The following is a 133,390-nucleotide window of genomic DNA, read 5'->3' on the forward strand; positions in this document are numbered from 1 at the left end:
TAAAGATTGTAGTCAGAAAGGGGAAAAACACAGTAAATGTACAGTGGAGTAACCTGACCAACACTACTTAAGCCAGTTGATCAAGGTCAGGGTCAACGATGACAAATCATAATGAGAGTACGTACCCTTGAAATGATTTGATAAGAACGGCACTTTACTTCTGTGATCTTCCTTCTGAAAACATATAACCTTGGTCTGACAATGAGAAAAACATCAAACAAAATCCAATAGAGGGATATCCTACAACAAAATATTTGAGCAGTACCTCTCAAAGCTGTCAAGGTCATGTAACTGAACCCAAGTTTGTGGGCCCGACCCACAAACAAACTGAAATATTGCAGTTTGGAGCAGAGAAAGATTTATTCCAGGGCCGAGCAAGAAGTTCTGCTCCAGACTCAGACGTTTCAGTTTCCTTGGCCTTACTGCGCATCACGCACACAAACTCAGGTTCCACAATAGTCATTAAAAACAAGGAGAGGGAGTTCCCGTCGTGGCGCAGTGGTTGGCGAATCCGACTAGGAACCATGAGGTTGCGGGTTTGATCCCTGGCCTTGCTCAGTGGGTTAAGGATCCGGCATTGCCGTGAGCTGTGGTGAAGGTTGCAGACGCGGCTTGGATCCCTCGTTGCTGTGGCTCTGGTGTAGGCCGGCGGCTACAGCTCCAATTTGACCCCTAGCCTGGGAACCTCCATATGCCTCGGGAGTGGCCCTAGAAAAGGCAAAAAGACAAAAGAAAAAAGAAAAAAACAAAAAAAAAACCCAAAAAACAAAAAACAAGGAGAGGGTGTCCCCAGGTGGCGCAGCAGGTTGAGGATCCGACGTTGTCGATGCTATGGCCCTGGTTACTGCTGTGGCACAGGGTTCAATCCCTGGCCTGGGAACTTCCTCATGCCGTTAGCATGGCCAAAAAAAAAAAGCAAGGAGTGTCTGAGACACTATCACAGCCAAGAGGACCCTAAGGAGACATAAGTACATATGCAAAGTGCTATCCTGGATGTGATCTTGGAGCTGAAAAAGGCTATTAGGTATAACCTAAAGGAACTGAATAAACTATGAACTTTAACTCTATACACTGTTTTCATTTTCACTTTAAAAGCAAATAGTGATGATTTAAGTAGCTGGCAGTCTGTTGACTTTCTGTTGATAGTGACTGACCTGTCTCCTTGTCACTGCCAAACGAGTGGCTTTTCTAATCCAGAGACATTAGAAGGTAGGCCCTCAGGTAACCTTACCTTCTTTTTCTTTTCTTTTTTCTTTTCTTTTTTTTGCCTTTTCTAGGGCCACTCCCTCGGCATATGGAGGTTCCCAGGCTAGGGATCGAATCGGAGCTGTAGCCGCGGGCCTACACCACAGCCACAGCAACGCCAGATCCTTAACCCACTGAGCGAGGCCAGGGATCGAACCCAAACCTCATGGTTCCTAGTCGGATTTGTTAACCACTGCACCACGATGGGAACTCCTCTTCCTTTCTTTTCTTTCTTCCTTTCCTCCTCCCTTCCTTCCTTCTTTTCTTTCTTTGTCTTTTCAGGGTCGTACCTGCAGCATATGGAGGTTCCCAGGCTAGAGGTCAAATTGGAGCTACAGCTGCTGGCCTACACCACAGCCACAGCAACACTGGATCCAAGTCACATCTGTGACCTACACCACAACTCATGACAACACCAGATCCTTAACCCACTGAGCGAGGCCAGGGACCAAACCCACGTCCTCATGGATACTAGTTGAATTCGTTACTGCTGAGCCACGATGGGAACTCCCTCTCATCTTCCATTTCATAGAAAAGATAGAAACCAGCTAAAAAGAATTTGTTCAACTTCCTGCAACCAAACCTATGAACTGACGTGCATGTACACCCATGTTCCCCTTCCTGTGCTCCTGTTATTTCAGGTACCATTCATGCACTGTTAACTCCACCCCTGGCAGGATGGCAACGTAGACCAAAAAAAAAAGGTTGCCTGCCATTTCAGTAAATAAGAATGTCCCCTACGCCCATCAAGCCAGCAGCCTTTGGTTGGGGCCACTGCAGACGGCTGAAGGTGTGTCCTGAGGGGACTGAGGATGGAGGAATACAGGATTCTGGCCCTATCTAGGGCCAGTTCAGATGCATATCTAAGGAATGATTTCTATGAGCCCCCACACTCTGCCATCTGCATCTTCGCACAGAGAGAAAAGCACTAAAATCGTTAACTTGAGATGTCTGCCTTTTGTGATTAGCTGTAATCTTTTGATGTTCAACTACATGGTTTTTGTGTTTTGTTTTGTTTGCAGCCAAAACTCCTATATAACCTGGCTCCCCCCTTGCCTCTTCAGAGCAAGTTCCTCAGATCTTGGAGGCTGTCTCTGGGGCTACAGTCCTTAGTAAGGTCCCCAAATAAAATATAACTCACCACGTTGAGGTTGTGGGTTTTTTTTCTTTTCAGTTGACAGTGAGCATATTGTGTGCATTAGCTTCTCTAATCATCACACTGAACTTATGAGGTAGGATCTCATTATTTCCCCATTTCAGAATAAGGACAACTGAGACTCAGGGAGAGTAAGTGATGTGCTCAAAGGCTCACCGCTAGAACCAAGTGTTCCAACCGAGACTCCAGAGTCTGAACTCTTTTTTGGGGGGTGGTGCTGCATATGGAAGTCCCCAGGCTAGGGGTCAAATTGGAACTGCAATGCCAGCCTACGCCACAGCCACAGCAATATGGGATCTGAGCCACATCTGCAACCTACTATGCAGCTTGTGGCAATGCTGGATACTTAACCCACTGAGCAAGGCCAGGGATTGAACCTGCATCCTCATGAATACTAGTCAGGTTCTTAACTGCTAAGCCACAGGGGAACTCCCAGGGTCTGAACTCTTAACTCCTAGGCTCTCCTCTTTTGTGAGACGAATCCCTGGTCCTGTGCCTGACCTCCCAGCCAGGAACTTTGCTCCACTGACTTTTTTTTTCTCTTTTAGGGCCATACTCACAGAACATGGAGGTTCCCAGGCTAGGGGTTGAATCGGAGCTGTAGCTGCTGGCCCACACCACAGCCACAGCAATGTGGGATTCGAGCTGTGTCTGCGACCTACACCACAGCTCACGGCAACGCCGGATCCTCGACCCACTGAGCACGGCCAGGGAGCCAACCCGCACATGGATACAAGTCAAGTTTGTAGCACACTGAGCCACAAGGGCAACTTCCTGTAAGTATCTGTTAATTGGATGAAGGTTATTCTCTACTGTTCCTATTTAGAGATGGACATCCTCTTCTTGGCACTTTTTACTGGTTCCTAAGAATAGCACTGGGCTCCAGACTTCTACTTCCTCCATAAATTAGAGTCTTAAAGCAGTTTATTTGTTATCCATTCACTTTCAGTCTGCAGTTTGCACCTGATTATCTACACCAGTGTCAGCTTTTTGCTAACTGCCTGCCGAAACAGAAACTGTCCATCCCCTCCCCCATCTGGTCAAAAAATAAGGAAGGGGAGTTCCCGTCGTGGCTCAGTGGTTAACGAATTCGACTAGGAACCATGAGGTTTCAGGTTCGATCCCTGGCCTTGCTCAGTGGGTTAAGGATCCCGCGTTGCTGTGGCTGTGGTGTAGGCCGGCAGCTACAGCTCCGATTGGACCCCTATCCTGGGGACCTCCATATGCCGTGGGAGTGGACTTAAAAAAGGCAGAAAGACAAAAAATAAATAAATAAATAAGGAAGGGAAGGAAGGAGGGAGGGAGGACAGAGAGGCAAAGAAGGAAGGATGGAAGGAAGAATAGAAGGAAGGGAAGAAGGAAAAAAAAGAAATATCGGTTATGGGTTAACACCAGGAACTGGCAAAGGTGACTGTTACCCTTCACTAGGTCCTGGCACTAGACCAGAGCTTGAGACACGCCGTCTCGTTCGACCGTCACAGCACAGTATTATTAACCCCCATTTTACACATTCTCAGGGAGCTTAAGTAACTCCCCTAAAGTTGCTCAGCTAGTAAGTGAAAGGTATGAGATAAATCTAGAGCTGCCCAGCACCAAAGCTCTGTGAGCTTTCCCTGTCACTCTGCTGCCCCCATGCAAATAACCAAAGCATCTACAGAGAGGGTTGTGCTAAGAACAGCGAACAAATAGCACATTTTCTGTGTCAACCCAATATGGAACAAACTCTTGTAGTCACAGCCTGAAGGTGGGTGTTTATGCTGTAGACATCACTGGGGGGGCTCCACAGCTTTTGGTGATTTATAAACCTACCAGGGACTCACTTGCCCATCAGCGTGCCTCCCTGAGTGCTGCACTTGAAAATGCACACTTAGGAGTTCCTGTTGTAGCTCAGCAGCTGACGAAGCCAGCCTAGTCTGTGTGAGGATGTGGGTTTGATCCCTGGCCTCAGTCAGTGGGTTAGGGATCCAGCATTGCCGCAAGCTGCGGTATAGGTCACAGATGGGGCTCAGATCTGCTGTTGCTGTGGCTGTGGTGTAGGCTGGCAGCTACAGCTCTGATTCAACCCCAGCCCGGGGAACTTCCATATGCCATAGACATGGCTGTAAAAAGAAAAAAAAATGTATGCTTAATTAAATTCACCCTGAGGCTTAGGTTGGTTATTTTATTTTTATTTTATATTTTATTTTAATTTTTTGGCCCACAGCATGTGGAAGTTCCTGGGCCATGGATAGAAGATAAATAATTTATTTCCACTGTGGAACACTGGGTTAATGATCCGATTTGTCTCTGTGGAGGCACCAATTTGATGCCTGCCCAAGCACAGTGGGTTAAGGATCTGGCATTACTGCAGCTGTGGTGTAGGTTGCAGCTATGGCTCGGATTCCATCCCTGGCCTGGGAACTTCCGTATATCACAGGTGCAGCTGAAAAATATAAATAAATAGTTCTGTGTTCAAAGTTTTAGTTTCACAGAAAAGTTGTAAGAATATTCCAGAGAGTTCCTATATATCCTGCACTCAGTTTCCCCTATGGTTATTTTATTTCATTTTTTTTTAAGTTTTTGATCACAACCAAAATAATGAATTGATAACAAAAGAGAAAGTTACCTCTACCCTGTGCCATTTGGAATCCATCAAAATAAGCGTCTCGGAGAACACTCAAAGAGAGGTGTCAGGCCCTAGGGCATAAGGGTCACCAAGGCTTCCTCCAGAACAAGCAGCACCAGATAAGAACATGGGACTCGTCCCTGTGTCTCTCTCTCGAGAGGTAACATTTGTTTCTAGCTTGAATTCCTAACTGGCCTTGTGGCCCAAACCCAAGACTTTGGTCTCAGGTCAAAAGGGTATGTCTTTATCAAATCCCACAGCTCAGAGGTTTATCTCATTTGTTTCAGGATTCTCTCGTTTACTTGACGTGTCATCTTTCCCACATCTCTGTGTTCTTGGAAGCCTCTGAAAATACCCACAGAAAAACAAACTTAGATAAAAATCAACCTGGAACGCACCGGCTGAAGAGAAGCAAACAGAAGAGGACAAAAGCCCAGAGAGGTTAAGGGTTTCTTGAGGCAACACCAGGACCAACGCACAGGTCTTTTGTTCCCAGCTCAGTGCTCCATTGGAGCAGATGCTCGTGAGGATGTCCGCTCAGGCCATACTGCTCTCTCAGGGCACCAGCCCACCCCCAGGACCCTGCCCCCTCACCCAGGGTTGACTGACTCTTGACTGGGCCAGTCAGGCTCGCCCTCTTATGATCTTGCTATTGGGATTCAGCAATTCCACCCATATCTCTCAGGGATGGAGAGAATGCCATGTCTGGCCTTGTGCCAAGAGAAGATAAAGGAAGGAGGTCTTCCAAGAGGGACAAGAATAAAGTAGACACGCAGAAAGAAGCTGAAAGACCCCAGAGAGAGAGCAGCCTGCCTGACTTCTCAATGGCTTTCAAAGCCCTGGTTCTAATTCTTCTTGAAGTCTGGCTTTTTTTTTTTTTTTTTTTTTTCCTCTTTTTGCTATTTCTTTGGGCTGCTCCTGCAGCATATGGAGGTTCCCAGGCTAGGGGTTGAATCGGAGCTGTAGCTGCCAGCCTACGCCAGAGCCACAGCAACACGGGATCCGAGCCACGTCTGCAACCTACACCACAGCTCACAGCAACGCCGGATCGTTAACCCATTGAGCAAGCGCAGGGACCGAACCTGCAACCTCATGGTTCCTAGTCGGATTTGTTAACCACTGCGCCACGACGGGAACTCCCTGGATTTTTTTTTTTTGAAGACAAAAAAAAGGGGGGGGGGTTCTGGGATGCTGAACATGTTGTTTCATGATCTGGGTGGTGGTGACACAACTAGATCCCCCCGTGACAATTCATAGAGCTATACACTTACGATAAGTGCACATTTCTGTATATATATTTCAATAATTTTAAAAATTTTGCCTTTTTGTCTTTTTAGGGCCACACTCGTGGCATATGGAGGTTCCCAGGCTAGGGATCAACTCAGAGCTGTAGCTGCCGGCCTACACCACAGCCATGGCAATGCCAGATCCTTAACCCACTGAACAAGGCCAGGGATCAAACTCTCATCCTCATGGATACTAGTCAGATTTGTTTCTGCTGTGCCACAACTGGAATTCCTACTACTTGTCTGCTGGGATCTAAATTATTCAAATTGATCAAAAGAATACAGTTCCATTTAGGGTCAGGCTGAGACACAAGTCCTGTCCTGCTGCTCTTGGGCGTCAGCTGCAGCTTGGTACATGAAGCCAGAGGTGGCCTTGTCAAGTGACCGTAGTTCAAGTGAGGATGCCAGCCCACCAGAGAGGGTGTGTGGTGAGAACAGTGCCACTCCCAACTGTTATGCCCAAGCTTTTAAGGATTCTTTGGATCCTTTCCCTAACGCCTTAAACCCCAGCTACCTACACCACAGGTGCACACACATTCGCCTCTTCCAGAACCTGAGTGAGGCCTTTCCTGACTCCCCAGGCAATTCTTCATTTTCATGTACACACTTTAAGGCACATTTTGTACTGCTCCTGTTCCCTTGTATGCTCCTCTCCACCTTGATTCATTCATTCATTCGTTGCACAAATTTATTGGCGTTCCCATCGTGGCTCAGTGGAAAAAAATCCGACTAGCATCCATGAGGACGCAGGTTTGATCCCTGGCCTTGCTCAGTGGGTTAAGGATCTGGTGTTGCTGTGGCTGTGGCCTAGGTGGGTAGCTACAGCTGAGTTGATCCCTAGCCTGGGAACCTCCATATGCTGCAGGTGCAGCCCTAAAAAAAAGACAAAAAAAAAAAAAAACCCAAAATTTATTGAGCACCTCCTTTCCTCACTCACTCAACAAATATATTCATTAGGCACCTCCATTATGCCAGCCAAAGGCCTACACACATTGAGGGACAAAGGGCAGTCGGGGGTCTCCCTGTGGAGGTGCAGGGTAGCCTGGGACCTGAAGGATGAATGGGAGCTCACCAGGTGAAGAGGGAGAAAGTTCCAGGTCAAGTCAGTTTGAGAATTATTTTTTCATCTCATCTGTAAAATGGGAGAATTATCTGGTACAGCTGATCCTTTACAGACTTTATTACTCAGTTCTTACACAGCTTCTGGGTGAGGTTGCCTGAGAGATATTTCCACAGCTGGTTAGTGACAGGGCAGGGATTCAACCAGAGGCTTGAGTGTAAGGCTTTGGTGCTCAAGTCCCCTTGCCTCCTTTCTTCCCAAGACCTCGAGGTTACTCTAACCCACATTCAAATCCTGGAATTGGAAGGGACCAGGCATCTAGAAGCTGATATTGAACACCAACTCCAAGCCAGCTCTGCCAGCTGGGGAGGGGTGTACAGCTAAACCTTAGTCCTGCTCACTCCCCGTTCCTCTTCTTTTCCTACAGTTAGGCATGGAGTCACCTGCTTTAGTGCATTGTCAACTTCATCCTCACAGCCCCAAGGAAGGTCCCATTGGCCCCTTTTGCGGATGAGGGTGCTGAGGCTTACAGCTGCTGAGTGGTTTAGAGCAGGATCTGAATGCAGACCATGCAGTCCTGCCCCTCCACCAGACAGCAGACTCTTGGCCCCTCTCTGCTGCCTCTCAGCAGGCCATTGAAGGATGGGCAGCAATGTCACAGGGTTAACCTCATGTCTTTTTTTTTTTTTTTTTGTCTTTTTGCTATTTCTTTGGGCCGCTCCCGCGGCATATGGAGGTTCCCAGGCTAGGGGTCTAATCGGAGCTGTAGCCGCTGGCCTATGCCAGAGCCACAGCAATGCAGGATCTGAGCCGAGTCTGCAACCTACACCACAACTCACAGCAACGCCGGATCCTTAACCCACTGAGCAAGCCAGGGATCGAACCCGCAACCTCATGGTTCCTAGTTGGATTCGTTAACCACTGCGCCACGATGGGAACTCCTTTTTTTTTTTTTTGGTCTTTTTAGGGCCGCCCCCTGGGCATATGGAGGTCCCCAGGCTAGGGGTCTAATCGGAGCTGTAGCAGCCCACCTACGCCACAGCCAGAGCCACGCCAGATCCAAGCCAAGTCTGCGACCTACACCACAGCTCACAGCAACGCTGGATCCTTAACCCACTGAGTGAGGCCAGGGATTAAACCCACGACCTCACGGTTCCTAGCTGGATTCAATTCTGCTGCATCACAACAGGAATTCCAGGGCCACACTGGTGGCAAATGGAAGTTCCCAGGTTAGAGGTCGAATCAGAGCTACAGCTGCCTGCCTACACCACAACCAGAGCAACACCAGATCCAAGCCATGTCTGCAACCTACTAGGCAATGCCCAGATCCTTAACCCAACTGAGCAAGGCCAGGGATGGAAACTGCATCCTCATGGATACTAGTCAGGTTTCGGGAACTCCAACAGCAAACATAAGCACTCCTACAAGGCCGAGAGGGGCCACTGAAAGTAGGTAGAACCTTTGTCCAACCCTCAGGCTCAAAAACAAAAAAACCACCTGTTTTAGGAGTTCCTTCCAGGGTTGAAACGGGATTGGTGTTGTCTTGGGAACGCAGGACACAGGTTTGATTCCTAGCCCAGCATAGTGGGCTAAGGATCCAAAGTTGCAAAAGCTGCAGCTTAGGTCACAAACTGCAGCTGGGATCAGATCCCTGGCCCAGGATCTCCCTATGCCACAGGACAGTCAAAAAAGAAAAACAAAAAACCCCAACCCTGGTGCCCATGTCACTCCAGGTCTGTAGACAAAGCTCCCTCCCTCTGCCGTGTCCTAGGCCTTGTCATAACCTCCCTGGGCCCAGAGAGGATGTCCAAACCTACTCTGGGATAGTGAGGCTGAGATGGTCAGAAATTTCTAACACATGACTGCCTTGGACTTGAATAACCTGTTTAGCATGTTAACATTTACCAAATGCAGTAACTGTCTTTAAACACTGAAGCAGTGAGAGAGACTATTTGAAATCTTGGGACCTGTAAAGCCCCCTTTCCCTGCCACAGTACCATCCTAATTCCACAGGTAAATTAGGGCACTTTGGCCCCCTCCCACCTTTCCCATATACAAGTTGTGGCCTGTGTATTGCTCTCTTACTAGCCCAAGAGACCATTTACCTGTCTAATCTCAAGTACCTAGGAATGGTGCCTGGCACGGAAACTTGAGTTTATTATATATCAAAAATATTGTTCTGACTTCTCTCAACCATTTAAAAAAGCAGAAATGTAGTTTACAGGCCATATACAAACAGGCGGCATACCAGTTTGCCAACCCCTGGTTCACATGATTCCTACTCAGCACCATATATAAGATGTTTATTTTAAAAATGTGCTACCCTCAGGTACAAGGATGATGCGCACACACTCCCCACAATAGAAGGTATAAGAGCTGCCAGTCACAGGGTGCTATTTAATTAATTAAATAATTTAAGGACCCGGTGTTGCCATGAGCTGTGGTGTAGGTCAACAACACAGCTCAGATCTAGCATTGCTGCGGCTGTGACACAGGCCAGGGGCTACAGCTCAGATTTGACCCCTAGCCTGGAAACCTCCACATGCCATGGGTGTGGCGCTAAAAAGAAAAAAAAAATTACAATTAAAAAAACCCATTTCCTTACTCACACTAGCCATTCTCTTTTTTAAGTACTTGGTGGCTAGAGAACATTTCTATCACTGGACAGTCCTGTGTTAGATCTGACAGAAGAGGGTATTTCAGTACACTACCACAAACCAGAATCAACAGCAGTTCCAAGGAGAGGCCTTCACATGTTTATTACTGAGGCAAAGCGCTATACAGAAACAACAACATAAAGAGAACCCATTTCCAGATATATCCAACGGTGGCTGTGCCGTTTTCAGTGATATGGTAAAATGCAAGGAAATAACTGCCACACAGCATCAATATGTGCACCACCTCACACGTGGAGGCTCCTTAGAGACCCAGCTTGGTTCTTCTCCAATGTCTTCTCTTCGAGTTGTACCTACAACAGAAGGAAACTGCAAGTTATAAAAGGCAGTCTGATCTCAACTCTTTTTCACAACAAACTCTGCCTTAAAATTCTTGAAAGGCAAAGGGTCCTGCTTTTCCTTCCTTTAACAAGTTTGAAGCTTTTTTTGGAGAGTAAAAAATGACTTGCTAGATGTGCTAAAGAACTAGTCAAATCAAATTTTTACCTCTTGAAATGATTCCAGGCTAGAACGCTGGTTCTTTATTGGCTCATTAAGTAGAGACATTCCCTTTCTAAACTACATTAAAAAATAGCCATTCTATATAATGCGTCACATACACATAAAAGCTCCTGCATATTTTTTATAACAGATACTTAACAGATATCCTTAGTCATTTCAATACCAAAGCAAGTGATGTGCTGAGTTAAGGCCATCTCAGACCTGTTCATGTCAATCTGTCATGATTTTACCCCCAAAAAGGCAAAATCAAATATGATCAACATAGATTTTCTTTCAGCAGGATAATGTCAGTACTTCCACAAAATGAAGCACTGTAATTGCAACCTGCTTTTCAATATATTTTAGAAGACAGCTGAGGCAATAGAAAAATCATTTGTCATTCCCCACAACCTATAATGGCAAGCTCCACCATCACCAGATGAGGACCTAAGTCAAAAGTTACAATTAATTGGCGTACAAAGCTACACACAGGGTGTCAATTTTCACATCTCTCTAACTGGCGAAATGAACTAAGGAAATGGGCCCTCAATTTTAGCCCTAACAATTAATCCCACTTTTATCTGCCACACAACCAAATCAAAGTTCTATACTGACTAGCTTCATTAACTTCCACTCCCAAGCTTCAGTCTTTATTTTGACAAGGAATCATTTGCTAAGCCCACCATACAGTTTCAGCTTAAAAATGCTTTGAAAAATTAGAATTCTGGTAATAATATTTGCTCTCCCCTCCCTTCTAGTCTTTAGGGCTCAATTATTTGGGAGAGCCAGAAAACACTCATTTTTCCCCATGCTTTATTTTTCTTCCCTTGAGACCTGTCTCAAGGCCCACCTGGTCTCCAAAAAGCAGCTAAAAGGCTGAAAGGCTTGCCGGAGACCGGAGTTTTAGACCTGGAGGTAGCCTAGATGACCTTGGAGGTCCTCTGTAGCAATTTACCATCAATTCAATTACTTCTGAAAATAAACACTTCATGGTCATTCCCACTGGGATGTGGAATAGAGCCTTCCACCCTATGTTCTGGCTCTGACTGAAGACAACCAGGAAATTAACAAAAATACTGGAGGAATGTCTGCTCCTAAGCCCAGCTATAGGCTAGGTGATGTCCAGAAATCCAGAGGAAGCACAGTCAGAAAAAAGAAAAAGTTTCAGAATGGTGGTATAGGATGAATTGCATACAACTTCCAACTGTCTATTTATGCCCTCAAAGTAATCCTAAGTTTAACAAAAAACAGGTTTGTGTGTCCTTACCTGATTTTATTACCAGTTTTCATCCGAATCCATTGGGGGATGGGACGATTCTGCTTTTGCTTCTTGGCCAAGAATCGCTTGATCCTGAAAGTCTTGTGAGAAGACTGGGAAGGAAATGCAATCAGTTTAACAGCAATACCAGAGCTTGCTCAAAAAAAGATTCAAAGCCAGGAACTCCCTAACGCCAACAAACATTTGAATGTTGAACCAAAAACAACTCTCTCCATGCTAAACCCATCAGGCCCTTTGCTTTGTTCCTTACTTCTCCAAAGGTAGATAGCATAATTCCCATTGCTTAAATAATAATCAGTAGTCAGGGAGGTCGGTAAGCTGCCCCAAAGCGGAATATATTAATGTGCAGAGCTAGTATTCAAATCCAGGTCATCTCTGCTCCAAGGCTAGGGCTAGAGCACGCGGTTTTCACAATCACTTGAAAGTCAGTCTCAGTGCACCCTGACATGTGGGAGATCTGCTCTAACCCACTGGCATTTGGGATATTAATTCTAACTATGTAAAACGCCACTATTCTAAGAATGACTTTCCCAATCTCCCACTGCATTTTTTGGCTTTCATGAAAAACCCGGGTCATCTAAGCCCAACCCCAACCACCTCTCTCCCCAGTTTGCAGGACAATCCGGAAAAATGGCACTGAGTGCTGGTCTAAAGTCTGGCCCGAGTGGCCCAACACACTTTTGCATAATAATAGGGGTCGTTATAAAGAAAAGACTACACCCCTCCCCCCCAGCTCACTGCAGTAGCTGTAAAATTTGTTAATAAAAACATAAAGCACCAGATATCGATCCTCTCCATACCTAAAAGCTTATAAACAGTCTCATTTTTTCAGAAAACTATCAAGAGAAAAACCCAGTGACCATCTGCCACTAGCATTTTACGAAGAGCGCCCGAACAGCATATAGATTCAGACCACACCACCCCCGGCTCCAGGCGCTTCCACGGGGAGGACACTCAAGTCCCTGAACAAAAGGCTAAAAAAGTCGTCAATCTCATAACGTGGCAGGCTCCTGGCCCCCAAGTAAAGTCTTCGAGAACCAAAAGCCCACATGCCCTTTTCGAGGCTCGGAACGTCCCCCGCGTCGCAGCCAGCCCGAGGTCGAGCCGCGATTTCTACAATGCCCTCCTTGTCCCACAAAGACAGTTCGGTGTAGGAAAAACAGGAATCCTTGTCCGCCTGAGCAGCAGCCAAAAGCAGAGAGCGCCCCCTCGGACCACGCGGCGCCAGCGCAGCCGGCCCCTCCCCATCTCGCACGCTCGCTCGCTTCCCGCTAGGCCCGCGGACTGGAGCCCGCGGACTGAATCGGTGGCCAAACTCGATCTCACATAGGAAAAGCTTTAAAAACGGTCCCGCACCTCGACGCAACCCGCAGCGCCAGCGAGCTCGCAGAGACCTCAGGTCTCCTGAAGCTACCCCGGAGCCGATGGCAACGGATGGACTTACCATGGCGAGGAACTAATTCAACCGCACACAGGACGGCGGAGAAGAGCAGAGAGAAGGAAGCAGACGGAAGGACGCGTTTAGAAGGCGCCGTAGGGGGCGGGGCTTAGGGAGGTGACGCCGTGCGCGACCACCGCCCCCTGGAGGCCCCTCCCTGAGCGTGCTCCCCTGGGGCCGTGGGAAACTGCGCTCGTTCGTGCGAAATGGAAGCCGTTTTGCTTCACTTCCGTAAGTAGGTTCCGCAGGAGCCTGTTAGTGTGCCAAGGGACTTTGTGTCATGGGTGAGGCAGACAGTCTATGGTAAACGCCGTGACAGAAACCCTTCCGAAGGGCCGAGGAGCGGAGTGGGCAGGGCTATTTCCAAGGGAAGCGGGGCAGACGTCACGCCCGCGCGCAAGGGACTTCGGTCCTGCGTTGGGAGGGAGCGCGCCGAAGGGCGGGGGTGGCCGGCTGGTTCGGCTCGCTCTTGGCGGTAGTTTCGATCTGGCTGGGCGGTGCTTGACGTGAAGGTACCGGGGTGTTGGAGGAAAAGGAGGAATTATCGGGGGGGGGGGGGGGGGGCTGGCCAGGTGGGCCGTATAACTATGGACAGCCATTGGGTTTTAGCCAATGCAAGAGGTTACCAATCAAGGATTTTTTTTCCTCCCAGTTTAATTGAGATGTAATTCACATACAGCACTGTATTACCAATTAAGGCTTTAAATGAAGTAAGTTCTGGACGGAGCCGTTTCCTTGACTGCTAGGAAATCCAGACTGACTTTGTAACCTACCTTTGACCACAACGGGAACTCCTCTTCTCCGCATTTAAAAGCAGAGACCTCTGTGTATCTTTGTCACTTCAAGATTTTTTGCACCAACAGGTTAAGGTAAGGGTTTTTAACTTGGGGTCCACAAGGGTCAATGCTTAGAATTCATAGTGTATCGTTGTACAACTATAAACATAATAAAATTCAGAGTTAAAAAAAGAATTCACAGAGTACACGAACTTGGATTTAAAAAAGTCACAACTTCGTTTTCATCAAACTCTGAAATGTAGCGCTTTATTTACAAATGTAGGCAACAAACTACCTGGTCAACAAATCAGATGGTTTTATATCACACTGCAGTTGATACAGGTGTCTTAAAATATCATATATACATACACTAGTCACTAATTTGAAATTACAGTAGCTTTTAGATCTACAACACAGAACTGTGTTAATCCTCTATGTTGCTACAGCATACATTTCTTTTAGAAAAAAAATTGTCTTTTTTTTTTTTTGGCCTTTTTTGGGCCAAACCCATGGCATATGGAACTTCCCAGGCTGGGGGTTGAATTAGAGTTGCAGTTGCCAGCCTGCAACACGAGATCTGAGCTGCGTCTACAACCTGCACGGCAGCTTACAGCAATGCTGAATCCTTAACCCACTGAGAGAGGCCAGGTATTGAACCCTTGTCCTCATAGATGCTGGTCGGGTTTGTTACCAGTGAGCCATAATGGGACTCCCTTAGAAAATATTTATTTTGAGCGGAGTTCCCAGGTAGCCTAGCAGTTAAGTATCTGGCATCATCATTACTGTGGCACAGATTCCTTCCCTGGCCTGGGAACTTCCATATGCCACCGACACAGTCCCCCCCCCCAAAAAAAAAGTTTAGAAAGTAATTTGATAGCTATATCACAGTGTGATTGGTTTTTTTTTTGTAATCCTATGTACTTTGTTTTATGCAGTTAAATTAATGCATTCTGAAAATAAGTCCATAAACTTCCATCAGACTGCCAAAGGCACAAAAATGGTTATGCATCCCTGGATTAGGCTATAGTGACAGATGGTAGAACAAACTAGGTAGGAGGCTTTGGAAATAATCTGGACAAGAAGTGATGGCGGCACAAAGTAAAGTAGTCCCCAGGATGTTGAATAAGAAACAAAATCGAGATGATCATGACAAAATTAACAGGACTTGGTCCCAGGTTTCTATCTTGGGGTACTGATTGCTAGTACCTTAGATCTAGAAAGGGGATACCAAAACCATAGGAAGCTTGAGCCCAATTTAATAATTACGGTTTGGGGTTTTTTTTTGCCATGCCCGACGCATGCGGAAGTTCCTGGGTCAGGGATCGAACCAAGCCACAGCAGTGATAACACCAAATCCTTAACCACTAAGCCACAATTAGGAACTCCTAATTACCTAATCACTCCTAATTACCATTTTTAACAGCAAAAGTTTACTTTAATCCCTTTTCACTTTTATTTTTAAGTTTACTTACTTCCAGAGTTCCCAAAGTCATGGCTCAGTAGTTAACGAATCCCACTAGGAACCATGAGGTCGCCGGTTCGATCCCTGGCCTTGCTCAGTGGGTTAAAGATCTGGCGTTACTGTGAGCTGTGGTGTAGGTCACAGACTCGGCTTGGATCTGGCGTTACTGTGAGCTGTGGTGTAGACCGGCAGCTACAGCTCCGATTCCACCCCTAGCCTGGGAACCTCCATATGCCACGGGAGCAGCCCTAGAAAAGGCAAAAAAATAAAAATAAAAAAATAAATAAGTTTACTTATTTCTTTGGCCACACCCATGGCATACAGAAGTTCCTGGGTCAGGGATGAATCCAAGCCACGGTTGAGACCCACTCTGCAGCTGCGGCAATATGGGATCTTTTTTTTATTTTTTTGCTTTTTTGGGCCACACATGTGGCATATGGAAGTTCTTAGGCTAAGGGTCAAATGAGAGCTGCAGATGCCAGCCTACACCACAGCCGTAGCAATGCCAGATCCGAGCTGCACCTGTAATCTATGCCCCAGCTTGCAGCAACCCACTGAGTAAGGCCAGGGATCAAACTGGAATCCTCATGGATACTAGTGGGGTTCTTCATCTGCTGAGCCACAATGGGAACTCCCTTATCTCACTTACTTTTTAACTCTGGAGAGCCCTGAGTTCTCTCTTCTATATACACTCCATCCTTGACCTCATCCAGTATCATAGCTTTAAATACTACCATCTTGGTTGATGATATCCAAGTGTATCTCTGCAGCCTGGACCAAACCTAGAACTCCCACTACCTTCTCAACGTCTCTGCAGGGATGTCCAATAGATGTCTTTTTAGCCCCCCCCTGCCCCACAGCATATGGAGGTTCTCATGCTAGGGCTATATACCGTTTTATCACATGTATAACTATGGAATGACCAGCACAATAAAATACAGAACCGTACCATCTCCACAAGGCTCCATGAAGGCAGGATTTGTTTGTCTCTGTACCCCCAGCACCAAGAACCAAGCCTACCACACAGTAGGCCTTGGTTTCTGCTGACCCAGATATAATAATGTGGGAGTCTCAGAGGACATGGCAGAGACAGGCTGAGAGCGTAGTGGTGACAGCACAAGTAGTGGACCATGATTTTTTTTTAAGTTTTCCTTTTTATTTAAAAAATTTATTATTTTGGTTGCACCCACAGCATGCGGAATTTCCCAGGCCGGGGATCAAACCCGCGCCACAGCAACAACTGGAACCACTGCACTGACAGTGCCAGATACTTAACCTTCTGAGCCACATGGGAACTCCTGGACCATGATTTAGTCTTCTTGGTGGGCAAAATAAAGGCATAGTGCTAGTGAAGGCAGAAACAAATTATCATTTATCCCCTTTCAACATTCCCCCCAAATCAATTAAGTATCAAAAGTTTAATTTCTTGGGGTTCCCTGGTGCCTAGTGGTTAAGGACCTAGCATTATCACTGCTGTGGCTAGGGTTACTGCTGCAGCTTGAGCTGGACCCTGGCCTGGGAACTTGAACATGCTGTGGGTGTGCACCCCCCAAAGCTTAATTTCTCAAAACTAATAGCTATTTAGTAAAACTAATAAACACACTTAGCTTCATACTTGAGTGATGTTGATATTTATTGACATCAATGCAAAACAAGCTATGACTAAAAGTTGCTATTTTAACAGGAACAAATATTTGTGCAGTTTCCTTCCTGGAGAGGGTATGCACTCAGCTCATGAGACCTAAGATAAAACAAAGACTGGATTGTCAGGCAACAAATAAGGGTTAAACTTTACCTACTAATGTAAAAATTGCTAAAGGCAGAAGATGTCTTAAAAAAATTTTTTATGCTAAGCTCATGTAAGCAAACAAACAAAAAAAATAAAACGAATCCTGAAACTTTAGGATATAGGATATAGACATGACTAAATTTTTGCATAAGCGAAAATTTGTTATATCCTTCACTGTATTACAATCACATGCTTGTTGCTTCTACACTACACAAAGTCAACAGTTATCACCAACAATGACTATAACTAGACCTGAACAAGACCTCAAAGTGACTCTGCTCCACGGAAATTAAGAAAATTCAATCCAGGATGAACAAAGCCTTTTGATTTTAGAGACAGTTCTCATATCTTCTTCTCATGTCATACCTAATTAAGTCCTCTCTTGACATTTCCTGCCTGCAAATTGCAATGCATGTCCTCTCCCTCAGCTTTGTCTGACACTTTAAAATTAATTTGTAGGAACTGCATAAAAAATGAAATTGTACTTCCAATCTGAACCTGCAATCAGGTTCCTGCTTTGACGCAAAACATACTCCTCTGCAGTGGACCCCACCAGCACAGCGACCCCCTTTCTCTCTCTATTCCTTTGCCCTGAAGGCACTTCTGGATTGCTTAATACGTGCTCTTTGGCTGCCTAGACAGTCAGGACACCGAAGGCCATTGGGACTTATCACTCCTCGCCTCCTTCTTTTCTATGGCTAATACCACTTTCCTGCTTTTTGTCTATGGTTGAATCTCCAGACTTGGTGCTGTCATCAGGGGGACAGAGTCGATTTCGGCTTCGAGCTCCTGGTTGGTAAAGCTGCATTGCTGGGCGATCCTAAAGTAAAAGGAAATGTTAATGTCACAACATTGCTACCAAGTATTTACAGGGGATTTTGGGTCATTAAGTTAGGTATTGATGTATACCCAAAAGAATTCATACCAGACCACAGTACATGACAGTAAGTGTTGATGGTGAATTTGCTTCTAACTGCTGCTTCCTTTCTCCTATCTACAAAGAAATCATTTCATACAAATAAGTATTATTTTATATGCCTAGGGTAAATTTTTAATAAATCTATTGCTTAATTTTCTTAACTTGCTCAAGATGAACTAAATCAGCCTAAATAGTTTTTATTTAGAAACTACCCATTACCTCTCTCTCCTCCCCATCAGTAAATGACCTTTTTTTTGGCCACACCCATGGCATGTAGAAGTTTCCTGGTAAACCCTCGCCACAGCAGTGACAATGCCAGATCCTTAACCACTATGCCACCAGGGAACTCCAGCAAATGACTTTAAAATGGACCACCATCTAAGAAAATTTTAGGAGTAAAAACAACAGTAATAAAGAATGCAAAGTCTTAAGTGGAGACTTCCCTGAAATTATGAGTTCAGACCCTTGTAACTTATCACAAACATGACTGTCTTTTAATTCAGGTTTGACAATGTAACAGCCCAGCTTTAGACTCTCTAGGTGGCACTTTTATTTTTTTTTCCTTTTTAGGGCCACACCTGCGGCATATGGAAATTCTCGGGCTAGAGGTCAAATCAGGGCTGCAGGTGCTGGCCTACACCACAGCCACAGCCACATGGGATCTGAGCTGCATCTGCGACCTATGCCACAGCTTGGGGCAACACTAGATCCTTAACCCACTGAGCAAGGCCACAGATCGAACCTGCATCCTCCAAAAGACAATGTTGGGTCCCCCCACTGAGCCACAATGGAAACTCCTCTTTAGGTGGCACTTTAGAGCTCAGGTTCCCAAATAAGCCTCAGTAAAGTCACCATGTACCTCTCAGTTCAAGTAATGTGTTTGGTTTATGACAGTATGATCCTGGAAAACTTAAATGTATAGGCCTTTTCTTGAATTCAACAAAACAGGTTGTAAATCAACTGTAAAAACAACAACAACAACAACAACAAAAAAAAAAACAGGAGTTGCTTGCCTGTTGTGGCTTGGCAGGTTAAGAACCCGACTAGCATCCATGAGGATGCGGGTTCCATCCCTGGCCTCGCTCAGTAGGTTAAGGATCCAGCATTGCTACAAGCTGTGGTGTGGGTCACAGATGTTGCTGTGGCTATGGCGTAGGCCTACAGCTGGAGTTCTGATGCAACTCCTAGCCCAGGAACTTCCATATGCCACAGGTGTGGCCCTAAAAAGAAAAACAAAACAAAACATGACATGAGTCTTCCTTACCCTTTCTCCCTGATATGTAAAATTTAGCCTTAAAGCATTATTCTCAAGTGAATAATTTCAGCAAAATATTTCCCTGTTTTAACAAGATGATATGTTAAAACAGAAGACTGTTATGTAGTATTTTTTAAAAATGGATGATAGGGGCTCTCACTATGCAAAGATGGGACAAATTAAACAACAGAGATAATAACTAATAATAACAAGTTGGAATACACCAAATATTTCTAAATCCACAAGTTCTTAAAACTAAACAGAACAAAACTCACTGATAACCCCTAGAAGTTGCCAGGACACCAACTCATTACTCTGAATACTGTAAATAAAGGGAAAGGATAAAGTGTTTATCTTGCTTTTCCTGTGTAAACTGAATTCCAGGCTAACCAAATAGTTGATGAGGGAAAATTCCTCTTTGTAGAAGAGTATCAGATCATAAATGCCACAGGAAAGGCAGAATTTGTACATATACACCATTTTCCAATCTCCCCCCGCCCCCATGAAATAAGGAACTGAAGCAAAATCATTAGGAGAAGAACTAACAAAAAAATTTGTTTTGGCCATGACCAGGGCATGTGGAAGTTCCCAGGCCAGGGATCAAACTGGAACCACAGCAACAACCCAAGCCACAGCAGTGACAATGCTAGACCCTTAACCCACTAGGCCACTAGGGAACTCCCCAAAATTTTTATAATAGATGGACCAGACTTATAATACCTGAACCAATTGATCAATTGTTTTTTCAGCTTTTTATCTTGAAAAATTTAAGGGAGTTCCCGTCGAGGTGCAGCAGAAATGAATCCGACTAGGAACCATGAGGTTGCAGGTTCCATCCCTGGCCTCGCTCAGTGGGTTAAGGATCTGGCATTGCCGTGAGCTGTGGTGTAGGTCGCAGACTCTGATCTGGCATTGCTGTGGCTCTGGCGTAGGCCGGTGGCAACAGCCCCGATTAGACCCCTGGCCTGGGAACCTCCATATGCCGCGGGTGTGGCCCTAAAAAAAGGACAAAAAAAAAAAATTTAAAATCTATAGAAATGTTGCAAAACTTAGTCAATAAATGCCTAATACCCTTCTGCTAGATTCACAATAGTTAACTTTCTTTTTTTCTTTTTTGGCTATACCCACAGCATATGGAAGTTCCCAGGCAAGGGGTCAAATCCAAGCTGGAGGTGCAACCTATGCCACAGCTGCAGCAAAGCTAAATCCTTAACCCACTGCACCAGGGTGGGGATCGAACCAGTGTCTCCACAGAGACAAGCCAGATAATTAACACTCTGTGCCATAGCAGGAACTCCTGATTAACATTTTGTCACATACGTGCAGGCACACATGTATAAAAACACATTATTATTTTTGCAGAACCATTTTAGGGTAAGTGCAGACATCATGACCCTACATCAAGAAATACTTCAGCTTAAAAAAATTAAAAAAATAAAATAAAAAGGAGTTCCCGTAGTGGCTCAGTGGTTAATGAACCCCACTGGTATCCATGAAGACACAGGTTCAATCCCTGGCCTCGATCAGTGGATTAAGGATCTGGTGTTGCCATGAGCTATGGTGATGGTCGCAGACACGGCTCAGATCCTGCATTGCTGTGGCTGTGGCGTAGGCTGGCAGTTACAGCTCCAATTCTACCCCTAGCCTGGGAATCTCCATGTGCCTCGAGTGCAGCCCTAAAAAAAATAAAAATAAGGAGTTCCTGTTGTGGCGCATCGGAAACGAATCCAACTAGTAGCCATGAGGTTGTGGGTTCAATCCCTGGCCTCGCTCAGTGGGTTAAGGATCCAGCATTATTGCCCTGAGCTGTGGTGTAGGTTGCAGACAAGGCTTGGATCAGGCGTTGCTGTGGCTGTAGTGTAGGCCGGCAGCTGTAGCTCTGATTAGACCCCTAACCTGGGAACTTCCATGTGCAGCAGGTGCGGCCCTAAAAAGCAAAAAAAATATAAATAAAAAATAAATATTTCAGCTAACATCCTAAGAACAAGGACATCCTTGGAGTTCCCATCATGGCTCAGTGGTTTGCAAAAAAAAAAAAAAAGGGAGTTCCCGTTGTGGCGCAGTGGTTAACGAATCCGACTAGGAACCTTGAGGTTGAGGGTTCGATCCTTGCCCTTGCTCAGTGGGTTAACGATCCGGCGTTGCCGTGAGCTGTGGTGTAGGTTGCAGACGCGGCTCGGATCCCGCGTTGCTGTGGCTCTGGCGTAGGCCGGTGGCTACAGCTCCGATTCAACCCCTAGCCTGGGGACCTCCATATGCCGCGGGAGCGGCCAAAGAAATAGCAACAACAACAACAACAAAAGACAAAAAAAGACAAAAAAAAAAAAGGACATCCTATCACGCAACCATAATACGATTAGTGTTGACCAGTCTTAACATCCTGCTTAAAGGCTACCCTGACATGTGCTTCCTGATAAGATGCAGCAGGAACTGCACACCACCGCCTATGAGGTATTCTCACCGGAAATTGAGATGATGAGGGGGCTGCCTGTTTCGGGGAATAGAGTTTGATTGGCACACAGCCAGGCTCATTCTTTTACATTTGGTCTATGCCTACATTCCTGCAACACTTACTGGTTGTGACAGAGACCATATGGCCCATGAAGTCTAAAATATTTACCATCTGGCCCTTTACAGCAAAAATTCGCTGACTCTGCTCTAGATATGCAGAAAACTGCCGGTTTTTGAGGAAACATAGAAGGTAGAGGAACATGTTAAAAGATACCATAGGGACATAATTAGCCAATCTGGACAGTTAGAAGCTCTACATGACAAATTTGTTTCTGCAATAAATAAATGGTAGGAAAACAAAAGGAGGAGGAATTGTTTGGGTTAAAAGAGACTTAAGAGGACATTTCAAGCAAATATAATTTGTGGACCTTGTTTAGAGCCTATAAAAGATTGAGACAAGAGTTCCCGTCGTGGTGCAGTGGTTAACGAATCCAACTAGGAACCATGAGGTTGCGGGTTCGAGCCCCGGCCTTGCTCAGTGGGTTAACGATCCAGCGTTGCCGTGAGCTGTGGTGTAGGTTGCAGACATGGCTTGGATCCCACATTGCTGTGGCTGTGGTGTAGGCCTGCAGCTACAGCTCCGATTCAGCCCTAGCCTGGGAACCTCCATATACCGAGGGAAGCGGCCCTAGAAAAGGAAAAACAAACAAAAAAAGATTGAGACAATTGGGAAAATCTGAAGAACTGGTAAGATGTTAGGGAACTACTGTCATTCTTTTTCCTAGTCTGAAAATGACATTAGGGTTATTTTATTAAGAAGAGTCTTTAGGGAAGTCCCTGGTGGCCTGCTGGTTAAGGATTTGGTACTTTCACTGCTGAGGCCCAGGATTCAATCCCTGGTCTGGGAACTGAGATCCCACATCAGGCTGGTGCTCACCACTGCCAAAAAAAAGTCTTTACTCTTAATACTGACATATTTAAAGAAGAAATGATCTGTCTAGGATTTGCTTGAATATAATCCAGAAGTGGTATGATGGATAGAGTGGAAAGAAGATTGGCCATGAGGTGATAATTGTTGAAGCTGGGTGACAGGTATTATGTTGTTCCTCTGTTCTACTTGTGTGTATGAAATTTCTACAGTACGTTAGTAAAAGGACCCCCACCAAGAATGAAAAAAAGGTGCAGTTAAAGTTCATCTTTAAAAATTCTATAACAAGCAAAAAGTTAGCCCTTTCTTTTACACTTGCAGGAAGAGAAAAAAAAATCCTCACGAAAATGAACAAGTTTAACAAAAAGCAGCACCTTGTTTCTTATGCGATCTCTCTTAACCACTTCTTCTTTCTTTTCAGTTTTTTCTGAGCTGCCTACTGGTTCTGTACTTTCAGTCTTCTTGGCTTTATCCCGAAGTGCTTCTTTCTCTTTTTTCATTTCTTCTTCTTTCCTTTTAAAAGCCTTCTCTTTCTCATAGCGCTCCTTCTGCCTGCGGCGCTCCTCTTCCTGCCGCTTCAGCCTCTCTCTCTCCCGCAGTATGCGCTCCTGGTCACGCTCATAATCCCGCTCCCTCTCCCTGTAGTCTCTGCTGCTCTCATCTTCAGGTCTGCACAGAAAACAAATCTGAGAATGCACCCCCGAAGATCTTCGAATCACAAATGCAGGAACACTCTGATCCTGATCTGGCCACTACAATGAGGTGGTACTTTTCGAGCAGCATTAAAAAAAAAAAATGCTAGTATTTTGAAAAACAAACACCCCAAAAGTCAGTCACCCAGATTAAGATGCTAAAATATTTGAAACCTGTCCTCCTCATTCCCCTACCCCTCGTAAAACTGGGAATCTTGATTCAGGTACAAGTCCAGGACACAGCAGTAAAACTAGCCACCTAGAAACATATCAAAAACAAATGTACCAAAGAGCCCTCGACTACCGACCTCTTAGGCTTTTCATCTTTAAATTCACCATCAGGACGCTTGGGCAGTGTACAAGTTTGCCCACTGGCTCTTTCATCACTCAGATTCTCTTTGTCCAATTTTTTGACCTTTTCTCTTTTGTCCAATTCTTTTTCATCTCCTTTTTCTGGCTTCTTGAGCAGCTTTAAAGAGAACAAATTTAAGTTTATTTTGAAGGGTGGGACACTGTCTTCTGATTCTGCCATAGAAAACAATATACTAAATATTTTCAATTTGGGCTAAAGAAGGCCCCTATCTCTGCAGGTACTCTTAAACTTTCAAGTGAACAACTAGGGCAGGAGAGCAGTAATTTGCTAAAAGGATGCTATTAATGTGAAAGTGTTATCCACTCAAATAAAGTGGTTTAATCACTTTGTGGCAATAGGATCAAGACTCCTTTGGCCTTAAATGGGTCAGCTTTTAAGTAGATCAGTGCACACTTCCAAGTATCACTTGACAGAAAAATATGCCACAAATTTCAAATGCTAGGCAGATCATTACTGTTGGACTATTTGCATGTAGTAATTAGAATGACAAATACCTTGGCCACCAAAGGAGAGATCCATTGCAGGAATAATCTTGCCTTGAGTCTGAGAGCAGTAACATACTTATAATGGTATAATCATATTATCATTAGAGATGAAAAGCAAGAATTACTTGGTATTTGTTTTAAAAATCCAAGTACCTCATATAACAGAACTGTGAAGTTCCATCTCTACTGAATAGGAATTCTGCTCAATGTCATATATATATATATATATATATATATATATATATACACACACACACACACACACACATATACACACACACACATACACACACACACATATATATGACAGAATGCAATTCTAAAATAAAAGTGGTTTATAAAATCCAAATTGCTAACAAAAGTTTTTCTCACCTCACTGCTACACATCTCTCTGGTATACCCCCAAGTGTTGGATATTCACAGAGATTTTTAGGCACAATAGAAGAATTTCAAGTCTCAGAATGAAGGCATCATACGAAGTTTCATCTCGGGATGAAGGCATCATACAAGCCACCAAGCGAAAGGCAAAGCACCACAGGACTTAAGCAGGAAGTATTTGGGCACACAGACAGCCACTGCAAATGGCAAGTCCAAACGGGACACTAGGAAGGCACCAGTGTGAGGTGAGGATACCATGTGCAGGTTTCACCGGACGTGTTCTTATTTCTCTAATGAACATCTCTGTTAGAAGCCAAGATGTTCATTACTCTAATAAGAACATTAACGAGTATCTCTAGCATGGCTGGCTCTACCTCTGCCTTGCTGCTAGTTAGAAATAGCAAGTCTGGGTCGCTTGCGCTTGCGGCATGGCGGACAGGAGAGATGGCTAGAAGGAATTAAGATGGGAACCTCCCCACCCTGGGGGCAAGCCCTGTATTGCCAATGAGTCCTGGAGAGCCTCAGGGAAACCTTGCCACGTGAGCAGCTGAATTTTGAGGAGGTAAAAGGAGACCCTGCCACCACCTCTGATGTTTTCTCTGACTTTCTCTGAAGTATTAGATATAGGTACTTCCCCAGACAGTTCTCTGGAGCAGGGGCTGCCCGAGCCACACCCTCAGAAGGGAAGCAGCAAGGCTGGGATCTTTCTATAGGTTTTCCTCTTCCTACATGCAATGTGCTAATCGGAATCTGCTGCTCACAGATTCCCAGGTAGATGCAAGAAGGTAACGTGAGGAATTGTGTGAGGGGGAAGGGACGTAATGCAGGCTGTGTATCCCTAGAACTCCCACAAGGCAGCCAGTAACGAGAGGCATATAAAGAGAAGAGAAAGAGCTCTTTAGGCATGGTTGTCCTCCAGCTGTATATTGTTGAAGCTTCTGGGTATACAGCAGAGCATCAGGAAGTTATCTGGGCTTCCTTCTACAAGAGGAATTTAAAATGGCTCAGCTTTTAAGAAGATTCAGGTCAGTCAGAAGGAAATTTCTACAGGTAACACTACCACCACCACCAAAAGGACTTATTAACTAAGACCTGTGTGTGTGACATGATACTAGGTGCTCTGTATCATGTACTTGGTCCTTACATTTTTCTGATTCACAGCTTGTAACAGAAACCTGTGTACCTGAAGACAGTGGAAAACAAACAGATGAGGCAACTTCATGTATCAAATACGAAGGAAAAGCTGAATATAACCCATAATTCATGCCAGCCAGCCCTAAGCCCTTATTTAGGAGGAATTGAGACTAATAATCCAAAAATTGAGCATTTCAATTATTAAAAATAACAAGTCTGCACTGAAGAAATATTATGTAAACTACTTAGTCTTTCAAATTATCTTAAATTAAAAAATAACACTATTACTATTACAGGAAAGATTTCTATTGATTCACTTCCCCCTTCAAAAAAGACAAATACAAAACCAAAAAAACTGTTTACACCAACACAAGATGCATGCATATTTGAAGAAGTAGATACATGCAACTTTCAGCAACATGCAGTCCATTTCAGCTATTTCATACCTTAATCTTTGGTTCATCCTTTAATTTGTCCCTTTCTGGAACTCTGTCTATCTTCTTTAGCTTTTCTATATCTTTCCTTTTTCGTTTCTCTTCTTCTTTCCACTTTCTCCTCTCTTCTTCTCTTTGTCTTTTTCTTTCTATTTCTCGCCTCCTTCTTTCTTCCCTCTTTTCTTCTCTCATCCGCTAGAAAGAAACAATAACACAAGCCTTCGAGTAAGATAATTACCACCAAAAACTTAATCCTGAAGGTAGGGTGGGCACCCACCTAACTGTATCATCTTTCCCACTTTCTACCTCCTTAAATCCCGTCCCCACCCCATTCAGAATCTGAGAGCAAATAAAGACCAGGGCCTGCTAGCATCTGCTGCCTTGCTACATATCCAGAAGCTTTCTGGAAAGCAAGACAGTGTCTCTAGAACAAGATAAGGACTTCATGGGTTTGCAGAGTGAATCCTTGGTCCAACAACCAGAGTGAGGGAGAGGCCCAGAGAGTGAGGCCAATGAGCCAAATCTTTAGAGAAGAATGGTAGAAAAAGTAGCTATCTCTCCTATAGGATCCCAGTGCTCTTTTACAGAATCTGAACCAATGAAACAGAAGTATTGAGAGAACCATAAAAACGAAAGGTTTACCTGCTTGTTTTTCAGGAAGCTCAAAAGTGGGGTTGTCTTTTTAGCTACACAAATGTAAACAGATTATTAATAATACTTATCAACCCCTAGAAAGGATGCTATTTTCTGACATTCCCTGCCAACCACCAGAGGTGGGAAAAGACAACACTTAAACAGTTACGTTCACAACTGTGTTACTGGAAAGAAATTTTACAGTATTCTATTTCAATTCTGAAGGCTTAAAATACTTTTTTAAAAATCGAGAAATTAAAACAATAAAACAATTCTTAACGTAATTTCCAGTGTCAGTGAGAATGAAGTGCAAAGGACAGTCTCTTGTTTTACAGATGGGAGCATAAATTTGTTCAACCAAGAATAAACTGGGGTAGGGGACTAAAAATATCTAATCTTTCTGACCCTGTAATTCCACTTCTGGGAATTCATTCTATGGAAACTATCAGAAATGGGCTTATACTAAACATCCATTAATAAAAACCAAGTTTTAGAAGGATACCTAATTAATTTTTCAATATTCTGAACAATGTCATCTAGCCTCGCAGCTAGCTCTTTGAAAACCGTACTTCCAGAGTTCCCATCATGGCTCAGTGGTTAACGAACCCGACTAGCAACCATGAAGACGAGGGTTCTATCCCTGGCCTCATTCAGTGGGTTAAGGATCCAGTGTTGTGTTGAGCTGTGGTGTAGGTTTCAGACTCGGCTCGGATCTGGCGTTGCTGTGGCTCTGGTGTAGGCTGGCAGCTACAGCTCCAATTTGACCCCAGCCTGGGAACCTCCATATGCGAGGGCTGCGGCCCTAAAAAAACAAAAGACCAAAAAAAAAAAAAAAAAAAGAAACACCGTTCTTCCTTTGGATAAGTTCTAGGAGTGGAACTCCTGGCTTAGGGGCTCTGCTTATGTTTACGGTTGATACAGTAGTGACAACTTACCACTACAACCAATATCCAAGCTAGAACTTCTCAAGAGGTTTTCAGTTTTGCAGTAACTTCATTTTTTGACATTTTCAGGTCAAAACTTTTTTGAGAAATGTGAGCTTATTACTAGAAAACATCCATTGATCTTCAAAGGCACACCAACATCTTAAGGTCCCATATGAGTCTTCCAACTTTTTACATTTATGTTACATTTGTGTGGGACTAAATAAGTCAGAGCATTTCCCAATCTTATCAATGCATTCTCATAATCCTGTAAGGCAGGCATTATCTGCACTTTATAGTAGAAGAAAGAGTCTCAGAGAAGTTAGTGCATTCCACATGGTCACACGGCAAGCAAGTGATAGAAGTCTGACAGGTCTTCTGATGAAAAAGCTGTTGCCCTTAATTCCTTTTGCCCACTTACCTATTAATTCTCTATTTTTTGCTTCTATTTCTTCTAGCAGTGTCTCTGGAGTAGATGTCATTTTCTCATTATCTGCAGCATAACTTTCCAAAAATTTTCTATATTCTGGATCTAAATAATTGTTTAAGTAAATAGAAAATAGAGCAGACTTTGAACAAAATAGGCAATATTATCTAGGATACTAACTTATCAAAGAAGACAATTTTCTACTTCACAGAAGATTGACAATAAATCCAACCATACCCACAAGACACACTCTTTAGGGCTTTATTGGTCACTTCCTCTCAGAACTCCTGTTAGGGATATCTCTATGGGAGTCTGGTGTAACATGGAATCAAGGAAAATGAGCCACTACGCATTATAATTATATATTTACACGGGAGTTCCCACTGTGGCACAGCAGAAACAAACCCGACTAGTATACATGAGGATGCAGATTCCATCCCTGGCCTCGCTCAGTGGGTTAAGGATCCAGCGTTGCTGAGAGCTGTGGTGTAGGTCGTAGGTGCGGCTGGGATCTGGTATTGCTGTGGCTGTGGTGTAGGCTGGCAGCTATAGCTCCGATTCAACCCCTTGCCTGGGAACTTCCATATGCCGCGAGTAGGGTCTTAAAAATAAATAAATAAATAATCGTATATACACAACTTCTAGGGATGTTAAGTAGATTTTTTTTTTAATTGGCCACACAGCGTACAGAAGTTCCCAGGCCAAGGATCGAACCTGTATCACAGCAGTGACAATGCCGGCCCTTAAACTGCTAGGCCATCAGGGAACTGCAAGTAGTTTGCTTTTAAAAGTCACTGCTGGAGTTCCTGTCGTGGCGCAGTGGTTAATGAATCCGACTAGGAACCATGAGGTTGCGGGTTCAATCCCTGCCCATGCTCAGTGGGTTAATGATCCAGCATTGCCACAAGCTGTGGTGTAGGTCGCAGACTCAGCTCGGTTCCCGAGTTGCTGTGGCTCTGGCGTAGGCTGGCAGCTACAGCTCCGATTAGACCCCTGGCCTGGGAACCTCCATACGCTGCAGGAGCGGCCCAAGAAATGACAAAAAGACCAAAAAAAAAAAAGTCATTGCTCCTACTAAATCACAGTCACACTTATGGGAGACCTGCAAGTTATAGTTATGGGACCTTCAGAAAGTACCGTGTATAGCATGTAAGCAATTCCTGCATGGGTATACCTCACTTTCATTAAACTCAGCATATGAAAATTGGGTATTTTTTTTTTTTTGTCTTTTTGCCTTTTCTAGGGCCACTCCCGCGGCATCTGGAGATTCCCAGGCTAGGGGTCTAATCGGAGCTGTAGCCACTGGTCTACACCAGAGCCACAGCAACGTGAGATCCGAGCCGCCTCTGCAACCTACACCACAGCTCACAGCAACACCGGATCCTTAATCCACTGAGCAAGGCCAGGGATCGAACCCGCAACCTCATGGTTCCTAGTCAGATTCGTTAACCACTGTGCCATGGCGGGAACTCCAAAAATTGGGTGTTCTAAAAAGATAAATGAGGGAGGAGGTCCTAGATGTCGCACTAGAGGTGATGGTAACTCCTGGATTTCCTTCCTCGATGCCTCTGACATCAGAAAAGGTCACACATCTGAGTCATTACATTGCTTATATTTGGAGCATGCAGTGTAGGACATGTCACCTGATCTGGTCTTCCAGGTCTGCATCTACGATATACACAAGGAGCAGCTGTGTGTTGAGTCTTCTCTGTGTTTTCTTTATAAAATACTCATTATAGTAATAAATAATTGAAACCAAACTAATTGATTCTAAAATATCAATCTGATATAAAATATAATGCAACTAAGTGATTATCGAACACAGCCACATTACAGAGATCTCAAAATCTGGATCCAATTTACCTTAAATGGAAATTATTTCAGTGTTTTAGTTCCAGTATTTAAGGTAATTACAATGTGCAGTTAACTGCACATTCAAAGCCTAGAAAACAGGGCTGGACACTTCAGCTACTTGATATTAAGTTACTTAAGTATAGAAATTTTTCCACCACAGTTCTTCCTCTTTATTTTATTTTATTTTTTTTTTTTTTGTCTTTTGTTGTTGTTGCTATTTCTTGGGCCGCTCCTGCGGCATATGGAGGTTCCCAGGCCAGGGGTTGAATCGGAGCAGTAGCCACCGGCCTACGCCAGAGCCATAGCAACGCGGGATCCGAGCCGCGTCTGCAACCTACACCACAGCTCACGGCAACGCCGGATCGTTAACCCACTGAGCAAGGGCAGGGACCGAACCCGCAACCTCATGGTTCCTAGTCGGATTCGTTAACCACTGCGCCACGACAGGAACTCCAGTTCTTCCTCTTTATAAAAATGGAAATCAAAAGTCAAATAATCATAAAAATGAAGTCCTTTTGTGATGCAGCAGGTTAAGGATCCAGCATTGTCACTTCAGTGGCTTGGGTCACTGCTATGGTGTGGGTTCAATCCCTGGCCCAGGAACTTTCACATGCCTTGGGGCACAGCCAAAAAAATAAATAAATAATAATAATCATAAAAATGGTAAGAGACCTCAAACAGTTGTACTTTGAAACATGTTTTTTTTTTTTCATTGTCATCTTTTTTTTTTTCTTTTCTCTCTTCTTTTTATGGCTGCACCTGTGGCATTTGGAAGTTCCCAGGCTAGGGGTTGAATCGGAGCAGCAGCTGCAGGCCTAAACCACAGCCATAGCCACACTAGATCTAAGCCGTATCTACAACCTATGCCACAGCTTGCAGCAATGCCGGATCCTTAACCCACTGAGCAAGGCCAGGAATCGAACCTGCATCCTCACGGAGATGATGTTATGTTCTTAACTTGCTGAGCTGCAATGGAAATTCCTTCATTGTCCTCTAATGAACATACCTAAGGTAATTTACTACTCAACAGTTACCAATATTTGGCTTAATGGTAGAGAAATGAAAAGCTAGTAGTCAAAGAGTGAAAACTGGAAACCCATCTCCATTCTAACAACCAAAGCTTTCATCAGTGAATTACATTTCCTATGAACTTTATTTCATATGTTTTCTTATTTTAAAAGATTGGAGTCCACTTAATTCCTACAAAGGTCATGTTTTAAAAACCCATGGCATAAGCATTACAAAACTAGAGCTATACTGTACCATCGTCAATAGTCCCAACTTTAGTATCTCTTTTCTTGGTCTTCTTTTTTGCAGCTTTTTGAAAGGGTGCAAATTCTACTATGGCAGGATATTCCTGACCTGTTTAGAAAAAAATACCACACTTGCTATAACAAAGAAAATGTCAAAAGTGGACACAAGAGAGTCAACCCACCACTCTCTAGGCCTCCTTTAATGACAATGATCTGAATAGGGTCTCCCAACAAGCATAAATCACATTGGTACAACTAACATCAGCATGTCACCAAAGGCGTTCCCAATTCATACTGATAGCATAATGAAAATATATGGGAAGAACTTAAAACATTCACTTAAATTCAACCTTTTTTTTTTTTTTTTTTTTTTTGTCTTTTTAGGGCTGCACCCGTGGCATATGGAGGTTCCCAGGCTATGGGTACAATCAGAGCTGTAGCTGCCGGCCTACGCCAGAGCCACAGCAACGCGGGATCCGAGCCACGTCTGCGACCTTCATCACAGCTCACAGCAATGCCGGAGCCTTAACCCACTGAGCGAGGACAGGGATTGAACCTTCATGGATGTTTGTCAGGTTCATTAACTGCTGGGCCACGACAGGAACACCTCAACCTTTTTTTTTTTTTTTTGCTTTTTAGGGCTACACTTGTGGCACATGGAGGTTCCCAGGCTAGGGGTCGAGTTAGAGCCACAGATGCTGGCCTACACCACGGCCACAGCCACACCGGATCTAAGCCACATCAGCAACCTATACCACAGCACACAGCAACACCAGATTCCGGAACTACTGAGTGAGGCCAGGGATCAAACCCCCATCCTCATGGGTACTAGTCGTGCTCTTAACCTGCTGAGCCACAATGGGACCTCCAAATTCAATTTCTAAAGTGTGATATTGTGATATATGGGGGAAAAATCTACTAACTAATTTTCACTTTAAAAAAAAATCAGAAATCTCTAGGATAGGCAAAGCTATATAGATAGATAAGCAGCAGGAGGTAGTGGTGGGGAGGATGGGGAGTAATAGCTAATGGGTACGGGGTTTCTCTTTAGAGTGATTAACATGTTCTAAACTTAGATTGTGGTGATAATTGTACAACTTCGTGAATATACTAAAAAACACTGAACTGTATACTTTAAAGGGGTGAATTTTATGGCATGTGTGTTATATCTCAGTAAAGGAATTAAAAAATACACCAGGAGACACCAAAAGCACAGGCAACAAAAGTGAAAAATAAACTGCTGGGTTCCTGTTGTGGCTCAGCAGTAACGAACCCAACTAGTATCCAAGAGATTTGGATTTGATCCTTGGCCTCACTCAGTGGGTTAAGGATCCAGTGTTGCTGCAATATGCAGTGTAGGTCACAGACACGGCTAGGATCCTGAGTTGCTGTGGCTGTGGTATAGGCTGGCATTGCAGCTCCAATTTGATCCGTAGCCTGGGAAATTCTGTATGCTGAGGGTACGGCCCTAAAAGACAAAAAAAGAAAATGTGCCACTTCAAATTTAGGAATTTCTGTGCACCTAAGGATACAGAGTGAAAAGGAAACCTACAGAATTGGAGAAAATATTTGCAAGTCATATATCTGATATGCAGTCAATATACAGGATAAGTAAAGAACTCCTACAACTCAACCAAAAAACTCAATCTGGTTAAAAAATGTTCAAAGACTCAAACAGATATTTCTCCAGAGATGATATACAAATGGCCAATAAGCAAATGAAAAGTGCTTATATGCTCAAGCATATGAAAAGATTAAATATTACCTCACTAATCATAGGGAGTTGCAAATCAAAACCACAATGAGATATCACCTTATACCTGTCAGGATGATTACTATTAAAGGGGAAAAATGGGAAAAAAAGAAAATAGCAAATGTTGGCAATGACATGATGAAATTAGAACTGTCATGCATTACTGGTGGGACTGTAAAATGGCATAGCTGCTACAGAAACAGTAAGATGGTTCCTCAAAAAATTGAAAATAGAATTACCACATGACCAGCAATTCCACTTTTGGGTATACATTCAAAAGAAATGAAAGCAGAGACTTGAACAGATGTTTTTACATTCATAGCAGCATTATTTACAATAGCCGAAGGTCCCTTACAGATGAATGAATAAAAGAAAATGTAATATATACATACAATGGAAAAAAATTCTTTTTTTTTTTTTTTTTTTGGTCTTTTGTCCTTTTAGGGCAGCACCTGTGGCATATGGAGGTTCCCAGGCTAGGGGTCTACTCGGAGCTGTAGCTGCTGGCCTACACCACAGCAACACCAGATCCAAGCTGTGTCTGCAACCTACGCTACAGCTCACAGCAACGCCGGATCGTTAACCCACTGAGCGCGGCCAGGGATCGACCAGCAACCTCATGGCTCCTAGTCGGATTCGTTTCCACTGCACCACGACAGGAACTCCACAATGGAATAAAATTCTAACACATGCTACAACAGGGATCAACCTTGAGGACATTGTGCTACGGGAAATAAGTCATCACTAAAAGTCAAATACTAAGTGATTCCACTTATTTGAGGTACCTAGAATGTCATTCATAGACAGAATGATGATTCACAGAGTTAAAATGGTAGTTGCCAGAGGCTGGGGGAGGGGAGGAAGAAATGAGGAGTTGATTAAATGGACAGTTTCAATCTTACTAAATGAAAAAGTTCTGGAGATTGGTTGCAGAACAATGTGAATGTACTCAACACTACTGACTACACACATAAAAATATTTATGATAAATTTTATTTATATGTGTCTTACCAGTTTTAAAAAATGCAGACAAAAAAAGTAATGAGGTAACGATATGTACTATAACATGAATCTTGAAAATCTAAGTAAAGCAGCCACAAAAGGCCACATTTGTATGACTCTGTTCATATGAAATGTTCAGAATAAGGAAACCCATGTTAGTAGATCAGTAGTTGCCAGGGGCTTGGAGGAGAAGAGAATGGAAGATGACTGCTAACGGATATAGGACTCTTTTTGGAGCTGTGAAAACATTCTGGAATTACATAGTTATGATCACTACAAAACTTTGTGAATATACTAAAAACCACCGAATTTTATGGTATGTGAATTATATCTCAATAATAATTTCTTTTTCTTTTTACAGCCCCACCTACTACATAGGGAAGTTCCCATGCTTGGGATCGAATCAGAGCTGCAGCTGCAGGCCTACACTACGGCCATAGCGATGAGGGATCTGAGTGGCATCTGCAACCTATGCCACAGCTTGTGGCAATGGCAGATCTTTAACCCACTGATCAAGGCCAGGGATTGAAACTGCATCCTCATGGAGACCATGCTAGGTTCTCAACTTGCTGAACCACAATGGGAACTCCTTCAGTAATAATTTTTTTTGAAAACCCAAGTAACTATTGGAAAAATACACCAGATCCCTGCTATAGAATAATGTCAAACAAGGCATAACATACACCATCCTTAGATCTTTGGCCTGCAAACATAAAACAAGAATAAATAACTAGAACTGACCATTAGGCATCACAAAGCAGTCACAGAGGAAACAAGACTCTAGAAATCCTAGCAAATGCAGAATCAGATGACCTTAATAACTGATATATTTGAGAAGGAATAAACTAGACTGCAGCAGAAGGAAATTGTGGAATATAGGCTGAAAAAAACATAAGTGAGGCCAACCTATGGAGGATGCTGACTACCAGGCTAAGGAATTTGATCTTTTTTTCCCACAACTGCTATCCTAAAAAACTACTTTCTTTTCCTCTCTTTTTGGCTGTGCCCACGGCATATAGAAGTTCCCAGGCCAAGGACTGAACCTGCACCACAGTAGTGACCTAAACCACTGCACTAACAACGCTGGATTCTTAACCCACTATGCCACAATGGAACTCCTTAAATCACTATTTTCAAAAAGATTAATTTCATGGCAGTATAAGGCTGAACTAGATAGAAATGGGAAAATCCCATAAGTTAAGAGACAGTGGTTATCTAAGCATTAGGTGATGAGGACATAAAGTGTGCAAGTATTATTAAGTCTAGATGAACAAGATATTAAAAAGTAACAAACTGACAAAATCCATCACTTATTTAAACATAAGTGATAAAAAAAGAGGAAAAAGTTAAACATAACTCACATTTCCTGGAAATCACTGTTACCCTACTAGAATAAACTTGGAGTGGAGAAGTGGCTGGTTTGATGGGATTAATAAAAGCTGGACAAACGCAGTAGCAATCCTTCAACTTTTTTTTGTCTTTCTAGGGGCGCATCCTCGGCACATGGAGGTTCCCAGGCTAGGGGTCAAATCGGAGCTGCAGTCACTGGCCTACACCACAGCCACAGCAATGCAGGATCCGAGCTGTTTCTGCGACCTATACCACAGCTCACAGCAATGCTGGATCCTTAACCCACTGAGCGAGGCCAGGAATCGAACCCGAGTCTTCATGGATGCTAGTCAGGTTTGTTGACCGCTTGCTAAGCCACAATGGGAACTCCCAGTCCTTCAATTTTTACTGACATATTCCCTAACAAAGATTTCATTTTTACCAACTTTGAAGTAATACTGAAAACAAAATAACCTAACAAAAATACACAGCATTCACCTCTGGTTGCAAAGCCAAAAGAAAAGTGGCAAACGGCAGCTTGGACATTCTCTGGCTAAATGCTGTAAGCAACACAGAAAATTAGAACGCAGAAGTTTTTCTCCCCTATAAACTCCTGGATACAAAGTGGAAAATCAACAAGTTTGATATTTTAATTACACACAATTTAGAATGTTAAACAATACTACAGCTGGCAATTACTGACATAGAGAATCTGAATTAAGTATTGGTCCTTGAAGCAAGATGAGAAGTAAATATTTAAAACTTGTCATACAAGTTTAAAAAGTCATTTATCAGTATCACTGCTGAAACTAGTACATACTCAAAACATCAACAGGTCATCTAATACAGAACCAAAAAAAACTATCATAGGAGGATCAAACTACAGAAATAAGTTAATAAAGATACCTGAGGGCTGTGAAAAGTCACGTTATTTATAAGGATGTAATAAGCTTATCAAAGGTGTAAAACTCTTTAAATGTTGCTGATTTTATCACCCAGGGTTTTAGGAAAGCCATGAAGGTGTTGAGAAAACATTGTGATACACACACATTGTCTTAAAACGACAAAAAAAAAAAAAAAAAAACCTCCCCTTCAGTTAAAAGGACTCACCTTTATTGTCAAGGAATACATAACCATCAAAACGATCCCTGAACAAAATAATGTCCTCCTGGTTTTTAAAGTTGATGTATGCTCTGGCATACATGTGAGGATACAGACTGCAGGGAGGAAAGCAATTATGTAAATATGCTGGCAGGTGTTTGGCTGAATTACAAGTATGCATACATTAAAAAGACAGGTTCAAAAACCAAATGGAAAACATTTGCAGGATAAAAAAGAGTGGAAGAAACCTTTTTCATTTACCCCCTCCCTCTTTTATTTTACCTAGTATCATTAGAAAAAAACTCAAAATAATCATGCTCAGGCATAGGCTGAAGATGTTCCTGAAGCTGCTCCTTGGTCAAAGTGGGCGGTAATCTCCGAATTACCACCTTAAGAAATGAATAAGGAAAATGAAATTAGTACAAATCAATTTTCTGTCATACCTGAATCACTGTCCCTGAAGAAAGCTGGCCTTTAAAAGATGAGATCACTTATAAAAACCCGGGAGAATGTTCAGAATGCTTAGAATGATTATTCAAACATAATAGTAACATAGGTTTTTGTTTTTTTTTAATACTCTCAGAAATGAGAACCGCCTAGAACAAGGAAAATCTCAGTTTCTGTGAATCCCAAGCCCCTCAGTTTACTAGGTTTTCGCCTATTTTCACTAGTAGTAAGAAATTAGTAAGCCAACCCTGGTCTTTTGTGGGTGCCATGAATTCTTGATTTATTAATATCTCCCCACCACATCCAACACATCCTAAAACAAAATCCTTACTTATTCAGGATAAAGAATTCAAAACTCTAAGGAATACCCCCAACTCCCTCATTGCTTCCAAAAAAGGATGGACCGATCAGGCCCCCATACCATTAATCTCCCACCGTCTCCCTCAACTAGCCTCTATTAATATTCCTGTCACAAACTACTCCTACCCTTGATGGCCCCTTCTCTAATAATTCCTCCCAATTAACCCCATTCTCTGCACTATCGCTCCCCCTCCCATTATCATCTCAGAGCTCTGACCTAAACCCTTCTTTTCTGGGAATCCCCCCACCTTCCCTCACAACCATCTCGGGGCTTGACCGGGAGGGGCTCCCCCATTTCGTGTAAGTGGATGAGACAGGGTGATGCGAATTTCACTCGGGCGAAGAAACAGAGAAAGAGACTGGGAGAGGAAGAGGGTAGCCCCGTTCCCAACCATCCTCCAGGGGTGGCGGAACCGTCCCGCCCTCTCCTGGGCCAACAGCCGGCCAGACACCTTGCTCAACGCCTCTTTCTTCTCCTTGTTCCGATCCTGCTTATCTTCCCCTTTGGTGCTGTCCCCCGAAGCCCCACCGCCGCTGCCTGTGGCCCCCGGGGGAGTCAAGAGGGTTACTCGCTTCTCCTTAGGCCTATGATCCTTCTCCTCCTTCATGGCCACGGATTCGCTCCCCACCGCGGCAGCTCGGCCCAAACGCCGCTACGCCGGGCACCTACGACTCCCAGCCCACTCAGGGCAGAGCTCCGCCCCCAACAAACGCCCCTAGTGATAAGCCGAGCCCAGCGTTCCATTGGGCCCCGCCAGAATCTCGCGAGACTTTACGGCGTCCGGCTTCCTCTGAAGGAAAGGTTGTAACACCTGGTGTTAGTTTCCCGCCCTCGGAGTTCCCGCACCGCCCAATCCCCTTGCGGCCCAGTCTCCCTCGGGGGCACGTCATTAGCAACTCCGCCATCTTGACTAGGACGACTCTTTCACCGACTACAAATCCCGGCATACAGAGCGGGTACCCGCTTCTGGCCGGGCGTTTTGGAGCCAAAGGTGTCTCTGGGTCCCTGTTTGTAAGTAGATGGAATCCTTAATCTTGAAAGTTTAGTGTTTTTGAGATCAAAAGACACGTTGTGAAGGCTTCCTTTTCCTCAGATAAACCCAATCTTATCCAAAGTTTACCTCACTAGGGGAATAACTTATATTGTCTATCATTGATTGTAAAGTGTGCTTTCAGAAAGTTTTTTAATTTCTTTTCCTTATATGTATTAGAATCCATAAACATAAGCACGCACAAGACGCTGATGTTTAAAGGAGCAGTATGACCAAGATATATGAATGATATTTGTTTTCATCGCCCTCTTTTAAATAAAAGGAATCTATCATGGTACTGATACCCCCACAGGGAGGAGAAAATAAAATAAAACCCAATTTGCTCTAGATAAGATTGCCCTCCTTCCCGCTTAAAAAAAAAAAAAAAAAAAAAAAAGGCCAATTATGCATTATTTGTAATAGCCCCAACCCGGCAACATCCCAAATGTCTGTCAATGGGCTAATGCACAAAATGTGGCACATCCATTGAATGAAGTGCTACTCAGCAATAAGAATAGACTGATACGTCCATCCACATGAATGACCAATGAGGACGCATGTTCCATCCCTGGTCTCACTCAATGGGTTAAGGACCCAGCGCTCTGCAAACAGCGTAGGTCGGGTCGCGGATGTAGCTCGGATCCGGTGTGGGTGCAGCTGGAGCTGGGGTGTAGGCAGGCAGCTGCAGATCCTAATCAACCCCTAGTCCTGGGAACTTCCGGAAGTGCAGCCCTTAAAAAAATGAATTTAAAAAAAGAAAAATAATAATTGATACTTCCATCCGCATGAATGAATCGCAGAATGATTATGCTGAGTGAAAGAAAACACAAAGAGAGTGCATGCTGTATGATCTCATTTATACAACATTCTAGAAAAGGTAAAACTATCATCCTTTAAAACTACATTAATAACGGAGTTCCCGTTGTAGCTCAGCGGTAACAAACCCAAGTAGTATCCATGAGGACTCGGGTTCCATCCCTGTCCTCGCTCAATGGGTTAACTATCCGGCATTGCCCTGAGCTGTGGTGTAGGTTGCAGACGTGGCTCTAATGTGAACTATGACACATCATCAATTTTAAGATGTATCTTCATTTCAGAGGTGTTAAAATGTGAAAAAAAAAGTCTTAGCATTAATTGAACACATTATATCTGTATTATGCACAATTAAGAGGAAAAAAAGTGAAATGGGAGAGAAGGGCAAATGATAAGCTAGAGAGAGACACAGATTCCCACAGTGAGCGGAACCAAGTTAAGGATAAGATAATGGGGGTTTGGGTTGGAAATGCTGTAAAGTTAGGTTATGATGATCGTTGAACAACTCTAAATGTAATAAAATTCATTGAGTTAAAAAAATAAAGTAGTCAAACTCATAAAAAAAAAGGGTGAGATAGAAGCCTAAGGGGAAAAGCCACAGGCTCAGGGCCAATGTCCCATTTTTGCTGGTGTCTAGAATATATTACCCAGACTCTACTTAACTTTTCTCACCTGTGTTGCCAAGCTTATGCTCGAGTTCTTAATTCCTGTTGCCATGACTATTTCCTTTTTTTTTTTTTAATGACTATTTCCTGGTATTTGAGATCTCTGACTCACTCTTGCCTTCAGTACCTGCCCACGCTCTCTCATTCTTTTTTTTCTTTTTTTAGCCACACCCAAGGCATGCAGAAGTTCCGGGGCCAGGGATCAAACCCTTACCACAGCCTGCCCACCTTTCATCATTTTCAGGTAGACCTTTACTTGCAGTTAGTTGTCTTGATAGAATGGAGCTCCAATTTCTAGGAGGCCTGTGGGCTATTGTCTTTGAAAGGGAGGCTATATTTGCATCACTCTTGTTCTAGTTTTCCTAAGTCATTGTTCTACAATAAAGCATAACATTCTAATTAAAAGAAAAAAAAAAAAACGAGTTCCCATCGTGGCTCAGCGGAAACGAATCCGACTAGGAACCATAAGGTTTCGGGTTCAATCCCTGGCCTTGCTCAGTGGGTTAAGGATCCGGCGTTGCCATGATCTGTGGTGTAGGTCTCAGACGTGGCTTGGATCTGGCGTTGCTGTGGCTGTGGTATAGGCTGGCAGCTGTAGCTCCGATTTGACCCTTAGCCTGGGAGGGAACCTCCATATGTCATGAGTGAGGCCCTAAAAAGCAAAGCAAAACAAAACAAAAACCTTGCCACAGCAGTGACAACACTGGATCCTTAATCCAATGAGCCACCAGGGAAATTCAGTACCTACCCACTCTTACAAGTCTAGCTTGAGTATCTGTCTCTGACCTACTACTTAGCTTTGCATTTGCATCTTGGTGTATGTCTATTTGATTTGTTTTATTATTATTTTTTGTCTTTTTAGGGCTGTATCCACGGCATATGGAAGTTCCCAGGCCAGGGGTCAAATGGAAGCTGTAGCTGCCGGCCTACACCAGAGCCTCAGCAACGTGGGATCCGAGCCGAGTCTGCAACCTACACCACAGCTCATGGCAACACCAGATCCTTTAACCCACTGACCGAGGCCAGGGATCGAACCCGAAACTTCATGGTTCTTAGTTGGATTTGTTAACCACTGAGCCACGACAGGAACTCCCCACAACACCACATCCTTAACCACTAGGCCGCCAGGGAATTCCTGTATGCCTGTTTTGAATTGCTTGTTGTCTTAAAACAACTGCTATATTTCAGTCGGCAGAGTTGAATGTTTCAGGGCTCACTTCTTTGTTAATCTCATCCTTTCTTTGGCTTTTTCTCTCTTTGCTGACGTCTCCAATTTTATTTACTTATTTATTTTTGCTCTTTAGGGCCACACCTGCAGCATGTGGAAGTTCTCAGGCTAGGGGTCAAATTGGAGCTACAGCTGCTGGCCTACATCACAACCATAGCAACGGAGGATCTGAGCCTCGTCTGTGACCTACACCACAGATCGTGGCAACGCCAGATCCTTAACCCACCGAGCAAGGCCAGGGATCGAACCCTCATCCTCATGGATGCTAGTCAGATTCGTTTCCGCTGCACCACAATGGGAACTCCTCCAAAATTTATATCGGTAGCCCATACCTCTCCTCTGAATTCCAGACTCATGTATCCATTTGTCTACTTTGATGTCTCCACTTAGATGTCTAAAACATTCAGATTCTCTGAACATGTCCAAAACTGAACCCCTGATCTCTTCCCACACTATGTAAGTTTCCTATTGCTGCTGAAACAAATTACAAAAAATTTTTTGGGTTAGAATAACACAAATGTGGAGTTCCTGTTGTGGCTTATCGAGTTAAGAACCCGACTAGTATCCATGAGGATGTGGGTTTGATCCCTGGCCTCACTCAGTGGGTTAAGCATCCAGCGTTGTTGTCAGCTTCAGCACAGGTCACAGATTCGGCTCAGATCTGGTATTTCTGTGACAGCATGGGCCAGCAGCTACGGCTCCAATTTAACCCTTAGGCTGGGAACTTCATAGGCCTCAGGTGCCTAAAAAGACAAACAAACAAACAAACAAACCCCCACAAATGTATTATCTTACTGTTCTGAAGGTTAAAAGTCTGATGGGGTCTCACTGGACTAAAATTGAGGTGATGGCGGGACTGAGTTCCTCCCTGGAGGCTTTAGGAAAGAATCTAGTTTTCTTTCTTTTTTTCTTTTTTTTGGCCACACCCGTGGCATATGGAAGTTTCCAGGCCAGGAATCGAAATCCAGCCACTGCAGTAACCAGAGCCACTACAGTGACAATGCCGGATCCTTAACCCACTGAGCCACAGGGCAACTCCAGCCTCTTTTATATTAACTCCTTTCACAAGTAAAATTCCTTGAGGGAGTCATGTAGTGTTTGGCTCCACCCAGCATAATGGGAACCATAACATTAACATCCAATTTCAAGATCAAAGTGTCTTTCATTTAAATGCTGTTGTGTTTGTTGTTTTTAATTAATTTTTGATCCAGACCAGCTCTGAAACTACCCAAATCTGAAGCAGATGATTAGGAAAGGAGTTGGATAATCTGTAAAGTACAAAAAAATTTCACACAAGTGCCTGCTGATTCTAATGTTATCTGTGAAGGAAAGGATAATAGTTTATTTTATATATTAGCCAAATTAAATATATGTTTGAGAACTTTGGAGTCCTATATAAAAAGGAGGATTATATAGTATTATTATTTGAAGTACCTTCGCATTGGTCAAGGATTATACCAAAAGGTGTTAATCAGCTACTCCACATGTCTCCTCACGACATAAAACAAGAGGTAATGGAAGATATGACATAAGTAATTCAGTTTCATGGGAAACAAAGGTGGATTTCTCAATCAAAAATATTTTTCATCTGAAATTTTCTATAATGAACAGAAATGAAAAACTTTTACTGAAGAATTAAAAAGATGTGGCTATAAAAAATTTTTTTTAAGTTTAAAATCAGTGGCTGAGGAGTTCCCGTTGTGGCTAAGAACCTGACTAGTATCCATGAGGATGCAGGTTTGATCCCTGGCCTCCCTCAGTAATTTAAGTATCTGGTGTTGCCGCAAGCTGCAGCATAGGTTGAGGATGCAGCTTGGCTCTGGCATTGCTCTGGTGTAGGCCAGCAGCTGCAGCTCCGATTCGACCCCTAGCCTGGGAACTTCCATATGCCCGGGGAGGGGGGGTGTTAGAGGGTAGGGGTGGCTAAAAAGACAAAAAACAAAAAACAAAAAACGGCTGAAGCTTGGAGGAGTGATACTAGATTCTGAGTGAGAATACCACAGTTAGGTAAACTTGAAAGTAAATAAAATAAGGTTTAAAATCCTGAAAATGTATAATTTTCTCAAGAGAACAAATTTACAGGGTATAAAAGTCAAACAAAAATTAGAAGTTAACCGGAATTCCCGTCATGGCTCAGTGGTTAACGAATCTGACTAGGAACCATGAGGTTTCAGGTTTGATCCCTGGCCTCGCTCAGTGGGTTAAGGATCCGGCATTGCTGTGAGCTGTGGTGTAGGTCACAGATGCGGCTCAGATCCCGCGTTGCTGTGGCTGTGGCATAGGCTGGTGGCTACAGTTCCGATTTGACCCCTAGCCTGGGAACCTCCATGTACCATGGGAGCGGCCCAAGAAAAGGCAAAAAGACAAAAAAAAAAAAAAAAAAAAATTGGAAGTTAACCATATTCTCTAGTATGGACTTAGAAAGATCCTGTGTACTGAGAGTGAGGTGATGTTTAGGCAAAAGAAGACTTATGAACTCATGACAACAAAAACAACAGGTGGTACAACAGGATTGGAGGCATATCTGCAGTGCCAGGAAGCAGGTTCAATCTCCAGTCCTGAAATAGTGGGTTAAAGGATATGGTGTTGCCACAGCTGCATCATAGGTCACAAGTGTGGATCAGATCTGATCCCTGGCCTGAGAACTCCCTGTACCGCGAGCGGCCAAAAAAGAAATCAAAAACAAACAGAAAAACCCCCAGGAGTTCCTGCTGTGTTGTATCTGAAGTGGCTCACGTCACACCTGCACTCGGATTCAGTCCCTGGTCTGGGAACTTCCATATGCAATGGGTGCAGAAAAAAAATTGTGAAAAAAGCTCAATTTTATCCTGTGCTGGACACATCAGGTGTGATAACTCCTTTGGCCCTCACACCAGCCCTATGAGGTGGGTGCTGTTGTTTTCAGTATTTTACAGTGGGTGAAATTAAGACATACGTTGGTGACTAGAATCCAAAATTATGTGCTTAGTCAGTAATACAACTGATTTATGAATCCAAATTACACATTTTCAAGGTTGCTAGTTTTTAAAAAAATAGAAAAAAAATACCTATCTTAAAAATACATGGAGTTCCAGAATTCCTGTCGTGGCGCAGTGGAAATGAATCCAACTAAGAACCATCAGGTTGCAGGTTCCATCCCTGGCCTCACTCAGTGGGTTAAGGATCTGGCAATGCCGTGATCTGTGGTGTGGGTCACAGACGCGGCTCAGATCCCACGTTGCTGTGGCTGTGGCATAGGCCGGCGGCTACAGCTCCGATTCGACCCCTAGCCGGGGAACCTCCATGTGCCACACTAAAGTGGCAGCCCTAAAAAGCAAAAAACAAAACAAAAAAAACCTTGAAGATATATCCATAGAGATTATACAATCTAAAGAATAGAGAGAAAAAAGAATGAAGAAAGATGAAGAGCCTCAGAGAAATGTGGGACATTGGAAAAAATATATTTAAAGAAATAAATAATGGCTAAAAATGTCCCAAATGTATTAAAAAACAGTCTGCCCATCTAGGAAGTTCGATGGACTCCAAGTAAAAATAACTGTAAAGAGATCTATAAATAGACACACCGTAATAAAAATGCTGAAATCTAAAAACAAACAGGGAGTTCTCTGATGGTCTATCAGGTTGAGGCTCCTACCTTCTCACAGCTGTGGCTCTGCTTGCTGCTATGTGGTGTAGGTTCGATCCCTGGCCCAGGAACTTCCACATACTGCCGGTGTGTCAAGAAAAAAAATGCAAAAAAAAAAAAAAAAAAAAGAAAAGAAAAGAAAAACAAGAGAGAACCTGAAACATTGCAGCTCTCATTAAAAAAAAAAAAAATTAGGAGTTCCCATCGTGGCACAGCGGTTAACAAATCCGACTAGGAACCATGAGGTTTCAGGTTCGATCCCTGACCTTGCTCAGTAGGTTGAGGATCCAGCATTGCCAAGAGCTGTGGTGTAGGTCACAGACGTAGCTCGGATCCTGTGTTGCTGTGGCTGTGGTGTAGGCCAGTGTCTACAGCTCTGATTAGACCCCCTAGCCTGGGAACCTGCATGTGCTGCAGGAAGTGGCCCTAGAAAAGACAAAAATAAAGAAATAAATAATAAAAAAAATTAAAAATAAAGACAAGGAAAAAATCTTGAAAGAAGCAAAAGAAAAATGACTCGTCACTTACAAGGAAACCCCAATGAGATTAAAAACTGATTTTTGGAGTTCCCTTCATGGTGAAGTGGTTAACAAATCCGACTAGGAACCATGAGGTTGCGGGTTCGATCCCTGCCCTTGCTCAGTGGGTTAAGGATCCGGCATTGCCGTGAGCTGTGGTGTAGGTTGCAGATGTGGCTTGGATCCTGCATTGCTGTGGCTCTGGCGTAGGCTGGTGGCTACAGCTCCGATTAGACCCCTAGCCTGGGAACCTCCATATGCCGAGGGAGTGGCCCTAGAAAAGGCAAAAAGACAAAAAATAAAAAATAAAGTAAAAAATAAAAGCTGATTTTTATCAGAAACAATGGAGGCCAAAAGAAAGTGGGACCATAAATTCAAAGAAAATACAATCAACCAAGAATTCTGCATTTTTTGTTTTCTTTTTAGGGCTGCACCTGCGGCATATGGAGTTTCCCAGCCTAGGGACTGAATTGGAGCTGCAGCTGCTGGCCTACGCCACAGCCACAGCAAGGCCAGATCTGAGCTGGGTCTTCAACCTACACCACAGTTCAATGCCAGATCCTTAACCCACTGAATGAGGCCATGGATCAAACCTGCATCCTCATGGAAAACTGCTGAGGCACAATGGGAACTCTTGAAGGTATTTTTTAATGAGAGATAATCACATATAGTGAAACACACATACATGTACATTCCAATGAATATGGACAAATGTAGACACTTGTGTAACAGAAACCCCATTTCCACTATCCCCCATAAGGTCCAGAAGGATCTTTTTCAGCTGTGCATAGCCTGCCCCTCTCCCCTTACTTTCCTTACCTAATCTTAGAGTTCTTTCCTTTTCCTTTCGTCCTCTCCAGTTACATTTCTTCCTCATACTCCTGCCTGGAAACCTCTGTACTTGGTGTTCTCTGTCTGGAATGCTCTTCTCCCAGAATCTGCTTCATTTAGGTTTCTGCTCAAATGTCACCTTATCATAAGGGGCTCTCACTGATTACCCTATATACAATAGCATTTCCCCACACCCCCTCATTGCTCTCATCCCCTTACCATGCCTCGTTGTTCTTCATAGCACTTAACTCTGTCTCTATTATATATGTTGCCTGTATAATCCTGTAATGCTCTCTCATATAAATTCTATAAGAGTAAGGACTCAAGTGCTTTTTTTTTTGGGGGGGGGTGCTGTGCTTGTGGCATGCAGAAGTTCCCAGGCCAGGGATCAAACCAGAGCCACAGCAGTGACAACATCAGATCCCTAACCCAAGGAGCTGCCAGGGAACTCCCAGGACTTGAGTGCTTTTGCTTCAACTGTTTTCTCCAGTGCTTACATCAATGCCTGGCATATTAGTGCTCAAAAACTATTTATTAAATAAATGTCCAGAGCCTCCAGTCTAGTCCAGTTTGCCATCATAACACCCAGACTAGTGCACCAGCCTCCTAACTGATCTCCCTGTCTCATGTTCGGTTCCTATGATCCATTTCCCACATTGCAGAATTATCTTTTAAAAATTCAAATCTTGGAGTTCCCTCATGGCTCATCGGGTTAAGGATCCGACATTGTCACTGCTGTGGATCTGGTTACAGCTGTGGCATGGATTCAATCTTGGGGCCCGGGGAACTAATACATGCCATGCACTAGGCCGAAAAAATTCAAATCTGATCGTCTCACCTTTTTTTTTTTTTTTTTTTTTTTTTGTCTTTTTAGGGCCACACCTGCGGCATAGGGAAGTTCCCAGGCTAGGAGTTGAATTGGAGCTGTAGCCACCGGCCTACACCACAGCCACATCAATGCCAGATCTGAACTGTGTGTGCAGCCTACATCACAGTTCACAGCAATGCCGGATCCTTAACCCACCGACCAAGGCCAGGTATTGAACCTGCATCCTCATGGATACTAGTTGGGTTCATTACCACTCAGCCACAACGGGAACTCCCTCATCTCACTTTCTTAAAATCCTTTGATTGCATCCCTTTGCCCTTCAGATAAAGTCCAGAATCCTTAACATGACTTGCAAGGTGGCTGTTTGTTTGCTATGACTCCTCCGACCATCCTGGACTGCTTGGGGTTCTTAGCTGAAGCCAGTCTCCCACTTCAGGTCCTTGGTACAAACTAACCCTATGTCTGGGATGCTCTCTCCCACCCCCATTTCAGATCTCAATTTGAGGGAGAGGAGCCACCTCTGAGCTCTCAGACTAGGTTAGCGCCTTCAGAGTCCAGCTGCAGCTCATCTCTGCTGGCGTGCTTTCTTTTTCTCCCATATTTAATTTTTTTTTATTTGTAGGAATAACTAGTTCTCACCTATGAAATGATATTGCACCATTTAATTAAAGGTGATAAAATTGTCCTTTTAAAAATGTAATCAGGAGTTCCCATCGTGGCTCAGTTGTTAACGAATCCGACTAGGAACCATGAGGTTGCAGGTTCGATCCCTGGCCTTGCTTAGTGGGTTAAGGATCCAGCATTGCTGTGAGCTGTGGTGTAGGTCCCAGATGCGGCTCGGATCCTGCGTTGCTGTGGCTCTGGCGTAGGCCAGCGGCTACAGCTCTGATTAGACCCCTAGCCTGGGAACCTCCATGTGCCTCGGGAGCGGCACTAGAAAAGGCAAAAAGACAAAAAAAAAAAAAAAAAAAAAAAGTAATCATAGGGGTTCCCATCGTGGCTCGGTGGTTAACAAATCCCACTAGCATCCATGAGGACGCAGGTTTGATCCCTGGCTTCGCTCAGTGAGTTAAGGATCTGGCATTGCTGTGAGCTGTGGTGTAGGTCGCAGATTCGGCTTGGATCTTGTGTTGCTGTGGCTCTGGCGTAGGCTGGTGGCTACAGCTCTGATTCGACCCCTAGCCTGGGAACCTCCATATGCCATGAGTGCGGCCTTAAAAAGCAAAAATAAATAAAATAAAATAAAAGTAATCATAAACTTGTAAATATGAAACATACCTTGAGTATACCACTGATTTATGCACTTTTGGGGAGTTATGATCCCTTCTAAGAATCTGCTAAGAGTTCCCTTGTGGCTCAGTTACTGCTATGGCTCTGCTTACAGCTATAGCATGGGTTCCAACACTGGCCCAGGAATTTCTGCATGCCACTCGCACAGCCAAAAGAAAATGTATGTGGAGTAGCAGATAAATGGCATCTTTCTCCTTTCAGCTCTTTAAGACTAACTTCTTGATTTATGACTTTTACCCCATCTCTTCTCAGTCCTAGCTATCTCCGAGACCTTCAGCAGCTGCGGCATTCTTTCTCTTCATCTTCTTTGTTTTCTCCTGGATCCTTTCTCTCAGTCTATATGATGGATAACAGTTCAATATGTATCTTTTTCCATAAAACTTTATTCTACTTTTGAATATACTAACTTTCTTAGTATAAATTCTCAGGACTAATTTTTTTCTTAAAAAAAGAAACATTTTTATGCTTCTTTTGCTCCTCATTGCCATTCTTTCCATGACACTTTTTAGGGATGTACCTGTGGCATATGGACATTCCCAGGCTAGGGGTCAAATTGGAGCTACACCTGCCAGCCTACACCACAGCCACAGCAACGCCAGATTCTTAACCCACTGAGCAAGGCCAGGGATCGAACCCCCATCCTCTTTGATTCTAGTTGGGTTCACTGAGGCACACCAGGACCTCCCATGACACTTTTAGAACACCGCCTTCCCTTTGCCTTCGATGGCAGTGTAGCTTCTCTTTCTCATCTGCCTCTACAACATCTTCTTTCCTGTTTCATAGTCTCATTCTTTAAATGGCAGTTTCCTGTGTGATGCTTTCGTAAGCGCTTTTCCTACTAGTCTTCTCAAGTACTATACTTTATACATTGTTATAGAATGTATACCATCGTATCAGGTGAGTTTATGATTCTGAACTCTCCCCAGGGTGGGATTGGCTTAATCCTGAGAGAATAACCCAGTGCACTTTTGTACTTACCACACCTGCACTGTTTGATGTCCAGCTCCATGAGTTCAGGGGCTATGTCTCTCTTTTTGGCTAATCTGCCAAGCACAGTGCCTGACACAGAGTAGCTATTCAAAGAATATCTTTATTATTTTATTTTTTGTCTTTTTAACGCTGCACCCACGGCATATGGAAGTTCCCAGGCTAGGGGTTGAATTGGAGCCATAGCTGCCAGCCTATGCCACAGCCACAGCATTGCAGGATCCGAGCCATGTCTGCGACCTACATACACCACAACAACCTATACCAAACGGGAACTCCGAGAATATTTTTAAATGGATTAATGAATACAAACATAAAAACTCTAACCCAAGGCATTCCAGTCGTGGCTCAGCAGTGACAAACCCAACTAGTATCCATAAGGACAGGGGTCCAATCCCTGGCCTTGCTCAGTGGGATAAGTATCCGGTGTTGCCGTGAGCTGTGGTGTAGGTCGCAAACACAGCTTGGATCTGGCGTTGCAGTGGCTGTGGTGTAGGCCAGCAGCTACAGCTCTGATTCAAACCCTAGCCTGCGAACCTCCATATGCTATGGGTGCGGTCCTAAAAAGATGAAAAAAAAAAAGGTCTGATTTTGTTCCCTTCCCCAAACTCTATCTCCTCATTACCTACAGAATATAGGCAAAGCTCCCTCAGCTTGCCTTCAAGGCTTTGGCTCTGATCTCCCTTTTCAAAACACTCCATGTTTATTATTAAGTGCTTATTATATACCAAGCAGTTCTCAGTGACCTGGGAACACAGGTACACAGGTTAATGGGGCGTGATCAGCTCTATGACAGGGTCTGTGAGAACACAGTTTCAGACAATGGATAGTAAAATATTGGGTTTTTGTCTTCTGCAGGTCAGCAAGGTCAGTCTAGAACTGCATGTCCAAAACAGTGGCTATCAGTGTTACTCAACAGTCACATGAAGCTAGTGGCTATCATACTGGACAGCAGAGCAGAGCATAGACCATTTCCATCATCCATGGAAGGGGGGTTACCTATAGGTGCTTCAAAGACAGCAAGGAGCATTTCCCACACACATACACACATCCCGTGAGGCTAGCTACCAGTCCCCCAACACAATCCTCCCACTCTCACTGCTCCTCCAACACCCCCCCAACACACACACCTCCGCTGGGGTGTATTTTGAAGTAGTATGGGCTCCCAAAAGAATTAATGCATGAACGTATTTTTGTAAACTATCAAGTGATGCAGAAATATGATATAAGCACTTGGCTCAGTTCTTACTTTCATCACAGCTTTGGTTACTTCAAGCAAATTCTCTTTTCTCAAATTTCTCCCATGCCCTAAATGTATGCCAAAGGGTTCTGAAAAGTATCTTACACACAGGCAGCATTTATACCAGGTAAAAACCCAGATTACACCTACCTTGATGCCTGTACAAGCCACGTATCCAGAACCCTACTTTGCCACCTGCCTTTTCCCTCTCACTCACTTTCCCTAAAAAGGAAGGACACGAATTAAGATTTTCAAAACAACATTTATTTCGCGATTCGAGAATAATGGGAAAACTAAGTAATGGGAATTGGACCCTCATCGGTGTCTTCTGGGAAATCGGAAGCACCACCCTCTTCTGCAGCTCGATGCTTCTCCAGTTTGGCGATCAATTCTTTCGCTGGATTGAAGACGCCATTGGTCTGCTGGTCACAGACATAGCAGCGCGGGGTGGTGCGGAAATGCTGCAGTGCACAGCTCTCGCAGAAATAATGCCTGCATTTGGTGACAACTGGGTTTCGGAAGGTCTGGCGACAGATGAAACACTTGAATGGTATTTCCTCCTCATCACTTCCCACTTCATAGTTTTCATCCTCATAGACACCATAGCGACCCTCATCAAGCTCACGTTCGATCTGCCACCCATGCTTGTAATCTGAACGGTCATGGAGGAATTTGCAGCTGTCTCCGAAGCCGCAAAAGCCAGTCTCCTTGTAGTCCTTGCAAATGTCAGGCTGGTAATCCCAGCGCACGGTGGCACGCAGATGCTCGGGAGCTCGGATGGGGCCCTTCCTCACCATCCCGGAGGAAGCATTGCCCATAGACGTATCCTTGGGCTTCATGTATTTCTGATAATTATTGATTCCCCGATAGATCTTGTCATCTTCCTTGCCCCTCAGCTCCTCCTGGATCTTCTGGCTGCGCTCAAAGATGGCTTGTGCGTCACGCTCCTTCTCTGTGTCTAGCTCGTACACAGCAGTCGCCCCCATATCCTCTGGCCCAACGGGTTTCGCCGAGCGAGTGGACTTGTAGACCACGCCAAGGCTCTCGGGCTCGTTCTCCTCCTCCTCCTCTTCGCTACTCAGGTCGCCGTAAGCCGCCTTCTGTTTACCGCTACCACGGGTCTTCTGTATCATCGGATTGTGGGTCGCCCGCTTCTTTTCAGGGCGAACCACAGTGCTGCCTTCGTCACTGCTGCTGCTGCTGTCTCCGGACTCTTGGTCGCAGATCGGGCGCTTTCGGCGGCCTGCAGCCCCTTTCCGCCCAGGCTTTTTGAAAAGGAAAGTGCACACCTGGTCCGTTGTCTTTCCCGGAGAAAGTTGTTCTGCCATCTTAAGAGTCTTGAGCTCCGGAACGACTGAGGCCTGCTAGGTGGCGCGGGGCTTCTTCACGTCACTGCACGTCGTGCGCTCGGCCGCGAGTCGGGACAAAAATCGCCGGTTGAAAAAGGGCTGCGGGAGTTCAAGCGTTCGAGAGCCCCGGCGCGCACCACTCTTGAGCCCTGCCGCGCCCCGTCGCTTCCTCCGGAGGCGGACGCGGCCCCGCCCCACTCGCGCGCCGCGCCGAGCTTCCGGGGAAGGAATCAAAGTCGGGTCACCTTTGAGGGGCTGGGAAGAAGGGTTTATCCTTGGTAACCGCGTCGCGATGTGGTTCGAAATTCTCCCCGGGATCGCCGTCATGGCCGCGTGCTTGTTCATCCCGGGAATGGCCACTGCTCACATCCACAAGTTCACTAACGGGGGCAAGGTAAGGCGGCTTCTCCGGCCTGGCGGCGGCCCCCCACAAACTGCCGTTAAGAACTGGGCGGTGGGGTCGGGAGGCCGCTAGGACCCGCAGCCCCTCTCCGAGGTGGGGAATACAGAGGACGCCCCCCCCCCCTTTTATAGCCTAAAAGCTGAGGCTTGCAGAATGAAGCCGGACGCGAACCATCTTCTACTTTAGCTAGAGATAGCTGGTTGCTGGGTGAAGAGTGGGCGGGAGGGCAAAGCAGAGATTGGGGACTGGAAAGGTAGGAGATTGAAGAATGTAGGTCAAACCCCTAGGCAGAGAGAGGCGTCAGTTAGTCTTGGCCCCGCTCCTTCTGACGTGTAGTCTCCTTTCTTGCTGGATTTTGATTTGAATTTCTCGCATCCATTTATCGGTAGCTTCTCGTTTTTCAGTTTTTTCTAGCCTTCACTAGGTTTTTTACCTTGACATTTGTTTATTTATCCCCCCACTTTCCCATGTAAGCCTTTAGGAATTTAGCGCCAAGATCCTCTTTTTCACATTAGATTGTAGTTTTTCTCTTTAACTAGTTCTTCACATCATTTCTGGAGTACAGAGTCAAAGTGTATTTGCTTTCAGGTTTTGTGATTTTTCAAGTGTGATCTGCTGCTGTTGTTTCTTCTCATGAAGGTCCCCAAAGGGAACAAGTAGTCATGTCTCAAAAAAAAAAAAAGAAGGAAAGAACAAATGATGCCGGTTAAAATAGAAATTGTAAGAACTCATGGTTACCATACTAATTACAGTTTAGTGGTCTGCATTTATTTAGGACTCTGGTCTAATGTTTTTTCTTTTTTTCTTTTTAGGGCCACACCCGCGGCATATGGAAGTTTCTGGGCTAGGGGTAGAATCCGAGCTGCATCTGTGACCTATGTCACAGCTTGTGGCAACGCCGGATCTTTAATTCACTGATTGGGGCCAGGGATTGAACCTTCATCCTCTGGGACACTTTGTCAGGCTGAGCCTGATCCTGATCCGCTGAGCCACAATGGGAACTCCTAGTCTTATGTTGTTCATTTGGTTGTTTTTGTTTGCTTTTTAAGACAGCACCTGTGACATATGGAGGTTCCCAGGCTAGGGGGTCGAATCGGAGCTGCAGCTGCCAGCCTACACCACAGCCACAGCAACACCAGATCCAAGCCAAGTCTATGACCTCCACTGCAGCTCATGGCAATGCCAGATCCTTAACCCACTGAGCAAGGTAAGGGATCGAACCTGCATCCTCATGAATCCTGGTAGGGTTCGTTACTGCTGATGCACAATGGGAACTCTGTTAATTTGGTTTTTATATCAGTGATGATTCTATTTTTCTGGAATGTCACTTATTAAAGTTCTAATATCCCTCTACTGGGTCACTCATCTTTATAAACTACAATAATACTAATTTTCATTTTAGGAAAAAAGGGTTGCCCATTTTTCATATCAGTGGAATTTGATGGAAAGAGATAGGCGCATCTCTGGAGTTAATCGTTACCATGTGACAAAGGTAAGATGACTCTGATGCTAGCCATCTGTCACGGTGGAAATGGCTTCTGGTTAATGTTTTGCCAAAGGTTTTACAGAGTTAATTTGCAGTTTCTTGTCTACTAGTGAAGTTGAGCAGCCTTTTACGTATTTAATGATGATTTGCATTTCTTACTCTGTGGATTGTCTGCCTATGTCCTTTGCTTATTCTGTTGGTTTTCTTTTTGATTTACAGGGGTTCTTATATACGTATTACGGATATTAATCTTTTGTCTATTTTATATGCAGCAAGTATTTTCCCCAGTCTGCTGTCTTTTTTCACTTTATGATGGCTTTTGTCAGTTTTTCATCGTGATGTTCAGTTTATCATATCTTATCATTCTGGATTTTGAATTTTATGTCTTGCTTACAAATGAATTTCTTACCCAGATTCTAAAAATATGTGTCTAAAAAATTTTTTTAAATATATATGTCTATGATTTCCCCAAATACCTTTACAGTCTTTTTTTTCCTTTTTTACATTTAGTGCTTTGACCCATCTTCAGTTCATTTTGGGGTATAACGTGATGCAAGGATTTAACTTTAGTTTTTTCCAAGAAATAGCCAGTTGTCACAATAATCTACTTATGGAACAGTTTACTTTTTATTTGAAATAAAATTTCCATATATATATAAGCTTGTTTCACAAATGCACCATTGGTTTGCCGATTCCTGTACCAGTACATTAAAGAATCACTATAATTTTATATTTCAGTCATATGAAACTCCTGGTTTTCTTTTTTGCTTTGACCGTACCTATGGTATGTGGAAGTTCCTCTGGGCCAGGGATTGAACCCTCACTTAAGTTGTGGCCTGTGCCAGAGCTGCAGAAATGCTGGATCCTTAACTCACTGCTCCACAAGGAAAGTTCCTGAAACTGCCATTTTTGTGGGTCAAAAATGGCCAAGCAGTAGTATTTTCATACAGTTCAATGTAATAGTAAGTTCTTATACATTGTAGGAGTTTATTCTCATTATTTAAAAAAAATTTTTTTAACTCTTTAATATTCTTGCTAATTCACTCTTCACAGCAGATCTAGGTAAATATTAATTCCATTTTCTAGATGAGAAAACAGGGCAGAGTGATTAAATAACAGTTTGAGGACTCGGCCTAGGTGGTCTGCCTCTCAGTATTGTGCTATTTGAGAAGCTACTATCTGATAAACACGATGATAGATACCTACTCATCAGAGCAGTATTTCTCAAAGCATGGTTCAAGAATAACCATCAGGGAGTTCCCTGGCCTGGTCACTGCAGTGGCTTGAGTCACTGGCAGGGGAACTTGCACATGCCAAAGGCACAGCCAAAAAAACCCCAAAAAACCAAAAAAACAAAACACCATTGTATGCAGATTCCTGTGCCCCTGGCCAGAACAAATAAATTAGGATTTTTACATGGTGGCTCCTAGGACTAGGCAATTTTAATTTCTCTCATGGTTATTCTTACTGCAATAGAACAAAATACCTAGACTGTTATTTTAACATCTGAAAGAGATGTCATCACTAGTCTTTTACTTCATCGTTTCTGAAGTATTAAATTATGAACTGATAAGATAGAGTGAGTCTTCTGAATAAAATAGTGTTATGCTTACAGGGCAAGAGTCCTGACGTTGGGGGGTCCAAGAACTTGAATTCTGGCTCTGCTACTTCCTTACTGACTTAAGCAAGAGACTTTTAACCTCTCTGAGCCTCCTTTTTTTTCATCTGCAGAAAAGTAGAATGAGGCTAATGATATCTTCCTGATGTTGGCTGTTATTTTATAAAATGGTTATACTTTACTGTCCTCTGACTCTGAGGGTGCTTTGTAGAAGGTAGATAGTTGCTTGACTTTAGTTCTCATTGCAGCGTGGGGGAGGGGAGGTTGTCTTTTCATATAAAGTGATACGTTTGCTACTGTCAGAAAATGGAAATTAGGTTATCAGAGTCATTATAGGTTATAGTACATGTACATCTTTGTCAGGAATAGAATTCTCACATTTTCCTATTTAAACTGTTTTTCAGGGTTTGGAGAACATTGATTAAGGAAGCACTTTCCTGATTGATGAAAAATAACTCAGTTATGCTCGTCTACCCCTGCTAGAAGGTTATAACGTATCTTATGTAGCATGCAGTGTATTTTGTAGTATGTAATAAAAATTTTAAAAGTAAAATCAAGTTTTCTTTACTTCTTGAAAGAGTTACACAAAGGAGTTCCCGTTGTGGCTCAGTGGAAAGGAATCTGACTAACATCCATGAGGACTCAGGTTCGATCCCTGGCCTCACTCAATGGGTTAAGGATCCGGCGTTGCCATGAGCTGTGGTGTAGGTCGCAGACGCTGCTTGGATCTGGCGTTGCTGTGGCTGTGGCGTAGGCTGGCGGCTACACCTCCTGATTTGACCCCTAGCCTGGGAACCTTCACATGCCTCAGGTATGGCTTTTTTTTTTTTTTTTTTTTTTTTTTTTTTTTTTTTTGTCTTTTCGCTATTTCTTTGGGCCGCTCCCGCGGCATATGGAGGTTCCCAGGCTAGGGGTTGAATCAGAGCTGTAGCCACCGGCCTACGCCAGAGCCACAGCAACGCAGGATCCGAGCCGAGTCTGCAACCTACACCACAGCTCACGGCAACGCCGGATCGTTACCCCACTGAGCAAGGGCAGGGACCGAACCCGCAACCTCATGGTTCCTAGTCGGATTCGTTAACCACTGCGCCACGACGGGAACTCCAGGTATGGCTCTAAAAAGACAAAACAAAAAAGAAGAGTTATACACAAGATCAAGCAGTCTATCCAGTGTAGCTTTATCACTTTAAAAAAAAACTAGAAGGCAGCCGAGACTTGTAAAATTATGGATGTAATGTACACCAAGCACCGATCACTGCCCAGTGCCTAACGTGTCACAAATGTTAATTCCTATATTGTGATAGATGTTAATATATTTAAACATTGTTTCTTTAGAGAATGCTAGGGGAATACAAAAAAAGAAGTATCAGAGCTCCATAGTGGCTCAGCAGGTTAAGAATCTGACACTGTCTCTGTGAGGATGCAGGTTCGATCCCTGTCCTCACTGGGCTAAGGATCTGGTGTTGCCCCAAGCTTCAGCATAGGTTACAGATGTGGCTCGATCCAGTGTTACCATGGCTGTGACGTAGGCCTCAGCTGCAAGTCTAATTTGACCCCTAGCCTGGGAACTGCCGTATGCCACATGTGTGAATGTAAAAAGGGAGGAAAAAAAAAAAGTACCTCTTTTTTTTTTTGTCTTTTACTTTAGGGCTGCATGCATGGCATATAGCAGTTCCCAGGCCAGGAGTTGAATCAGAGCTGCAGGTGCTGGCCTACGTCACAGCCACGGCAATGTCAGATCCAAGCCGCATCTGCCACCTATGCCACAGGTCACAGTAGTGCCAGATCCTTTAACCCACTGAGCAAGGCCAGAGATCCAACCTGCATCCTCATGGATTCTAGTTGGATTCTTAACCTACTGAGCCACAACAGGAACTCCAAAAGTACCTTTTTATCTAGTTCCTTTTCTGGGTGAATCCTATAGTGCTTAAAATTCCAGACTGCACTTTCAACTTCCATGCATTCTGTATCTAGCACATAATAATCACTTAAGTGTTAATTTTTATTTTTATTTTTATTCTTTTTTGGTTGGGTCTGAGGCACATGGAAGTTCCCAGGCCAGGATGGAATCCAAGCCGTAGTTGCAACCTACACCACAGCTGTGGCAACGCCAGATCCTTAACCCACTGTGCCAGGCTGGGGACTGAACCTGCATCCCAGCGCTCCAGAGATGCCACCAATCCCATTGTGCCACAGCAGGAACTCCCTGATTTTTATTTTAGATTGTCGTGTAGAGCAGCAACAACAATGATTACGTTTATTAAAATGAGTGTAATCAGTTCCCTGGTGGCCTAGCAGGTTAAGATGTCACTGCTATGGTTCAGGTTACTGCAGTGGCAAGGATTTACTTCCTGGCGCGGGAACTTCTGCCTGCTGTGGGCATGGCCAAAAAAAAAAAAAAGATCCCGGCCACTTGAAAAAAGAATTGCATGTTCAGTGCTGAAGGTCACCAGATAGCATGAAGATCTGAAAAGGTGTGAGTACAGTAAAGGTGGTGCTACTCCATGGGTGGAGATCAGCAGTCCAGGTGACCAGGGGGCCTCTGGATGAGAAAACTAAGTTGTTCGTCATCTCAGTCTTCTATCCGGTTTAACATTTTGATGTGCTGATGCCCTGAAACACCTGCACTGTATGGTTTCCGCTGACTGCATCTTACAGGACTGGGCTTACAGAGAAGGAGGAGGCAGTCACGCTTTAGAGGAATACTCTATATATATTGTGCCACCCTGTGATGATGAACCTGTTTAAGGAGAACTATGCTCACGATCACAAATTTAATAAAACATCGTCTTTATTTAGAGCTACACAGGGCTCATTTTGCTCATCATTATGAGAACTATTCTGGAAAGGAACTATCTGCAAGTAGTACAGATACAGGTCCAGGAGACTTGATAACGTTCCTAAATCTGTAAATCTGTTGATTTTCAGGAGTTCTGGTTTTGGCTCAGTGGTAACAAACCCAGCTAGTTATCCATGAGGACACAGGTTCCATACCTTGCTCAGTGGGTTAAGGATCCGGCGTTGCCATGAGCTGTGGTGTAGGTCGCAGACACAGCTCAGATCCCGTGTTGCTGTGGCTGTGGTGTGGGCCGGCAGCTGCAGCTCTGATTTGACCCCTAGCCTGGGGATTGCATATGCTGCAGGTGTGGCCCTAAAAAGAAAAAAATGATTCTTAGGTCTGTTATCTGTCCACTGTAGCTTTAGGCAGGGCTCATCCACTAGAGGATTAGATGAATGTCAGGGCTGTGCAGTGAGGGGCTACAAAGTGGCAGGTAGAAATCAGTTGGTCAGGTTCAGCATTAGCATCAGAATTCTTCACCTCCCTTTTTTGTGGTACTTGCTTTCAAATTTAGCCCCTCCCCCCTTCTATGGCACGCAGACATTCCCAGGACAGGGATCCACAAAACTGAGCCACAGTAGTGGCAATGCTGAATCCTTAGCCACTAGGCCACCAGGGAACTCCAATTTAGCTTTATTTATTTATTTGTTTGTTTATGACTTTTTAGGGCCGCTCCCACGGCATATGCAAGTTTCTGGGCTGGGGGTTGAATTGGAGCTGCAGCCACAGCGATGGAGGATCAGAGCTGTGTCTGTGACCTACACCACAGCTCATGGCAACGCCGGATCCTTAACCCACTGAGCTAGGACAGGGAATCGAACCCACATCTTCATGGATACTAGCCGAGTTCATTACTTCTGACCCACAATGAGAACTCTGATTTAGCTTTATTTTTATTTTTACTTTTTTTGGCCATACCCATGGCATTGAAGTTTCCAGGCCAGAGACTGAATCTGAGCCACAGCTGTGATCTCGACCATTAGCTGTGGCAATGCTGGATCCTTAACCTACTGCACCAGGCTGGTATAGAACCTGAACCTCCATGATGACCTGAGCTGCTGCAGAGACAATTCTGGATCCTTAACCCATTGTGCCACAGCGGGAACTCCCAATTTACCTTTTTTTTTTTTTGTCTTTTTAGGACTGTGCCCTTGGCATATATAAGTTCCCAGGCTGGCGGTCGAATTGGAGCTGGAGCTGCTGGCCTACACCACAGCCACAGCAACGCTAGATCTGAGCTGCATCTGTGACATACACCACAGCTCACGGCAATGCCAGATCCTTAACCCACTGAACGAGGCCAGGGATCAAAGTCAGTTTTATTACCGCTGAACCAGGACGTGAACTCCCAATTTACCTTTTTTTATAGTCTACTGCCAGGGAGTGAACCAGATTGACACCTTGAAGCTAGGTTATAGCTGTCCTTTGCCAATAGCTCTGACAGATGTGGTCTGGCTACTGACCTCAGGTGGGTAGATCATCTGCTTTTGAAAGGATACTTGGGAAATAATGCCATTCACTGGTTTTATTTGTTTATTTATTTAAGTATAGTTTCTGTACAATATTATATAAATTACAGTTGTATAATATAGTGATTGACAATTTTTAAAGGTTATACTCCATTTACAGCTTTGGCTATATTCCCTTTGCTGTACTATATATCTTTGTAGCTTATTTTATACATATGGTTTTATTCTTTATTTTTTAAAATATATACTATATTCACAGAGCTCTAAAATCCAGCAATATAAGGTATTCAGTGACAAGACTTCATCCATCTCCCACTCCACCGTCACACTAGCCTGAAAGGCCTTTCCGCACATATAAATAAAAATTCGTGTTCTGTCTTCTGTGCTGGTGACACCTGGTAGAGAGTTTACTTTTACGTCATCTGTTTGGAAGAATAGCTCTTGTTCAAAACTACATCCACCAGGCTTCCGTAGTTACTTCTGGGGTCAAATGAAATAGTCACTAGGAAAAGACCTTGAAAAAGATTAGAGGAAGTTAAAAAAGAAAGAAAAAGGTTAGAGGAAGCCGTATACATTCAGAAGAGGGAGGAAGAGGGTGGCATTGGCCTTTGGGAAACACTTTTTATTTGGCCGCACTCGGCATACATTAGTTTCCCTGCTAAGGATCAAATCTGAGCAGCATCTGCGAGGACGTCAGATCCTTAACCCACTGTCAGGCCAAGGATCGAACTTGCCCCTCCTCAGCCACCCAAGCCACTGCAGTTGGATCCTTAACCCACTGCACCACAGCAGGAACTCTGGGAAACACTTTTATGTGAAATATTCATGAAAAAAGAGAGAACATCCTAGAATCAGCAATTCTAACTTATAAAGACCCTGAGACATTTAGTCCGTTTCTGATTCTTCAGATGAGGAATCAAAGGGAAGCAATCAGCTAGCTAGTAGCAGACCTGGGACTAGAATCTTGGTGTTTTGACTCCCAATCTACTGTACTTCTAACTGTTCTTTGTGGCTCACTTCATTAAACACTACTGGCGGAGTTCCTGTCATGGCTCAGTGGTTAACGAATCCGACTAGGAACCATGAGGTTGCGGGTTCGGTCCCTGCCCTTGCTCAGTGGGTTAAGGATCTGGTGTTGCCGTGAGCTGTGGTGTAGGTCGCAGACACGACTCAGATCCAGCATTGCTGCAGCTGTGGTGTAGGCTGGCAGCTACAGCTCCGATTGGACCCCTAGCCTGGGAACCTCCATATGCCACAGGTTCGGCCCTAAAAGAAAAAGACAAAACAAAACCAAAAAAACCACTACTGGGTAAATGCCATATGCTAGGCACTGTGCCCCAAATTTGAATAAGACAGGCTTGCCCTTCTGGAGCTGGGTCAGTAGGAGTGAAAGACAGTTACAGGATAGGCTGATGAGGTGCCAAGACAGAGGTCTGCAGAAAGCCACAGCACAAAGCTGGGGCCTGAACTAGCCTTCAGAGCTGGGGAAGGGAAAGGGCTTCTAGTAAGTTCCAGGTGATGCCCACACCAAGCCAAGCCTTAAAGGTTGGGGAGCATTTATGAGATCAGCAACTGCAGCGAGAAAACAGTGTGAGCGTGAGGACACAAACTAGCCATGGCTGTGTGGGAAAGAGCTACAAGTAGTTGTGCAATACTAGAGCAAAGGGTGCGAGGCAGGAAGGAGGGGGAAGAGGGACTGGAAGGCTGGCAGGGCTCATAGCACAAAGGGCCTGTATGGAAGGTGCAGGGTTGGACCTCTGAAGGCAGGAAGCGGAGAGTGGGGTGGCCACCTGCAGACATCTCTGGGCTGCTCTGCAGAGCATGGACTGAGGACTGAAAGTGGTGGTTCTCAGCCAGGCTGAGTTTGTCCCCCAGGTCACATGTGGAAAATCTGGGAGACAATTTTCACCATCACATGGGGAGTTGGAGAAGGTGCTACTGACATCTAGCGGATAGAGGCCTGCAATGCTTCTCAGCAGCCTACAGTGCCCAGGGCAGTTTTAGCGGACCTGCAATGGCACTACTGCTGAGACTGAGAAACCCTGAAAACAGCAGAGTCTCCACCAAGAAACACTTTAGGAAGTGTTGCTGGCTTTTTTTTTTTTTTTAATTCCTACTTGGAGTTCCCGTTGTGGCTCAACAATAACAAACCAAACTGGTATCCATGAAGATTCAGGTTTGATCCCTAGCCTTGCCCAGTGGGTAGCGAATCCAGCGTTGCTATGAGCTGTGGTGTAGGTCACAGACACGGCTCGGATCCCACATTGCTGTGGCTGTGGTGTAGGCAGGCAACTGTAGCTCCGCTTCAACCCCTAGGGTGGGAACTTCCATATGCCTCTGATGTGGCCCTTAAAAAAAAAATCTATTTATTCAGAAGTATATGGGCACAATTCTTCTTCCTCCCATTTCTTGTTTTTTTGTTTGTTTGTTTGTTTTGGCTGCACCCACAACATGCAGAAATTCCGGGCCAGAGATCAAACCCAAGCCACAGCAGTGACAATGCCAGATCCTTAACAACTGATGAGCCACCAAGGAACTCCTTGTTCTTTTTTTTTATTATTATTACAGTTCAGATCCCAGGTCCTCCCTCAGCTCACCTCTAAACCTGAATATTCACTATTAAAAAAAAAAGGAGTTCCCGCTGTTGCACACTGGGTTAAGAATCTGACTGTAGTGGCTCTGTTGCTACAGAGGCAGGGGTTTGATCCCTGGCCCAAGGCAGTGGGTTGAAGGACCTGGCATTGCTGCAGCTGCAGCTCGCATTCAGTCCCTGGTCTGAGAGCTTTGGTATGCTGCTGGTGCAGCCATAAAACAAAAAAACAAAAAAAACCCTGAACTTTATTCCATCCCTGGAGGCGTGGTTTTTATATCAGTGATGATTCCATTTTTCTGGAATGTCATTTATTAAAGTTCTAATATCCCTCTACTGGGTCACTCATCTTTATAAACTACAATAATAATTTTTCATTGTAGGAAAAAAGGGATCCACCCACCTGGCACTGACCAGCAGAGAACTCTGCATGTGTGACCTTTATGGAGAATGGGCCTCAGTTTAGGAAAGGCCCTGGGCTCCTACTGCCTCCTCTCCCTTCCCGGGACACTCCGGTGGCCTTTTAGACTAGAAGTGAAGTCACTCAGTCACTTATTTAGAGCCTGCCCAAATCCAACCTGCCTTGTTACATTTGACACCGTATCTTCCCGCCTAGACGGCAGGTGCATTGAGGGTGGAACCTTGTCAAACTCAGCTTCGCTTCATGGCAGTGCCTCCCACCTGCGCACTTTGCAGGTACTTAAATGACACGTGCTGGCTGACTGGGCTCGCTTGACAAGAGAACATCAGCGTTTAGCCAGAGCTTCATGGCTGAGAACCAACAGCCTCGCTGGGCATAAGCAGGGAGGACTTAAGAGGAGGGGTGGGGGAGGAGTAAGAAGCTAAATAAGGAAGGGGGTGACAGGGTGAGCCTCAGGGCACAAGGGGAGCGAGGGCAGGAACTGAGAGCAATGAACGGGACTGAAGGGACACGGGTGGGAAAGAACAGAATTCGAGGCTCAGGGAGGTCCCCGGCTTTAGCTCCCGCACAGTCCTTAATTCAGGAAGAAGCCGGCAGCGACCTTAATGCATCTCCAAAGCTACTCTCTCTGGCGAGCACCGCATCCTTGGCACAAATTCGCCCTACTTCCCACAGGCGGGGCAGGCGAGGCCCCTGCCCTCCCCCTGCCCAGGCGGAAGGAAGGAAGCTCAGCGGGCGAGACGCACAGGCGACCCGCGTCCTCGTCCTCGGTCTCCCCGGAAGCGGACCGCGCACACTCGCACACTCCGCACTCACCGCGGGCGGGGAGGCTGCCTGGGCGGGGTCTGGAAGGGCCTGACGTTGCGCACAGGCTCCGCCTTCTGGCAGGTGCACGCGGGCAGGTGCCCCAGGCTGGACCGCGCGCGAGGCTCCCAGGCCGGAAACCGAAAGAGCTCGGGGCTTGGGGCGGGGGCGGAAGAGGGAGGCTGCCGAGGGCCGAATCTATTTCCTGCCCCTTCCCCCGCCCCACCCGCTCCTCTCGGGGCTTCGGTGTCACTTCTCCACCCTCATCTGCACCCAGGAGGAGGCGTCCGAGGAGGGCAGGTCTGGAAGAACCAGTTCCCCGCGCAGCCTGTCACTCTGGACAGCCTGGAGGCCAGAATGTGTTGTTTCAGTGAGGGGCTTGGCTGGGGGTAGGAGGTGAAGTTCTGGCCCACGGAGTTGGAGCTCCTGCTTCAAAGAGGAGCCTTTCTAATCGGCTGGGAACTCTCTCCTGGCTCCCCCACGAAAACCCTTTGCCTACTAGGAGTTTCTCCTGGCTGGCCTGCAGGTCTCTCTCCTCTGGGCAATTAAGAACCCCACTGCCCGCCCTCCTAGGAGGGGTCCTCCCCTCCAGCCTCTAACTAACAGCCCCAGGGCTTCTTAGCAGAGGTCTCTCTGCCCTGCCCACAAAAGCTTGACACACAGGAGGCTGGGGACCCCCCACCCGCCCCGCCTTTTTTTTTTTTTTCCGTCTTTTTAGGGCCGAACCCGCAGCATATGGAGGTTTCCAGGCCAGGGGTCGAATCTGAGCTGTAGCCGCCAGCCTACACCACAGCCACATCAGATCCGAGCCACACCTGCGACCTACACCACAGCTCATGGTAACGCCGGATCCTTAACCGCTGAGCGAGGCCAGGGATCGAACCCGCAACCTCGTGCATGCTAGTTGCGTTTGTTAATCACTGAGCCACGACGGGAACTCTGGAACTCTGCCCTTTTGGAGTGCAGCTACCGTGGAGCCTGGTGTTCCCAGCCCCCCCACCCCCAGGGAACCCAGGAGGAGAGCAGGGCTGTGGAACAAGACCTGCTGTGGCGCTAGAAGGTTCATGGCAGTTGGTCTGATGGGCTGTGTGGGAGTCAGACCAGCAGAGAGAGCTGAGGCCAGTCCTCATCATCAGTCATGTTGGTAGATCAGGAGCCTGCGTCCTCACCAACACCAGTGTCCACGAGAGTCCTCCTGCCTCGGCTGCTGGGCATTGGGCCTGAACAGTGAGAGCTCAAGATACACCTGCCCCTGCTGTCCCAGGCACATTCTCCCAGCTTTGGGTACATGGCAGGTGCTTTCTGACTCCTGTACTTTTTGATTCTGCCCCTTGTGATTAGTCTCTTCCTCATCATGATTGTGGTACCTAACAGTTCTTGGTTACCGTGGACAAAGAATGTTGCCCACCATCAAGCCAGCAGCTCCTGCAGCCTCCCCAAAGAAAACAGGATACTGGCCCTAGATAAGATGTATATCTAAAAATGATTTCAGTGAGCCCGGATTCTTGCCTCTTCCCACACACAGAAAAGCGCTAAAATCACTAACTTGAGATGCCTGGGGTTTTGTGTGTGTGTGTGTGTGTGTGTGTGTGTGTGTGTGAGATTAACAGTAATCTTTTGATGTTTGACTACTTTTTTTTTTCCCAGAAAAGACTATATATCCTGGCTCCTCCCTTACCTCTTTGGAACAGTTCCTCAGAGCTACCTGAGAGGCTGTCTCCCTGGCTCTAGTCTCTAGATAAAACACAACTTGAAACTTCTAGGTCATGCATTTTTGTTCCAGACTACAGCACTTAGAGTGTGCCCATCCTTGTTTTGAGTGCCCTGCATGAATTGCTTCGTCTCATCTTCTTTTTAAAAATTTCATCATCTTGTCAACCTTATGAAGTGACTCCTATTAAGATTCCCATGTACACATGAAGCTCAGAGAGGTGAAACAACCTCCTAAAGTCAAAGAGCCTATGCATAGCAGAGCCAGAATTTGAAATCCTCTGTCTGGGATCAGAGTCTGAGTTTCTCCAACTAAGCCGCAGTATCTCCCGCCCCGCTCCCTCCCCAATCCCATCCTTACCTCACTACACCATCTCAGCAGCACAGTCTGTGTGTGGGTCCTAGGTCTGTGTGTCTTCCAGGCAGTGAGCTCAGCATTTCATCCTGGATAAAGAAGACACTTGGCAAATCACTTTCCTTTCTTTATTGGGATTGAGACCAGCTGTCCTTTTTTTAAGGGCCACACCTGCAGCATATGGAAGTTCTCAGGCTTGGGGTCAAATCAGAGCTGCAGCTGCTGGTCTACACCATAGCAATAGCAATGCTGGGTCCGAGCTGTATCCGAGACCTAGGCCGAAGATTGTGGCAACATCGGATCCTTAACCCACTGAGCGAGGCTAGATATCGAACCTGCATCCTCATGGATACTAGTCAGGTCCTTAACCCACTAAGCCACAAGGGGAACTCCTGAGACCAGTTATCTAATGGTGAGAAAATAGCCACTCCATATTACAAAATCCAGGGGTTCTGAGACTTAGAGCTTTCATGGATTAATAAAATTAATAAAATAAAACTGTTTCTGGGAGTTCCCGGTGTGGCTCACTGGGTTAAGAACCTGGCTAGTGGAGTTCCCATTGTGGCTCAGTGGTTAACGTATCTGACTAGGAACCATGAGGTTTCGGGTTCGATCCCTGGCCTTGCTCAGTGGGTTAGGGATCTGGCGTTCCTGTGAGCTGTGGTGTAGGTTGCAGACACGGCTCAGATCCCGGGTTGCTGCGGCTCTGGCATAGGCCAGTGGCTACAGCTCCGATTTGACCCCTAGCCTGGGAATCTCCAGATGCCACAGGAGCGGCCCAAGAAATGGCAAAAAGACAACAACAACAAAAAAAGAACCTGACTAGTATCCATGAAGATGTGGGTTCAACCCCTGGCCTCGCTCAGTGGGTTAAGGATCCGGCGTTGCTGTGGCTGTGGTGTAGGCCGGCAGCTGTAGCTCTGATTGAACCCCTAGCCTGGGAACCTCCATATGCCACAGGTGCAGCCCTAAAAAGCAAACAACTAAGTAAACAACTGGTTTCTCGCACAGGGCCAACAGTGTTTGATTTCATCATTTAAAAAACACTATACTACTACTACCACCATTAATAACGATGCTAGAAACAATATCTGACAATTTGAGAGAGAGGGTTTGATATACCAAGCACCGTTCTGTCTTTACATGAATTAATCTGATTTGATCCTCATAAAGAACCCTATTCCATAGGCATTGTCATCCCCATTTTATAGACAAGGAAACTAAGAAATGTTAAGTAAACTGTTCCTAGGTCTGCGCTGATAACCATTACAATATAAGCTCATCCTTGACTCATAAAAAACACACCTTTGAAAATAATCAAACACACGAGGGAGGTTCCAACCTCAGAATTTGAGAATCATTAAATAAAAGCTCAGTCATTTGAAGTCGGATAGCTCTTCAAACTTAAGTTTGGGGCAATTTATTTAATACTCTCTGTGCCTCTGTTCAACTGTGATGAAAACACTAACACCTACCTAACAGGGGCTATTGTGAGCAGTAAATAAGCCTGTCCCACAGAGACTGGCACATAATAAGGACCCCCTAATACATGCTGGCTGTGAGCTTATTGTTACCACTCCTCCTGGCACAGCCCTGCAAGCCCATCTCCTGCTGGGGAGGAGCTTCGAGGACAACTTGGTCCCGCTTTGCAGGTCAGATTGTTGCTGTGACCAACTATCCTCCTCCCTCACTAACAGAAGCAGTCAGAAACATTTGGGCGTTGCCTCCCATTGGTTGAAATTGGTGTTGCCTTGGCAGCACGTGTAAACATTCCAGCAGGGAATCCAGAGGAAAAAGCTGCAGGAGAATCTTCCTGAAGCTTCCTGGTCTACCTCTGCTCCAAACAAGGATCTGGTCACTCAGGTATGAGGGTTATTAAGGGTGGGAGGGCTCCACAAAAAGGACTTGAAGTTGTTCTCCCCATTCATCACCTAGACCACAAACTTGACCTTGCCCTTCGCACCCATTCTGCCCATCTGGCCTCTTGTTAGGAAGGGAAGGGGAGAAAAAGGAGTAGGAGAGGCCAGGTGAAGGGATGCTTAAGAATGATTTGTGCCTACAGATGTGTGAGGATAAGATCTGAACTGTTGGAGTTCCCGTCGTGGCGCAGTGGTTAACGAATCCGACTAGGAACCATGAGGTTGCGGGTTCGGTCCCTGCCCTTGCTCAGTGGGTTAACGATCCAGCGTTGCCGTGAGCTGTGGTGTAGGTTGCAGACGCAGCTCGGATCCCGCGTTGCTGTGGCTCTGGCATAGGCCGGTGGCTACAGCTCCGATTGGACCCCTAGCCTGGGAACCTCCATATACCTCAGGAGTGGCCCTAGAAAAGGCAAAAAGACAAAAAAAAAAAAAAAAAAGAAAAGATCTGAACTGCTCCCTGCTTTCCCTCTCTCACTGGAGCACAGGGCTCCCTGGGTCCTGCCATGCACAAAGCCCCCACCTCATTTTTTTTTCCGCTTTTTAGGGCCGCACCCACAGCATATGGAAGCTCCCAGGCTGGGGGTCAAATTGGAGCTACAGCCGCCAGCCTACACCACAGCCACAGCAATATGTGATCTGAGCTGCGTTTGCGACCTAAACCGAAGCTCACGGCAATGCAGGATCCCTAACCCACTGAGCAAGGCCAGGGATCGAACCTGCATCCTCATGGTTCCTAGTTGGGTTCGTTAATCACTGCACAACGAAGGGAACTCCCAAAGCCCCACCTCATTTGCTTGGTGTTGGAGGTCATATATTTGGCTTCCTGTAAACTCATCAAGAGGCAATTTGCTGAAAGCCAAGTCAATGAATGATGTAGTAGCCAAATGGGGCATTTTCTGAAGGATCAAGTTGCTATATGATTAACGCACCAAAGCCTGCTAAATTTACCAATTCACAGAAAAACTATTGTCTATGGAGTTCATGGCAAATTGCTTTGGGCAAATTGGCATGGGCCTTGGGCTGGGGAGAGCCAGTTCTCTAGGGCTAAGGGCCTTCAGACACCTACTCCCAAACTTCAGCCCCTCCTCACTCTGGGATGGGCAGCCTGAAGGGAACTGAGGTAGAGGCAAAGTAGCTTAAAATATTGGTATGAAACCCAAATGAGCACGAGTCCACATTATTCCCAGAATGTTTAAGGCCGTTCCAACCATTCTTGGGCTGACAGCCATGGGAACTGGGTTGCCCTGCTCAGCAGCCACCATACCCGGGGACCAACAACGGTATCCAGAAAGGGGACAAAGGGGGGCCCTTTTTGAAAGAGGCTCGCAGAAAGGGTGAGCATGTGGTGGGCTGCAGATGGAAATGTGAGATGAGGGCCCCACCATCCTTTGTGAACATTGGAGGGAGAGTGGGGTGCTTCAGAGCACAGGCTGTGGGGAAGCTCCTTTGTGGCACAGTGGGTTAAGGATCCGGCACTGTGCACCTGTGGTGTGGGCTGCATATGCGGGGTGGGTTCGATTCCTGGCCCGGGAACTTCCACATGGTGTGGGTAGAAAAAAAAAAAAAAAAAAAAAGGCACAGGTTGTGGAGCCGGACGATCTGGTGTTGTGAGCTTGGCTTCCTTGTTTCACATCGTTACCTGAGTCCCTCTCTTTATGACTCGGGCCCAGCTGGAAGCTGCTGGCATACACAAAGTAGCAGAGGAGAGGGCCAAGGAAAGGAGGTATTTACAAAGGTACGGGCAGACGGTCGGGAAAGAGGACAAGTGCGGCTCCCAGGGCTGGGAACCTGGGGCTAGAGGGTTGAGGGGAGAGGACAGTTCCCCTCACCTGAGGATCTGTGAGAGCTGCCCCTGGCCAGTGGGCACCTGCTTGGTGCAGGTGTAGCCCAACCCAGGAGACCTTGTAGGTGGAATGCCCCCCGGGGACATGTGACTGATATGCCTGGAGCTCACTCTCCTCCCTTCAGCTGGCCCCTCCCCATTGTGTGGAACCTCCTGGAAGCCAGAGAGTGTGGGAGAGCCACCACTGCAGTTCCAGGGTAGAGAGTGGGGGAGATGGGTGGGGGTGGGGGCTGGAAGGATATAGGGAAGGTCTCCAGCCACCATCTCCTAGTGCTGTGCTGAGAGCTAAATGGAAAGAGGCATATTAAACACCCCAGGCTGGGAGTTGCTATTTACAGAAAAATAAATAGGTCCCCTCAGAGCAAGATAGCAACCCTCGTGCAGGGATTGCCTGCAGGGGATTTATTATTTATTTATTTATTTATTTATTTTTAGGGCCACACCTGTGGCATATAGACATTCTTAGGCTAGGGATCTAATTGGAGCTGCGGCCGCCAGCCTATGCCACAGCCAGTCATGTCAGATTGGAGCTGCATCTGCAACTTACACCACAGCTCACAGCAACACTGGATTCTTAACCCACTGAGCGAGACCAGGGAGCCGGGCCAGGGATCAAGCCCACATCCCCATGGATACCAGTCAGGTTCATTACCACTGAGCCACATCGGGAACTCCCCCTACAGGGGATTTATAACTGTGCTAGAAGTGAGTGATGGCTGCCCAGTGAGAAGACCTTGCTCTAGCAGCACAAGAAAGAATCCAACACTCAAGGGAAAAAGTTGGAAAATGTGCAAAGGCTTCTAGCTCTGTGATAAACTGTTCACAACCCTGATAGCTCTAATTTCCAAAATCTCAATAATGTTAAAGGCATTTGGAAAATTTTATTATTATTATTATTTTTGTCTTTTTGTCTTTGTTGTTGTTGTTGTTGCTATTTCTTGGGCCGCTCCCGCGGCATATGGAGGTTCCCAGGCTAGGGGTCCAATCGGAACTGTAGCCACCGGCCTACGCCAGAGCCACAGCAACGCAGGATCCGAGCCGCGTCTGCAACCTACACCACAGCTCACGGCAATGCCGGATCGTTAACCCACTGAGCAAGGGCAGGGACCGAACCCGCAACCTCATGGTTCCTAGTCGGATTCGTTAACCACTGCGCCACGACGGGAACTCCGGAAAATTTTATTTATCACTTATGATAAACATCTTTCTAAAACAGGAGCAAATATTTTCTTAATATCTCAAGCCATGAGCCAGCATCATACTTCCTGGTATAATAGCAGAAAGCATGCCCACTGAAGCCTGACACAAAAGACACAGGCTCATTGTCTCCACTTTCTTCTTCTTCTTCTTCTTTTTTTTTTTTTTTTTTGCTTTTTAGGGCCACGCCCACGACATATGGAAGTTCCCAGGCGAGGGGTCGAATTAGAGCTGTAGCCGCCGCCTGTGCCACAGTCATAGCAATGCTGGATCCTTAAACCATTGAGCAAGGCCAGGGACCAAACCCGCATCCTCATGGATCCTGGTCGGGTTTGTTAACTGCTGAGTCACGAAGGGAACTTCTGATCATCTCCACTTTCACTTCACATTTTTCTGGAAGTGTTAACCAAAGCTAATATTTATACATTGCAGGAAAAAAGAAGGCAAAAAAATGATAGTTTCTGGCAGGTAATGGTATACCTGGAAAATCCAAGAGAAAAAAACCTGAAAAGTGAAGCCCTCCTATACTATATTGCTCTAATCATTTTTATTCATTTTATCTTTAAAGAGCCACATGCCCTCAAGTCATCTAAAGCAGGGATTGAGGTCCTAATAGAGACTCAACTAGAAATCAATATTATTAGACCTCTAAGGAAGCTAGGAATCATTCTACTACTTTTTTTTTTTTTTTTTTTTAGGGCTGCAATAGCGGCATATGGAAATTCCCAGGCTAGGGGTCGAATCAGAGCCTATGCCGCAGCCACCACAACACCAGATCTGAGCCACATCTACGACCTACACCGCAGCTTGCAGCAACACCAGATCCTTAACCCACTGAGCGAGGCCAGGGATCGAATCTGCATCCTCATTGATACTACTTGGGTTCTTAACCCACAACAGGAACTCCCTCATTCTACTACATTTTGCTTAAGTCTTCATGGTTATGAGAATTGAAAAATCCTTGGTTTTCAGGAATAATGGATCTCAGCAGCCAGGTACAAAGGGTATACAGTGAAGCCTCACTCCTACCCCAACCCCTAATCCCCTCCCTAAAGGCAACAACCGTTTCCTGTGTCTTGTGATTCTTCAAGAGATAGTCTGTACTTACATAAGTGTGTACATGCAGACACACACACACAAAAGGTAACTTCTTGAATTTCTTTTTCCAGTCAAAAGAAAATGGAGGTGAAGAAAAGTGTCAGATTTCGAGAGGATGTGAATGTGGATAAAGGTTCTACAAGCCAGATGACGGATACAAAAGATACTAGCGATATAAATGAACTAGCTCTAGCTTTGGCTAAGCATGCCATCGATGCTGCTGTTAAGTCCGTGGAAGGTGGTAATCCTGTTTCGATTGTCTCGGTAATGCCACACCAAGTTCCCATTGTGGCTCAGTGGGTTATATACCCGACTAGCATGCATGAGGATGAGGGGTCCATCCCTGGCCTTGCTCAGTGGGTTAAGGATCCGGCGTTGTCGTGAGCTGTGGTGTAGGTCAAAGACACGGCTCGGATCCAGCATTGCTGTGGCTGTGACTTAGGCTGCCAGCTGCAGCTCCTATTGGACCCCTAGCCTGGGAACTTGCATATGCTTCGGGTGTGGTCCTAAAAATCCCCTCCCCCAAAAAAGTAACACCACGCTGGGAGGCAACTAATAAATTCATGCCTTGTTTGCAGAAGCTGAACACCCTGTCAAAAACATCAACTGGATCACACATGGTGAATTCACAGCAGAAAGGGGCTGTAAACAAATTGAGGAGTTTGTTTCGGTAAGTTAGTTGACCACTCCAGCTTGGCACACAAGGGCGAAGAACAATAAAAAGGCTCCTGTTTGAAGAAAAGTTCGAAGTCCTTCTGGAAAAACCTAAGAGATGATGTCACAGACAGCCTGAATAAGTAAAAACTCTCTTCATCTGGGTTCCAAAATCAAGATGGGATAGTCTTTGGGTTTTTTTTTAACATGACTAAATTATTCTATTATGTATATGTATGTACACGTACACACACACACACACAAAATGTATTTTACTCTTTAGAAGGTCTATTCATTTTTTTTTTTTTTTGCTCTTTTTGTCTTTTTAGGGCCACTCCCACGGCATATGGAGGTTTCCAGGCTAGGGGGCTAATCGGAGCTGTAGCCACTGGCCTACACCAGCACCACAGCAATGTGGGATCCGAGCCACGTCTGCAACCTACACTATAGCTCGTGGCAACGCCGGATCCTTAACCCACTGATCGAGGCCAGGGATCGAACCTGCAACCTCATGATTCTTAGTCAGATTTGTTAACCACTGCGCCACCCGACAGGAACTCCAGAACATCTATTCTTACACTTCCTTCACTTTGTAGTCCACTTTCTCCATTCCCTGGACAAAAGTCACAAATTATTCTTTTCAGTCACTCATCTCACTTGATTTCTCCTTTTTCTTTTTTTTCCTTCTTTCTTTCTTTCTTTTTTTCTTTTTTTAGGGTCTCACCCTCGGCATATGGAGGTTCCCAGACTTGGGGTCGAATCAGAGCTGTGGCTGCAGACCTACACCACAGCCACAGAAATGTGGGATCCGAGTCGAGTCTGCGACCTACACCACAGCTCACAGCAATGCCGGATCATTAACCCACCGAGAGAGGCCAGGGATGGAACCCACATCCTCATGGCTACTAGTCAGGTTCGTTTCTGCTGTGTCACATCAGGAACTCAGTCTCTTTTTCTCTTGTTATTTTTCTTTCTTTTTTTTTTTTTTTTGTCTTTTTGCCATTTCTAGGACCGCTCCCGCAGCATATGGAGATTCCCAGGCTAGGGGTCTAATCAAAGCTGTAGCCGCCAGCCTACACCACAGCCACAGCATCGCGGGATCTGAGCCGCGTCTGTAACCTACACCACAGCTCATGGCAATGCCAGACCCTTAACCCACTGAGCAAGGCCAGGGATCAAACCCGCAACCTCATGGTTCCTAGTTGGATTCGTTAACCACTGCGCCACGACAGGAACTCCTTCTCAGTCTCTTTTTTTCAAACGTTCTCTTTCCTGGGTTTTTGGTACATTCTAGTTACCTCTTTTTCATCTTTCCTCTCTGTTACCTTCACTGAATGTCTTCCACTATCTTCATCTGCCTTTCGGTGTCATTAAATATAGCATTTCTCAGGGTTCTATGTGGGTCTCATTGTGTCCTCTCACAAGATGGATATTGCTCAATCTTGTATATTTGCATCAAGCAGTGACTATGGCTTCCAGTTGCCAGCTTCTCCTTATGAGCTCTAGGAGACTCATATCCGATGCCTGCTCAACACTCCCCTTGGATATTTCGCAGGGAACCTCTAATTCTGCACATCCAAGATTGAATGTTTCTTTAAAGATGGGATAGTCTTTGAAGGTAAAAACGCACAATTGTATTTTCCAGGGTTTGCATCATCCTAACCATACAGTTCCCTAGGAAAATCAGATCTTCCCAGCGAAGCAATTTTCCCATGTGGCTGCTCTAAATGGGGGCCTAGTGGCCTAAAAAGGGAGATGCTCCTCTAAAGCAGGAGTTCTCCACCCCTGGCTTTAGAGTCTTCATTTTAACAAAGGGGGTGCACAGAGATTAAAAGTCATTTTCAGGGAGTTCCCGTCGTGGCGCAGTGGTTAACGAATCCGACTAGGAACCATGAGGTTGCAGGTTCGGTCCCTGCCCTTGCTCAGTGGGTTAATGATCCAGCGTTGTCGTGAGCTGTGGTTTAGGTTGCAGACACAGCTCAGATCCAGCGTTGCTGTGGCTCTGGAGTAGGCTGGTGGCTGCAGCTCCGATTCGACCCCTAGCCTGGGAACCTCCATATGCCGTGGGAGCGGCCCTAGAAAAGGTAAAAAGACCAAAAAAAAAAAAAAAGTCATTTTCAGGGAGCTCCTGTCGTGGCTCAGCGGAAATGAATCTGACTAGCATCCATGAGGACGCAGGTTCGATCCCTGGCCTCGCTCAGTGGGTCGGGGATCCAGCATTGCTGTGAGCTATGGTGTAGGTCGCAGATGCAGCTTGGATTGGGTGTTGCTGTGGCTGTGGTGTAGGCCGGCAGCTGTAGCTCCAATTGGACTCCTAGCCTGGGAACCTCCATATGCCGCACGTACGGCCCTAAAAAGACCCAAAAAAAAGTCATTTTCATTGGGCTATGGAATGTTTTCACTGTATAGTCAGATATACATGCTCACGAATTCCTTCTATTTTTCCCTCCTGGTCCTTGTGCTGACCAACTTGTGGTGCTTATCCGAGCAGCTGTGGGGAGAAGGCCCTGGGTTGCTTTGCATAACTGGCGGGGCCGATGAAGAAGAATGGCCGGAAATCCCCACTCACTGTATTTCCTTGGAAAAGAAACCAGTTGAAATTGGTGGGGGCAAACTCCCCTACCCTGGGAGAAATCTCCAGCTGTCTCTGTTCCTCTGCTAAGCCCATCCAAGCCCATGGGCACTTTCCCAGGCCCAGGAAAGCCCGGTCACATGGTCAGGTGGAAATGGGGTAAAGTTAGGGATGCTGGCTCCATGCCTTCTATCTGTGGTGTAGCACATGACTCGCCGTTCTCACTGCAAGGAGTACGTAGTGCACAGTGAAGGCCGGGACAAAGCACGAGTTACTCCTGGGGCCCCTGCTCCGGAGCACATCTCCATTTGGGCTTGAGCAAAAGGCCCTGTTGCTGCACCCAGGGTTTGTGAATCAGACTGCAATGGGACACAGAACAAGCAGGAAATCTTCCCCTGAAGACCCCACTGCTTCTGAGCAAAAGACAAGTCAGTCCTGACCGTGGCCCACGGGGGCCGGATGTGATCTGAGTCTCCACCTCGCCGCCTTCCCAACTGACTGCTCAGATCCCATCACCCACCACCTTCTCCCCATTCACTTTCTTCACTCCAGTCATACTTGCCTCCTTGTTGTTCACTGACCAGGCATGCTCCCACCTCAGGGCCTTTGCACTCACTGTTCCCTCTGCCTGAAAACCTCTCTCCTGAGATCCAATCTCATGGTTCATGCTTTCCATCTTTTCAGGTCCTTGTTAAGATGCTTTCTGCTCACCGAGGCCTTTTCTGGCCACTTGATCTAAAATTACACCCATCTCTCCTTTGACTTATTTTTCTTCCATTAACACTTAGCTCTACTTAGGATATTAGATTTACTTACCCTACTGCCTTTCTTCCACCACCAGATCACATGGACCAAGAGGGCAGAGACTTTTTTTCACTGCTCTGCCCCAGCTCCTAGAAAGTTCAGGTACATAGTGGATGCTCTATAAATATGTGCTGAATACATAACAGATTGATTGTCTCCATACCATTATTTCTTCACAGATGAAAAGCTAGGTCAGAGTATTTGTCTTACCCATTCATAGGAGTATTTTGAGGATGGAGACCACTAGAAAGTAGAAGGTGATGGAAAAGCTAAAAGCTCTGCATAACTCCTGACATCAAACTACCCAGTTCCTATCCCCACCAATGCAGCAAGCCCTAGAAGTGAAGTCTACCATCTAAGTTGCAGGTTTTTTTTTTTTTTTTTTGCTTTTTAGGGTCGTATTCTCGGCATATGGAGGTTCCCATGCTAGGGGTCTAATCAGAGCTGCAGCTGCTGCCAGCCTACGCCTCGGCCGTAGCAACGCTGAATCCAAGCCTCATCTGCAACCTACACCACAGTTCACGGCAACACTGGATCCTTAACCCACAGGGATCTAACCCGTACCCTCATGGATACTAGTCAGATTCATTTTCTCTGAGCCACAACAGGAACTCCCTAGATGCCAGGCATTTCTGATGGAGAGCTTTCTTAGCTGTAATGAACCCGACTAGTATCCACGAGGATGCGGGTTTGATTCCTGGTCCTGATCAGTGGGTTAAGGATCCTGTGTTGTGAGCTATGGTGCTGGCAGTGTAGATCACAGACATGGTTTGGATCCTCTGCTGCTATGGTTGTGGCATAGGCTGGCAGCTGTGGCTCCATTTCGACCCCTAGCCTGGAAACTTCCATATGCCACAGGTGCAGCCCTAAAAAAAAAAGGCATTTAATCTTCTTTTTTTTTTTTTGGTCTTTTTTTGTCTTTTTAGGGCCGCACCCACGGCATATGGAGGTTCCCAGGCTAGGGGTCCAATCAGAGCTACAGCCACTGGCCTATACCAGAGCCACAGCAATGGGGGATCCAAGCCGCGTCTGCAACCTACACCACAGCTCACAGCAATGCTGGATCCTTAACCCACTGAGCGAGGCCAGGGATCGAACCCACAACCTCATGGTTCCTAGTCAGATTTGTTAACCACTGAGCCACTACGGGAACTCCAAAAATGCATTTAATCTGATGGAGCACTTTCTCACATTTATTGCAGATTTCCCAGACTCCACCATATACCAGGGGATGACAAATTCAGAGTTACCATTTACTGAATGAGCATGGCTATGTGCTAAGCACCACTAATCACTTCATATGTATTATCTCATTTAATCCTCATGACCATGTGTGTAGGTACATCAGTATACCCATTTTTCAGATGAGGAAACTCAAGGCTCAGGCTGGACAATCTGCACAAAGATTTTCTTTTCTTTTTGGCTGTGCCCATGGCATGGGGAAGTTCTGACCCACAGCAGTTAGCTGAGCCACAGGAATGACCACGCCAGATCCTTAACCCACTGTGCCATTAGGGAACTCCCCAAACCTTGCTGATTAAACAGCAAAATTAAGTTCTGATTGTAGGTGTGTCTGATATACTCTTTCCACTATGATAGAAAAAGTACTGTGTGTGTGTTCACTGTAGAAAAGCTCTTTTTTTTTTCCTTTATGGGCCTCCCTGCAGCATATGGAGTTCCCAGGCCGAGATCAGATCTGAACCACCTAAGCCACAGGTGAGGCAGCATGGGGTCCTTAATCCATTGTGCCAGGTGGAAGATCAAACCTGAGTCCCAGTGCTCCCAAGACACCACAGATCCCCTTTTGCCACAGCAAGAACTCCTAGAAAAGGGTTTTGTTTTGTTTTGTTTTGCTTTTTAGGGCTGCACCTACAGCATATGGAAGTTCCCAGGCTAGGGGTCCAATCGGAGGTACAGCTGCCAGCCTACGCTACAGCCACAGCAATGCCAGATCTGAGCTGTGTCTGTGACCTACACCACAGGTCACAGCAATGCTGGATCCCCGACCCACTGAGCGAGGCCAGAGATCAAACCCACAACCTCATGGTTCCTAGTTGGATTCGTTTCCGCTGTGCCATGACAGGAACTCCCCCAAAGGATTTTTAATATTAAAAATAAGACATCATTTTTTAAAAAAACTCAGTGAGCAAAGATACACAAAGCAGAAAATTAAAGTTTCCTTTCCACCCCTACAATACTTGGTTCTACTCTGTCAAATGTCACTTACCATTGATAAGAGTTTTGTGCATATGCTTCCAGTGGCTGTTGACTTTGAATGTCCAATAATATGTAATTGGCTAAGCCATCCATGGTAGAGTAGCACAACGAGATAGACACTTTTTCCTGGAAGTGAGTATATGAAGCAATGTCATATAAAAATGACAAAACCCAAGGAGAACACACACTCACTGGAGCTACATAAAAGTCAGCTGCCTGCACAGGATAAAAATGGGGAGACTGGCCTGAACTTGATGTGCCTAAGGCTGCTTTAGAAAATCTTAGAATTGAGACAGTTGACGAGGTGGAGAAAGCATTGAGCTGACTGCTTGGGAGCTCTGGGTCCCAGTCCCAGCCCTGGATTGTCCCTTTCTATTTCTAGGCCCCAGGATCCTAATCTGCAAAGCGAGGTGCTTTGTTAGATGATCTTTAGGGATCATTCCAATGCAAAGAAGTCTGTGATTGTGTGACAGGTTAGATATTAGGCCTGAAAGAGTATATCAGGTAATACAGAAATGTTGGAAAAAAAGGGTACGTTCCAAGGGGCCTCAAGAGGTTGACTGTGTCAGACTCCTTCATTACAAGGAATATCGATCTAGGAGTTCCTGTCGTGGTGCATCGGAAATGAATCCGACTAGGAACCATGAGGTTGCAGGTTCCATCCCTGGCCTTGCTCAGTAGGTTAAGAATCTGGCGTTGCCGTGAGCTGTGGTGTAGGTCGCAGATGCGGCTCGGATCTGGCATTGCTGTGGCTGTGGTGTAGGCCAGTGGCTATTAGACCCCTTGCCTGGGAGCCTCCATATGCCACGGGTGTGGCCCTAAAAAGACAAAAAAAAAAAAAAAAAAAAAGAATACAGGGAATAACGATCTATGTAAGTAGACAACAGACTGTAACCTCCCTGGCTAACTGAAACAGCCAATTGGGTGTAAGTCTGAAATAAAGTTAGCTGAGGCAGAGGCCTGGCTTTCCCTTTTTTTTTTTTTTTTTTTTTTTTTTTTTAAAGGAGGGCCTGAAATCTTTTTTTTACCATTTCCTCCCAAACTCTCTCCTCACAGCACCAGGATTGTTAGACAATCCCGCTTCCTTCCTTCTGTGGACCTTCATCTTAATTCAGGATCTTTTTCGATTTAGAAGCCTCCTGTGCCCCAGTAGCCAGCACAAGGGGGTTCTGTTGAACTTGGTGAATACCTCTGGCATTCAAGGCCTGGTGCTGAGACTCAAGGCTGCATCATGATGTGTGCGGATCTAGGTGTTAGTAAGATTTGTGCTTCAGAGGGGGAAGCTTGACCCATTCCTTTTCTGACCTGATTTTATATACCACCTAGGGCTGCAATGAAGTGAGCCTGATTTTCCAAAACAACTTGTGAAATCAGCCTCCTTTCTTTCTTTCTTTTGCTTTTTAGGGCCTCACCCATGGCACATGGAGGTTCCCAGGCTAGGGGGTCAAATTGGAGATGTAACTGCCGGCCTACACCACAGCCACAGCAACGCCAGATCCTTAACCCACTGAGCGAGGCCAGGGATCAAATCCATGTCCTCATGGATACCAGTCAGGTTCATCACCACTGAACCACAATGGGAACTCCACTTTCTTTTCTTTCTTTCTTTTTTTTTTTTTCTTTTTTGGTCACATCCGTGGCACGGGGAAGTTCCCAGGCCAGGGATTGAACCTGAACCAGGGCAGTGATCCAAGCCACAGGAATGGCAATGCCGGATCCTTAACCAGATGAGCCACATGGGAACTCCAGCCTCATTACTTGCTAGTTACAGGAGTAGGGTGAGCAGAACACATGTTCTAATCACTTTCTAGTTATTTTACACTTAACCAAACCGACCTTCCAAGTAAGAGTCCAGTAGGAGATCAGCGTGCGTGTGCGTGGTGTATATGTGCACACACATCTGAACAGGTGCCACTGACCTCCAAAGCCCAATATCAAGCGATGTCTACACTATTCCTTTATTTCAGGTCCACTTTTTTTCTCTACCCATGAAGATAAGCGGGAGTTGATTCTAGTTTGAATCCCAGTCAAAAGCATTAGAAATGGACTCTAGGGAGTTCCTGTTGTGGCTCAGAGCATTAAGAACCTAACATGAGGATGTGGGTTCGATCCCTGGCCTCTCTCAGTGGGTTAAGGATCTCGCGTTGCTCTGAGCTGTGGTTTAGGTTGCAGACACAGCTCAGATCCCGCGTTGCTCTGGCTGTGGTGTAGGCTGGCAGCTGCAGCTCCGATTCAACCCTTAGCCTGGGAATCTCCATATGCTGTGGGTGCGGCCCTAAAAAGAAAAAAAATAATAATAAGTGGACTCCAGAAGCAGGGCTATAACCCCTAGCGTGTGCCCCGCCTTTACCTAAAGGACTGGAACAGAAGTCTGCTTTGCTTCCTCTAAAAGCTGCTTCTTTTTTTTCTATGAAACAGAAATGGGAGTATCAAGGCCGCTGGGTGCACTACACCGAGTTTTTAAGGAGGGAAGACGTGATTCATAGCTTCTATTACATCTATTGTGTACACTGGAGCATCCCAACTGCTCGGATACCCATAGCACAAATCTCTGCCGGTGTCTACTTCACCATCAAGATCAACAAAAACAAGCCTCCGGTAAGGGCTTCCTTTTCTGCCCTGTTCCCTTCAGTGAGACTTTAACAAGAACTGAGACTTACCAAGGCCACCGATGGTTCGTTCTCTGTAAAACTGAAGGCTCATATTTCTGTCCTCATCTCGCTTGGCCCATCTGCAGGACTTGTCACAGCTGATGACCCCCTCATCTGTCAAATGTTCCATTTGGCTTCTAGAATAACATTCTCCCGCTTTCCTCCTGCCTCAGTGACCAGTCCTTCTCAGTCTCTCCTGCTCTCTCCTCCTTGCACCGACGTCTTCATGTTGGAATGTCCCGAAACTCAGGCCCTCGACCTCTTCTCTAGCCTCGCTTCCTTCACGATCTTATCCAATCTCCTGACTTTAAATGCTACCTCTAGCTTCTGATCCCGCAGTCTCTATTTCCAGCTCAGACCTCTGCCACTGGGATGTTTAATAAACATCTCACTTGCTGTATCTAAAACTGGACTTGTGACTTTCCTTTCCAAGTGTGACCCACCCACAGCCTTCCTCATCTCAGTTGAGGGCCAAAATCCTTGACACCATCCTCTACTCTTTTTTACTCACATCCTTCGTCCAATCCATTAGGGAATTCTGTTGGCCCTACCTTCAAAACCAGACCCTGAATCCAAGCATTTCTCCCCACTCTACCACCCTTGTCCAAGATACCACCATCTCCCACCAAGGTTATTTCAGCAGCCTTGTAACCGGTCTCTGCTTCTCCCCTTACCCATTTCCTGCCTCTTTTCAACCAGCCAGAGTGAACCCTGGAAAATGCAGTTATGTCACATCTGTGTTTTAAACATTCCAATGCCCTTCTCAAACTTCACAGTGGATGTGAATGACTCAGGGACCTTGTTCAAAGGAAGATTCTGATTCAGCAGGTCTGGGGTGGGGCTTAAGCTTCTGCATTACTAAGGCACTCCCAGATGGTGCTGAGGCTGAGGGCCACAGAGCACACTTTGAGTAGTGAGGCTGACAAGACCTTGTGTGATCTGGTGGCTTGTTCTTTCTGCTTTCCCATTACTCCTTCCCCGTCACTTACTCTGCTCCAGTCACTGTGACCTGGCTGCTCCTAAAATAAGCCAGGAATAAGTCCTGCCTCAGGGCTTCTGTACTTGCTGTTCCCTCTGCCTGGAACCCTCTACCCTAGGTATGGGCACGTCTTGCTGGCTCACCATCTCCACCGCACTTTCTGCCCTACCTACCTTCATGCTTTTGCTTTTTATCCATAAAACTTTATTGCTTTCTGATCTTCTATATAATTTCTTAGCTTTTTTTTTTTGGCTGCATCCGCAGCATATGGAAGCTCAGGGGCCAGTGATCTTGAGCCGCTGATCCTTAACCTGCTGTACCACAAGGGAAGTCCTATAATTTCTTATCTTGTTATACTCTGCTCCCCCACCAGAATGTAAGCTCCATGAAGGCCTGGCAAGTAGTAGGCACTCAATCAATACTTGAAGGAATGACTGCTTATAGCCACTAGGTCGACTGTGAATATGAAATATGTTGACAGCTGGTGTGAAAGGAGTTCAAATAACATCCAGGAATCCGGGGTCAGGGTCCTTAGAACAGGGTTGGTGCCAAGCATAATGCCTGGAATACCACAGACATAAAAATGCTATTTCCCCTTTGCCTTCATTCTTTCACAAAAGTTATTTGAGGCTTTGCCTAACTCTAAGGCTTATATATGACCACACAGTGAACCAACCGTGTCCTATATTCACCCTATTCTGATACAAACTTACCTGTTTAGAGAGTTTGGAACCTGGAGTGATCTAAAGAGATAAAATATGTGCAGTGGTCATTTCCCTGGACATATACCCTGTCAGCAGATGTCTTGCTAACCAGCAAGGTCTAAGAAGGGAAAGTGAGGCTGCTGGAGGTAAACAGGGTGGTGACCGAGACTACACAGAGAGCGCTTGGGAGATGGGCTCGTGCTCAGAATTCCAAGTATAATTTTGGAGAGGACACTGAAATGGGGACCACTGAGACAATAGTACAACCTATTTTTTTTTTTCTTTTGAGGACGCACCTGTGGCATATGGAAGTTCCCAGGCTATGGTTCGAATCGGAGCTGCAGTTACCAGCCTACACCAGAGCCACAGCAATGCTGGATCCTAGCTGCATCTGTGACCTACACCACAGCTCACGGTGATGCTGGATCTTTAACCACTGAGTGAGGCCAGGGATCGAACCTGCAATCTCATGGTTCCTAGTTGGATTTGTTTCTGCTGGGCCACAAGGGGAACTCCCTTTTTTTTTTTTTTTTTTTTTTTTAAGCTGCACCCGAGGGACATGAAAGTTCCCACAGGCCAGGAATGGAACTTATGGCACAGGAGTCACCAGAGGCATTGCAAGGACGTCAGATTCTTAACCTGCTGAGCCATGAGGGAACTCCACAACCTACATTTTTATGCTGCTTCAAAAATATTTCTGAACTGCATTCATCTGTATGGTTTCATTCTTAGGTTATCCCTACAACATAAGCTGGTACTGTCAGTCGATTATGTAAAGAAGTTGATATGTTACTCACGCTCCTAGTAATGAGAGCACAGCCTCTCCTGACTTGTTTCCAATTTTGTGGAGACTCTTAAGGTCTTTGTTGCCAAGAAGATCTTTTGGCGAACAGAGGTTTGAAGTGACAAAGAACTACCACCTACAGATTCACAGGGAAGATGAATTCTAGAAATTGAAGAGCATACTCATGAACACGTGTAGCAATAATGGAAAGAATCATGAGTCGGTATGATTGGTCTCAGCTGACAGTTGTCATTTTCTCGTAGGATGCACCCATTGATGTCTCTTATGTCTTTGAGAGCCAAAGATTAGTTCACAGGTAATGAACATTTAGACTTATTTTGAAAGGTTGGTGGGACAAGGTCATCATACTCCAGGCATCCAGCAGGCCCACAGCCACAGACAATTTACATAATGGTCACTTTTCTTCTTTGGACCACCTACTCCATTAAGATGGCTGAAAGCAGGATTCCGCCATTGTTGTCAAAAATTGTTTTGTTTTGTTTTTTTTTTTTTTGTCTTTTTGCCATTTCTTGGGCCACTTCTGCGGCATATGGAGGTTCCCAGGCTAGGGGTCGAATCAGAGCTGCAGTCACCGGCCCACATCAGAGCCACAGCAATGCAGGATCCAAGCCGTGTCTGCAACCTACACCACAGCTCACAGCAACGCCGGATCGTTAACCCACTGAGCAAGGGCAGGGACCGAACCCGCAACCTCATGGTTCCTAGTCGGATTCGTTAACCACTGCGCCACGACGGGAACTCCTGTCAAAAATTGTTTTAAATTTTATTTACTTATTTTTTCGGCCACACGCGTGGCATGTGGAAGTTCCCGGGCCAGGGATCAAACCCAAGCCAAAGTGGCCTGTGTCAGAGCTGGATCCTTAATCCACCGCTCCACAAGGGAATTTCCAAAATTGTTTTTATTTCTAGTGTCTTATTTTTTCAGTGATTAGAAACTTGATTAATTGCTGAAGTAGGAGTGGGGCCAAAGTAGGTCGTGTCTGTTGTTTTTACGGGAAACTTCACAATCACATGGAATTTTGTATAATAATCAATTTTTTTTTGTCTTCTTAGTGGATGACCACCCCGTGGCATATGGAGGTTCCCAGGCTAGAGGTCCAATCGGAGGTGTAGCCGCCAGCCTACACCACAGCTCATGGCAACACCAGATCCTTAACCCACTGAGCGAGGTCAGAGATGGAGCCCGTGTCCTCATGGATGCTAGTTGGGTTCATTAACCACTGAGCCACGACGGGAACTCCTATGATAATCACTTTTATTTGTATAGCAGCCCTCTTAAAGAAACTTTACATAAAAGCTCATTAACCCTTTTAGTGATTGGGCCTAAGGAATAGAGACAACCTTTGCCTCCCACCCCTCAAAAAGCATTTTGATCATTGGGAATGTAACAGTGATAAGCAGAGAATCAATCGCTGGCTCAATGCTTTGTTTCATTTTAAAAGCTTTTGGTGTGTTTGTTTTTCTTCCTCTGCAGACCCGGAATGACTCGCTTTCGAGAAAAATGGCTGAGGGACATAATTGAGGCCAAACATATTTTAATCGATCCAAATATCTTCCAATTCAACAGTATTGGAATCTTCCAGAATATTTTAGGTTTTTAATCAGAGTATATTAAAAATACAATACTGCACATCAAACCACAGAATATTTATTGAATAATAACCTTGTGGCACACAATTCAGCTGTATTATTTTTCTTTGCATTCATTTTCCAATTTGCATCTTCCATCACACTAGCAGAGTAACCAGTAAGTTGTCTTCTATTTTCTTTTTTTTTTTTTTGGCTGCACCCACAACATATGGAAGTTTCCGGGCCAAGGATTGAATCCGAGCTGCAGCTGTGACCTATGCCACAACTGCAGCAACACTGGATCCTTAACTCACTGCACCAGAGCAGGAACTCCTATTTTCTTTCTTTCTTTTTTTTTTTTTTTTGGTCTTTTTTGTCTTTTTGTCTTTTCTGCGGCCACAGCCTTGGCACACGGAAGTTCCCAGGCTAGAGGTTGAATCAGAGCTGTAGCTGTTGGCCTACTCCTAAGCCACAGCAATGTGGGATCCAAGCCACATCTACAACCTACACCACAGCTCACGGCAACGCCAGATCCTTAACCCACTTAGCAAGGACAGGGATGGAACCCGCAACCTCATGGTTCCTAGTCGGATTTGTTAACCACTGAGCCGCGATGGGAACTCTGGGAACTCCTATTTTCTAAAAGGTTTTTCCTGTCACTATCCACATCACTCAGTCTTACAGGTACAAAAGCTGAGTTTAGGGAGTTGCTCAAATTAACCTGTCACACTAAACTGAGATTGGTCCTTGGCTGCTTGTTCCACCATTTGAACCTAAGTCTCCAGCCTGGACACACCTCTTTCATGGGTACAACTAGAGAAGAGAAAAATGGCAACAGTTCTCCAGCTCATAATATAACCAGTCTGAAGGGTTTCCCTACTTATAGATACCCCTCCACCTCTTTTTTTTTTTTTTTAACTGCAAGTTAAGCCTCACTGTTAAACAACAGATTCTGAAACTCTAACACTGGGTATGCTGCCTATCACAACACAGCATCACAACTGTGAGGGCAGCAGGGTGGCTTGAGGACCGGGTGCAATGACATAGGGAAGGTTCAATTGCTACCCTTATTATTTCTTGTCTTCCTCCCATCCTCACACCAGATCATCACTTGTTCCTACTCCTACTATCCCTATGAAGCTATCTTGTCTGGCTGCAAAATTTTAAAACACCAAAGACAAAATTGCATTATGAGTGATTACTTACAGGTATGTCAATGATGAACTTATGTAGGCAAGCACTGGAAGGGATCAAAGAATTTTAAAGGTGATTGATGGAGTAAGACTGTGAGTCAGTTTTCTTCTTTTAACTGTTACATTTTTGCAATAAATTAAAAAGGAGGGAAAATCATATCAGAGCAACAGGTGAGGAGGTGGGAAACTAGGTAAGTCTCCTCAGAGAACAAAAAGTATATTTCAATACAATAGCCCTGCCATTTGACTTACAGCTAAGGAGACTAAAACAAAGTTTGAAGCAGTAACTGTAATAGGCTGAAAATAAAATACTTTTAGCCCTTATATTCTTCCACCTTCTTTCCTTCTCAAAGGATATGATACTGAAGCTATTCTTTGGCAGATCTTTCCTGAACAAACCTTGATGAGAGATTTAGTAAAGTTCTGACATAAATTAATATATGTTCTTTCATTTATTCAACAAGCATTTGTTGAGTAGATATCTATTCTGTTCAGGAGACAGGAGAATCCAATGAAAATCCACAATATTCATAGATCACAAAATTGTTGCATTTAAACTACCTTGCTAACTGAATGAAAATCAGAGAACAAAACCATTCAGTCTCTAGGAACCAGAAACAAACAAACAAAAATAATATTCTTAGAGAACAAAATTTTTACTCGTTATTTTTAAAATTTTTTTGGCTGTACCCACAGCATGCAAAAGTTCTTGGGTCTGGGGTGGAACCCGCATCACAGCAGTAACCAGAGCTACAGCAGTGACAATGCCAGATCTTTAACCCACTGAGCCTCCAGGGAATTCCAAGAACAAAATTTTTAAATGGGGAATATAAGTTTAGGTTTTATTATACAAGGATGTAGATGGATTATGACTCACAAACTTGGGACCTAGTTTCCTTTTAATTTTTGGAAATAATAGATTTATTAGGCTAGGCAGCAATGATGATAAATCAAAATCACTTCAAATTCATGGGTTATAACTGTTACATGCCAACTGGCTGTTTAGTTCATTAATTGTGAGTTAAAAATATACATTTTCCTGGGAGTTCCCTTCGTGGCTCAGTGGTTAACGAACCCGACTAGGATCCATGAGGATGTGGGTTTGATCCCCTGCCTCACTCAGTGGGTTAAGGATCCAGCATTGCCATGAGCTGTGGTGTAGGTTGCAGATGTGGCTCGGATCCTGCACTGTTGTGGCTGTGGTGCAGGCCAGCAGCTGTAGCTCTGATTTGACCCCTAGCCTGGGAACTTCCATATGCCGTGGGTGTGGCCCTAAAAAGCAAAAAAAAAAAAAAAAATCCTAAAACATATTTTAAATAAAAATTTTGATCTCTTCTTTGAAATATGACTGCCTTATTTTAAAACTTAAAAAAAAACCCATTTTAAACTATTATAAGGAGAGAGGGCATTTTATAGCAGCGAAGTCAGAGATTCCCCATCACTCAGATAATTTAAATTTATCCTAGGCACCTAATAATGCAGCTCAAAAGAACCTTAACAAAAATAGTAAAAACTCCTACTGTCCCTCCCCCTTCACTCGTGTGTCCTAACAACTAAACTTGACAAAAGGAGGGAAGGAAAAGGATCATGATTTTGTAGTCCCAGATTTTCCATTTCTCCCAAACTTAAAACTTAGTTTAAAAAGTGATAAAGAGAGGGGGTTCTATATGAAGTTAAAGATTAAACTGAATGACAGATGTAAAAAACAAACTGAAAAGTTTAACAATATTTAACATGAAATCTGCCTATTACATAAAGGACAGATGTAAAAAATGTTTAATATTGGAGTTCCCATCGTGGCTTGGCAGAAATGAACCTGACTAGTATCCACAAGGATGAAGATTTGATCCCCGGCCTCGCTCAGTGGGGTAAGGATCTGGCGTTGCTGTGGCTGTGGCCTAGTGTGGGGTAGGCGGCCACGGCTCCAATTTGGCCCTTAGCCTGGGAACCTCCATATGCCGCAGGTGCAGCCCTAAAAAGATGAAAAAAAAAAATGTCTGATATCATTTTAACTTCATCCTCATGAAACATCCAAGTTAAAACAATAATTATTAAATTTTTCCTTATTAAACTCCTGATCATAGTTGACTCCCATTCATTTCTAGTACTCAAATAATGATCTAAGCACAGTGCAAATGGAAATAATGTACTTACACTGGCACAAAAGTAGACTTCCCAATATTTTACACTTGGAAGAACCATTTTTAAGTAACCCATTAAAAATTTTTAGAAGAAATGTTCACATCTTCAATTCAACAAGTCTGTAGGTTAGTTTGCTTTTTGGTTTGTCTATTGGTTTGGGGGTGGAGGTAGGGATAAAAGTCAAAGTAACATTATTTTCAGAGCTCATAATATATTGTATTATACAAGTCAGTCTTTACATTTCCAGATTTGCTTGTTTCAGCCATGCCTTCATTTCGTTAACTAAAGTGACCTCCTGTAGATTTCTGTCAAGTCCACTTGTAACACATTCAACAGAGAGGAATGATCATTTCCCACAGGTCTGGTGGGGGTTGGGTGGGGGAGGGCACAAAGTAGAGCTAAGGGCAGCACAACGTAGAGCACAAGGCAGAGCTATGGTGTGAGAGTTAAGTGTCTCATCTCACCAGCACTCTCTCAATGCCACCTCCCCCAACACAGGAGAATTTCACAGTAGAATTTGGATTTTTTTTTTTTTGGCCATGCAGAATTTGGATTTTTTTTTTTTTTGGCCATGCCTGTGGCCTGCAAAATTTCCTGGGCCTGGGATCGAATCTGAGCCACAGAAGTGACAATGCCAAATCCTTAACCAGGGAACTCCATAATTTGGATTTTTAAACCAGAGAGTTGTTATGGTCAATCCAAAATAACCCAAAGAGCTTGCTAAAGATATATCAATAAGCAGCTTTTTATTGAAGGACTGAAAGAATTAAATAGAAGGCACAGTAGCACTGTAAAGCTTTTTCAGATCATGGTAATCTTTTTGTGTACATATGGAACCCAGACTTTTTTGTTGTTAAAAATGTCTGATGAACAATCAGAAAATCCTTACTTGTCCTCTTTCCCTTTAGTTTTTCTGTATACCATCTCTCGAAAACTGGCCAGAATCTTGTTTTCTCTCTTCCGTCTCTCTTCTTGGTTAAAGGATGCAAGGGCTCTCTTCTCATCAGCACTATAGATCTGGTTCTCTTTTCGCAGTCGCACAGCCTCCATCCGGCGATGCCTGGAGAAAATTTTATTTGTGGCTTAAATTTCTCGGTAATTATTCTCATAGTGCTTCCTCACTAATCCTTTGTTAATGCAGAGTGGTCTATTTAAAAAGCTAACAAGGAGTTCCCCTCATGTCTCAGTGGTAATGAACCTGACTAGGATCCATGAGGATGTGGGTTCAATCCCTGGCCTTACTCAGTAGGTTAAAGGATCCGGTGTTGCTGTGAACTGTGGTGTAGGTCGCAGACGAGGATCGGATCTGGCATTGCTGTGGATACAGCATAGGCCGGTGGCTACAGCTCGGATTCGACCCCAGCCTGGGAATTTCCACATGTTGCGGGCATGGCCCTAAAAAGCATAAAATAAAATAAAACAAAAAGCTAACAAATAGAAAATGTTTGTGTAATGGGTTAGATTTTCAAAAGATCATTCATTTTATATGTCCTTTGATTCATTTCTGGTATTCAAATAATGATCTCTGAGCTTCTATCGATATAGTGAATGTTATTAATTTCTAATAGTAAGGGCTGAAGTCTAGTTCTGTTGTTTCCAGTAAAGCAACCAGAAATAGGCAAGTTATTAAACTTCCCAAGTGATATGGAGAATTGATAGTAGGATAGATAAGATTTAAGCTGTCATCGAGCAGGTGGAACTTCTTCAAAGTTCTAATTTATCACACAACCAAAAGAACCAAGTTTAAAACTACAGTTGAATTTTGGGTGAGTTCTGTGAGTGGATTTAACTTCCTTAGAATCCAGCAGCAGCTCAAAGGAAAGAAAAAAGGTATTTTAGCACAAGGGCCAAATCAGGAAAGTATAGGGGCTAAGGCAGAGGGAAGCAGAAAACTCTTCACATCATCTTCAAAGGGTCTGCTTATTTAGAAGGAAAACTTTATGAAAATCTGCCTCTTTTATGTATATGTACCCAATCCTACACAATCAATTCAAGATGAATCTTGAACTATGCCTAGAAAAACTGAGCAAACCGAGTAAGGAGAAGAGGGGAGAATCATTTTGAGTTAGTGTGAAGGTGGGGGAGTGGCAGGACAGAAAGTCAAGGAGATGACAATGTGTCCAGGTTGCTCAGAGTACAGTGAGTAGAGTAGTTTATCTGGAAAAGAAAGTGCTATATGAACGATGCTGTAATAAACATCAATGTACACATCTCCTAGTACATGGGAAACGGTCTCCTGGGTATGCAGCATGGAGTTGCTGGGTCATAATGTACGCGAATGATCAACTTTCCAAGATAACGTCAGACTGTTTTCCAAAATGGCCGTGCCAATTTACACCACCACTAGCAATACTTCAGCGATCTTGTAGATCCACATCCTCTCAAATGTTTGGTATTGTTAGAACTTTGAACCTCTATCAAATGGGTATAAAATGGTATTTCTGTATTTTTGTTTTGTTTTGCTTTTGGCTGCACCCCTGGCACATGGAAGCTCCCTGGGCCAGGGATCGAACCCGTGCCACAGCAGTGACAACACTGGATCCTTAACCCACTGTGCCACCAGGGAACTCCTATTTATGTTTTGGGGTTTTGTTTGTTTGTTTGTTTTTTTGTCTTTTTAGGGCTACACCTGTGGCATGTGGACGTTCCCAGGCCAGGGGTCAAATCAGAGCTGCAGCTGGCGGCCTACACCACAGCCATGGCAATGCCAGATCCTTTAATCCACTGAGCAAGGCCAAGGATGGAACCTGCATCCTCAGGGATACCAGTCAGATTCATTTCCGCTGAGCCATGATGGAAACTCTCTGTATGTTTTTGATTTCCATTTCCAATGATAATAAACATCTTCTTATGTATATGTAGGCCATATATTTTTTCTTCTGACAAATGCCTGTTTGGGTCATTTTTCCATTTTTCTTTCGGGTTATTTATAGGTACTATAGGTTTCTCTAGTAATCTCAATACTAACTCTTTATCAGTTGTGTGTATTACAAGATTATCCCAGCTTGGAGCTTGTCTTTTTTACTTATTTTAATCTGTCTTTTTTCTTTTTAGGGCTGCACCCATGGCATATAGAGGCTCCCAGGCTAGGGATCGAATCAAAGCTGTAGCTACCGGCCTACACCACAGCCACAGCAACGTGGGATCCAAGTAGCATCTTCAACCTACACCACAGCTCAGGCAACACCAGATCCTTAACCCACTAAGCAAGGCCAGGATCGAACCTGCATCCTTATGGATGCTAGTCAGATTTGTTTCCACTGAGCCACGATGGGAAATCCTAAGCTGTCTATTGATGAACAAGCATTCTTACCTTTTTTTTTCCTGCCAAAGCAGTGGCAGTGCCAGAGCCTTACCCTGATGAGCCAAAAGTTCTTACTTTTAGCCCAGGAAAATGTATCAATATTATTTTATGGTGAATGCATTTTCTGGGTCTTCCTTACAAAATACTTTCCCACTCCAAGATCTAATAGATATATGTTCATATTTTATACTAAGTGTTAAAATTGTTTTGAAGTTTAAGTCCTCAATCTAACTACACTGATTTTTATTTTTATTTCATTTTATTATTTTTTAAATTTATGGGTACACCCGAGGCATATGGAAGTTCCTGGGTCAGGGACTGAATCCAAGTCACAGATGTGATCTACGCCACAGCTTTGGCAACATTGGATCCTTAAACCTACAAGCTAAGCCAGAGATCCAACCTATGCCTCCGCAGCAACCTGAGCTGCTGCAGTCAGTCTTAACCCACTGTGCCATGGCAGGAACTCCTGGGTTTTTAAATATGGTGATACAGGGCTCTACTTTCATCTTTTTCCATGTGGATAACCAATTTCTTCTTGCCCATTTACTGCCTAGTTCCTTCTTTCCCCACTTATCTGACATACAAGCTCTTTCATATAAGTTCCATACATGTCTGACTCTCCCCGAATTCTGTATTTCACTCCACTGAATAATTCATTTGTTCCCTCACTCTTTATTTTTATTTATTTATTTTTAGGGCTGCACCCGTGGCATAAGGAGGTTCCCAGGCTAGGGGTCGAATCGGAGCTGCAGCTGCCAGCCTACACCACAGCCACAGCAACACAGGATCCGAGCCACATCTGTAACGTACAACACGGCTCACAGAAAGGCCAGATCCTTAACCCACTGCACTGAGTGAAGATAGGGATCGAACCACCATCCTCATGGGTTCATTACCTAGTCGGGTTGGTTACCACTGAGCCACAATGGGAACTCCCCACCCCAACCCTGTCACTCCAAAGTGCTGCAAGCTTCATAAAAAGGCGTCATGTCTGGAAAGGCAAATCACCTTCCTGCTCTTCTTCAGAAGTTAAGATGGCTATTCTTGGCCCTCTAGTCTAACCATATACATTTTAGAAACATCTCATTAAGTTTCATGAAAAACTCTGTTGTGATTTTGATTGGAAGAGCACTGAATCTAGAGATCAATCTGGGAAGAACTGACAACTTTACAATATTGCCTTCCTATTCACAAACATGGTATCTCTCCATTTATTAAAATCTTTTTTAATGTCTCTTAATAACATTTTATAGTTTCCCCTGTAAAGGTTTTGAACATCTTTTGTTAAGATTTATTGTTAAGTTCTTCATATTCTCTGATACTATCATAAATGTTTTCTTTGTATTTAATTACATTTTCTAGTTGTTTGTTGCTGGTACATAAAAATGCAATTGATTTTTGTGTATTAACCTTCTATACAACCATTTGTTAAACCTTCCTATTATCTGTAATTCATCTAAAGATTCTTCAGGATGTTCTATGTGAAAAATCATATCATTCACAAAAAATGACAGTGTTCTATCCTCCTTTATAATCTCATGCCTCCAATTTTTTTGCTTGTTTTACTGGTCCTTAGATATGTTTTCAAATGTCAGTCCTGGAGTTCCCATGGTGGCACAGCAGAAACAAATCTGACTAGGAATCATGAGGTTGCGGGTTCGATCCCTGGCCGCACTCAGTGGGTTAAGGATCCAGTGTTGCCGTGAGCTGTGGTGTAGGTCACAGACGCGGCTTGTATCTGGCACTGCTGTGGCTCTGGCGTAGGCCAGCAGCTACAGCTCCGATTTGCCCCCTAGCCTGGGAACCTCCATACACCATGGGTGTGGCCCTAAAAAAAAAAAAAGACAAAAGACAAAAAAAAAAAAAAAAAAAGTCAGTCCCCAGAATCCCAAGATTCTGGAGGTGCCTCAAGGGTTCTGCAAATATTTGCCTCCATTTTCATTTAAAAAATGCTTACCCATTACTTATGAAGTTTTAAAAAAAAATCCAAAATTCAGTTTGGTCTTGGTATTGATACCATATTAGTTCACTCTCCTTGTTCTTCTTGGTACTTGGCCTTCTCTTCACAATTTTACATTCCTTTCTTCAGGCTAAACCTGATCTCTGTCATAATTCTTTTCTGCTCTTCATTCTCAGAGTCCAGAGAACTAGAGGCCACCTTCTCTGACTCCACAGAGAACCAGAGGCAAGCTCAGAAAACAGGAAATACTGTCTTATGAAAATATTTTCCTAACTACCAGAATGCCACATTCCTCATGGAGCAGTGATAAGTAACTGAATTTAAGTATATCCTCCAGAGGATAGGCTATCTGTATCAAAATGTAGACTTCGGGATGGATTAGCAATGGGATCTTGCTGTGTAGCACTGGGAACTCTGTCTAGTCACTTATGATGGAGCATGACAATGTGAGAAAATAGAATGTATACATGTATGTGTAACTGGGTCACCATGCTGTACAGTAGAAAAAAATATATATATGAATAAATGACAAAAAAAAACAGAAAAAAAAATGAACTAGAAAAGGGCATTGGAAAAACTGATTCTTTAAAGCTAGAGATACACTGAGCTGCATACTCACCTGGAATTTTAGACAACCACATTTATATCAATAAAATCAAATTTTTTTTGGCTTTTTAGGGCCGTACCTGCAGCATATGGAAGTTCCCAGGCTATGGGTTGAATCAGAGCTGCAGCTGCCAGCCTACACCACAGCAACTCAGAATCCAAGCCACATCTGCGAACTTCATCACAGCTCACAGCAACGCCAGATACTTAACCCACTGAGGGAGGCCAGGGATCAAACCCTTATCCTCATGGCAACTAGTTAGGTTTGTACGCCACTGAGCCACAACAGGAACTCTCAAATATTAAACTAATATTTATACTCTACTCTTCATTAGGAATGGTCACTTAATGAAAATCTATCACCAAAATATATTTTTGGTAGTGACAAAGGAAAAGATATAATCCTGGAAACTGACCTCAATGCCAAGCACATACCTGCTACCACTCATTACATAACCCGAGCATTCAAATGATGCAATTTCTTCACTTGTCAGGCCAATTTCACCTCTTCGTGGGATACGTTTTCCAGCTTTTACATATTCAGCCATAGCTGCACCTTCACCAGGTAACAGAGCATGGCCATAGCTACAAAGTAATACAGAATTCAGAAAAGGTTCATTACAAAAAGCTCACCATCTAAAAAGAGCACAAAAAAGCTTTCTTTCAGAAAACAGTAGAACAACAGCTGCTGGCTAGCATGCTGGAAAGCCAAACGTAAATTACTTTAATTAGGGAATGCTGCACTGTGACCTTTGTTACTAGCCCAGAAATGCAGGAATACTTTGGAAGAATAAAAGAACTGATGTTAGTGAACATATATATTCATGGTTGACAATTATGAATCAATTCTCCCTACAGGTATTGCCTGTATTGCTTCTGCCTTGAGTGAATTCCTTGTCCCTTTTTCCCTTAAAAAAAAGTAAAGAAATAATATATCTCAAATTAACATATTTCTTAGACTGATAACCAACAATAATGCTATACAGTAACAGTTATCTAGTAACTTTCATTCAAGGGGACCTTAAAAACTACCATCCCTTCATTCAATTCATTGAATGCTTCTTGAATATCTATTAAACCCAAAGGCTGTAATATGAAAATAATCTCTGTTCTTTTGTAATTTACATATCAATAAGGATATAACACCAATACAATGTAGAATACACAATATATTACACAAAAGAAAGAAAATGCTGTGAGGACTAAAGGGTTAAAAAGAGGAAGGAATCACACCTACCTGTGGCAGGAAGGTACTGGGAATCAGCACATGTTCCCTCCTTTTGAAAAGGGCTTTGAAGAATGTTAAGGATTTTAACAGGAAGAAATTGAGGGTAGTGAAGAAACCAGGGCTGGGAAAAGAAGGGAAGGCACGTTGGGGGAAGAAATGAGGTGAACGAGGCACTGTGTGGCAAAGTGCACAGTGAATACAGGGAAGTTTCAGTTCAGCTCAGTTGCAACCTGGGGTTTAAATAAGGGAGTAGAGGGAGACAAGCTTGGAAAGGTAAGTAAGGGCCATACTTTTGGGAAGATACTTTAGAGATTATAAATACACTCTTACTTACTTCAAAGGCTTATCATCTTGAGAGGCAAGTGTTTTGGGAGCCTCTGGGCCAATCAAATCAGAGGGTTCTTCAGGCTCTGTACAAAAGATGTTCAGAAACATATTCACATTTTGAATAATCAGTTAATTTAATGTTTTATCTGTTCTGTGTCAAAATCTATCAGAAGAACCTACTTGATCGATCCTTCCAGGGATTCTCCAGCAACTCTTCCTGGGACTCTTTAGAACTTGAATCGCTGGAATCTTTTCTGCTCTTCTTAGACTTCTTTTTCTTATATTTCTTCCTGTAATGATTATAATTTGATACAAATTGATTTAATATTTCCATTCTAAAGGGCATCTTATTTTCCCAAGACAATGAAAAACTGACTAAAATGATTTGGATGCTCAGCTTATTTAAACTTGTTAGAAAAGAATTTCAATTTAAAAATATCTAACTTGGAGTTCCTATCATGGCGCAGCGGAAATGAATCCGACTAGGAACCATGAGGTTGCGGGTTCGATCCCTGGCCTCACTCAGCGGGTTAACGATCCAGCGTTGCCGTGAGCTGTGGTGTAGGTTGCAGACGCGGCTCGGATCCCGCGTTGCTGTGTTGCTGTGGCTCTGGCGTAGGCCGGCGGCTACAGCTCCGATTAGACCCCTAGCCTGGGAACCTCCATATGCCGCGAGAGCGGCCCAAGAAATAGCAAAAAGACAAAAAAAAAAAAAAAAAGATCCCTAAAGGGAAAAATAAAATACAGTTCTCATGTTTCAGAAAGATAACAGAAATAAATAAATTTAAAAAACAGCTCTTACCAATTTGAACATCAACAATTATCAGTGTAATGGATTAAAATCTATCAAATATGTTTGAATCCTTGGGTTCATAATGATACTAAAAAAATCCAGGGAGTTCCCATCGTGGCTCAGCAGAAAAGAATTTGACTAGCATCCATGAGGCCTTGCTCAGTGGGTTAAGGAGCTAGCATTGCCATGAGCTGTGGCAGAGGTCACAGACATAGCTCGGATCCCATGTTGCTGTGGCTGTGGCGTAGACTGGCAGCTACAGCTCTGATTGGACCCCTAGCCTGGGAACCTCCATATGCCATGGTGTGGACCTAAAGAGACAAAAAAAAAATCCAACTCATTTTTTTTTTTTTTTGTCACACACACGGCATGCAGAAATTCCTGGGCCAGGGATTGAACCCACACCACAGCAGCAACCCAAGCAGCTGCAGGGACAATGCCAGATCCTTAACCCTCTGAGCCATGAGGAAACTCCCCCAACTCATTATTTTGAAAACTCATAAAACAAAAAAAGCAAGCAATTATTCTGCTCTTCCTATACCAACTATACTTCAGAGTAACCAAATAGTTAATGAGAGTAAGTTTCTCATATAGAATTATTCTACCTAATAAATGAAGAAAGCCAGAATTAGACTATCACCATTTTGCAATCCCCAGTGAAATAAGGGACCTAGGTAATGACTACTGATGCCTGTTGATATGACAAAAAGGGACAACCAGACATTATCTGCCTTCTAATGGAAGTATAGAGCACCACCTATGAAGTATTCCTGCCAAAAACTCAAATCTGAACCTCATCAAGGGTCTAGATCTAACTATCAATCTACAGGGAATACAAGGGACAGAAAACATGTTAAAAAGACACCATAAGAATATAACGAGCAAAATCCAACTCTAGGAAATTTGCCAGGACAAATGATTTGCAGCAAATAAAATGCAGGAACAAAAAGGGAAGTGGAACCTAACTATTTAAAGAGATGTAAGAGACATATCAACCAATCACAATTTATTCCTAATTTGAATAAAATATACCAAAAACTGCTGAGAACTGAGGAAATATTGTTAAATATTTTAGGTGTTATAATAGTATTATGGTTTTGTTTTGTTTTTATAAAGAATGCCTATCTTTTAAAGAAACTCACTGCTTTATGGATGAAATGGTATCTGGAGTTGGTTTCAAAATAATGGGGGAAAAACCAAATAATGGGGAGGGCAGCAGAGATGGCTAATGAGTTGAAAATTGTTCAAACTGGGTGATGGTTACATGGAGATCCATTATACTATTTTATGTAATTTTATATATTTGAACTTTTCCATAATAAAAACTAAAAAAACTGACGATCTGCGTTTCTTCTTCTTTTCTTTTTTCTTGGATTTCTTTGCTCTCCTTTTTGTATCTTCATCTGCAAATTAAAGCACATTATAATTAAAAAATTTTAACTCTAAAACCCTAATATTTTTAAGTAAATAAATATCTTATTCTTCTATTTGTTGTTACAGAAAAATTAATTCATTCAAACATTTATTGCTACTTATCAGGGAAATGTGCTAGGCATGGGGGTCATAGAAATTAAAGTTGTACTAAGCATTTGGTTACACCGGGTATTATTATTAATTCTATTGCATGAGATTATAGTATTGTGATTAGATAGGAAAATGTCCTTATTTTTTTTCTTTTTATGGCCACAAGTGTGGAACATGGAAGTTCATGGGCTAGGCGTCAAATTGGGGCTGCAGTTGAGGCCTTAGCCACAGCCATGGCAACATTGGATCCAAGCTGCGTCTGCAACCTACACCACAGCTTGTGGCAACACCAGATTCTTAACCCAGTGAGCAAGTCGAAGGATGGACCCTGCATCCTCATGGAGACCATGCCCGGGTCCCTAACCTGAACTTTCTTGAAGCACACAATGGGTACTAAGCCACAATGGGAACTCCATCCTTATTTTTTAGAGATGTATACAGAAAAATTCAGGGTGGCGGTATGATACTTATAATTTACTTTGAATATCTCAACAACAAAAATCCATATCTGAAGCAAATATGTCAAAATGCGACTAAATGTTAAAACTGAGTGACAAGTATATGGCATTAATTATACTATTCCCTTTACTTTTCTGAATGTTTGAGTATTTTCACAAGGTATGTATTTGGGGGATGCTTTTCAGGAGCTCAGTCTAATGGAGGAGGCAGAGGGAAGGAAGTAAGGAGAATCTGAGTGAGACGGAAGTGTGCGGTCCTTTGGGCGGACAAGGAGTCTCAAAATCAAGCTGCTTTGGGGAGGGTGGTTGACCAGGAATAGGTGACTCTTAAGCTAGTTCTTTTTAAAATCAGTTTTATTACAAAAACAACGCATGCCCGTTGCTGAAATGAGTGAGCCAAGCCCCGTGCCAGGAGAGACCAGCACTGCAAGCAGACGGACTCTGTACCAAGTAACAAAGTCAAGAGAAAGGGTGTACAATCTCGAGGAGATGGAAAGTCACTCTCAGGCCACAGATGAGGGTACAGGAACGTGACAGGGGACGTGTGATGAGAGCACATCGGGGTCTGAACTTTCCCCTGCAGGCCATGGAGAGCTATGGGAGGATTTTAAGTCGGGACTGATATGCTCAGATATGTGCTTCCAGAAAGCTCAGTCTGCAGCAGTGATGAAGAAAAGTGACAGTGAGGGCCAGGAAACTGGTGACATCAGAGGAAGGTGCGCCTAAGTGTAATCTGTCCCCAGAGGAGGCACGGGTGCCAACCATCAGCCAGGAGAGGGCACAAAAAGGTTGCTTTTTGTGATGCACTGCCCCCAGGAGGTGTCTCCCATAAATCAGCCACCAGCTCCAAGGGGGCCGTGGGCCTTAGTTTTGTTTTTCTTTTTTGGCTGCCCGGCAGCAGGTGGAGTTCCTGGGCCAGGGATCAGATCTGAGCCACAGTTGCCACCTATACCACAGCTGGGCAATGCTGGATCCTTTGAACCCACTGTACTGGGCTGAGGATCGAACCTGTGTCCTGGTGCTGCAGAGACACCACCAATCCTATTGTGCCACAGTGGGAACTCCCAGTGTGCCTTTTAGAAGCTCACACAAAGGTGCCCACCGAGTGTGAGAATCACACAGAAGAGCCGCTCTGCTGGGCTGGCACAGCCCCTATGGCCTGGTTTGGGACCACACGTCTGGCAGACTAACCCCAACTTGGCTGGGTGCCATTCGCCTTATACAGATACACACATCCAACCTGGCATCACGCTACTCAGGTCTGAATCCCAGCTGTGTGATCCTGGTTGTGGTACTTATAACCTGCCCCGGGCCTCCACTTCCTCATCTCCAAGAGGTGTCCTACTGGGACTTGTGAACTAACTAGCAATAATGCACAACAAGCACTCAACAGGGTGCCTGACACAAAGTCAGTGAGTCTTCAAAACTCTAGGCTATTACTGTTTTTAAGAACCTTCTTCTAAAATAAGCTTTGAAGGAGTTCTCATAGTGGCTCAGTGAAAACAAATCTGACTAGTATCCATGAGGACACAGGTTTGATCCCTGGCCTTGCTCAGTGGGTTAAGGATCCAACGTTCCCATGAGCTGTGGTGTAGGTGCAGACGCAGCTCAGATCCGGTGTTGCTGTGGCTGTGGTGAAGGCCAGCAGCTGTAGTTCCAATTCGACCCCTAGCCTGGGAACCTCCATATGCTGCAGGCACAGCCTATAAAAGACAAAAAGATAAATAAATAAATAAAATAAAATAAGCTTTGAAGAAGTAAAACTTGTTTTCAACAAGGCTCACAGAAACGGTGTTGGCTTTCTTACCACTGGAGTCTGTATCAGAATCAGAGTCACTGTCACTATCGTCAGAATACTTTTTGTGTTTTCTTTTAGATGATTTTTTCTTTCTCCTTTTCTTGGATCTTTCTTTTGAATGACCAGACTTCTTCTTCCTCTTCTTCTCTTCTGCATAAAATACAGATTAAAAAAAACCTAACTTCTAAAGAAGTATTTCTGAACACTTATTATATTGTAATTGAAATACTGAAAAAGAATTGATGATAGGCAACTGAGGAAAAATAAAGCTTAATGTTCAACTATTTATAAACTTATTTTTTAAACATCTCAATAAAAAAGTTCTATATTTAAAAAATACCTTCTGAAGTAGAAGCTGAAGTGGTGCTTTTCTTTGGCTCTTCATCCTCTACTGGTGTATGTTCATCAGAGCTGAATTTAAAGAAAATGGTAGTAAGAGTCAGAAAAGTGATAAAATATGGACTACAGAGTATAAAAATACAAACCTAATTTTATTTTTGGCCACATCCATGGCATGTAGAAGTTCCTAGGTAAGGGATCAAACCCGCACCACAGTTGCAACCTATGCCACAGCTGCTGTAACACCAGATCCTTAACCCGCTGTGCCACATGCAAACTTCCTAGACTTAAAATTTTTCAGTAACCAATCGATTGTCTAAGAACCATTAAAAGCTAGCACGACAGTCTCTTCATGGGAAAACTGTGCCAAGCTACATGCTAGGAAAACTGGACAAGCTAAATGCAAAATAATGAAACATACCACCATCCTACACCTTACACAAAAATTAACTCAAAATGGATTAAAGACTTGAATGTAAGACCTGAAATCATAAAACCCCAGAAGAATACATAGGCAGTAAGCTCCTTGACATCAGTCTTGGCGATGATTTTTTTTGGATTCAACACCAAAAGCAAAGGTATCAAAAGCAAAAATCAGTAAGTGGGACTACATCAAACTAAAAGGCTGCACAGCAAAGAAAACCATCAACAGAGTGAAAAAGCAAACTATTGAATAGGAGAAAATATTTGCAAATCATATCCAAAATACATAAAGATTACAGATAACTCAACAGCAAAAAATACAATCTTATTAAAAAATAGACAGAGGATGGAGTTCTGCTGTGGCTGAGTGGAAACAAATCTGACTAGTATCCATGAGGATGCGTACTTGACCCCTGGCCTCGCTCAGTGGGTTAAGGATCTGGTGTTGCTGTGAGCTGTGATGTATGTCGTAGAGGTGGCTTGGATCCTGCATTATTGTGGCTGTGGTGTAGGCCAGCTACTGCAGCTTCGATTTGCCTCCTAGCCTGGGAACTTTCATATGCTGTGGGTGCGGCCCTAAAAAGCACCAAAAAAAAAAAAAAAAAAAAAAAAAAAGGCAGAAGATCTGAATAGACATTTTTCCAAAGAAGACACACAGATGGACAACAGGTTCATGAAAAGATGCTCAATATCACTAATCAGGGAAATGCATATCAAAACCACAATGAGACATCACTTCATACCTCTTAGGATGACTATTATTAAAAAAAACAAGGAGTTCGTGCTGTAGCATAGTGGGCTAAGAATCCAACTGCAGCGGCTTAGGTCACTGTGAGGTGTGGGTTTGATCCCAGCCAAACTGATCCCTGGCCCAGCATTGTTGCCATGGCTGCAGTGTAGGTCAAAGTTGCAGCTCAGATTCAGTCCCTAGCCTGAGAACTTCCATATGCCATAGGTGTGGCTTTTGAAAAATAAATAAATAAAAGAAAAAAGACAAGAGATAACAAGTGTTGGTGAGGATGTGGAGAAAAGGGAACACTTGTAAATTACTGGTGGGAATATAAATTAGTACAGCCATTATAAATCCAGTATGGAAATTCTTCAAGAAATAAAAATTGGGAGTTCCTGCAGTTGTGCAGTAGGTTAAGGATCCAGTATTGCCAAAGCTATGGCATAGGCTGCAGCTGAGGCTCAGATTCAATCCCTGGCCCGGGAATTTCCATATGCTAAGAGTGTGGTCAAAAAAGAAAAAGAAAAAAAAAAAAAGAACAACCACACGATCCACAATCTTACTTCTGGGTCTATACCTGAAGGAAATGAAATTAGTATTTTGAAGAGCTATCTGCACTCCAATGTTCATTACAGCACTATTCACAATAGCTAAGACAGAGAAATGACCAAATATCTACCAAGAGATGAACAGATAAAGAAACTGTGAGAAACACACACACTTGTGCACACTCACACACATACCACAGATTATCCAACCTTAAAAAAGAATGAATCCTGTCATTTTCAAAAACATGGATAGACTGTGAGGGCATCTGCTAAATGAAATAAGTCACACAGAGAAAGACAAATACCATATGATCTCACTTATATGTGAAAACTAAAAAAAAAAAAAAAAAAGAAAACTACCAATGTCATATACAGAGAATAGACTAATAGCTGCCAGAGGGCAGGGGGTGGGGGTGGTGAAGGTGAACAGTGTAAAAAAGTACACGCTTCCAGCTATAAAATAAATAAGTCATGGGGACATAATGTACAGCATGGCGACTGTAGTTAATAATACTGCATTGCAGAGTTCCTATTGTGGCGTAGTAGAAACGAATCCGATTAGGAACCATGTGGTTGCGGGTTCGATTTGATCCCTGGCCTCGCTCAGTGGGTTAAGGATCCAGCGTTGCCATGAGCTGTGGTGTAGGTCGCAGATGCGGCTTGGATCTGGCGTTGCTGTGGCTCTGGCATAGGCTGGCGGCAACAGCTCTGATTAGACCCCTAGCCTGGGAACCTCCATATGCCATGGGTGCGGCCCTAAAAAGACAAAAGACAAATAATAATAATAATAATAATAATAATAATAATACTGTGTTGCACTTGTGATGATAGATGATGGAGAATAATATGAGAAAAAGAATATATATGTGTATATATATGTATGTATGACTGGGTCACTTTGCTATACAGCAGAAATTGACAGAACATTGTAAATCAAATTGTAAATTGTATAATAAAAAAACAAAAATCTAACAAAATTAATAATACTGTATTCAATATCTGAAAGTTGCTAAGAGAGTAGTCTGAAATTCTCATCATAAGAAAAAAAATTTTTGGAGTTCCCATTGTGGCACAGTGATTAATGAATCCGACTAGGAACCACGAGGTTGCGGGTTTGGTCCCTGGCCTTGCTCAGTGGGTTAAGGATCCGGCGTTGCCGTGAGCTGTGGTGTAGGTCGCAGACGCGGCTCGGATCCCGCGTGGCTGTGGCTGTGGTGTAGGCTGGCAGTGGCTACAGCTCCGATTAGACCCCCAGCCTGGGAAACTCCATATGTCATGGGAAGCGGCCCTAGAAATGGCAAAAAGACAAAAAAAAAAAAAAAAGTAACTATGTATGGTAACAGATGTTAACTAGATTTATTGTGATTATTTTGCAATATATATAGATATTGAATCAGTATGTCATATGCCTGAAACTAATATAATGTTGTATGTCAATTACACCTCAATAAAAAAAATTTTAATTAAAATCAGATAGTTCTCTTGTGGCTTAGCAGGTTAAGGATTTGGCATTGTCACTTCAGCAGCTGGGGTCACTGCTGTGGCATGGGTTTGATACCTGATCCTGGAACTTCTGCATGCCAGGGGTGCAGCCAAAAGAGAAAAAAAAAAGGAACTTTCAGCTAATAACACTTTAACATCCTGTCATAAAATTCAGGTTTACCTGTCAAGCACATTGTATGAACTCAACCTAAAGAAAACACAGAGATAGAGGAGAGGGAAGAAGGAGCTTATGAATAGCACCAAAGAGGAAAAAAAAATAAGGAAAAAGAAAAAGCATAAAGCCTTCAATAATATTGGATACAGGAAACTAAACAAACCCATATCAGCATAGTCATTTAAAAAAAACCCTTTGTGGAGTTCCTGATGTGGCACAGCAGAAACGAATCTGACTAGGAACCATGAGGTTGTGGGTTTGATCCCTGGTCTTGCTCAGTGGGTTAAGGATCCAGCGTTGCCATGAGCTGTGGTGTAGGTCGCAGACATGGCTAGGATCTGGCGTTGCTGTGGCTGTGGTGTAGGCCAGCGACTTCAACTCTGATTGGACCCTTAGCCTGGGAACCACTATATGCTGCAGGTGTGGCCCTAAAAAGACAAAAACAAAAACCAAAAAAGCCCACAACCCTTTGTAATGCTAATGTCTAACAGGTAATCAGTTATGGGATTGAGAAAAAAAATTCAAAATAATACAAACGGTGGCCTAGTGGGTTAAGGGTCTGGCATCATCATTGCTGTGGCAAGGGTTTGATTCCTGGCCTGAGAACTTCCCCATGCCAAGGGCACGGCCAAAAAGGGAAAAAAAAAAAATACACTCACACACACACACACACACACACACACACATACTTGTTTCAACATTAAACCCTTCTATAAATAGGAAATTAGCACCCCATGAATAACAATCTAAAGAGAACAATTAAAATGCTAAAATCCACTAGGTATATGTTTTATTCCTTAGGTATATTCAATGGTTTTAAAATTTAAGAAGTAGAGGGAGTTCCCGTCATGGCGCAGCGGAAACGACTAGGAACCATGCTGTGGCTCTGGCATAGGCTGGAGGCTACAGCTCCGATTAGACCCCTAGCCTGGTAACCTCCATATGCTGAGGGAGCGGCCCTAGAAGAGGCAAAATAAATAAATAAATAAATAAAATAAAACTTAAGACGTAGAATAGCATAAATCACAAGAAAGAGGGGGGAAAGTGAGCTGTACTTAAAAGTTCTGCACTTAAAAATTTTGACAATATATTCTAGATTTAAACAAATATTACATTTTAAAAATATATTTTAAAATCACTTACTCTGGTTCTGGATTCTTTGGAGAAAGTCCCCATACTTCAGGAGCTCCAAGTTCTCCAATCCTCTCTCTCTCACTTAATCTCCTAGAACAGACAGGTAAGTAAATTATAACTCCATGGCTAAACTGTTTCCTAAATACATAATGAAATTCAAAGGAGTCCAGTTAAAACCTATTTTCTCTTTACACTTTAAACTTTAATAGGAGTTCCCGTCGTGGCTCAGTGGTTAACGAATCCGACTAGGAACCATGAAGTTGCGGGTTCAGTCCCTGCCCTTGCTCAGTGGGTTAAGGATCTGGCGTTGCCGTGAGCTGTGGTGTAGGTTGCAGATGCGGCTCGGATCCCGAGTTGCTGTGGCTCTGGCGTAGGCCGGCGGCTACAGCTCCGATTCGACCCCTAGCCTGGGAACCTCCATATGCCATGGGAGCAGCCCTAGAAACGACAAAAAAAAAAAAAAAAAAAAAAAGACAGGTCTAGCTATGCATACACACACACACACACACACACACAGACCTTCTTAAAAAAATAAAAAATAAAATAAACTTTAATAAAAATTTGGTATACTCAACACTTAGGATCTGATGTTCTAATAGAACCATCAAATGGTACAGACTACAGACGGCCAGACAGGCTGGGCCACAAATGCAGCCTGGGAAGCTGTCAAGTGCAACCCTTTCACTGCTCACATGACATAGCCCCTAACTGCTCATTTCATCTTCTGCAATATGTCCCAGAAACAGTCTCACATTTGGAAATCATTTCCTTGGTTTATGCATATTAACGAAAGTAAAGAGAAGTCTCTACTTTGATATGGTCAAACCTGCTTTCAGAAACTCAGCAATCAATGAAGAAAATAAAAAATGAAGCATTAGGAGTTAATGTTGTGGCACAGAGGAAATGAATTCGACTAGGAACTATGAGGTTGTGGGTTCGATCCCTGGCCTTGCTTGGTGGGTTAAGGATCTGGCGTTGCTGTGAGCTGTGGTGTAGGTCGCTGACACAGCTCGGATCTGGTGTTGCTGTGGCTCTGGCATGGGCCAGAGGCTACAGCTCTGATTCGACCCCTAGCCTGGGAACCTCCATATGCTGCAGGTGCAGCCTTAAAAAGAAAAACTAAATAAATAAACAAAAATTAAAAAAATTAAAAACAGGAGTTCCCGTCGTGGCTCAGCAATTAACAAATCCGCCTAGTATCCATGAGGACTCGGGTTTGATCCCTGGCCCTGCTTAATGGGTTAAGGATCTGGTGTTGCTATGAGCTGTGGTGTAGGATGCAGACATGACTCGGATCCTGTGTTGCTGTGGCTGTGGTGTAGGCCGGCAGCTACAACTCCTATTCAACCCCTCACCTGGGAACCTCCATATGCCGCAGGTGTAGCCCTAAAAAGCAAAAAAATAGTAACAAAAATAAAATTTTAAAAAAATTAAAAAATAAAAAACAAAAAAAACCTGCAGTTTCCTGGTGGCCCAGGAGTCAGTGTTGTCACTGCTGTGACTCAGGTTTGATCCCAGGTTTAATAGAAAATCTAAAAGGAGATATACTTACAGCCAAACTTCATATATATACATACAGGAGGAACAATCCTGGACTGGTTGTAAAGAGCAAGCAGTCAAGTTCGCTTCCCTGCTGCCACCAGACTTCACCTGTACTCTGTAACTATTTATCTTCTAAATGTACAGATGCAAATTTCATCCAAGAAATTCTGACATCTGTTGATGAGTAATATCTAATAAGGAAGCTGTACACTTTCTGATCAACGCAAACTTTCTAAAAATTTTAATTTGTGGAGGTTGGTCTCCAACATAGCTCAGGACTGTTTTTACTGTTTTTATTCCCATGCACAAAACCCTAATAGCTAACACTTAAGGACTATTTATTATGTCCCAGGCACTAAATTATCATAACTCCAAAAGCTTTTGTGCTAATTTTATTCCCTTTTAAATGGTGAAGATAGGAGTTCCCATCCTGGTGCAGTGGAAACGAATCCGACTAGGGATCATGAGGTTGCGGGTTCGATCCCTAGCATTGCTCAGTGGGTTAAGGATGTGGCATTGCTGTGAGCTATGGTGAAGGTTGAAGACACAGCTCAGATATGGCATTGTTTCGGCTCTGGCATAGGCCAGCAGCAACAGCTCCAATTAGATCCCTAGCCTGGGAACCTCCATATGATGCAGCTGCGGCCCTAAAAAAAAGACAAAAGATGAAAAAAAAAATGGTGAAGATATGAAACTCAGAGAGGTTAAGTAACTTGCCCAAGGTTACACAACTATTAAGTAGCAAAGGACAGCTTCAAACTCAAGCAGTCTGATTCTGGAGCCTGTCCTCTTCATCACTATGCTTTACTACCTCCCACTCCTGGAAGAAAAAGATTCATGATGACACCTCCCACCTGTTAGAACCTTAACCTGCCCCTCAATGCCTGTTATACCTAAAAAAAAAATTTAACACATATAGCATGGTAAAGTTCTCAGCACAGTGCCTGACACACAATTTAACACTCAACAAGCATTAGATATTAAGACTTACAGGGAGTTCCCATCGTGGCACAGTGGAAATGAATCGGACTCGTATCTATGAGGATGTGGGTTCTATCCCTGGCCTTGCTTAGTGGGTTCAGGATCTGGCATTGCCATGAGCTATGGTGTAGGTCACAGACACGGCTCAGATCCTGTGTTGCTGTGACATAGGTCAGCAGCTATAGCTCTGATTCTACCCCTAGCCTGGGAACTTCCTTATGCCACAGATGCGGCCCTAAAAAGCAAACAAAAAACAAACTTACAAAGCATATAATAACTATAAATGAAGTAAATTTAAAAAATTAACAAATTAAAATTGTGAATTACTATACTGTACACCTGTAACATATAACACTGCATATCGACTATACTTCAAATTTTAAAAAGTAAAAATTTTTAAAAATTACAAAGTAATAATTATAAATCTTTTCATTTCTCCTTCTTAAACTATTCATTTTTCCACTCCAGTACTCACTCTCATTAGAGGAGATCTGATCTCACCCTGACCTCATTTTTCATGGTCAAGATTGAGACCACTTAACAAGACCTTTCTCAATGTAGCCCAATCTACAGTTTAGCAGATCACTTTTCCTACATTTATTCAATCATCTTGTTTCAGAGATTTTCCTCCCGTCCAATTTAAACCTTTCATCTCAACCCTTCCCAAATCGCTAGAAAACAATTCCACTCACTAATCCTGTTATCATCTCAAACCTGTCTGACCATTCAACAAGCGATGATTGCGCGCCTATAAAGTGCTAGGCACTGTGAATTTTGTGATCAATAAAACCGTGCTCCTCCTTTCAGTCTAGTGGGGAATGAAAACATGCTCAAGAACGATAACAATACCACCAAGAAAATGCTACAATTCCGGTAGGTCTGAAGCTCTTGGCTATATCCGCTACAAGCCAGGAGGCAAAAAGAGGGTAGCAGGAGACCAGGGCACTAAGTGAAGGGGTCTGAGGATAAGTGAAAACCTAAGGGCAGAAAAGGGGGGATTAGGCGTTATCATGGGTCGACTGAAGGAAGAGATGAAAATGGGCACAAGCCAGGGAGAGCGAGCAAGATGGGAATAGTCGGGAGCGGAATGAACGATAAATCCGACTCTGAAGGCTGGTGGGCTCGGGAAAGAAAAGGTGCGTTCGTTTCACTCACTTCTGCCGCAGGCTCTCCTCCCTCTCCTTGTCCAGGAGGCTAGGCCATGGCTTGTCACTGCCGTAGGGGCGTGAGTAGCCGCCATAATAGGCGGACGAGGCAGAAGCGAAAGGGGCGCCCCGCGGAGCCGAGGGCCGCTCTCGAGAGCGTGACCGAGAACGGGATCTGTAGGACTGGTTTCTGGAGCCTTGGCTGGGGCCACTCGACTGATGGCTAAGGCCATTCCGGTCCCCGGACCGAGAGCAAGAGTGCGAGCGAGAGCGGCGGCCCCGCGGGGAGCGAGAGGATTTGCTGCAAGGCTTAGGGCTCTTCGACGAACTGCGACGCTTCCCCCCGGAACCTGAGGCCTCCCACTCTGGGCTGCGGGAGCCAGACACCGGAGCCATCGCTGCCACTGGTTCCCCGAAGCCGTGGGAGAAGGGGGCGCTCTCGCGAGCCGGGGAAGATCTTGGTTGCCTTGGCTCCCAGGACCCGCGGCCGCGCCACCACCCGAACCTGAGGAAACCTTGGAAACAGTTCCGGGTACGTCGGCAAATTCCGTCCCCGGACCGAGGCAGGCCTGTTACCGATGGGACGGCGATGTGTGTGTCTATATAAAGAAGCCGGTGGAGCAACTCCATAGGTTCATCCTTCTGGTTCCTAGTGGGGCTGCTTAAATCTAAGCTCTACTGGAGACTTGGTACTAAGTTCAGCCTCCAGTTGAAATACCTGAAGGGACGGACGACAGGTCGAAGGACACATGTCACTGAGCGGCCGTGTGAACAGTAAATCCGGTGTAAATAAATAAATATGTGTATGTGGAATGTGTGTGTGTGTGTGTGTGTGTGTGTGTGTGTGTGTGTGTGTGTGCGCGCGCATAGAATTCATCTAAACTGGTGGAGAGTATAATGCCTAAGCCCCGTATTACCTAGTTAGCTTAGAGGGGACAAAATATGTATTAATGATTTGAGCCCGATACTTTTTTTTTTTTTTGCTGCACCCCCCCCCCCAGCCCCCGTGGCATGTGGAAGTTCCTGGGCCAGGGATCGAACCTGCGCTTCAGTTTCGACCTACGCCACAGCTGCAGGCAACGTGGGATCTTCATACATTCTAATTAGGTTCGCAGCACAGTATTTATCCCCCAGCCATCCATCACCACCAATGTGCTCCAGCAAAAGGAATTAATAACCCTCTCCTTGCCTAGCTCCTTAAACTGGTCCCATCAAATATGAGGACAAAAAAATGTTGGGCTACCATTTCAGTAAACAACCAATGTTCCCCACCATCAAGTCATCAGCTGCTGCAGTCTGGACCCCTCCCTGCCCCTGAAGGGAATCCAGGATGTTGAAAAAAAAAAAAAAAAAACCAGGATACTGGGACTAAATAGTTAAGATGCATATCTAAGGGATACTTTCTTTTTTATTTAAAAATATAATTCATTTACAATGTTCTGCCAATTTCTGTTGTACAGTAAAGTGACCCAGTTATACATATATTTACATTCTTTTTCTCACATTATCCTCCATCATGTTCCATCACAGTGATAGAGTTCCCTGGGCTATACAGCAGGATCTTATTACTTATCCACTCCAAATGCTATATAGTTTGCATCTGCTAGCCCCAAATTCCTAGTCCATCCCACTCCCTCCCTAAGGATTAATATCAATGAGCACAGACTCTGGCATCTTCCCATACAGAGAAAAGCCCTAACATCATTAACTTCAGATAACTTTTTTTGTGATTAGCAATAATCTTTTGATGCCAAACTACTTTTTTTTTTTTCAGCAAAACTCCTATATATCCTGGCTCCTCCCTTACGTCTTTGGAACAGTTCCTCTGAGCAACCTAAGAGGCTGTGTCCAGGGCTATAGTCCTCAGTAAAGTCCCTGAATGAAACATAACTGGCAGCTTTTAGGTTGTGCCTTTTTCTTCCGTCTCCATATGATAGCTCAACAATACATGGTTACTGGTCATTGTTTCTATTCATTTTATACTGTTTTTATTTTTTGTCTTTTGTCCTTTTAGGTCCGCACCGGTGGCATATGAAGGTTCCCAGGCTAGGGGTCTAACCGGAGCTGTTGCTGCCAGCCTACGCCAGAGCCACAGCAACACCAAATCTGAGCCGCATCTGTGATCTACACCACAGCTCACGGCAATGCCGGATCCCTTAACCCACTGAGCGAGGCCAGGGATCAAACCCGCAACCTCATGTTTCCTAGTTGGATTCATTTCCGCTGCGCCATGACGGGAACTCCTAAAATTTATTTATTTATTTATTTATTTATTTTTTTGTCTTTTGTCTTTTTGTCTTTTGTTGTTGTTGTTGTTGCTATTTCTTGGGCCGCTCCCGCGGCATATGGAGGTGCCCAGGGTAGGGGTCGAATTGGAGCTGTAGCCACCGGCCTACGCCAGAGCCACAGCAACGCAGGATCCGAGCCGCGTCTGCAGCCTACACCACAGCTCACGGCAACGCCGGATCGTTAACCCGCTGAGCAAGGGCAGGGACCGAACCCGCAACCTCATGGTTCCTAGTCGGATTCGTTAACCACTGTGCCACGACGGGAACTCCTAAAATTTTTTTATTATAGTTGATTTACAATGTTCTGTCCCTCTGCCCATTTTTTAATCTGCTTGTTTTTTTATATTGAGTCGTATGCTCTGTTTATATATTTTTTTATCAATCATGTCATCTGCAAGTGTTCTCTTCCATTAGGTAGGTTGTCTTCTCATTTTGTTGATAATTTCCTTTCTATCAATCTTAATTTTTGAAGGCACAGGGAGTTCGCTGTGGAAATTCTGAATCCAGTCTATCAGTAACTAGATGGCCTCTGAGGCTTTCCTCTTAAGAAGTAACCTATCAGGGAATTCCCACTGTGGCGAAGTGGGTTAAGACTCCAACTGCAGTGGCTCTAGTCACTGAGGAGGCCCTGGTTTGGTTCTCCAGCCCAGCGCAGTGGGTTAAAGGATTGGGCATTGCCACAGCTTCAGCTTAGGTTAGGTCACAGCTGTGTCCTGGATTCAATTCCTGGCCCAGGAACTTCCATATGTTCTGAGTGTAGCCATAAAAAATTAAAATTAAAATTAAGGGAGTTCATGGAGTTCCCTTTGTGGTGCAGCAGAAACGAATCCGACTAGGAACCATGAGGTAGAGGGTTCAATCCCTGGCCTTGCTCAGTGGGTTGAAGATTCGGTGTTGCCGTGGGCTGTGGTGACGGTTGCAGTGGCGTCTCAGATCCTGCGTTGCTCTGGCTGTGGTGTAAGCCGGCAGATGTAGCTCCGATTAGACCCCCAGCCTGGGAATCTCCATGTGCTGCGGGTGTGGCCCTAAAAAAAGCAAATAATAATAATAATAAAAATAAAATTAAGGGAGTTCCTATTGTGGTGCAGTGGAAGTGAATCTGACTAGTGTTCATGAGGATGCAGGTTCAATCTCTGGCCTTGCTCAGTGGTCCGGGATCTGGCGTTGCCGTGAGCTGTGGAGTAAATTGCAGATGCTGCTCAGATCCCTCATTGCTGTGGCTGTGGTGTAGGCCAGCAACAGTAGCTCCGATTTGACCGCTAGCCTGGGAACTTCCATGTGAGGTGGGTGAGGCCCTAAAAAGCAAAAAATGAAAAATTTAAAAATAAAATTTAAAAAACAAGAACCCATCAGGAGTTCCCTGGTGGCTCAGTGGTTAAAGATTTGGCATTGTCACTGCTGAGGCTTGGGTCACTGCTTTCCTTTGGGTCACTGTGGGTTCCATCCCTGGCATGAGAACTTCCACATGCTGTGGGCATGGCCCCCCCAAAAAAACCCTGCACACTTATTTTAAGTAACCTATCAGACCTGTTGTGGCTCATTCTTCTTGTCCTGCCCTCTTCCCTTTCTCCCACCCCCTAACTCCTGGCAACCTCTGAAATATTTACTGTTCCTACATTTGTACCATTTCCAGAATATTAAGCCAGTTGCAATCGGACTGACTTGTCTATTTAAAGTTCCTTCGTGTCTTTTTGTGGCTTGATAGCTCCTTGCTTTTTCTTTCTTTCTTTCTTTCTTTCTTTCTTTCTTTCTTTCTTTCTTTCTTTCTTTCTTTCTTTCTTTCTTTCTCTCTCTCTTTCTTTCTCTCTCTTTCTTTCTCTTTCTTTCTTTTTCTTTCTCTTTCTTTCTCTTTCTTTCTTCCTTTCTTTTTACAGCTACACCTGCAGCATATGCAGGTTCCCGGGCTAGGGATCATATTGGAGCTGCAGCTGCAGGCCTAAGCCACAGCAAGATCTGAGCTGCGTCTTTGATCTACACCACAGCTCATGGCAACACCGGATCCTTAACCCACTGAGTGGGGCCAGAGATAAAACCCATGTCCTCATGGATACTACTTGGGTTCATTACTGCGGAGCCACAACAGCTCTAGCCACCACTTCAATGGCTTGTGTCCCTTGATTTTGAAAGCAAGAGTGTGAGTAGGAGGTGTGTTTTCTATGTTTAGAATCTAAAATATTGGGCAAGTTCCCTGGTGGTCTAGTGGTTAGGACTCAGTGCTTTCACTGCCATGGCCTGGGTTCAATCTCTAGTCTGGGAACTGAGATCCCATGTCAAGCCACTGCTCGCCACAGCCAAAAAAAAAATCAGCAGGTTGTTAGGAATTCAGACATTCACCTTAAGACCTACCCTTTGCGTGCAGGGTGAGTAGGTGGATACAGCTCACTACACTTGAAAATTATATATACCCAGGGTCTCTGCCCCATAGCTTTCCACTGATATCTGAGAAGGAGCAAGTGTGACATTGATCAAGGCAAACCATAAACTATCAATTTCAAAGTGAATGTTAATTGCCTAATCACAGTTTGCAAGCTATTAGCCTACTTCCCTAAGAAAAAGTTAATTCAACACAAGCGCAGGGCTGGCTTTTTTGCTTATGGATTGTGCTGCTGGTTGGCAGACTCAGCTTTGCAAGGAGATTGGGAGACATGAGGGCTGTTGTAGTGGAAGCACATTTGGCCTTTTGTGAGGAGGGTACACACAGCCTCACTCTCTCGGGGCCTGAAACTGGACACCAGGAGGCAGAATGCCTCCACAGAGGAGGCTGATTACTTCCCTAGAGGTAAAACGGCTCAGTAATCAGATTTGGGTGGGAGCTTTGAGGCTTCAGTCCTTTGAAGAAATGAGTTCTGCGCAGGATGGAGGTGTCAGTGCTGAGGAACTGAACCTGAGCTGACATGCGCTGCCTGCAGCTGGCAGGGCAGGACCCCATGAGGCTGGTCTACTCTGGGATGAACTCTGTGTGCTTTCTTGGGCTCTGGGCCTATGTCCCAAATCTGTAAATGAAGGGAGTGAACTTGATGACCCCAGACTTCCCTTGCAGTCTCCTCCTTTAAGCTGGGTACAGAAGATAAAGGCACTTTGTTTGGAAGAGCCACGTGACCCACTGGGACTGGTTCTCTGTCTTTGCAGACCTTTTACTGCAGGGCCAGGGAACATTTGTCTCACTTGCCAAAGATGATCTTGTGTGAGTTCCACAAAGGAAAAAGAGTATGTGTCTGCTCAGATGATCTGGCTGAGGCAAGGATTGGCTCTCATTGGACCCCGGACTGCTTTGGTTTAGTGTAAGGAAAGACTCAAATGAAACCCCAAGCAAAAGCCCTGGCCTGCAGCGTTCTCAGGTTATGTTATCATAGCGACTGGCCCCTGAGGTGTCCACTCAAGGCTTTGAGAATCCCAGTCCACGCCCTGGGGTATAAATGAGAAGTCAAATGAGACCAACTTAGGCTTAGCAGTCAGGAAATGCAGTGAAGAACCCTATTTTAGCTCCATTATTTCACTCCAGGATTCCAACATTTCCTAGAGGATTCACATCAGCACCAAAGGACCACATGGTAAAAAAGCAGTTCCATGTGTGCGCTCAGAGCTGCCCAATTATAAGCACAACATCTCATGACCAGAATTCAGGTAAGTATAGGAGTTCCCTTCGTGGCTGGCTCAGCAGTTAACGAACCCGACTAGGATCCATGAGGATGCGGGTTTGATCCCTGGCCTGGCTTAGCGGGTTAAGGATCTGGCATTGTCGTGAGCTGTAGCATAGGTGGAAGACACAGCTCGGGTCTGGTGTTGCTGTGGCTGTGGCGTAGACCGGCAGCTGCAGCTCTGATTGGACCCCTAGCCTGGGAACTTCCATATGCTGTGGGGGCGGCCCTAAAAAGACAAAAAAAAGAATTCAGAATTCCGTCCTTTCAAAAACAAACAAAACAAACCTCAGAACATTCCCCTTCTTTGTATACATTTATGGCAACTCTTTATTTAAAAACTCACTTTTTATACTTCTTGCAAAGGAGACTTACATTGTTTTATGTGAAACAACTTTAGAAACTTTAGAAAGCAAGATCCAGAATTTTTAGATTATTGTAAAATGCTGAAACTACTGTATTCTTCCTGAGATTGTGTTTATAACTTTTTAGCCAAAACTAACATCTACAAAGACCACTTTTGTCTTTTAGGGCCACACCTGCAGTATATGAAGGTTCCCAGGCTAGGGGTCAAGTCAGAGCTGCAGCTGCCAGCCTACACCACAGCCACAGCAACACCAGATCCGAGCCTCGTCTTTGACCTACACCACAGCTCATGGCAACTCCATATCCTTAATCCACTGAGCGAGGCCAGGGATCGAACCTGCCTCCTCATGGATACTAGTCAGATTCGTTTCTGCTGAGCCGTGACGGCAACTCCCAAAGACCATCTATCTTGAGTCAACCTATTTGCTGGTAGCCAATGTTAAAGACTGTTTTACGAATCAATCTTATTTCCTTACATAATAATTTCTGACTTTTACCTTTGAGATATTTGAAGTACATGTTGAGAAATGCTTTTCTATGTGGCTAATTTTAAAAGACTTGTCCTTTACATTTTATTATATATTTATTTATTTTTCTTTATGGCCACACCTGTTCCCAGGCTAGGGGCTTGAATTAGAGCTGTGGCTGTGGGCCTATGCCACAGTCACAGCAACACCGGATCTGAGCCTCACCTTTGACCTACATTGCAGCTTGTGGCGATGCTGGATCCTTAGCCCGCTGAATGAAGCCAAGGATCAAAACCACATCCTCACAGACACTATGTTGGGCTCTTAACCCTCTGAGCCACAAGAGGACCTCCATAAGGCCTGTCCTTTTTAACTTTTTTATTTTTTGCTTTCTTTAGGGCCGCACCTGAGGCATATGGAGGTTCCCAAGCTAGGGGTCCAATCGGAGATGTAGCTGCCAGCCTAAGCCACAGCCACAGCAATGCAGGATCCGAGCTGCGTCTGTGACCTACACCATAGCTCACGGCAACACTGGATCCTTAACCCACTGAGTGAGGCCAGGGATTGAACCCACAACCTCATGGTTCCTAGTCAGATTTGTTTCCTCTGCGCCACAACGGGAACTCCTACCTGTCCTTTTTTAGAACTTAGACTGAAGGGAAATTACTCTCTGCATAAATGTTTTGGATATTCCCACTGCCCCATTTCACCACCCTGCCCTAAATTCTTTTGGAACCAGAAGAATTAGAGAGGCATTAAAAACAGCATATATGGTGGGAGTCCCCATCGTGGCTCAACGAGTTACAAACCCGACTAGTATTCATGAGGATGTAGGTTTGATCCCTGGCCTTGCTCAGTGGATTAAGTATCTGGTGTTGCTGTGGCTGTGGTGTAGGCCGGGAGCTGCAGCTCCGATTCAACCCCTAGCTGGGGAATTTCCATGTGCTGCAGGTGCAGCCCCACCCCAAAAGAAAAAAAAAAAAAAAAGAGGTGGTCAGGGATCAACATTGGGAGACAAAAAATTTTGTTTGCAAAATCATCCAGTGAGGATGGCAATGGGCAGGCACACAGGCATTCCCAGCTGTTCCTCTCTCCCAATGAGAGGCAGGGCTCAGGGTGCATCTCCTCTCTGTGCAGAAGGGCCCACATTGCATGCAACTGCTTTGCTGGCTTTTGATACCCATAGTGTGAAGGGAAAGAGAGGAGTGTGAAAGTAGTGGATAGTACAGTGTAAAACACACACTTTCCTCCCAAAACAGAGCCTCTGCACTGGGAGCCCATCAGCTGTGACACTGGATTTGATTAACCCTTGTGAGAGGAAATTCCGACATAACCATGGCATCTTATCTCAGCAATCACTTCACAGTAGGACCTTGGTGTTCACAATTAACCACATTTAACAGAAACTATCTTAAAGAAGCCTTCCTTGCTCAAAGCCAAGGCTGTACTGGAAAGAACTTAATTTTTTTTTTTTTTTAGGGCCACACCTGCAGCATAGGGAAAGTTCCCAGGCTAGGAATTGAATTGGAGCTGTAGTTGCAGGCCTACACCACAGCCACAGCAACGCCAGATCTGAGCTGCATCTGCGAACTTCGCCAATCCTTAACCCACTGACAGAGGCCAGGGATTGAACCTGCATCCTCATGGATTCTAGTCAGGTTCTTAACCTGCTGAGCCACAATGGGCACTCCAAGAACTTAACGCTTTTTAAAAGCGGGCCTGGCCTCCCTCACCAGCCCCCAATTTTAGTTTTGCTTTCTACTGTGGCAGTTTCACATGAATACAGCACGAAGAAACAACTGCTTCTTCTTCTTCTTCTTCTTTTTTTTTTTTTTTAGGGCCGCACCCAAGGCATATGCAGGTTCCTAGGCTAGGGATCTAATCAGAGCTGTAGCTGCCAGCCTACACCACAGCTCACAGCAATGCTGGATCCTTAACCCACTGAATGAGGCCAGGGATCGAACCCACAACCTCATAGATCCTAATCGGATTGTTTTCCGCTGTGCCATGACGGGCACTCCCAACTGCTTCTTCCTAATGAGTGATTATTCTGCAGTACTGCTTTGAGCAGCACGAAATCAAAGGATTCCCTTTCAGTGTTGAATCAGCAGGAAACAAGGATCTTTCAACGATGCTAAAAGTGACAAAATACATTTGAAGGTGTGATTGCTTTTGAGGAAGGTGCTGGCCTTGGTGGGGCCTCATCTTGTGTCTCCTTTGAAGCAGTAGTACCTGTGGGCCAGGAAGGAAGTCTCCTATTCCACAATGTCCTCCCCATAGAGAGGATAGGGAACAGAATTTGGAACATACTGGATGAATGTTCAGCCACAAGGTTCCCATGGCTCCCTGTGAATAGCCTCTTAAGATGCTTCCCTTAGAGTCTAGCATGGGTGGGACTCTGCCCTGCCTAGAAACACCCCGTTCTCTCACTAGGACTCATCCTGCCCATCGTGCATATGTATGTGGTCCCAAGGGGTGAGGCTGAGCACCGAGTGATGGAAGGCGGAGGAGGAATAGCGTAGGTCTGTTTAAACATACCTTGGGTTCTCAGAACACATCTGTGATGTGCACAAGTCTATTGGCAGTGACTAGGAGATGTCACCTCATGAAAGCACACCGTCATTCTGTTTGAATGACATTCCCTTAGAAATTTCCACCCATTCACAATCAACCTCATTTGATGCACAAAAACAAACAAGCTCAGAATTCACCTCTTTATTGAAAAGTACAAAAATGTACTCCACCCAAAAAGGGGGCACTGACTTTTTCCACTTATCCAGCTCATTTAACAGGCATTTGGTGACGTGCTCTTGGTTCTGTGCTATGCACAGTAAGGATATGGCAGAAAAATGCTCTGGAAAAACTGTCATGCAGACCAAGCTTTAGTGATGGGGCTACAAAATGGTTGCTGATGACAGGGGCTGATTCCAGGCCTAGCTGATGAATTGCAGCCAGTCCCTGTTGTTAATGCTATGCCTGGTAACAGGATGAAGAAATGTCTGTGTCTTGACAGCAGACCATCAGCTGTCCAGCTTCCTGGGTCCCTACCCTCTAGGGAAAGTTACCTTGGGTGTGGGAGAAGCTGAGCAAAGTAAAAGTCCTTTGGTCTCAAGGATATATTCAATAGGAACAGGCTGGAGATAATATATATACACACACATATATATGTGTGTGTGTGTGTGTATACATACATACATATATATACATACATACATAACACACACACACATATCTGGCTTTTTAGGGCTGCACCCATGGCATATAGAGGTTCTCAGGCTATGGGCTGAATCAGAGCTACAGCTGCCAGCATACACCACAACCATAGCAATGTAGGATCTGAGACTTGTCTGCAACCTACACCACAGCTCACGGCAATGCCAGATCCTTAACCCTCTGAGTGAGTCTAGGGATTGAACCTGAAACCTCGTGGTTCCTACTTGGATTCGTTTCTGCTGCACCACAACGGGAACTCTTGGGTTGGATTTTTAAAAAGGTTTCCCTCGAGGATATTCAAAGGGTCATTCATCTCTTAAAAAGATGGCTTGTGGGCCCAGGGGGTTTGTGGCTTGTCTTAATAGGACATAAGAGTTGCTGATGCCCCAGACACTGCCTTGATATTTCCGCCTATAGAGTTGAGGAAAATCCAGCCAAACTGGGACCGAGTTCACTAAAACGCACCACCACCAGATCTGCAGTCCGTTTCCATCACTGCACTCACATCTGTGGATTTTGTTTTTGACAAATACTCTCTTAATACACTTTATGGTTTTCTACGGTCTGAAACGGTACTCTTTTGACCTACAAATTAGTCTTCACTGCCTGAGCAAATGAAAAGGCATTTAAAATTAACACAGGTTAAGAATCTGGCCTGAATTGAAAGCTCCACCACCACTACCAAATTCCACAAAACTTACCTCTTCAAAATAGTACCATCAAAAAATATCTTTGGATGTTAGAAACTCAAGAGAACATTCCCTCATAGAGTTCAATTTGTGCAACATCTGCCAGGTATATATTTGTATGCAATTTGTCTCTAACCTTTTCACCTTCTTAGCAGTGGCACTTTATTCAAAATTGTTCTTGTTTGTTTCAATTTTTAGACAAGTTTTCAGTTCGCAAACTTTCCTCCCACCCTCCACCATTAATGTCTCCATTTTAGAAATATTTTCAGGCTGACAATCAAAGCATTCCAGAAAATTAAAATGGAGGGCTAACACTTTCTACCCTGCTTTACTGCAGACCTGAAACAAACAAACAAACAAACAAACAAACAAACAAACGGCAGGAGAACCAGGCACTTGGACTTTTAAGCTATCTCCCCATGTCAGTCTCAGCCTAACTAAATAGTGTGCAGGAATTATTCCCTTACTCTAATGCCCGGATATTTATAAATTTGCTTTTAGCTAAGAACTTATGGTTTTCGGTATTTTAAAAAATTTAACACAGTCAAAGCCTCTCATAACCTAGGTCCTTAGTGCGTTAATGTGCATATTTCCCAGATCAGATTGAGCCCCAATGTGACTCCACACAGAAGTGCTCCCTAAAGGACACCAGTGTTAGAAGGAGGTGAACTTTATTATATTTAATGTTACACAGAAAATAGGAGAAGTAGTTTGGAGAATAACAGGAGAATCATGCTACTTCTAGCAATGGGCAGTTTCCATAAACTGGGCTTTAATTACCCTATTTTCCACTCAACAAAGCCGCCAAAGTTCAAAACTCATTTCCCAAACTTGGAAAAGACATCAAAAACAACAACTTGAGAATGTCTAGAACAAAAGCGTCCAAGTCCTGAAGCGGTTTTACTGTGGCTGTCCTGCCTCGTTGTTTTTTTCGGGTTCACTGACCTGCACTCTGGCTTGGGTCACATCCATGCATATTGCAACCTCCTTCCTGAGGGAAGAAAATCACAAATATTCAGTATTTGGAGTTGTGGATGAAATTAGATATACAATGTACACTTTATAGTTGTTTTGAAATTTATATTCTCTTGGAGATCTCTTGTGGCACAGTGGGTTAAGGATCTGGCTTTGCCACTGCAGAGGCTCAAGTCGATCCTTGGGCCTGGGAACTTGTACAAGCTAAAGGCAGTGGCCAAAAAAAAAAAAATTAATATTCTCCCCAGTGCCTGGGCACATATTTCTGTAATACCCAGTTCCAGGCTTTCTTTAGGGAGAAATTTCTCCCCTCCCTCACCTTTTTGGGGCCACACCCACCGCATATGGAAGTTCCCAGGCTAGGGGTCAAATCCGAGCTGCAGGTGTCCTGGCCTACACCACAGCTCGAGGCAACCCCGGATCCCCCACCCACTGAGCAGGGCCAGGGATCAAACCCACGTCCTCATGGATACTAGTCGGGTTCGTTACCGCTGAGCCACACGGGAACTCCAGGAAGAATTTTCTGCAAAATTTATGCGAGCACTGAAGAACTGAGTATTCAAGATTAAGGATTTTTAATTAAGTATTTTAAAATCAAGACTAAATACACAAACAATTCCACGGCGACCAAATTATCAAAAATTTTAAATAAAGGCAAGATTCAATCCCGCACTCGCACAACAGTGCCTCACTCTCCTCACTCTGATCTAAATCCCAATCCAATAGAACGTTATTCACAGAACAAAGAGGGCGGCCAAAGTTTCCTGATTTAAATCACTTATACACCGCATCGCCCTCGCCTCGGAGCTCAAGGGCGGGCCGACTCCAGGGGCCTCGAGCCCCCCAAGTAGGACTGGCTCTGGGGCGGAGGGAAGAGACCTGAGAAAGAGCCGGAGGAGTCCGGGAAGGAGCCCCAGCGTCCTAGAAAATGGGGGGCCTCCAGAGGAAGCCGCTTACCGTGCAAACACGTCAGGGTACTGGGTGCGTCGGAAAACGCTCTCCAGCTCGGTCAGCTGCAGCCGAGTGAAAGTGCTGCGGTGCAGGCGTGGCTGCGGGTCCTGGGGCTTTGGATCCTCGCTGGCAGCTTCGGACGCCTCCTCCTGCTGCTGCGGCGGGGTCTCCTCGCCGCCGCCGCCGCCGCCGCCGCCCACCTTCTGGGTCTCGTCGTCCACCGGGTCGAGAGCCCCTGCGCCAACGTGGACTTGTTCTCCTGCAGCTGCTGCTGCTGCTCCCTGCTCGAGTTCCGACCGTGGATCCTCCTCGACGGCTTTTCTTGCTTCAGCTACTGAGGTCGCCGTAGGCTTCGCATCTGGAAAAGAAAAAGAGAGAGATCGGGGCGTTGGAGCCTAGGGTACGCGGGGCAGATGGAGGCGCGAGCCCGGGACCTAAGAGTGGGGATGGTGGCCGCGCGGCAGCGGCGTCGGGCCCACTCGCCTCTCCCAGGGAAAAGACGTTTCGCCAGAGCACCCGTCCCGGTCCGGGCACCGACCATGCGGTTCGTCCTGGAGCTCAACGACTCCCAAGCTCAGGTAACCAGCGTCTTCGTGGCTGCGCCCTGGTGGGGGATCCATGTCGAAAAGGCTGTCGATGAGCCTCGGCAAAATGCACTACTGCCCGCGGCAATCCCCAGGTCCGGTCCTCTTTGTGGTGCGGCTCGGGGCTATAGCGGCGCTGCCTCAGGTTTAACGCCCACGCGCTCACGTTTAGGCGTCGGTTACCGGTATTCCCGCTGCCCCCCGCGGCGGTGCGTGTGGTGGGTGGGGCCCGCTGGGGCGTGCACGAGGCCGGGGCGTGGCCACAGCGGGGTGCGTGTGCCGCCGAGGGTCCCGACAGGGGGCACGCGGTGGGGGGCGCGCGAGCTCCGACTTGTGGCGCCTGCTGGGGGCCGCGCTGAGCAAGGCTTTTGCTGGATTGTGGGAGCCGACTCGGGGCACGGAGGGGCGGGCGGGGGGAGGAGGAAAAAGACCTCACAGGTCCTCGGAACTCGGGAGAAAAGATGAGAGAGAGTCTCCCCGCCTGGCCCTCGAAGGGCGCGGGCTAGTTCTTAGTTCCCCCGGAGCATGAGACGCAGAGATGGGGCTGGGGAAAGCGCGCGGCTCCAGCGGCCCCAGCAGCCCCAGCCCACTGGGGCGAGGGTCGTCCCCGTCGTCGTGTGGGCTCGGAGCACCACTCTCCCCTCCGGGAAGTCTGTAACTAATTGTTAAGACTTTGGTTCTGTTCCATTCGCCCCCAAAGCCCCCGAATTGGGCTGGTGATTCCGATGAAATGATTAGGTGAAAGAAAACGTAATGGGTTTTTGCAATGAGGCACTAAAAACAGCCCGCCACGCCCTCGGGGGGCTGTATTTGCAGAGCACTCAGCGTGCTCAGATGTCCCCTGCAAGAAACCCATCCGGTCCCCTGCGAATAAAACAAACACTCCAGATTTGTAGTAATGAATCCACGTCAGAGTACAAGTATCCTGTCCAGTGTTTGGTGCATCCAAGAACGCTTACGTTGCACATGGCCCTTACTTTGGCCCTGGACGCGACTGTGGAGCGTACAGCATCTGCTGTGCAGTGCCCCAAAACTGCGCCTTTGGCTGCAGGTCCTCTGCAAAAGTGCACGAGTTCCCGGTGCTGGGTGAGTGCTGTGGACTTGAGTGAGAGTCTGCTTTTTCTTCTCCTCCTCTTCTTGGCCTCCCTTGCCTTCTTCTTTTCGCCCTCCTCCTCCCTCTCCCTTTGTGTAGGACCCGCGTCCTGAGCTGTTTTCCGTCCTACTCACGTCACCTACTGTGATCAGTTTTGACGTGGATCATTTATAACATGAGAGACCTACAATAACTGATCCTGGTGTGCTCTAGCCTAGCTGGGATATCCGTTACAATTTGGGTCGTGTGATACCTTTTTGTAATGTGGAAGTAGTGCTGTAATAGATGCACCTAGGTAAGATTTATATAGAGATAACAACGTGTAACTAGAACAAGTAGGTGAAAGCAGAAAGCTGGAAAACCTTTTTTTTGGGGGGGGGAGTCCAACTTCATATTTCTCACAGAATTAACGTGTTAGTAATGTGAATAATTTGTGGTACCTAGGTAGCTAGAAACCTACTTGAAGCCAGGATGTTGAAAAATATTCTTTTAAAATATTTCTTCTCTTTAAATGTAGGTAATTAATGATGTCTATGTAAATATTTTACTGGAGAAAGCTGTAAATAACTGAAAAATTACTTAAAACTCCAAAGCTGAAATTTTTTCATTGCTAAAGAGATATTTAGAGATTTTAGAGATCATCATCTCTAAAATCTTTGTTTTTCATGGAGGATTGTGCTATTACTATACATAAATAGTACTAATTATGGATAACTGGAGAGAAGTAGAGTAAGTTGTTAAAGGTGGTACCTGGAAAACACAGCCTTCTCAATGATAAATTCTTCTTCTTACTGAGTAATGACACAGATATTCAATTATGCTTTTGTAAGTAGCAAACTAGAGATAAATAGAGCTAAAAATTTTTCAACTCACAGTTCTCTTATTTAACTAACAAATTAGTGACAGATATGTGGTGATACCTAGATTATTCATAACTTAAGGATAAATGCTGATATCCAGAAAACAGGTTCAAACCAGGATGCTGAAAAAAAGTGGTTGCATCGAAGTTGAATAATCGTTCTTCTCAATACTACATTCTTATCAAGTATTGCAATAATAAGTTATTACTATAAATAACTATCGGCACCTCGGTAACCAGTTTAATAGGGATAACTACTGATAACCAGGAAATCTGTTTGAATCCAGAAGGTGAAAAACCATTCCTCACCACCCTAAATCTTATCTCTCGTGGAAATAAAGATTTAGCACTGTAGAAGAGTACTGGTGACTGGGTGAGTAGGTAATTACAAATAGCTACAGATGTCTAGTTGAAGTGAGAATTAGGAAACCACTGTCTTCTCAATCCACAATTTTTTTCTCACTGAAATAATGCAATAAATAGCATAGATAATTAGCATTAACCAGGTGAATACTTTACTAGAATCTAGAAGAATGGTTGGGATCTAGGAACCTGGGAAACACACCTTTCTTATTTCTAAATTATTTTAAAAAATACATTGAATTAGGAGTTCCCGTTGTGGCGAAGTGGAAACAAATCTGAGGAACCATGAGGTTGCGGGTTCGATCCCTGGCCTCGCTCAGTCAGTTGAGGATCCCTTGTTGCCATGAGCTGTGGTGTAGGTTGTAGACACAGCTCAGATCCTGCATTGCCGTGGCTGTGGTGTAGGCGGGCAGCTGTAGCTCCGATTCCACCCCTAGCCTGGGAACCTCCGTATGCCACTGGTGTAGCCCTAAAAAGCAATATATATATATTTATATATATACACACATATATATATGTAACTAGATTTACTTAGGTAAGTTTGAAATAGAGATAACCAGATAAAAGCAGGAAAAAAATTGTTGATGCCAGAAAGCTGAAAACCAGACATTTCTCCAGTGTGTCTTAATTCTTGCTGGAATATTAAGTTAGTACTACACAACTAGTGGCACCCAGGTAACTATATACTTAAGAGATAGGGAGAGACATCTAAAATAAGTTGATGTTAGAAGAAGAAATGCAGGTCGTTCACCACTCGAAATTCTTGCTTCCTGGTGGAGTTAGTACATTAGATCAATAATGGTACTTGAGTAACTAATTTAATATGGAAGAATAATTACTCGGAGGCCTGAATTGGAAAAAAATCCTCTTCAATTATTTGATAACATTTCATAATGCAATAACTCAAAAGTAGTATCTGGGAAATTAGTTTACAGGCAGTATCTAGAGATAACTGGAAATATTTGTTTTAGAGAGGAAGCTAGATCTAAATTATCATTTTTGTAGGAATAAGGTATTAGTACAATGGATATATGGTGATACCTAGATAATTATTATTTAGCTATAGATAACTAACTAGTGATAACTAGAATAACCAATCAAAGCCAAGAAGCTGAAAATCATGATCATCTCATAACTACATTATTATTATTATTATTTTTTGCTTTTTTTTAGGGCTGCACCTGTGGCATATGGAAATACCCAGGCTAGGGGTCCAATTGGAGCTGCAGCCGCCAGCCTACACCACAGCCACAGCAACACAGGATCCGAACCACGTTGGGACCTACACCACAGCTCAAGGCAATTTGGGATCCTTAACTCACTGAGCGAGGCTAAGTATCCGAACCCTCGTCTTCATGGATACTAGTTGGGTTCATTACCACAGAGCCACAATGGGAACTTCCAATATTCTTATTTCCTTGTTGGAATGAGTTAATTTAAAAGTTATCTAGTGGGATCTATGTAACTTTTACACTAGCGATAACTACTTTACTAGTGTTAACTAGATGTGACTAAAAAATCCAGGGAATTGTAAAGCCATTCTTCTGGTCACTAACTTATCACTTATTGGAATAACCAGCTAATACCAGAGATAATTATTATAACCTAAGTAAGTAGTTAAGTAAAAATATAAACCCATCATGGCTTGAGGTCGGGCAATGGAAAACAAATTTTTCTCCCATCTAAATTCTTATATTTTGTGAAATTAATTCATTAGACTAATAGACTAATTCATTAGACTAATTAATTCACTAGACTAATTAATTCGCTAGACTAATAGTAGTCATACCTAGAAAACTATTTTATTAGAGCTGTCTACCATAACTAGGTACATTGGTTGAATTTAGGATGTTGAAAACCCCACTTTTCTCACTTGTGAGTTTTTTTTTTCCCTGCCATTTCTAGGGCCGCTTCCTGGCATATGGAGGTTCCCAGGCTAGGGATCTAATCGGAGCTGTAGCCACCGGCCTAACGCCAGAGCCACAGCAACGTGGGATCCGAGCTGCGTCTGCGACCTACACCACAGCTCACGGCAATGCCGGATCCTTAACCCACTGAGCAAGGCCAGGGATTGAACCTGAAACCTCATGTTTCCTAGTTGGATTTGTTAACCACTGAGCCACGACAGGAACTCCCTCACATGTGAGTTTTTATTCCTTTTTGTAATATGAAAGTAGTGATGTAAACAACTAGAGTTACCTATGTAAGACTTGTAGTGAGATAACTAGATATAACTAGAATGAGTGGGTGAAGACAGGAAGCTGAAAAACATTTTTTTTCAAACCTGATTTTGTATTTCTTATAGAAAGAACACCATAGTAATATAGATAACTCGTGGTACCTAGGCATCTAGAGGTAAGGCATCAAGAGATAACTGGAGATAACTACAAACGTTTTGAAGTTAGGATATTGAAAACATATTTTTTTTTATGGCCGTGCCTGGGGCATATGGAAGTTCCGGGTCAGGGATTGAATCCAAGCTGCAGCAACGCCAGACCCATTAACCCACTTTACTGGGCCTGGGATCAAACCCACATGGACCTATAAATTATCATACTAAGTGAAGTAAATCAGAGAAAGATACGTATCATATGAGATCACTTATATGTGGAATCTAATTTTTAAAATGATACAAATGAGCTTATTTACAAAACAGAAACAGACTCACAAATTTTGAAATCAAAGTTATGGTTACCAAAGGGGAAATGTGTGTGGGTTGGGATAAATTAGGAGCTTGGGATTAACATAAACACACTACTATAATATATAAAATAGGTAAGTGGAGTTCCTATTGTGGCTCTGTGGGGACAAATCCGACTAGTATCCATGAGGACTCGGGTTCAATCCCTGGCCTAATTCAGTGGATTAAGGATCTGGTGTTGCCTTGAGCTGCGATGAGGTCACAGATGCAGCTCAGATCTGGTGTTGCCATGGCTGTGGTGTAGGCCGGTACCTGCAGCTTCAATTTGATCCCTAGCCTGGGATCTTCCATACACTGCAGGTGCAGCCCTAAAGAGCAAAAAAAAAAAAAAAAAAAAAAAAAAAAAAAAAAAAAAAAAAAGTAAGTAGTGGAACATCAAAAGATTACTGTTAATTAAAGAAAATTTGACATCTCGGGTTGATGAATTTAGCACTTTTTTGTATTTTTTTTGTTTTTAAATTTTACACACACACAGAAAATTCTTTTTCAGCAGACTTTAAGGCTAAAGGGTGTGAATTGGAGTTTGGCACTTGCCATCGGCCTCTGCGTGGATCAAATCTGCAGCTGCTGATCTGCAGCACCCCCTGATCCGGGGATGGTGGAGATCAGGCGGGAGGCACTCTGTGCTCCAGGAAAACTGGAAGAACAGGTCTTCAGATAGATATTTTTTAGATTTTAAGTGCCCAATTCTTGCATCTCCTCATATCTAGAGAAAATGCTAAAATCCTTCATGGTGATGTCTGCTCCTTGTGACTAGTTGTAACCTTCAGGAGACCAGCAACAAACTTTTATAAAATGTGTGCATGGCTGCACCTCCCCCTCACCTTTATCGTATGCAGTGACATTATTTCCCCCTGCCTCTTTGGGGCAGTATTTCAGTCATCTGCGAACGCAGCCACCTCCGAGGTTGAGCCGGTGAGCCCTGAGGGCTGTGAAAACTCAGGATACTGGCCGAGATAGCAGAGGTGCATATCAAAGAAATGATTTCAGGGAGCCTTGAGCGCTTTTTTTCCTGCTCCCTGCCCTTAATTGCAAAAACTCCTATATATCCTAGCTCCCCCATCGCCTCCTCCTCAGAGAAGTTTCTCAAGGGCTACCTGAGATGCTGTCTCCCTGGCTTATGTCCTAATTTTGCCCCAAATAAAATTTAACTCTCAACTTTCAGGTTGTGCATTTTTTTAAGTCCACAAGGGAAATGATACCTAAATATAACCCAGATCTGTAAGAAGTAATAAGACAAACAGAAAAGGCAAATATACATCACATACACAACAATTTTGGCAGATGGTTACATTTTATTCCCAGCCAATAGCTAGAGTATGTCAGCTATGGTGACCAGGTCGAGCAGAAAGTGCCTTTATTAGTACTGCCCTATATTTGACTTGGGGAGTAGTTCACTTCCAAGAGAAAGACCTGCAAGCACCATTTTAACTTCTTCCTGGAGGGATCAATCTTAGATTACTGAAGTAACTTTTGAATTCCAGGTCTGGTGCTAGGTTCTTTTTGTTTGTTTTGTCTTTTTAGAACCACACCCTCAGCATATGGAGGTTCCCAGGCTAGGGGTCCAATTGGAGCGATAGCTGCCAGCCTACACCACAGCCACAGCAACACAGGATCCTTAACCCACTGAGGATCAAACCTGCGTCCTCATGGATGCTAGTCAGATTCGTTTCTGCTGCACCACGACGGGAACTACGGTTCTTTTTTTGTTTGTTTGTTTAATTTTATTAAAGTATAGTCGATTTACAATGTTGTGTTGGTGCTAGGTTCTTCACATGTACTGTGGTGTTGAAGAGTCAAGACAACCTGATGACATGGATACAATCCTGGGAGACAAGCGTAATCTGACAGTCAGACTGGCTGTGTTTTGACCTCTGACCTTGACCAAGTGGCTTAAACTTTCTGTACCTGTTTCTTCCACTGTAAAATGGAGACAATAAAAAAGGGGACTGATAGTACTATCTCCTTCATTTATGAGAATCAAGTGTGTTAACATATGTCAAGTGGCTGACACAGAACTTGATACCTGGCAGGTGCTAATTAAGTGTAAGTTTTTTATTTATTTATTTATTTTTGTCTTTTTTCTTTTTAGGGCCACACCCGTGGCATATGGAGGTTCCCAGGCTAGGGGTCTAATCAAAGCTGTAGCCGCTGGCCTACGCCACAACCACAGCAACAGCAACATGGGATCCAAGCCGCGTCTGTAACCTACACCACAGCTCACGGCAACGCCGGATCCTTAACCTACTGAGCGAGGCCAGGGATCGAACCCTCAACCTCATGATTCCTAGTCAGATTCGTTTCCACTGTGCCATGACGGGAACTCCCAAGTTATTTTATTTTATATTTATTTATTTATTATTTATTTTTAAATTTTTTTTATGCTCTTTAGGGCTGCACCTGCAACATATGGAGGTTCCCAGGCTAGGGGTTGAATTGGAGCTGCAGCTGCCGGCCTACACCACAGCCACAGCAATTTGACCTAGACCACTGACTTCTAAAATCCTAATGAGCTCTTAAAGATTCAGAGCACAGTGTTATCACTGACTTCTAAAAGCCTAATGATTTTAGGGGTGTTATTATTTATAGGGGTGTTATCACTGACTTTTAGTCTAAAATCCTAATGAGCTCTTAAAGATTCAGAGCACAGTGTCCTATACTTGAAAAGGGGGTGTATCATTTTGTTTTCCACTTTGTGATTTATTTGGGGGCTTGCATTCATAGCAACATTCTGAGCCTCCTTCTGGGAGGAGAGAATGCCCGCCCTTCCCCCACACACATTCCCACTCCAATGAAAACTGCTTTTGGGGAGTTGCCGTCGTGGCTCAGCGGTTAGCAAACCCGACTAGCATCCATGAGGACATGGGTTTGATCCCTGGCCTTGCTCAGTGGGTTAAGGATCTGGCGTTGCCGTGAGGTGTGGCGTTTGTTGCAGCTGCAGCTCCAATTTGACTCCCAGCCCTGGAACTTCCATATGCCTCAGGTATGGCCATAAAAAAAAAAAAAAAAAAGAACATACCAGAAGGTGGTTTCAGAATTTCCTGCTTACTTGGGAGGAACCTAGAATAATTTCCCCTTCCTCCCAACTTCGGAGAGTTCTGGTTCTTTTTAAATAATCGTCAGATATCTGATTTTCCCTTGGCTTATTTGGAAACCAGAACTTTCTCTCTCCTGGAAGGATTAAGCATTTGTTTTTCCAAGTATATATCCCAAGTCACTTGCATGTGATGAACCTCTGGTGGAGAAAGCAAAGAACAAAACATTTCTCTCTCTCTCCTTTTTTTTTTTTTTTGTCTTTTTAGGACCAAATGTGCAGCATATGGAAGTTCCCAAGCTAGAGGTCAAATTGGAGCTACAGCTGCTGGCTTACATCACAGCCACAGCAACGCTGGATCCCTGACCCACTGAATTTGATGGGCAGGAGATGAGCGGAGGATAGGGTGCCTGATTTGAGGTTAATGACAGGACAAAGGGGTGCCTCCTGCAGAGACCTCTTTCCTACCAAAAGCTTTTTCCTGCCCAAAGCTGCTTACATGTTATAAGTCTATACAAAATGAACACGGTGGAGATTCACTTTGAATGTGGGAGGGTTCAATGCTGACCTTGAGAGTACTCCCTGAACAGCTCTCCAGTCCTCTCCCCATGCCCCAAAGGTACACTTGTTCAGTTGTGATGTTGGGAGGCTCTCCAGGCCCCCGGCAAAACCGAGTGCGGGTGGCGGAAGTGGTTTGGTTTTCTGCTAGAGTGTGTGATGGCACCTCAGAGGTTCCCAGAGCACTGCAGACAAGGACAACAGACAGTGATTTCAATGAAATGAAGTAATTTCAATGAAATGAATTAATTACAATGAAATGAAGACACTCTAATTGTTCTGAAGGTGTTTTCTGAAAGCAGAGAGAAAAACAGTTTGCTGCCACTTTGAGAACTTAGGTGACAGTTTCCCCTCCCAGCGACCACCCTTTGCTCTTTTCTGGAGAAGGGGGCAAATGGATGGGGTTGTCGTTTGCCAAATTGCTGCACGAGGGTAGGGTGGGAGGGACTAGAATGAAGTAATATTTGGTTTTCAAGGTTCCATATCACCCTGATCATGTTGTGACCCCCAAACTCAAGTTCTTCTCCTATAGTTTTATGTGAAATAAGACTGATGAAATAATATATATATACATACATATACATATATATATTTGGTTGCACCTGCAGCATGTGGAAGTTTCCAGGCCAGGGATCAGATCCAAGCTGCAGCTGTGACCTATATGCCACAGCTTTGGCAATCTCAGATCCTTAACTCAATGCACCATAGTGCAAACTCCAAGATTATTTAAATCATAGTGATTATAAGAGGGAGCAGAAAATTTCATGGTTGGTCAGCCCGGTTGGGCAGTTTCAGGTATGATCATTATTAGGTGGCTAGAACTTCACAGTATGAATTATTTCAGGGCTAAAATTTGTCATTTTGTAACTTCAACTTTTTTTTTTTTTTGCTTTTTTTTTTGTTTTTTAGGGCCACGTTTGCGGCATACGGAAGTTCCAGGCTAGGAGTTGAATCAGAGCTGCAGCTGCCAGCCTACACCACAGCTACAGCAAAGCCAGATTTGAGCTGTGTCTGCAACCTACACCACAGTTCATGGCAACGCCAGATCCTTAACCTACTGAGTGAGGCCAGGGATCGAACCCGAGTCCTCATGGATACTATTTGGGTTCTTAACCCGCTGAACTACAATGGGAACTCCCAGAAAAAGACAGTTCTGTTGCTTAACATTGTGATGGGGGCTATAGAAGACGTTAGGGACTCATTTGCACTGGAACCTGAGTTGTTTTTCCTTTCTCTATATCTTTTGTCATATAAAGCCCAGCTGGCCAGAGTCGCCTTCTTGTAGCCCACTGGCTACCTCCCAGCCCAGCTGACCACCCGGCTCCCTATACCCCAGCCACTGCTGTGTCCAGCCATTGATATGGATTCCTTTCTCCCCCTAGCTCTCCACAGCTGCTTCTTCCACTTCTGATTTTAAAATATCCTGTGCTTCACTCCTTTTCCTACTGTCTTCAAGGGGGATGGGACCAAGGCTCTTCCTTGGTCTCTGTCTTGCCTGCATTTCCCCTCTTAAACGAAGATTCTTAGGCCTGAAATAGAAAATCAAGTTCCAAACTTTGCAGTTCTCACAAAGGCCCTAGTTTTGTCTGGGCGCTGAGCTTTGGAGGGGCCCAGGTCTACCAATTTGCTACCTGTGCCTGAATGTCACCTTTTAAATACCTCGAGTCCCCTTGTTTGTGAAATGCGAAAGAATGGGCTTTCAGAGTCTTATGTATTCCTACTGGCATAATCAAGGTTTTCAAGCTATTAGCCGGCTTTCCCTAAGAAGTTAATTCAACGCATGCACGCAGCAGGCTGTTGTGCTGCCAGGTGGCAGGCCTGGCTGTGCAAGGAGAGTGGAGGAAATGAGGGCTGTTGTAGTGGAATCATGCTCAGCTTTTGTAAGCCAGGTACACATCGCATGCCTCTCTCAACACTCATGTTGGGTGCGCAAGAGTGAACAGCAGGATACTGCATGCCTGAAGGGCGGAGGGTCGGGGGCTTAGTGCTTAGGCTGAGAAACCTTAAGTCAGCAGCCTTTGAAGGAAAGAGTTCTGTGCGGGATGGAGGTGTTAAGTGCCGAGGAGCTGAACCTGCACGTGCACTGACTGCCCTTGGCTGGACGAAGCTGGGCCTGAGGAAGGGCTCAGTCACCCCGATGTTGGCCTTCTCGGAGATGAGCTCCACATGGTCTCTCGTGCAGGCCACCCCACCTTGCTGGGCTTGGGTTCCCTCATCTGCACTAGGAAGGGAATGGAGACGAGCGTGGTTTCTTCCTTTAACCTGGGTGTCCCCCAGAAGACAAAAAGGTATTTTGCTCGGAAGAGCAGCGTGAAAGGATGAGACCTGTTTCTCTGTCTTTGCAGACCTTTTACTGTAGGGCCGGGGAACATTTGTCTCACTTGCCAAAGATGATCTTGTGTGAGTTCCACAAAGGAAAAAGAGTATGTGTCTGCTCAGATGATCTGGCTGAGGCAAGGATTGGCTCTCATTGGACCCCGGACTGCTTTGGTTTAATGTAAGGAAAGACTCAAATGAAACCCCAAGCAAAAGCCCTGGCCTGCAGCGTTCTCAGGTTATGTTATCATAGCGACTGGCCCCTGAGGTGTCCACTCAAGGCTTTGAGAATCCCAGTCCACGCCCTGGGGTATAAATGAGAAGTCAAATGAGACCAACTTAGGCTTAGCAGTCAGGAAATTCAGTGAAGAACCCTATTTTAGCTCTATTATTTCACTTCCAGGGTCTGACATTTCCTGGGGGAGCCGCATCAGCACCAAATGCCTGTGTGGTGGATCAGTGTGTGTGCTCAGAGCAGGCCCCGTGGTAAGGACAGCACCCCCTAATCAGAATTCGGGCAAATGTAGTTTTTTTGTTCTTTTGACAACAACTCAAAACAAACCTCATTGCTCTGTTTTGTATACATTTATAGGAACTCGCCTCTTGATTTAAGAAGTCATTTTCCACATCTATTTGGAGGGACCACACTCTTGCATTGCCTGATAAAGTATTGTTTGTGGTCCCTTCCTTCCTCCCTGCCTTTGTTTCTGAGTAATTGTTGAAGTGGGTGCTTGGAGGAGTTTCCTTGTGGCTCAGTGGGTTAAGGATCTGGCATTGCCACTGCTGTGACTCTGGTTATAGCTGTGGTACAAGTTTGATCCCTGACTGGGGAACTTCCACATGCCCTGGGTGCAGCAAAAAACAAAAAACAAAACCAAGTGCTGGGAGTTTAGATTGTCAGGCACTTCCAAGATAGATCTCCAAGGTATTGTATTTGTTTGAATCAAGATCCAGTTTACATAACT

General features: G+C 44.4%; 7 protein-coding genes, 2 long non-coding RNA genes and 1 other non-coding gene across 18 annotated transcripts; 3 read left to right on the plus strand and 7 right to left on the minus strand.

Annotated features, from left to right (window-relative positions):
• Nucleotides 1-10,085: 10,085 nt before the first annotated feature.
• RPL39 (ribosomal protein L39) lies at nt 10,086-13,823 on the minus strand. Its single transcript, XM_085006987.1, is given in 4 exon segments — nt 10,086-10,320; nt 11,775-11,878; nt 13,231-13,476; nt 13,548-13,823. Coding segments are annotated over 4 exon segments (675 nt in total). The 3' UTR covers nt 10,086-10,271.
• Nucleotides 10,728-10,859, minus strand: LOC146394768 (small nucleolar RNA SNORA69). The gene has a single exon (XR_014835916.1). It is a non-coding gene; the product is annotated as a small nucleolar RNA SNORA69 (small nucleolar RNA).
• A 3,254-nt stretch (nt 13,824-17,077) lies between the features above and the next one.
• UPF3B (UPF3B regulator of nonsense mediated mRNA decay) lies at nt 17,078-38,031 on the minus strand. Of its 7 annotated transcripts, none has more exons than XM_085008302.1 (12): nt 37,835-38,031; nt 36,858-36,964; nt 36,585-36,691; nt 31,401-31,499; nt 28,278-28,388; nt 26,943-26,986; nt 26,313-26,495; nt 25,877-25,915; nt 23,805-23,965; nt 23,179-23,473; nt 18,177-18,245; nt 17,078-18,071 (listed from the first exon to the last, which is right to left on the minus strand). In XM_085008302.1, the coding sequence occupies exons 1-12, from the start codon at nt 37,988-37,990 to the stop codon at nt 17,922-17,924; spliced, it is 1,521 nt and encodes a 506-aa protein (XP_084864428.1). In that variant the 5' UTR covers nt 37,991-38,031; the 3' UTR covers nt 17,078-17,921. The 7 variants fall into 7 exon arrangements, with proteins under 7 accessions (XP_084864428.1, XP_084864430.1, XP_084864429.1 ...); XM_085008304.1 differs by lacking the exon at nt 36,858-36,964 and adding an exon at nt 37,019-37,047; XM_085008303.1 differs by lacking the exon at nt 25,877-25,915.
• Nucleotides 38,032-38,283: 252 nt separating this feature from the next.
• LOC146394769 (uncharacterized) lies at nt 38,284-40,136 on the plus strand. Its single transcript, XR_014835579.1, has 2 exons — nt 38,284-38,394; nt 40,057-40,136. It is a non-coding gene; the product is annotated as an uncharacterized LOC146394769 (long non-coding RNA).
• Nucleotides 40,137-50,681: 10,545 nt separating this feature from the next.
• RNF113A (ring finger protein 113A) lies at nt 50,682-51,932 on the minus strand. The gene has a single exon (XM_003135338.5). The coding sequence runs from the start codon at nt 51,765-51,767 to the stop codon at nt 50,733-50,735; it is 1,035 nt and encodes a 344-aa protein (XP_003135386.3). The 5' UTR covers nt 51,768-51,932; the 3' UTR covers nt 50,682-50,732.
• Nucleotides 51,933-51,990: 58 nt separating this feature from the next.
• NDUFA1 (NADH:ubiquinone oxidoreductase subunit A1) lies at nt 51,991-55,848 on the plus strand. Its single transcript, XM_003135339.6, has 3 exons — nt 51,991-52,182; nt 53,594-53,683; nt 55,700-55,848. Exons 1-3 carry the CDS (start codon nt 52,081-52,083, stop codon nt 55,718-55,720), a joined length of 213 nt encoding a protein of 70 aa, XP_003135387.4. The 5' UTR covers nt 51,991-52,080; the 3' UTR covers nt 55,721-55,848.
• Nucleotides 55,849-59,983: 4,135 nt separating this feature from the next.
• LOC146394770 (uncharacterized) lies at nt 59,984-77,916 on the minus strand. The gene is made up of 3 exons (XR_014835578.1): nt 77,798-77,916; nt 65,490-65,572; nt 59,984-60,117 (listed from the first exon to the last, which is right to left on the minus strand). It is a non-coding gene; the product is annotated as an uncharacterized LOC146394770 (long non-coding RNA).
• On the plus strand, nt 67,264-87,648 carry AKAP14 (A-kinase anchoring protein 14). The gene is made up of 6 exons (XM_003135329.6): nt 67,264-67,346; nt 71,612-71,778; nt 72,119-72,210; nt 80,206-80,385; nt 83,169-83,221; nt 84,401-87,648. Exons 2-6 carry the CDS (start codon nt 71,622-71,624, stop codon nt 84,525-84,527), a joined length of 609 nt encoding a protein of 202 aa, XP_003135377.2. The 5' UTR covers nt 67,264-67,346; nt 71,612-71,621; the 3' UTR covers nt 84,528-87,648.
• A 911-nt stretch (nt 87,649-88,559) lies between these two features.
• Nucleotides 88,560-108,869, minus strand: NKAP (NFKB activating protein). Of its 2 annotated transcripts, NM_001244969.1 has the most exon segments (9): nt 88,560-88,890; nt 94,139-94,288; nt 95,266-95,341; nt 95,439-95,548; nt 97,391-97,454; nt 99,841-99,981; nt 100,172-100,242; nt 104,672-104,752; nt 108,341-108,856. In NM_001244969.1, coding segments are annotated over 9 exon segments (1,254 nt in total). In that variant the 5' UTR covers nt 108,727-108,856; the 3' UTR covers nt 88,560-88,715.
• An 8,922-nt stretch (nt 108,870-117,791) lies between these two features.
• On the minus strand, nt 117,792-121,692 carry LOC146394771 (uncharacterized). 2 transcript variants are annotated; one of them, XM_085008314.1, is made up of 3 exons: nt 121,456-121,692; nt 120,924-121,275; nt 117,792-119,982 (listed from the first exon to the last, which is right to left on the minus strand). In XM_085008314.1, exons 1-3 carry the CDS (start codon nt 121,535-121,537, stop codon nt 119,892-119,894), a joined length of 525 nt encoding a protein of 174 aa, XP_084864440.1. In that variant the 5' UTR covers nt 121,538-121,692; the 3' UTR covers nt 117,792-119,891. The 2 variants fall into 2 exon arrangements, with proteins under 2 accessions (XP_084864440.1, XP_084864441.1); XM_085008315.1 differs by lacking the exon at nt 117,792-119,982 and having other exon boundaries at nt 120,920-121,275.
• Nucleotides 121,693-133,390: the final 11,698 nt, after the last annotated feature.

The sequence above is a fragment of the Sus scrofa genome, chromosome X (genome assembly GCF_054392235.1).
Source record: "Sus scrofa isolate SSC_HxYL_T2T_F1_AM1 chromosome X, Sscrofa_HxYL_maternal_Yorkshire_Landrace_v2.0, whole genome shotgun sequence".
NCBI lineage: Eukaryota > Metazoa > Chordata > Mammalia > Artiodactyla > Suidae > Sus > Sus scrofa.

Excerpts from the sequence above, each read along its gene's own strand:
- LOC146394771 (XM_085008314.1), bottom strand. The coding sequence starts at position 121,537 with ATGGATCCCCCACCAGGGCGCAGCCACGAAGACGCTGGTTACCTGAGC. Across the intron at positions 121,276-121,455 it reads GCTCCAGGACGAACCGCATG|ATGCGAAGCCTACGGCGACC; the intron begins GTCGGTGCCCGG and ends TTTCTTTTCCAG. Across the intron at positions 119,983-120,923 it reads TACCCTGACGTGTTTGCACG|GAAGGAGGTTGCAATATGCA; the intron begins GTAAGCGGCTTC and ends TTCTTCCCTCAG.
- AKAP14 (XM_003135329.6), top strand. The coding sequence starts at position 71,622 with ATGGAGGTGAAGAAAAGTGTCAGATTTCGAGAGGATGTGAATGTGGAT. Across the intron at positions 80,386-83,168 it reads TCAACAAAAACAAGCCTCCG|GATGCACCCATTGATGTCTC; the intron begins GTAAGGGCTTCC and ends ATTTTCTCGTAG. Across the intron at positions 83,222-84,400 it reads AGCCAAAGATTAGTTCACAG|ACCCGGAATGACTCGCTTTC; the intron begins GTAATGAACATT and ends CTTCCTCTGCAG.
- UPF3B (XM_085008302.1), bottom strand. The coding sequence starts at position 37,990 with ATGAAGGAGGAGAAGGATCATAGGCCTAAGGAGAAGCGAGTAACCCTC. Across the intron at positions 25,916-26,312 it reads AGGATGAACCAAAGATTAAG|GTACACAGGTTTCTGTTACA; the intron begins GTATGAAATAGC and ends CACTGTCTTCAG. Across the intron at positions 18,246-23,178 it reads GAGATCGCATAAGAAACAAG|ATAGGAGAAAGGAAGCAGCA; the intron begins GTGCTGCTTTTT and ends ATTTCTTTGTAG.
- NDUFA1 (XM_003135339.6), top strand. The coding sequence starts at position 52,081 with ATGTGGTTCGAAATTCTCCCCGGGATCGCCGTCATGGCCGCGTGCTTG. Across the intron at positions 52,183-53,593 it reads AGTTCACTAACGGGGGCAAG|GAAAAAAGGGTTGCCCATTT; the intron begins GTAAGGCGGCTT and ends TTTTCATTTTAG. Across the intron at positions 53,684-55,699 it reads ATCGTTACCATGTGACAAAG|GGTTTGGAGAACATTGATTA; the intron begins GTAAGATGACTC and ends ACTGTTTTTCAG.
- RNF113A (XM_003135338.5), bottom strand. The coding sequence starts at position 51,767 with ATGGCAGAACAACTTTCTCCGGGAAAGACAACGGACCAGGTGTGCACT.